The sequence below is a fragment of the Cebus imitator genome, unplaced genomic scaffold (assembly GCF_001604975.1).
Source record: "Cebus imitator isolate Cc_AM_T3 unplaced genomic scaffold, Cebus_imitator-1.0 Scaffold446, whole genome shotgun sequence".
Taxonomy (NCBI): Eukaryota; Metazoa; Chordata; class Mammalia; order Primates; family Cebidae; genus Cebus; species Cebus imitator.
The window spans coordinates 1,050,163-1,151,850 of NW_016107761.1; the positions used below are offsets into that span (position 1 = coordinate 1,050,163).

Genomic DNA, 101,688 nt, shown 5'->3' on the forward strand with positions numbered 1-101,688 from the left:
ACACACTGGGGGCAGTTGGGGGGGTAGGGGAGAGACAGCGGGGGGTGAGGAGGGAGGGGAGGGTCGGGAGGGATAACATGGGGAGAAATGCCAGATATAGTATGCACCTAAAGTAAAATAAATAAATTTTTAAAAAGTAAAATAAATAAATTAAAAAAAGAGAGAAATCACTTGGATGGAAATCAAGGAGAGGAAAGGGCTGATGTAGATGGCTGGGAAGAGGTTCATGGTTACCTTGGCAACCGAGCTTCCTTCCTCATCCCCATCCCTTCTTGTTCTTAAAAAGATTTCCTTTCTGGATGGGCTCGGTGGCTCACGCCTGTAATCTCAGCACTTTGGGAGGCCAAGGCGTGTGGATCACCTGAGGTCGGGCGTTCGAGACTAGCCTGGTCAACACAGAGAAACCCAATCTCTAGTAAAAAATACAAAAATTAGCCAGGTGTGGTGGCGGATGCCTGTAATCCCAGCTACTAAGGAGGCTGAGACAGGAGAATCGCTTGAACCCAGGAGGCAGAGGTTGCAGTGAGCCGAGATCGCGCCATTGCACTCCAGCCTGGGCAACAAGAGTGAAACTCCATCTCAAACCAAAAAAAAAAAGAAAAAAAAAAAAAAAGATTTTCTTTGTAATGTCCCTTCGCCTCCACGAGGGGGCACAAGATGTCTTAAAATACTCTTCGGGGCATCACTTAACCTAGATCAATCCAGACGTGCATATTTCCAGTATCATTTACTCTGAAGTGGAAAATCTGAGACGTAGACACAAAGTGATCAAGAACATATGGAATCATGTCCAAGGGTCTCTATTGCACTTTAAGGATCAACTATGTATTTAGCAGCTATTGTGTGTTGGACACAGTGAGCCATTTGGGGGATTTAAAAGAAAAATAAAATATACTCAAGATGGTGTTGGACATAGTCATAGCATGATTTAGTCATAGCACTTGATTTTTTGAGTCTAAATTTGCTAGTTGTTATGAACTTGACCTAGTTATTTAGTCTTACTAGCTTTCAAGTTTTTCCTCACCTATAAAATGTGCCTCACTGAATTGTTAAGTGTGTTAAATGAGATGCTGTTTATAAAGCTCTACTACAAACTCTAATTTTCAATAGGCATTATTTTCCTCCCCTTAAGCTTACAAGATTATTTTCACTACAACTTACCCAAGAGAAAAACTTATTTAAAAAATTTTAAATCATAAACTACAGAAATATAATAAATATTAATATTTAAAATGCTAAACATGTTTGGATGGCAAAACCATGAAACTAGAACCCTCTGCTCTGCCTATTCAGATGCTGATCACTGGTCTTTTCTCTAGGGCTTTTTGCAGCTTCAGAATCCTTCTTAATAGAGGAATGTCTCAGGCCATCACCACTAGTCAAGTGGAGTCGGTAGAGATTTGAGGCGGATTTTTTCCTTCTTGTAACATACTGCAAACATTCTGGAAAACTTCACAAAGGACATACAATTTTAGCTAGGTTTAGCGCTTTAGAAGGCTAATAGTTACGTAAGCCAAAGGACGTTGCAAGCAAGAGAGTCAGTTTGTATAGAAATGTGCAGGTTTATGTGAATGTTGTAGGTTCTAGAGAATCTGAAAACAAACAGACAAAAAAAGTCCTGATCATTGCAGAGAGCATCCTGGAGACAGCTGGGCATTGAAGGAGAGGCTTGAAAACCACCTAAATTCACCAAAACAAGTTAACAGCCTCTGTGTTATCTGCCCCTATTCATGCATGATTGTTCACTCCTATAACTGTTACTAACTAGGACTCAGAAGCCCACAGTCATTATAGTTCCAGGGGACAAAGGAAAGCACTTTAGGATGGCCGGTCCTGCTCAGACATGCTGTCTCTTGCCAGGAATTCATCAAACTTACTTGCCTCTTTAATCAGACGAGGCTGTCTCTTTTCTAGGAGAGCTTCCAGGATTTTGATCTGATTTTGAGGATGTGCCAGGATGACTATTTCCATGCATCTCATTCCCTGGTCACTTGCACATGGAAGATTCAGGGCCACATGCTGGTGACCAGAGACACTGTCCCCAAGATGCTTCACATAGACCTCAGCCACCCATGGAGCTTATAAGGAGATACCCTTATAAGCTTCTTGGGTGCTTATACCCTTATAAGCTCCCTCTGAATAGACCTCAGCCACCCATGGGACTTATAGGGAGTCACCCTGGGGCCTCTGGACAGCTTGAGGAAGATGAGGAATGCCCAGGGTTGGGAAGCTGGTAACACTAAAATTAGGCTACTTCTTATTTTTGCCCAGAATTCTGTGGTTTGGGATAAGAATGCTACAACCCCTTGAGCTCCTGCAGAGCAGCCTTGACCTATTACATTCCTGGTCATTTCCTACTCCCCTGGGGGTTTCTGTCTCTCTGGTTTTTCATTCTGTCTTGCATTATGTTCTTCTAAGATGTGTTAGAAAATATTCGTCACAAAGACCTTACAGGCTTTAGCAACCAGAGGATAGAACTGTGGGGAGCCAGTCAACGCCACGCACAGACACTGGCTCAGCCGTCCAGGGACTGTCCGTTTTGCAGTCTGTTGGTTATCTAGGGCTCCCTCTCCTGTGACACATCAGCACCTCTCATTACATGAGTGGAAGGAAGTGGGAGGACACATGTGGAGGGAGGTGGAAGGGAGCCTGGGGGGCAGGTGGGAAGAGAGAGTTGCCTGAGTGATGTGGGGCCAGCGGGATCCCAACTGGGTCACAACAGTTATGGCAGCTGTTTTTCATCCTCCACTATCTTCATGCTGCCACTGTGGCCTCTGATCTTGTGCACAACCTCCAGCAGGTGTAAAGATGTGTTGGGGGAGGGGATGCCTGCACATGGAGCTGGGATACCTAGATTCCCTTCTAGAGACCCCGTCCCCTCCCCTCTGTAGTTCTATTTCTACTGCCAGGATGCTAACCAGGAGCCCAGCTAGAAACAGCAGCATAGGTGGAGTTTGGGTGCCGGATGCGGTGAGTGTGGTTCTCGTGATGCTCTGAAGGTGGGTGGGTGGAGGGAGTGACTTTCACAGGCACCCCAGATGTAGGACCCAGTAAATGTCAAACCACATCCTGTTGTGACTCTGAGAGATGGAGCTAGGGCAGGTGGCTGTTGTGACTTGGTGCTGATGTTACTCAGAGATAAAACAGCCTGGCAACCAGCACTGGGCTCAGAACCCCAATCCCTACCCCAGTTGTCAGCTATAACCTAAAAGACCCCAACCTGAGTCTGATTACTTCCCACCTTTTGATTTCAGGGCCACTGTCCTTTTTAACACAATTTTCTTCTCATTCATGGCCCTAGACCTCTTTGCTGGAGGAGGACCAGGGAACAGGTGTCGGGCCTCCAAGTGACTCTTACTAACTGTGCCAGTGCCGTGCCGTCCCCTTCCCCTGTCAGACAGTCTGAGACCATGTCACAGAGGCGTATGATTTGAGGCCAGGAAGAACTTAGCTTCTCTGAGTTACCATCCTCTTGGTACTTCAGAGACTGCAGGCTTTCAATCACAGAATCTGAAGAGCAGAGTTTGAAGATTCTTAGAGATCACTTTACCCAATGTGCTCATATCACAGAGGAGGATGTATAAGCCCAGAGAATAAAAATGAGTTGTTCAGAGGAGGAGAACCAGAGGAGAACCAGAAGCGAACTCTCTGTGTTTTAGCAGCTCCTGGACCTCAGACAAGGTTTGGGGAATGTGGGCTCTATGTGAAGCTGTGATCTTGCTATGAATTTTATGAATCACTCGTATAAGAATAAATCAGGCAAGATGATCGTACCTGAGATGGCATGAGGATAGAGGCATAAATATAATGAAACACAGAATTAGAATCCTGCAGAATCTTGAGAGGTTGGAGAGATGAGCTGAATAAGCATGCATCGTAGAATTAAACACATTCTCTCTCTCCCTCCCCCCACCAAACAGAAAACCACCTGTATGAACACAGGAAGGGGAATAGGTGGCTAACAAGAAGTATATGTGAAAAACAACAGCATGTGAGTCAAAGTGAGCTCTGTGGGTCAGTGGGATGATGAGAGTACAGAAAGTTGAAAAATTGTCCTAATGGAACCAACTAATGTATATGATATTGAGAAAGAGGAGGCAAATTTCCCCCTTTACTCTATGTAGGTCAGAACCCACCTGGTGCTGGATCAGGTCCTGTGCAACACACTTTTAAAAGGATAGAAGGATGAAAACAAACTTTAATGTTTTCAGAAGGGAGCGGTTGGGCTATGGAAAGTAGAACGCGTTCAAAGCTGTGCCTTGTAATGAAAAAACTGAGAAAACTGGAAATGTTTAGTCTGAAAAAAATCTGCAGGCTGGTCGTAGTTATAATAGCACCTAATACTTGCTGGTATTGTTCTAAAAGCTTTGCATGTTGTGTGGGTTCAATAAGATAAAACCACCTTATGAAGTTGGGGTTGTGATCGAGCTCATTTTACAGAAAGGAAAACTGAGTCTCAGAGGTGGTCACTTGCCCGGGGTCACATGGTTGATAAATGTCAGAACTAAGGCTTAAACCCAGGTCTCTGCATTAAAACATCTTCTTGGCTATGATACTGTTTCCATCCATCTACTACATGCTTTTCCCCATTCTGAAAACTCAAGTTTTAAAGTTTCTAATGATTCTGTCTCTCACAGATTTATGGGTTCTTGCCTGAATATGAGAGCTGTGTTGCATGTAGACACCTGAGAGGGCTTTTGGGGGAATATGGGGTCCCAGAGATAAGTGAATAGCAACTGTAGGTCAGCAAAAAGGAGCTGAGAATTAGCTTTACATGTTGAGTGAATTAAATGCTCATACTCACAGAGGGCAGTTGAGATCAGCTGCAGAGCAAGCTGATGAAAATCCTTTGGAAATAGTCACAGGTATAGGCTCATTTTCAGATCTTTTTGCTGACCTATAGAAGCAATTCATTCATTTCTGGGACCCCATATTCCCCCCAAAGCCCTCTCAGGTGTCTACATGCAACACAGCTCTCATATTCAGGCAAGAACCCATAAATCTGTGAGAGACAGAATCATTAGAAACTTTAAAATTTGAGTTTTCAGAATGGGGAAAAGCATGTAGTAGGTGGATGGAAACAGTATCATAGCCAAGAAGATGTTTTAATGCAGAGACCTGGGTTTAAGCCTTAGTTCTGACATTTATCAACTATGTGCAGCAGAGGTAAAGACTGTGGATAGAGGTGGGAAGAAAGACATGTTGTTGAGTCTGTAGGAGAAGAGGATGGTGAATGGAAAATATCTTGTCTATTGGAGGGAGATGATTCAGGGAAAAACCAAGTTCTGCCACAGTACATCTTAAGGACAGGCAGAGACGTAGGGATGTTAAAGAACAAAGAAACTTCAGATTTACAAGCACAGAGAGCAAGAAAAGAAAAGCTTCTGGATGGAAGGAAAGAATATTCAACAATAGAATAAGGCAGGGAATGTACTGTGTCTAGATGGGTTGGGTAAAGTCTTAGATTATGGGGTCCCAAGGCTCAGAAATCACCTTTTTGGAAGCCACGGGAGTTTGCCACAAGCAATTGAAGTGAACCGTGATTAAACCTGTTGGCTATGCTTCATGCCATTCTACACTATGAGTATTCTTATATGGCATAGGGGAATTTCCAGGGACATGGTAAAAGTGAACCTGGTGATGAGTCTAAGATGTTAGCAGAGAAGCAGAACATGGATTCACTCCTGGGTTCATGGCAAAGCTGAGTTCACCTGTGGGTTTTGGCCATTCCCATGATCTCTCCCAGCATCTCCCAACACCCCTAAATGAAAATATGTGTAGGCATGAACACATTTTTCTTTTCACACTGCAGCTTCAGCAGAGGTCTCAAAGCACCAACATTTCATTCCCACATCCATTTAGAACCAGAAAAACCTCACAAAGATTCTCCTCTATAGGACGTTTGGGGCTGTGTGTCACACACTGTTGGGGCTGATGTCAGTCCATCTCCGCCCCTCCTTTCTGGGTCACTACAGAAGAAAAATGAAGAAATGGCTTGGGGCAGGAAATAGAGACGTTAATATCTATTAGAATCCATTGCCCATATCTCAAACTCTTATTATGAACTCACTCCCTGGAGAGAAAAGCCTTTTTCTCTTGGATGGTCCCAGCAGCTCCCAGCGATCCCCACTCCCCAACCTTATGTAGCCCAGCAATGAGCTAGTAGTACGAAATCTATGGATACTGGTGCTGTTGGGAAGATTCTTCCTCTAGGGAAGTGATGGTGACTGGAGCTTTGGGATGCCCATGGAATCCCAGTTACCCCACAAAGAAGTTTTTTTTTTTTATTACATAACAGTTGGATGACCCCTTTTTCCTTCCCAATTACCAAATAAATCTGTAAAGGTCACAGGTAAAGTTCTCTTTAAGAGCTACCCCATGGTAAGTCTGGCGAGAACGTGGGGTACCTCAGGCATTCTTCCAGAGATACTTTTCTTGTAAACCTCTTCAATAAGTAAGCATGCTTTGCTCTGCACTGGGTGTTAACTGTGTAGGATGCTGTTGCCCCTACCTTGCCCTATATTCTGCCCACATAGTTTCTTAATAGGATGATGCTTAGGTCAGCCCTAAGGTTTGAACCAGTCAGTGAGTCCAGGTTGATATGGAGTCCCTTTAGTGCCTCCCTTTGCAGAAATAATGCTGCACCCAGAAACTCCCTCAGAGCCTGTCCACTGCAGGGGAGGTGGGGGGGCTTTTGACCACTCCTGTTTTACTCTTCTTGCTCCAGCATCCCATCTGGCTAGTGGCCCCTTTCGTTCTCAATGATGTCTCAATTCTCACACTAAGTTATGTGATTGCCCTATATCGAGCTCACCATTGCTCAGTGTTACCTGAGAATGGAGAAGATGCCCAGAATCGGCCCAGAAGAATCCATTTCAATTCTAGAGAAAAAGGCAGGTAGAGGCAGAAGAGATTCATGTCACAGTGCACGTGTGCTGAATGATGGCCTGGTATTGTTTGAGAGAGACAAGAAAATGGCTGTAAAGACTTGGGAAGAGGAACCTGCCCTGGGTCAACTAGGGTGTTGGGAGGACCAGATGGAGCTTGAAGCTCTCTCCAACTCTGTCAATTACCCTGGACTGAGAGGGTAAAATGAATGTGGCCTTTTATCCTCCAGAGGAGACTTTTCTATTCCTCACCTTGGTCTGGTTGCAAACTCTAGGGTACCAACAAGAAACTCCTCCCACATCCTCCCACCTGCTAATGCCTCCACTTTTTACATCCCCAGGATGATGGCCACCAAACCAACAGACACCATCTTTCTTATACGAGGTGTTTCCCCTCCCCACCTCCACTCTGATCTTGCACTGCAGCTGCTCAGCCTCTCACATCTCTGCCCACACAAACCACTGTCCTCCAACACCCCAGTCCCAGCCTGCGTCCTCTGGCCCCCACAACTCTGCTCTCCCTATTGTTCCCTCAGCTGCTTATCCTCCTGTCCTACCTTTGTGAGGAGCCACAAGGATATGCTTGCTGCCTCCATGCAGGCCTGAGGAGTGGGAAGCATGTTTTGTGAAGGCTGGTCTAGAACCTAAAGCCTGTCTCCCTTGTTTTAAGCTTTTTAATCCAATATAAAAACAAATTAGCACATATGCAACAACAAGACCCAGCAAAATACTGTACTGCAGTTTGAGAAATCTAGAGTCAGTTATGACTGATGGAAGTGAGTGGCATGTGATGGATTTCCTGGGCTCCATCCCTGCCATGGGCACATCCTTTCTTGGTCTTTGAAAGCTGCCACCAGAGAACCCTCTTCTCTAGTTCCAGGATCCCCAGTGTAGTGGGATGAAGAGTGTTCCCCCAGAATTCATGCCCACTCAACAAGTCAGAATGGGACCTTATTTGGAAATAGGGACTTTGCAGGTATAATTGGTTAAGATTTCTCAATAAAATTGTTCTGGATTTAGGGCGGGTCCTAAATCCAATGACCACGCCTTGAAAAGAGAAAGGAAAGGGGAGCTTAAATGCAGAGACACAGGGAAAAATGCCATGTGAAGACAGAGGCAGAGATTGCAGCGATGCTGGCACAAGCCAAGGAGTGCCAGAAGCCATCAGAAGTGGGAAGAAGCAAGAAGGGATTCTCCCCTAGAACTGTCATAGAGGATGGCCTGCCAACATCTTGATATTGAATCTTTGGCCTCCAGAACTGGGAGAGAATAAATTTTTATTGTTTTAAACCCACCAGTGGTACTTTGTTACAGCAGGCCTGGGAAACGAATACACCAAAGCATCAAGGTGTGTTCAGCATGTTACCTTGGTTCCTGCCTGGAGTTTGGGAGAAGCTGCTCTAGGATCATCCTGGCCACTACTTGGGAAAAGCTTCCAGAATTGCCATCTTCAGCAGAACATGCCACAGTTTCACCAGTCATAAGTTATTTGATTGTAATCTTCAGTTTCCACATCTATAATGTGGAGAAAATAACACCTGCTTCTGGGATGATTGTGCAGGTGCAGACAGCACAGGTAGTGGTGTCTAGCCCAAGGCCTGAAGCAAGCAGGCTCTCAACATAGGGCTCCCTCCTCTTTCCCACCCTTCCTCTGCTTTCAGACTTCACTTCTCGCCCCTGACGGTCTTCCTCAACTAACTTCAACGTGACGTCTCTCAGCCCCTCTCACCATTCTAGGCCTCTTTTTCTTTAATCCCATTCCTTCTCTTCCTCCATGTAGTGTTTTACCAAAATGAATTCAGTCTGTATGCAGAATTTACCTTGGCGGGATAACCGTCTTTGCCCAAGTAGGAGCACTTAACACCCTGTGTTTGGAGTGGTTTGGTTTCCATCCGTCAAGCAAAGAAGCCCATTGGAAGGGCTACTCTGCACATAGCCCTTTAGCTCCCACTGGGTCCTGCATCCCATTGCTCCTAATTTGGTGTGCCTTGCTCCCAGGAAATCATTCATCCCCAGGCTTTACATATTAGTTGTCTCAACTCTGCCTTCTCTAGTATTTAAACCTAGACATGCAGAGTAGCACTCGATTTTAAGCCCAAATCCCGAAACAAGGTAAGTTGGAGGTGTTAAGACTGTGCATGGGCTTAAGTGATCCTCCCACCTCAGCCTCTTGAGTAGTTGGAATTACGGGCATGAGCCACTGTGCTCAGCTTCCAGCCCTTCTCTTAAATAGTGGGCAGGTATAGTCTCCGCAACACGAACCATGGCAGGAATACACACTTTCCCATAGCAAATAGCATTCCTGGCTCTCTGTGCTAATATTGCACATTTGTTAAACAATGAATGAATGGATGGATGGATGGATGGATGGATGGATGGATGAATGAAACATATACTACTGATTATTTTATTCCAGCCTTCTCAAAATATTTGTTGCTCATATTTTGAAGGCTGATTGTAATGACTTTGAAATGTACTTTGATTAGATAAACAACTGGAAATTATGCTGCTGAAAAATTTCTAATAAATGTGTATTTTATCAAAAAAAAAGACTGTGCATGAATGAAACTAAAGATGTAACATGTGACACTTGAATCTGGAATTGGGAAATGACTGGACATTGTAACTTATAGGTCTGCACCCATCCTCTGTCCTACACTGGGCAAGGGGTTATGGTTTGCTGTGTTCCTTCCTCTCTGTCCTCAACTTACTGGTTTTCCAGAGCCCAGCCATTGCCCTTCAGACTAACCCTCCAGTGGGGACCCAGAATGCCTGGATACAGACATGGTGTTTGAGAACCTCCATCAGGATGAACAAAAGAAAGCAACACTGGGTGGAGAGAAAGAGGGCTAGTCACTTTGGATGCCCAAGGGGGTGCTGCTTTCCCTAAATCAGAAGTAGGTCAGCGATGGGCAGAACTCCACAGACACTCCTGAAACGCAACCAGGCCCAGAACACCATTTTTATTTGTTTAGTCTATTTCAAACCTGGGGGTTGGGAGCTCAATCATCAGGGAAGCAGAAGAAAGAGGGAAGTATTCATGTAAGAAGGAGATGAAAAGCAGAGAGAGAATCACTTTTAGGAACACAGATTGGGTGCTGGCACAGGAGAATCCTGGGTGAGGATGAAGAATGACCCTGCATGGTTTTTTGGAGCTGGCCTCAGGAATCCTTTCTCTTGACCTGCAAAAGAGAGGACATCTTCAGAGTCTCAGGGCCTATGAAGTAGCAGAAGTAGGGCAGAGGAGGCAGGCTCTGAGGCTTCATTTGAGTAGGGTTCTCTGGTTCTCTCCATCCTCCAGTGATGCATTCTCTCAGATTCCCTGCATTTTCTCCCCAGCCTAGTAGTCCATTATGGTTTCATTGACATGATAGGATATATTACGCTGAGATTCCCTTATGGCCATGTGTGATGTTCCATATCCTGCCCCCATCATCTGCCTGATCCCACCCTCCTCCTTACCATAGCCATCAGCACAAGGGCACTGACAAGCACGGCATACAAGGTGGCCTTCCCTAGCAAGATCTCATACAGGACGGTGGCAGACAGGACCCCTTGCTGGTAAGACACTGTTGACAAGAACAGAGAGCATGTAGGTAGCTGTGGACAGGTAACTCTGGCTTCCCTCATGCCCCCGTGTCCGTGGATTCCCCATGCCCTGGTTCCAGAGCAGAGATGATGGAGAGAAAAAGGAGAGACTCACTTACCAGAGGTGAAGCCACAGTCTGAAAGAAAACAGGGGAAGAAAAATGGATGAGAGAATGCTGCTTTGTGAGGACACTGAGACTTCCATTACAGACTTTAAGGTCATGGACTCACAGGCCATGAACACATGCATGTCAGATAGTACAAAGTCAGCCACCTTTGATAGCCCTGGTTCCGTCTCTCTCATGCTGGTCCATTGCCAGAGACATGGTCACTATGATCTTAAGAAACCAGGACCCCGGAAGGGGATGGGACACACACCACTCAGATGCTGACCTGTATGGCTGGTCCTCAGGGGGACCTGTCAGCTGAGCTCTAAGGTGTGAGGATCTGGGGGAAGAATGATCTTGAGGTGCCCCGTTCAGCCTCTATCCTTCTTGGGGAGAAAGTGCACACTGTGGTTTGCTGACCCTGTGAACATTGATCCTGCCACCTTCTCCACTCTGGCTTTCTTCTGGATCTGGTCTTGTCCTCTACCTGGATCTTTCCATTTCCCCTGGTAGCTGGTCTCACCCAATCTCCTCCAGGCATCCCCCAGCTCCCACTCACTTGCTCTGCCCCAGGCCTCAGCGCTGACTTTCTGGGTGATGGGTTTGGCCCTTGGCTGGGTCCACTCGTCATCCTCCGAGAGCCCGTAGAACTCGACTTGGCAGCGGAAGTGGTTGCGGGGGTTGTGCCAGAAGGTGGCCGAGACCCTCAGGCGGCTGCTCAGGCAGTATTTGGAGTCATTGAGGGCGGGCTGCTCCTTGAGGGGCTGCGGGTCCGTGCTGACCCCACTGTGCACCTCCTTCCCGTTCACCCACCAGCTCAGCTCCACGTGGTCGGGGTAGAAGCCTGTGGCCAGGCACACCAGCGTGGCCTTTTGGGTGCGGGAGATCTCTGTTTCTGATGGCTCAAACACAGCGACCGTGGGTGGGAACACCTTGCTCAGGTCATCTGGAAAGGGAAGAGGGGTTGGGGCCAGGGCTGCCCTGAGAACTGTCTGGTCCTGGTAGGGGCTCTGTGTGCATGAGACAGAGAGGGCTGGGAAGGGCCATAATGGAGCACAATTATGTTGTACTAGGTCCTCGTTGCTTTGGGGTCACCAGCCTATTCCTCTCTGATTTTTCTGCCTCTTCCTTGCCTGTCTTTTGCATCCACCCTATGGGTCAGCACTGTCCATTTTCTGTCCATCACCCAATTAGGTACTCCCTAACATTCTAGGCAATGTCTCTTCATTGATGTTATTTGATTTCCTCTCCATCAATAAAAACTCTCCTGCCTACTTCTCACCATTTTATGTGGTGGTTTTTTGACTGGAGCAAAGGATTAGAATCTGAAAAAATAAGATCCAAGTCCTAGAACTTTGTCCACCAATGAGACTTTTAAGACAGCAATTCCTATCACCTTTTTTCTGCTTGTGAAGTAAGAATCACCACACTGACTTTGCAGAACGTGTGTGAAGGTTAAATTACATACACATTCAAAAAGTCCCCTCCCAAGCAGGTTATTTGTATCAAATCTAAGGTGCTCAGGAATGAAGGGGAATCTGGGATGAGGGAGACATTTTGGAAATGGGGGCTTTCTTTAGATTTACAGATGGCATGCTTTTGCATTCACATGAGGACACCCTTTGGTTTTACAGTGTATTCATGAGAATGTGAGGTTTTTTCTTTTTGTTGTGCATGAAGTCATGTTACTCATCCCTCTGCCTCCAAGTACCCCTAAGTTTTCTCAGCTCAGACAGATAGTAATCTCCCTTTATTTCAAAATTAGGGACTCTTCAACCTTCTGTGTCCCTTTGCATCCAAATATTATTCGTATTTTTTTCTACTAGCAAGTTTCCCAAATAAACGTCTTATATTATCAGAGTAACTTCTTGCTACTAGTTGTGTTGATACAGTTCCTGTCCTGAGCATCTTCTTTATAGATTCTTAGGGATGACATGTGAATGTATCCCCTTTAATCCCTGAAGACCTTTCTCATTTGGCTGAATCAGTTCTTAGGAGCCTGCCCTCCTGCTCATCTTGTTTTTTTTCTTTTTCTTCCCATTGATTATTATTATTTTTTTGAAAAGCTAATATGCTCATTTTATTAAAAATATCAACATTTACATAATGCTGTTAATTCCCTTTATCAACAAAGTGACCAAATCTATAAATGTACTAACCACGTGTTCAAATTGTATAATTTTCTTTTTATTTTATTTTATTTTATTTTATTTATTTATTTATTTATTTTTTTCCCATTTATTTATTTTATTGCATTTTAGGTTTTGGGATTATTTTTCATTTCTGAGCAGCTCTGTTAAAATAAAGAAATATCATTCTTAGGAGAACCTATTCCGAATCTCCTAGACCATGGAAAAAATTTCTTCTAACATTTCTTCACATGGCTATGGATGTGACTTTCTTCCTGGGTCCCCATGGGGCCTCCTGCTAGAAGGGCCCCCTGCTTGGTTTAGTGCTCTTCTGTCACTGTTTCAAAATCCTAAGTCGTTTTTTAACAAGAGCCCCCGCATTTTCATTTTGAGCTGGTCCTGCTTCCCATCATGTCAGTTTCCCTCCCACCCCACAACTCCTACCTTGCTAGTTAGTTACTATTATGCTTGTGAGTCTTTACTTGCTGAGCTGGGGCTGAAATGGTAATATCCTAACTTCCATCTGCAGAACTTTTGTTCTTTCTGCTCTCAGCCTGCTTATTTTCACTTTCATCTCAAAAACCCTAGCTCTGGGAGTCTACCAGTCCTCCAGAATGCACTCCTTTGATCCCTTCATTTAGCAAACACCCAGTTCCCATTGTAAAAATTAAAAATGTCCCTTGACCATGTGTGCTGTTCTGTAGAATAGTTATTGATGCAATGGGCATGGCGAACACTAGCTACCCCTCACTATAACCAACACACTATCTGTACATGAGGGCAGAGTCAATTCTCCTTCAGTGTTTGTAAGTCCCTGTGGTGTGGGGCATGTCTCTGTGGGTGTAAGTGTGTGAATTAGTGAGCTTCTGGTGTAAGTGTATACTAGTGAACTTCTGGTGTATGTACTAGCAAGCTGTGGGTGTAAGTGCATGTACTAATGAGCTTCTGGTGTAAGTGTGTACTAGTGAGCTGCTGGTGTAAGTGTGGGTATTAGTGAGCTGCTGGTGTTAAGTGTGTGCACTAGTGAGCTGCTGTTTGCCTGTGCTCTACCTGTGGGTTGCACTCACCTTAGGCAAAGTTGTAATGTTTGTCTCACCTCTTCCCAACCCACCTCTGACATAGACACAGCCTTACTCCATTTCCACACTCCAGATCCTGCCTGTTCTTTGGCACTGGGCTGACCCTGCCCCTGCCTCCCCAGTGACCTCCTAGGGGAGGATGGGGAAAAGGAGCACTGAATTACATCAATAATCTGTGCACTCTACATGTTGATCCTCTTTTCTTCTTCACAGCAATAGTAAGTGGTAGGTATTGTTCATTATATTTTATAGTTTAGGAAACTGAGGTTCACACATTAATTTGCCCGAGGTCACCACATCACAAAAGAGCCAGAGGTTCAACTTAACCTTCATCTGGTTCTAAAGTCAGGGTCTTTTCTGCACCCCAGCTGACTGCAGGAACCCCACATTTTCTCTGGATACACATCACTGTAGCTGAGCCCCAGTCCACCCAGCTTAATGACAGCCTAACTACAAATAGTGCAGGTGAATGTCCCACTATCGTGAGTTCCCCCATTCTGGCCTCACGGCAGTCATCAGCAGGTGATGTGTAGGGTCCCTTTGCAGCTCTCAGGGCCCAAAATCTTCCAGAGAATTTTCCTCATCTTGCAGGCAAAAATATCTGCATTTTAATGTGTTTTTGTGGAAAATGAACTCCCTGAACATCTGGGCTGTTCAACCTAGAAGACTTCGTGTGATAAAGGGAGATTTCAGGACAGGGGAGGGAGCAACACGGGTGGGGGGCGGTAAGTGTACCCCAGTGGCTGAGGTTATGTGCCCCACTCTCAGGCTAGCACCTCTTTGCTGACCAGCCCATGGGCAAGCACAGGAACGCTGTGCCCTCACTCTGCACTCAGGGGTCTCTGGCTTAGGAGGAATAGGAACCAGGAACAGGAGTTTTAAGTCGAGTTATAGATCTACACTGCTAAGCCCTAAACTTTGAATTTTTTCTTTGCTGACTTATGTTCATCTCTCTCTTTGACCTCTCTGTTACACTCCTTTGGCAGGCTTTTTCTTCTCTGTTCTACTGAACCCTCGGCTGCAGGATTTCTGTCCCCTGACACCCACCCGCCCGCCCGCAGTGCTGACCCTTGCCCACCCGCGCGGTTCCCAGCCCGCCCAGCTCTTTCTGCCTCTGAGTAGCAGTTACACCCCCTCCTACCCATTCCCCAAACCAGCCTTTCCCTTGGTCCTCTCCAGCCTCGCCTCTCCCAGACACCTAATAAATCCTCTCCTTCTCCATCGCTCACCTTCTCTCTAAACACCCCAGAAAAAAAGATTAAAAGTGGTCATCCTCTGCCCACTTTCCCGGACTCTGAGCAGCAACCCCCCCGTACCCCCGCCCCTTCCCCAGTCTTTCCCCAGGAGCGGGAAGGTGACGCTGCAGAGCAGACTCCAGGTTCTCAGCTCCTCCAACTCCCGTCCGCCCTCCGAGCCCGGGGACCGAGGGGCTGGAAGGTGGGGAGACGCCCGAATCTCACCTGTGACCGTGAGTCTGGTGCCCGGCCCGAAGTGCTGCTCGTAGGAACACAGAGGCGCAGCCCCGCACGCAAACCCCCGAGGCTCCCCGAGCTCCTGCCCACCCGGGGGACCCAGTCCAGGTCTCCCAGCTCAGAGCAGGGGGACCGGGTGCCGTGAAGCCGCTGCCGCCGTCGCCGCCTTCCCCCCGGACCCCGCCGCCCGGGTGGCCCCGCGGAAACTCACCCAGCACGGTCAGCCGGCTGCCGGCCCCGAAAGTCAGGACGTTGGCCCCAGAGCACAGCCCGGGGGCACCCCGCAAAAACCAGACCCAAGCCGCCCGCCCCCGCGCCCCTGCAGCCCGCGCTCACCGAGCACCAGGAGCCGCGTGCCTGGCCCAAAGTACTGGGTCTCTTGGTCACGGCCCCCGAGCCCCGCACAAAAACCCGAGCGCCGTCCCGCCCCCGGTCCCCCGGCGGCCCTGGCTTACCCAACACCGAGAGCCGGGTCCCCGCGCCGAAGTACTGAGTGTTTTGGCTCACAGCCCCGGGGCCCAACACAAAAACTGGCCCTGCGATGCCCCCGGCGTCCCGGAGCGCCCCCTCCCCGGGTCCCTGGCTTACGCGGGCGCCGCCGCTTACCCAGCACGGTCAGCCGCGTGCCTGGACCGAAGTACAGCGGATCTGTGCTCACAGCCTGGAGGCCCAGGACAAAAACTGGCGCCGTCCGCTCTGCTGTCCCAGACTCAGTTGGGTCCTTCCCACTGCTGAGCGCCCCATCGCCCTCCCAGCACCCAGAACCAGGGGTCCCCGGCCCAGGCGCCCAGCAGCGCCTCTCAGCACAGCCCCTCTCAGAGTAGGGCAGCTGCTCACCTCTGCCCATCCCGCCCCCTTGGAGCGCTCCGGGACCCCAGTGGCCTCCTTACCCAGCACCGTCAGCCTAGAGCCCTCTCCAAAGAACACCTGCCCGGTGTTCGCACAGCTCTGGGGACCCTGGCGCAAACCCCGCTTTCCTCGAGGAGGGCCCTGGATGGCCCAGTGTCCACTCCCCTAAGGACAGGGTTCTGGGGTCGTCCAGGCTGGGCAGCCCACCCTCTGTCCCACCTGGAGCCCCCTTCTTACCTAGCACGGTGAGCCGTGTCCCTGGCCCGAAGAACTGCTCATTGTAGGAGCACAGTGGGAACGGGCTGCCCAGAATTCCTTCTCCTTCCCCACCTCCCTTAGCACAGACTGGGGCACACCATCCCTCTCTTTCCTGAACCCATCTCTTCCTGTCTGAGTTAGCTGGACACGGCAACCTGGATCTTGCATGAGGTCACCACCCATTTGCAGAGGAAAATCCACTTGGCTTGGGGACAATACAGTGGATTTGAAATCTGAAGGGGCATTAGTGACACTGGAGTGGCTGGAGTTGGGCAGTGTTGCAGGCTAGACCTTGCTTCTTCTTAGTTATATGACCTATAACCTTTCCGACCTCAGTTTCTTCATCTGAAAAATGTGACAATATCTTTCCCTCAGGGTTTTCGTCTGTTCTTAATAATTCATGTGCAAGTACTTTGTCAAGAGCAAGCTTTATTAGAAGTGCTGAATGATGATCCCACTTTGCTGTCTTGGCCTTCTCATTCCTGGGAAGCTGAGTCTAGACAGGGAGATGCACAGGTGCTGGTTGGGTTGGGGGCCTCTGCCAGACCACAGCTGGGACCAGCCCCAGAGACCTCTCCCGGCCTGGTTGCTGCATTCCCTGGACAGGGTGGGGATGTTTACTGCGGCAGGGCTTTTTGTAAAAGCACCTCCTCTGCCTGAACCATCGTGCTCCCCCCCCAGCCCCCACAATGTTACACCATGATACAAAAATGTTTCCTCCCTGCTAGTCCCCCTCCCCCAACCACTGGGCAGAGGCAGGAAGCGCAGGTGGCAGAGGTTAGTCTGATTGCGTGGGGCTTGGAAAAGACAAAGGCAGTAAAATTAAAATGGGAAGGGCTTGAGGAACGTCACAGTGATGGCAATGCTGGGGGGTATAGAGGGCCCTCCTTGGAACATGCATCACCTGAGCAGAACATCTATGTCATTGTGTGTCCCTGGTGGGGGCTCACTGAGCCCACCTGCTCAGACTGGCATTTATAGTGAAGTGGGTGGGAGGAGCGAGGGTGGCAGGGCAGCTCATAGGAAAATCACAGAGCAGTTGATGGTACCTTATCACAGGAGGGCAAACAGTCCAGAAACTTCTATAATTTCCCATTGCTTCCTGAACAAAGTCCAAACTCCATATTCTTCATCTACTCCACAAGTGTTTAGTGAACAGCCACCATGTGCAGGTTTCATGCTGGTTGCATGGAGGTAAGTTTATTCCCAGAGTGGCAGGCACCAACCTGCCTTCTCAGCTCTGATTTTGGTTACTCCCACTTCTGACCCTTGCAACCAGCAAAATGGTACCCAGAGGTACCCAACCATGTCATCAGGGCTTTTGTTCTTGCCTCTGACCAGCATGGCCATTCTCTAGAGTGAACAACTGAGGCCAGTTCTTCCTTTGAAGAGATTGTCACCTTCTCAGACACTTCCCTGATTATCCCTGTCAGAAATTAAGGGCCACTCTCTGACTGTGTTTTAGTAAGCAGTTCATGTTGCTCTTTCAAAGCATTGACTTGCATTCGGCTCCTTCTGTTCATAAATGAGTCTCTCTGTGAACAGATAAACTTCTTGGGGACTGTAATTTGGGTATCTTAATTTTCTTGGAAGTTGATGACAACACATTGCAGTGATATGTGTTTAATGAATGATGTGTGCACATGTGTATAAATATAAACATATATGTACACATGTGTGCATACATGCACACACATCTTTGAATGCATGTATGTATTGCAATAAAGAGGGAAGACTGTGTGGTGTAGTCCTGTAAGTTGAAGGATAACAGCTACTTTGGGCAGGACTTATGGTGATGATTACTCCTGGATTGGGTCATTTTGGGTTCACTCATTTATTCATTTATTTATTCAAACATAACCTATATGGTGTCTACACTGAACTAAGGTACCATACCATAGCCCCGGGGTACTATCATAAAATGTCTCCTTGTTAACAAGGAGCTCATAGCCCCTGGGGGTGTCAGACAAATAAAGAGGTAATTTCCAGCAAGTGGGATGTGTCACAAAGAAGATTATATACAAGGCACTGTGATAGCAAAATAAAGGGTGTATTTAATCTAGTCTCAGGGGAGGAAGAGGTAAGGAAGGGGCAAGAAAGGGCCAGAGAAAGCTTTTTTGGAGGGGAAGACATTGAAGCTAAATCTTTAAGTCTAAACAGGAGTTATTGTGGGAAGAAGAGTACTTTGTTACCCCGGGGAAGAAGAGCATGTGCAAAATGGCCTGAAAGAAGCAGCTCAGGGGTTTCCAGGATGAGAGAAGTGAGGAGAGTGTGGAAGGAGGCAGGGATAATCATCGGGTCTCCTGTGCCACCTTTAGGATTTGGGACTCCAACACCATGGTGACAGTGAGGCAAGGAGAGCTTTTGAAGGAATTTTAGAAGTAGGAATAGGGCTGATTCTCTGTTTTAGATGACTTCATTTTCTATCCTTCCACGAGTCATCAGGGGACATTTTCACACCTGTTTAATTCTAGAGAGAAATTTATAAACGGATTGGTAACTTAAACTGGAAGACACATCTCCCATTAAAAATAAGTTTCCAAGTCAGAGCATCTCTTCTTCAGAGCTGGGAAATCAACTTGATGAACCAATGAGGATGAGTGGAGTGCTCAGGAAGAGCTGCAAGGAAGGTGGGTCATGCATACAGAATCCAGCTTTGTTAGTCATGGGGACATGGCCAGCTGGAGGGCGAATACACCTGTGTAGATTGGCTCTTCCTCTGAGAACTTTTTTCCTGGCAGAACAGTATAGTTCGATATAGAAAATTCCTATACTCAACATCTGTGTCTTCCTAGATTGTTCTAGGATAACCTCTTCACCTTCCATCACTGCCTTTTACATTGAATTAATCTCTGCTATTGATCTCAAGGTGGGCGCCTCACCCCTATTATGTAAATAGTCTCCATTTTCCTCGAATACCTCTGGTTTCTATCCTGATTGAATGGGGAGAGTCACAGGGAGTTAAGAGACAGCCAAGGAACTATGCAGACACTCACAAGTCAAAGTCAGGCCAGACCAGAACATTTTATTGGCTCAGTCATGTAGGGATGCTAGAGTTCCCCTGGGTTAGGGAGATTTCAGCCCTGAGTGTGCAGGTGTACATGCATATAGGGGGCAGATATTGAGATGCACAGAGGGGCGAGAGCAGCTCTTCAGAAGCACTGGCGAAAGAAGAATGTGTATTAAAACCACGACGGGTTGGAAGCTCCTAACTCCACTTCCAGAGCTGCCTTCAGAAATCCTTTCTCTTGACCTGCAGAAGAGAAAGTTTTGGGGATTATTAAGTGCTAGGAGTTGGGATTGAGAGGAATTAATAGGGCCCATTGACCATACAAATAGTAAGGTCACAACATCCATTGAGTTTTCAGGTGACTCCAGCTTCTCCTTCCCAGCATGAACCTTCCACTGTGATCCTCCAGAGGTGCAAGTTGTCTTCTGAGGCATCTGAATGAAACCTCTTCCCTCCCTACTGCCCAGCTCCAATCCTGGCAGGGACTCTATGCTTCTGGGTCTGAGTTGCTTGGGGTGTCAATGTGTCACTTCCAGCCTGCTGCCCCCATCCTGCCCTCCTGCTTACCATGGCCATCAGCACGAGGGCACTGACCAGCACAGCATACAGGGTGGCCTTCCCCAGCAGGATCTCATAAAGGACAGTGGCAGACAGGACCCCTTGCTGGTAGGACACTGTTGGCAGGGAGGAAGGACAGGGATGAGAGAAGTGAGGAGAGTGTGGAAGGAGGCAGGGAAAATCATCGGGTCTCCTGTGCCACCTTTAGAATTTGGGACTCTATCACCATGGTGACAGTGAGACAATGGAGAGCTTTTGAAGGAATTCTAGAAGTAGGAATAGGGCTGATTCTCTGTTTTAGATGACTTTATTTTCTATCCTTCCACGAGTGATCAGGGGACATTTTTGTACCCATTTAATTCACTAGAGAGAAATTTATAAACAGATTGGTAACTTAAACCGGAAGACACATCTCCCATTAAAAATAAGTTTCCAAGTCAGAGCATCTCTGTGCACAGGTAGCTCTTGTCTCCCTCACCCTCCAGTGTCTGTGAGTTCTCCATGCCCTGTTTCTAGATCAAGCACCACGGGACAGGGAGAGGAAAAGGGAGGGCTTACTTACCTGAGGTGAAGCCACAGTCTGAAAGAAAGCAAGGCGAGGAAAATAAGAAACTTTATTTTCATAGGCAACTAAAAGTAAAGTCAGATTTGCAGTTGGCACAGACTCCCAGACCCAGACCAGCCTCCTCTGACTGCCTACCACCTCCTTTCCTCTGCCATGCCAATGTCAGCCACATTGTCCTTGCGATCCATGACATGTGGCAGCACTGAGGGGACTAGGGGGCACCATTCAGATGAGAGTTACACAGGCCACTAGAAAGGAGACCCAGCCGCATGGCTTTGTTGGGCTGAGAATCTCGGGGAAGAATGAGCCACAGGTGCCCAAGTCTCCCTCATGGTGTGCACTGGTTCCTTTCTTTTTGGATCTGGTCTTGTCCTCTACCTGGATCTTTCCATTTCCCCTGGTAGCTGGTCTCACCCAATCTCCTCCGGGCATCCCCCAGCTCCCACTCACTTGCTCTGCCCCAGGCCTCAGCGCTGACTTTCTGGGTGATGGGTTTGGCCCTTGGCTGGGTCCACTCGTCATCCTCCGAGAGCCCGTAGAACTCGACTTGGCAGCGGAAGTGGTTGCGGGGGTTGTGCCAGAAGGTGGCCGAGACCCTCAGGCGGCTGCTCAGGCAGTATTTGGAGTCATTGAGGGCGGGCTGCTCCTTGAGGGGCTGCGGGTCCGTGCTGACCCCACTGTGCACCTCCTTCCCGTTCACCCACCAGCTCAGCTCCACGTGGTCGGGGTAGAAGCCTGTGGCCAGGCACACCAGCGTGGCCTTTTGGGTGCGAGAGATCTCTGTTTCTGATGGCTCAAACACAGCGACCGTGGGTGGGAACACCTTGCTCAGGTCATCTGGAAAGGGAAGAAGGGTTGGGGCCAGGCCTGCCCTGAGAACTGTCTGGTCCTGGTAGGGGCTCTGTGTGCATGAGACAGAGAGGGCTGGGAAGGGCCATAATGAAGCACAATGATGTCGTTCTGGGTCCTTATTGTTTGGGGGTCACCACCCTAGTGTCTGTTGCTCTCTCTCCACTTTGCCCCTTCTTTCAGTGCTGTCCCATGGATGTGCACTGCCTCCTGTATCCCCACATTATACCTGGTTTGTCTTGGCTGTTTTTACTCTGAGGCTTGTCTGATCATCTATCCAGATAATTTATCTGTGTATCTTGATTCTTCAAAGCCTTGCTTGGTGCATGGCTATCTAATCCCAAAATCTGAGGTAGGAGACTGTCATCAGTGGCATAATTATAATAATGAAATTGATGTTTTCTAATTATAATTTTCCTTTTTTAAATCAAGGTATATATATATATATATATTTGTCTCTTGGGCTAGTACTGCATATTAGAATTAGCTTTTCTTTTCTAGAAAAGACACTTTTCCATTGCATCTGACTCCCCTACCTGCCCAGCACTTTTTTAAACAATTTTGTTTTCTTGCATGTAACCTTCTTTAAAGAGCCAAACCTGGTCAATATCTGAGGTGATGGTCCACATTTACTTCTCTCCTGGGGCACAGGAGGGTGTGGGAGCTTGTCCAGGATGACTGAAATTCCATGGAACCTGATGGTGGTGGGATTAACCCTTTATTATCTCAGAGTGTCCAGAGACCCTGCCTGGCCAGGATTGGAATCCATTCACAGTTAAGCTTTGCATTCTCAAAAGCAGTGCAAGCTCTACCACTGAGTATGAACAAACCACAAAGTCTGAGGGCTATTTCAGCAGAAGGCTCACACTGTAGAGCCCTGGGCCCTTTCACATGCTTGACAGAGGAGAGAAAGGATTTCTTGGATTACTGGAAGGAATGTCCTCATCTGAAGACACATGAGAAGTGGAGGAAACCACAATTTACCGTGCTCTTTGCTTGGCTCTGTTCCAACCCTGGGAGTGAGCTTTTGGTGCAGAAATGTGGCGAGCCTAGATATGTGTTCTTATCCAAATTTGGGAAATGTTTTCAATAGGAAAATTGAGATGCAGGTTTGGAAAAAGGCAAACCCTGTGACCCAGTGCTGATAAGCAGCAGGAATGAAAAGGATTGTCACCACAAGTTGAGTCCTTTACCAAAGATTTTTATATTAGTTAGTCCGTTAGTTTATATGTCTTAGAGAGACAGCTTAAGTTGCTTTTTAAGTTGCACACCTCCCCCACCACAGCCCCTTGAACTCAGGCCTTTGAATGTGGTGATTTGTACTTTCCACTCAGCTCCTTGGTGTGTGTCCCCACCTGCGTGAATGTCTGCCCAACCCCTACACATCGGTAGATCCTGTGTATCCCATTCCTCCACCTTGCCTGTGTCTCCATCCTAGACCTCATTCCCTCCCAACCCCAATCCACCACCTCTCTGCTTCCTCCCCAGCATGGGAAAGGTTATACTAGGGTTTCCTGGGGGGCCCCTTACCCTATTATTCCAGTATAGATTCTGAGGCTTAAGTAAGTGGAGTCTCCTACCCATTTTTTCTTCTTTATACCTTATCTGTTGCTAAGATAATGTCAGTTTCCAGTTGTAACACTCTCTTCGGACCTATCTCCCAAACACCTGCCAAGACCAGTGCACCCCAGAGACTCCCTGCAGCTCACGCAATGCTGTGACACAGACTCCAGCCCTCAGGAGGCCTCAAGAGCAGCCCTGAAACCACCTGTCTCCCCAGCCTGGTCCCCCCGACTCATGAACCTTTAAACTACCTCAGGAAGACATAGATGGATCTTCTGCGACTGGTAGAGAAAGAAAGAAGGAGGAAGATAAAGGCACGAGCAGAGTTCTGTGCTGGAGGCTGCTGGTACTGGGGAGAATCTTAACATAGAGGATAGTAGTCCCCAAATGGAGTCAATAATACAGAACTGGAGTGAGAATGGGAAGGAAAAAATGGAGAAGACGCAATTTAAAAAGGGAAAGTGAAGCAACACATCCGCTAAGAAATGAGAGACGAGAAGAGTCCCAGAAAACAATGAAAAGAAGAGTGAAAACACACAGCCCTGAAGACTAAGCAAGGAGCTCTCCAGCTGGGGAGCTGCAGCCAACACAGCAGAGCAACAGACTGAACGAGCTCCGGGGAAGGAAGGAGAGGGCACGGCGCTCCAGGTAGGAAGGGGTGACCCTGACCTCCGTCCTTACACCCAATTCCCTTCCCAGCAACTGATCATTGCAGTCACACACAGGCACCCCCGAGTCAAGAGTGGAGCCCCCATACCTGTCACAGTGAGCCTGGTCCCGTTTCCAAAGTTGAGGGGCAAATTATAGGAGCACAGCTGCAGAGGCTTAGATAAAACCCACCTGCAGATCTCCAGCCAGAGGGCAGGTCTTAGCTTCCTGCCAGCAGGATGGCTGCCTTTCTCTGCCTGGATTCATGGCTCTGGACTAAAGGAATTCTGTTAGGAAGAAGGCCTAAGCATACGGTGGAGCATGAGGGGCAAGAAGAAGACACTTAGAGGCAGAGCCATGCACATAAGAGGGAGGATGAGCTGAGAAGGGAGTGAGGAGGCAGATTATGGACTGAAGACTTAGAGAAGAGAAATAGAGGACTCAACCAAGACACACCGAAAGGGAAGGCAGGCACAGCTCTGTGGAACCCCACGGGGTAAGAGACTTTACTCAATCTCCCTCCACCAGCGCCGGGAGGAGAAGCAGAAAACTCTGCCTCCAAAGGACAATGGCCCTACCGCCCTGGTGCTGCAACTTACCTAGGACGGAGAGTCGAGTCCCATCTCCAAAATGCTGTGCCTGATTGTTACACAGTGATAATGAGTGTGGCAAACCCCAGAGGAACTGCTGCAGGCCCTTCCTTCCAGAAGCTGCTTTCTCACAGAACTGGGGACCTCGCCACATGCTCCACTGACCCATATTTTCTGAGCTTTTCTTGGCTGTGTTCTCAGTTTCTGCCCTCCCCAAGGAGCCCTCCAGGAACTCCGACCTCATGATACACTATTCCTAAAGAAGTCTTTTACATACCTAAGACAGAGAGCTGGGTTCCACTGCCAAAAAACAGCTTGTCATTAGTTGCACAACATTAAAGACTGGGAGGAAAACTGCCACCTGCTGCCTTCCACTCCTGCCTCCCCAAGTCCACCTGCCAGGTCCTCTCCTGTTCCTTAGCAGAATTTTAACCCCGGGAGGTAGAGGGTGGTACAACCCAAAATGCGGTGATTAGGCCCCGTGTGATCCCCCAAGTTCCCTCCTCTGTGTCCTTTCTGTGTGAGGGAGAAAAATAGCAGGATCACGGTGGTAAGGTCAGACGGGCACCCTTCAAGGAGACAGGAGATGCTCAAGGTGACCCCTTCCAAGCTGACCTCCCATCTCTCAGTAAAGGAAACTAACTAGGCACAGGCAGTCTATGAAACAGTGGAGAGGGACGCTGTTCCCTCCTTGTCTGCCTCATAGGTCTTCCTGATAAAAATACGCTTTAGCCTAAGCCCCAGAGACAAAGGCTCCATCTGGATTCCAGCCCCTTTTGGCAAGTTCCCAGCTGTCCAGCCTTGACTTACTCACCTACAACAGTAAGCCGACTTCCCTCTCCAAAATATACGGTGTTTCCAGAACACAGTCTCCCAGGGCCACTTCAAAACCTCCCAGTCTCTGCTGAGCACAGCTGGGATTCAGGCAGAGGGTGGGAGTTCATGGAACTCTTCCCTCACAGAGACACAGCTCTGCTTCCAGCCCTCTGCGTTCCCTTCCAGAGCTTGCCCAAGACCCGGGCAGGTGACAGAAAGAGACACAGAGTGGCCTCCTATAAAATCCAGCACAGGAATGTACAAAGAATCCTCAGAAAACCTCTTTCAGTGAAGCAGATAGAGAGGTGTTGTGGCTTGTTAATTACCTATTAATGCACCTATTATTAATTAGGCTTTCTCTGGGCTCCCCTATCTCAGGGAACTATGAAGAGCGGCATCCTTCCCTTCCTTTTTCTGTCCCATCATCCTGGGCTCAGCGCTGACTCCGTTCAGAGCCTCTGGGAAGCCGGGGTGGATTTGCCCTCACAAGGAGCCTCCTCTGAACTCAATCCCGGGACTTGAGATGACATCTCCCTCAATCTGGCCCCAGTTCTCTTTGACATTTCCCAGGACAGAGTCCTCCCTCATCGCACCCCTCCTAGAGACCCCCAGCCTTACCTACAACCGTTAACTTGGTTCCTGAACCGAAGGTGTAGTCATAGCACATAAGAATACAGCCACTCTAAAAAGGACACTTTGAACCCACTTTTCCCTATGATAGATCTGCAAAAGTACCTGAAAAATGTCTTACCTACAACTGTGAGTTTGGTGCCTTCTCCAAAGAAAGCTTCAGTGTTCACACAGTGACAAGGGTCAAGGTGCAAATTACATTCGAGGCATAGAGGGAGGAGAGGGCCCTGGCTAGCGTCGTGGTCACTGAGATTAGAAATCTCCTCCTGTGCTTTATGGGTATGGCACAGAACACGTTCGACGTTTGCTTTTCAGGACCATGGAGAATGACAGAGTCCATCCACAGGGACTTAGGTCCCTTTCTCAAAGGATGCCCCATTCAAATGCTCCCTCTCTGAGGGTCCATCGAAAGGGAAAGGGTGTGGCCTGCAGAGGAGGTCAGGGGCCCAGAGCCTGTGGCTTCATCCATAGCTACCCATGGCTTCTTCCCGAGTCCTCTGGAGAGCTGGTCACCTCCAGTGCACCATCCCTCTGACCTTGTCCCCATTCTGTGGGGATTGGGACCCTCCCTGAGTCCTCCACTTGTGAGGTCCCTGAGGCATTCTTCTTATGTCTGAGTTTTCTCTGCCTGGGAAGCTTTAGTTCTGATCTGAACCATCCTTGTCCACGGTCTTGGTCTGACATGTGGTCAGGAGGGAGGCAGAGGCATTCTGAACCAAATTGCATTAAGACCTGTGACCCAGGAAGAAGGAAGAGGAACTCTGGGAGCTGGAACCACCAGTGAGGTTTTTGTAAAGGTTTCCCATAGAATTGAATCATTGTGGCCCCCCTGTCCCCACAATGTTACAGCTTTGTACAAAAACGGCCCCTCCCATGAGTCCGCCCCCCAGAGCCTGGGAGAAACCACCAGAGCAGCTGCTCCTTTGAGAGGAGTGGGGGGTGGGTGACATCACCCCCATTGTGCAAGTTGATGGTGGGGTATGGCCCAGGCCAGGGGCTTCCTCCTCACTTCCAGGCACTGTCCTCAGGATGTTCTGAGCTCCTTAGAGCTGGGTGTCTTTGTAAGGCTGTTTGCTGAAGGGGCTGGTCTTCCCCAGTACCCACCCCTCTCCAAGCTGTCGTCATGTTGGGGCACCTCCCTGTTGAGAAGCCACGGCCCCCATTGTCACTACCTGGCCCTACCCAGAGGGTGTTCACCACTCAAAGGATTTTAAGCTATGACTTAAAATCCAGAAAAAGAAAAAAAGACAAGCTTCATTGCATAATGATGACATACTTGCATGATAAAATATAAACAGAATCAAAATATACATGACAATCTGGGAAAAATATTCGCAGTTCTCGCCATCAGGGCTAATCTCCTCAACATATGGTGAACTCCTAGAAATCAATAAGAAAATAATCAAGCAGCCCAACAAAAATGGGCAACGAGCAAATTGTTCAGAGAAAAATAAATCCAAACAGTACCTATCAGGAAAACAAATCACAATAATAAATGTAAAATTAAAAAAATTCATCAAAATACCCGTTTCACTAATTTGACTGAAAGTTGAATTATATGCCTATCAGTAAAGTCCTGGATAAATAAACTGTGATATGTTCACATAATGGAGTAATATTCAATGCTAAAAAAGAATGAAAATATTTTGTATTGCTATGGAAAGTTCTCCATGATACATTATGAATCAGAAAAGAGAAAGTCACACAATAGCATAACTAAATGTCAGCTTTGTCTAACAGAGTGGGGAAAAGAAATATCCTTTTGTATTTACTTGACTTTAGATGCAGAAACACTGTAAATATACAACAGAAACTGACAAGACTGATGACCTATTACGAATGAGTGTAGTAAGCTGAGTGCAGTGGCTCACGCCTGTAATCCCAGCACTTTGGAAGGCCAAGCAGGACGGATCGCCTGAGGTCAGGAGTTCGAGACCAGCCTGGCCAATATGGCGAAACCCCAACTCCAATAAAAGTCCAAAAAAAAAAAAAAAAATTAGCTGGGCATGATGGCAGATGCTTGTAATCCCAGTCAGCTACTTGGGAGGCTGAGGCAGTAGAATCACTTGAACCCAAGAGGTGGAGGTTGCAGTGACCCAAGATCATGCCACCGCACTCCAGCCTGGGCGACAGAGTGAGACTCCATCTCAAAACAACAAAACCAAACAAAACAAAAAAAGTCGATTGCTTTCATCCATTGGAATGTGTCAAAGCCTCTTCCCAGTACCTTTCCTAATTGAAGTACATAGTTTATTTTGATCTATTTCTGCATGTTTTCCTGGTTCACTCACCCCGTTTACCTATCAACAATTCATCCTCTAAGTCAGCGTCTTTCAATCACCTAGTGGGGGCCCTCATCCTGACTGCCTTATGAGTAATAATGCCACTCTGTCTTGGCATCATGGTTTTTTAAAATTCCGATGGAGTTTGTCCAGTGTTGCCTCTCTGGACGGTATACCCAAGCGCACATGCGGCATTTTTTTCCATAGAAGCCCGGAAGACCAGTTAGGCAGGTATCAAGTTGGGCTCACTCATCCACGTGGGCAGCAGGGGGCAGCCTTTCCTTATTTTTTAGACCTAAGTAACTGCAATCTGGGCTCCGCCACTTGAGGGGGCGAGAAGAATGCGCAGCGCGTGGTGGGGCGCGGACTGGAAGGAAGCAGGGTTACTCCTGCGCCTCAGTGTCGGGGGCGGATACGCAAAGAACATTTTACACGTGCAATTCTTGAAAGCTTTCCAGCGTGTTCATTTCAACCTAAATTCCTTCTGGTGGTGGTCTCAGTTGAGGAACTGAAATCCGAAGAGGCTAAAATCAGTTGCCCAATGATGAATCAGCAGAGCTGACACCGCGCCCTCAAGACAAACTCAGGGGATGCCGCCACTGTGAAGTCCGCCTCCTGCGGCCAGACTGCCCGGCTCCCAGCAGCCTTGTAGCGTGGCTAAACCTCTTAAACTCTGTCTCTTTTGTCTGTGAGATGGGAACACTAATGAGAGCTACCTCACAGGGTTGTGAAAATTGCACCGGATAGTGCATGTCGCGGTTAATCATGGTGCCAGAAGAGTCAGTCAAAATGTTAGTGGCTGAGGCTGGGCGCGGTGGCTCACGCACGTAATCCCAGAACTTTGGGAGGCCGAGGTGGGCGGATCACCTGAGGTCAGGAGTTCGAGGCAAGCCCGACTAACATGGTGAAACCCCGTTTCTACTGAAAATACAAAAAATTAGTCAGGGGTGGTGGCACGCACCTCTAATCCCAGCTAGTCGGGAGGCTGAGGCAGGAGAATTGCTTGAACCAGGGAGGCGGAGCTTGCAATGAGGCAAGATTGCACCACTGCACTCCTGCTTGGGCAATAGGAGCGAAAGTTCGTAAAAAAAGAAAGAAAAGAAAGAAAGGAAGAAAGGAAGGAAGAAAGAAAATAGAAAAGAGAGAAAGAAAGAAAAGAAAGATGTTAGTGACTTTTCAGAGAGATGCTATAACTGCTCAATAGGTTCACTTTGCCTGCCGTGTAGACAGAGTCCATTTATGAAGACAGGGGAATTGCCATAAAGAAAGAGTGATTCACGCAGAGTTTTAAAGGATAATTTGGTGGGTGCAGGGGAAAGCATTGAGTTGGGAGTGCTCATCAGTTGTGTTGGAGATGAAACCCCTCCTGTTTTCTTGTCAGTTTCTGAGTGTGGGCCGCAAGACCAGATGAGCTAGTTTATCCACCTGGGTGGAGCCAGTTGATCCGTGGACCTTAGAGTCTGCAATATATCTCAAGCACTGATCTGAGGTTTTACAATAGTGATATTAACCCCAGGAACAATTTGGGGAGGTTTGGAATCTTGCAGGCTCCAGCTGCATGACTCCTAAACCACAATTACTAATCTTTTGGCAAATTTGTTAGTTTTATAAAGGCAGTCTAGTCTTCAGGCAAAAAAGGGATTTGTTTTGTGGAAAGACTGTTATCATCTTTGTTTCAAACTATAAACTAAGTTCTTCCCAAAGTTAGTTCAGCCTACACTCAGGAAGGAATAAGGACAGCTTAGAGGTTAAAAGCAAGATGGAGTTGGTTGGGTCAGATCTCTTTCACTGTCTCAGTTATAATTTTGCAATGGCGGTTTTAATACTGGTGTAGGGATGGCTTTATCATACCCATTCTCAAGTTTTCAGCAGGCATCAGAAGACCTGGAAGATGTGTTTGAATGCAGGTTGCCAGCTGGGTGTGGTGGCTTGTGCCTGTAATCCCAGCACTTTGGGAGGCCAAGGGGTGAGCAGATCACTTTAGCCTAGGAGTTTCAGACCAGCCTGAGCAACACAGCGAGATCGCCATCTCTACAAATAATAATAACATTAGCTGGGTTTGTGGTGTGTGCCTGTGGTCCCAGCTACTTTGGAGGCTGGGCTGGGAGGATCCCTTGAGCTTGAAAGATCAAGGCTGCAGTGAGCAGTGATCATGTCATTGCACTTCAGCTCGGGCAACAGAGAAAGATCCTATCTCAAAAAAAAAAAAAAAAATTGCTGTTTGTTGGGCCCTGTCCCAGGATAGCTGACTCAGTGGGTCTGAGGTAGGGCCTAGCTTTTCCATGTCTTGTAAATTCCCAGGTGATTTTGGTGTTCTGGCTTAGGGACCACTCTTTGAGAGCCATTCCTCTGGAAGGGTCTTTCTTATCTCAGCACATTTCCCTCCAGTCCTACTCCATGTTTACTCCTCCACTCACTGCGTGCTTATTACAGCCCATGCTTTGCTTAATCACTGGAGATGCCAGGATACATAAGACAAGACGTCCCTCTTCGAGGAGCACACAGTCGATTGCCCAAATGGACACATCCATTGCACCTGAGCACCTGAGCAGGACTAGGACAGAGGTAAGCAGAGAGAGGAGGAGGACTCCTGCCTCAGACCCGAGGGCGGGGCAGCAGCGCCAGACCCAAGGGAAGTGGGGACAAGGAAAAATCAGGAAGACTTTCTGAAAATGGTCAAGGGGAGGTTGGGAAGGGCTTCCAGTCTGAGGGTGCCATAGTGTCCAGAGACAGAGGCTGGAGGCACATGGCTTGTTGGGTGAGCCATCAGGGTTTCTGAGCAGGGGAGGGGATGAGGAGGAGGGTGGTGAAGAGGCATAAGGCTGGGAGTGGAGGCAGGGGTGGAGCACCCTCCATTTCCATAAGGAGCTTGGATTCTAGTTTGATCACTGTGGGAGGTTAGAGCGATGCCATGACCAGGAGCTCTCTGAGAGCAGTCGTCTTGCAGGGAGGTGCAGGGAGGCAGGGAATGGGTGATGCTGATGGGGCTGGAGAGACGTCAAAGGTCAGAGCTGATGGGCTTTTCATCGCTTCGGACATAGTCGTAGCAGGATGTGAGGTGGGGCACAGAGAGCGTGGGCTTTGAAGCCAGGCAAATGAGGAGTCAACCCCCGACCTACCATCTGCTGGGTGTAGGATGTGGGTAAACTAATAAGCCTCTCTAAACCTGTTTTCTTATCTGTACTGCTAGATTATTAACTACTCTGGAGGGGAGAGGAAACTAAATGGGGAAATGTCTATGCATAGGAATAGTGTATACATGTTGGTATTATTACATGGGAGGAAGAAAACGCCAGCTTCTCAGGAGCACGAGGGATGGAGATTTATCTTCTCCCCTCCAGACACACGAGCCCGTTGTCGGGCAACAGGGCCAGCAGGATCACCTCCAAGCAGGACATCAGCTTGCGGGGAGCACAGGCTGGGTGAGCAGGAGCCATGTGGAGAGGGGCCTCCAGGGAAGCTGAGGCCGTCAGTGCTGGCCTTCCCCTGCATGTGTTTGCTCTGGGCACAGAGAGGACCCTGTGTAGTCAAAAGTGGCAGTGACGTGTTGCCAAGCATGCCAGTGTGTCACACATCAGCACATGTGGAGCCCACACAATTGCCAAGGCCAAGAAACCTCTTTAAGATCACTGTTCTAGTGGGTAGAGGAGGAGAGGAAGGAGGAGGAGGTGGCCATGCTGTGATGGAGGTGCAGGAGCAGGAGGGGCTTGCAGAGGAGAGACTTGGGGCGGTCTGTGTGTGGAGGGGCGTCGTGTGTGGTGTTCCTGGTCCTCCAGGTGCTGCCCAGCCCCTGTCAGTCAGGGGTAAAACCCCGTGAGATAAGCCTGTGTGGTACCAACGACCACACCACGCTATACCTGTGACACAGGGCACTGCTGTGGCTCTGGTGGCTCTGGCTGGCGTGGGCCACCATCATTCAGCATTCTCCTGAGCTGCTGCTTTGTCTGCTGCCAGCGCTGAGCCGAGCACTGCCTTCAGACCAGGCAGGAGCAACAAGAAATCAATCCAGTCACCTGTAGAAGCACATGATTACTCAGCACTGCCATTTTATTTTCAGGGTTTTTGCCAAACTATTTACTACCTTGTTATGAGGGAGTGGTTTCCCGACTTCTAACTCTTCCCCGACCATATAGTGACTTCCAGCTATGGCATGTGGCTCTGCAGGTGGCAGTGCCCCTGGGGTTCCCAGGGAGCCCAGAGCAGCCCCTTGTCTGGGCCCAGCAGAAGCAGCACAAGACCCCCAAGCATCTGACCCTGGGGCCTCTGACACCAGCTGACCCAGCGGCCACCTAAGACCCGGGAATGGAGCCCTGTGGCTCTGTGGCCAGCCTGGGGGAATTGGACCCAGGGGCCTTCCAGGGAAAAATTTAGGATATAAGGTGGAGCTTCTGAAAGAGTACAGCTCTGAGTGTGACAGAGTATCCCCACCCTTCCCTGCTCCCCTTCCCCCCAAGCAAAGAGAAGATGCCTGGAGACATCACAGCTTCACAGGTGACTCAGGCACCAAAATGTGTGTGTGCGTGCAACTAGGGCCAACATGACAGTGGCCCCAAAGCATTTAACATGCTCATCGGGGATGCCCTGGATGGCTCCCTGGACTTCTGTGACTTCCCTGGGCAGTCTCCTGATGATGAGGAGGAAGGCCCCTGCAAGGAGCAAGCTTGAGAGTCTGGCACTGCACCTGCCATGGCCCCCCAGTGCCTGCTGCTGAGCACCATGGATGAGCAGGACTCTCCCATCTCCAGAGCAGCAGCTCCCCAGCCAGAGGCTGCCCTTCCTGCACCCAAGACCTTGGCAAAGCAGCCGGGCCAGGAAACAAACATGAGAGTGGCTTTCCATGACTTTCAGAGAAAGTGGTGCAGCCGCTTTGTCCTTTTTTTGGTCTCTCCTATCCTGCATTTTTCTCCGTCTCCAGGTACAGTTTGGGAGGTGGATGCCTCTCCCCACACAAAAGCATTTGGGGTTCATTCCTGATACCACTTCATCCCCATTTCCCCCATTTAAAGTCAGGCCTCACCTACCTGTTTGGGTCAGAGAGATGTGTGTTTTAAAAGCCTTGAGGAAGGAGCCAGGGACTGTGCCCTGAGATGATTATTGGTGAAGTGGATTTATGCTTAATTTCAGTTTGAGAGAAAGTTGCTGTGTCTCAGCCTAGGACAGGCAGCCCGTTAGGGCCCTGGGTGATAAGGGAAGCCCACAGAGGCCCAGGGTTTGTCACCTGTGGCTACCAGTGTCTGCAGAGCCAGAATTGAGCTAATTCTGAAAAAGGAGAGAGCTGATGGGCAGTTGTATGGTAGGTTGCTATGGTGCTTGTTGATCTCTCAAATTCCAGGTTACAAGATCCATGCATCCTTGAGGGGCCCCTTCCCAGCAGGCTCTGGTGGCTACAGACTGGTTCAGGTGTGGAAGATCATACCATTTTACCTTTGGTTTTTCTTTGAAAAACAAACAATGAAAGACAGATGGAAACCAGAACTCTACCAGTGGGCAGGCCAGATTTCGCTTCTGGAAAAGGGATATTTGTAGCTCTTCTCCACAGTGGCCTTCAAAGAGCTTGGCTACAGAATGGCCATTACTAAAAATTTAAATAATAGAAGCTACTGGTGAGGCTGCACAGAAAAGGGAACACTTACACATGGTTGGCAAGGATGTAAATTAGTTCATGGAAAAATTAATGCAGAAAGCAGTTTGAAGATTTCTCAAATAATTTAAAACAGAACTACCATTCCACCCAGCAATCCCTTTACTGGGTATACACCCAAAGGGAAATATTTGTTCCACCAAAGAGACATGCACAATTGCGTATTCGTCACAGCACTATTTGCAGTAGCAAAGACATGGAATCAACTAGGTGGCCATCAATGGTGGACTGGATAAAGGAAATGTGGTTCCTATACACCATGGAACACTATGTAGCCATGAAAAGAATGAAATCATGCCCCTTGCAGCAACATGCATGGAGCTGGAGACCACAATCATAAGCAAATTAACATAGGAACAGAGAACCAAATACCACATGTTCTCATGTGTAAGTGGGAGCTAAGCCTTGGGTCCACATGGATATAAAGACGGGAATAATATACACTGTGGCTACTTGGGGGAAGAGAGAAGGAGGGTGGAAAGGGCTGAAAAACTGCCTATTGTAACTATGCTCACTGCCCGAGTGATGAGATCATTTGTACTCCAAGCCTCACGCGTATATACTCATGTATCACACAATATACCCATGTAACAGACCTGCATATGTACCCCCTGAATCTATAAAGTTGAAATTATTATTTTTTTTAATGGAGCTTGGGGCAGAAGCGGTGGCTCACACCTGTAATCCCAGATTTTGGATCACTTGAGGTAAGGAGTTCAAAACCATCTTGACCAACATGGTGAAACCCTGTCTGTATTAAAAATACACACACACACACACACAAATTAGCTGGGCATGGTGGTGGGTGCCTATAGTCCCAGCTGCTTGGGAGTCTGAGGCAGAGAATTGCTTCACCCCAAGAGGCGGAGGTTGCAGTGAGCAGAGATCGTGCTGCTGCATTCCAGCCTGGATGTAGTTGAGCCAGGAGGAGTTGTTTTGTGTGAAGGCTGAGGTGGGGCTCTTCGGAGCCTCTGTGAGCAGGAGGCCCTAAGCCATGGCGGTGGACAGAGCTGCAGTTTTCTGCCTCTTTGCCCTTTGGTCTGGACCTACAGGTGACCAGTACCAGCCTCCGTCCCGAGCACACTTTCTACAGGGCTTCCCATCTCAAAGTTCCATGTGAGCAAAAGGACTGGGAAAGCTGTGTGGCCTGAGAAATGGCAACCCCATGGCCTGGCTCTCACACGGCATTTTGTCTTGGATTTTGAATAAGCATTTTTTTGCTTGTTTTGTGTTTTTGGTGGTGGTGGTGGTTTATTTTAAATGGATCTCTTGGAAGAAATCCCTCGGTTACCTGTGATTTTCATACCGTTTCTGCCGGCAACCCTTCTGAGTGGGGCAACTCACCTTTCTGTGTAAAGAGTCCAAGTGGCCCAGGTAGGAGGTGGAAGCAGCTGTCCGGAAGGCCTGTGGGATCCCTGTGTCTGCCTCTTGGCTTCAGGTAACCAGCTGGGCTTTGATAGGAATGATCTGAATGGAGACAGAAAACAGTAGAAACTAACACTCCCCGTCCAGCTCTGTTTATGTGACGCATTTGGTTCTTCCCTTGACTCTTAACTGATGATGATATTCAGACGAGGCACTGACATTATGGTAAGAAAGGGAAAAAATGTATCTGTTTGTCTGTCTATCTGTTTGGATATATATCTCCAAAAGCAGACAAATTCAAGGCTGTAAGGTAGGCTACGGTCTGCATTTGGCTTCCATAAAAACAAAATCCACGTTGAACAAAGTGATGTTTGTACACAGTGACTTTCTGGGTGGCCTGTGTGCATCTGTACATTGTGTGCCAGCCCCGAGCCCTGCTTTCCTCCGAAGATAATGAGTGGTAGCCATGTCCCACACAAACCACACATCTGGAGCCCCGAGGGCCCTCTCAAGGTAACTGATCTTACACACTGTTTACCAGACAAGTGCCTGATGCTTGGGTGTATTCTACAGCCTGGGGCCTGTAGTTCCCTGTGTTTGCCGGGAATACTGTGCTCCCCGCAGAGGTTTTACTCTACCCATCACTGCAATTCGCATGCTGCTCTGTGGCCACTTGGAGGCCTGTGCTCTGTTCCCTGTAACTGGAAATGTGCTCTGAACCCATCTGTCTTTCTTGGCTGCACCTGGCCCTTGGTACCGGCTCCCAGGGGTGTTCATAACCACTTGGGACACAAGGTGAAAGTGAGATTCCAGAGAGAAGCTTGCTTGGATCTTTGGTGACAAGCTTGGATGAGCCATGGCACCAACATGGGCCCTGCTCAGAATTGGCAGAGGAGGCTTCGGCAGCGCCACAGATGCCATGGGTCCTGCCTCCCTCTGCTGCGTCCAGCGAGTGCAAGCAAGCTGATGTGTGGTCACAGTGGCTGGATAGTGTCACGGCCCTCAGGTGTCTTTCCTTCCACCTCTTTTTTGAGATGGAGTGTTGCTCTGTTGCCAGGCTGGAGTGCAGTGGCACGATCTCTGATCACTACAACCTCTGCCTCCAGGGCTCAAGCAATTCTCCTGCCTCAGCCTCCTGAGTATCTGGGATTATAGGCATGTGCCACCAAACCCAGCTAATTTTTGTATTTTTAGTAGAGATGAGGTTTCACTATGTTGGCCAGGATGGTCTTGATCCCTTGACCTCGTGATCTGCCTGCCTTGGCCTCCCAAAGTGCTTGGAATACAGGTGTGAGCCACTGTACTTGGCCTCCTTCTACCTTTTTTAAAAGAGTCCCAAATAACTCACTTGAAGGGTCTCTAAGGCAAGCAAGATTTACAAAAATGAATCCTTCCTCAGTTAACTGATCAAATGGATAAATCCAGGCCCTCTCTACTTTCTTTCCCTGGCTAGAGTGGGGAGCTGGTGTTAGCTGTGGGATTCACTGCGGCGTCCTAACCCCAAAGGCAAAGAAGACAAAAATGCACCATGCAGAGCTGGGCTTAATTCCCAAGTCGCAGTCTGGCTCCCACTGCAGTAGGGGGAACATCTCTCTAGCCTGCTCACAGAGATGGAACTAGGGAATTGAGGGAAGACTTGGGGGCCAGGGGGATTTACTTGAGTCTGATTTTGCAGGTGAATAGGAAGGGAGGGCTTGGTTGAGAGTTTGGTGTCGACACATTCCTGGGAGAGGCTCATCATCACCATCAACATTTGTCGTTATTGTATTTTAAGCAATAAGATTCAGCTGGTCAGATTTTTGGGGCTGCCTTGAGGATGCTGACACATTTTCTGTGCTGTGATTGTTCTGAAGGCAGAGTAGCTCTCACTGCTGTGAGAAGCCCAAATTAAAATCAATCCCCCACAAAAGACCACCTTTCTGAAACACACTTTCCTCTAGAAATCAGCCCCCCTTTCTCCCAAGTTTCTTACTACTTTTGGATTCCATCTCTTTGTATGTGCTAGTGTATCATGGAACGTATTTTGGGAGCTGAGGGCTCTGTTTATCTTTAAGGGGGACAGTCCCATCTGACCTCAGATTGGAGGATACTTTCTAGTGTGAAGGAGCATGAGGGAACAGGCACAGACACAGTCAGTGACAGCAGGGTCACTTTATTGCTATAGGGACTACAGAGGGACCAGGGGCTTTAGCTGTTGGCAGCGATGGTTTCCTCAATCCAGTCCACATAGTTGCAGACTTTGGTGTAGACTCCAGGCTTGTTCTTCTGGGCACAGCCATAGCCCCAGGAGACAACTCCTTGGAGTTCTCCGTTGCAGACCACAGGGCCACCAGAGTCACCCTGGGGAGAAGAGACAAGTTGTATGAAGAAAGAGATGGAGGAGGATATAGCCACATTCACTCTGAACCTTCAAAGACCCCTTTCCAGCCAGCTTGTGCTTCTCACGATGGCCCATTCTCTGTTCTTCCTAAGTACATAGCATGCACCCCCAAGGGATCCTTCCTCACTTCTTCATAGGGGCACTGCAGGGAGCCTCCTCAGCCCCACCACCTTGGGAGTTCAAATCTCCTTCCTGGGTGGGGCCTGGGTATTGGTGGGAACCTCGGCATGGGAAGGGGTCAAATCACCTGGCAGGAATCCTTGCCTCCCTCGAGGAAGCCCACGCAGATCATGTTTTCGGTAATCTGTCCGGGGTAGGAGGCTTCACACTGAGCCTGGCTCAGCACAGGAGCGTCCAGGCACTGCAGTACGTCTGGGTAGTCGGCTGTGAAGACCAGGAAGAGATTGAGGAAAGCAGAAATGTGGGTCAGGCCAGAGAAGGAGACAGGAATCTAGGATGGAACCCTGAGGGCTGTCCCTGGGGAGGACTCCGAAAACGTAAGTCCCGGCAAGAGACTCTGGCTTTTATTTCCCAGATTCATTGTTGAACCCCTCCCAAGAGGTGATCATAGCAAGTTCTCTATTTGTCCTGTCTTTTGATTTTAGGAGCCAAGTCTTTGAGACCTTGCATCTCTCTGGTACCCAGTGCAAAGCCTGTGTGTAATGAGCACTAGCGATGTGTCTGAATCCCAGAGGCAAAAGGATTCGAGTTAAGAGGCACGCTTGGTTCTAGAAAGTGTGAGGATGGAGGGAAGTAGAAGGACAAAGAGTCCCACTCACCTCCAGAGCTCGCAGTGTTGCCCCAGCCCGAGATGAGGCACTGGGTGCCAGTGGCTGCACAGGCGTTGGGCAGAGAGATGGTGGACACTCGGGAATTGATGACAGCAGGCGAGGAGAGCTTGATCAGCATGATATCATTGTCCAGTTTCCAGCTGTTGTATTTGGGGTGGCGGATGACCTTGGCCGAGTTGATGAACTGCTCATTCCCCTCCTGGACTTCAATGTTGTGCTCTCCCAGTCTCACTTGGATGCGGCTGATGGGCAGGGCAGGCATGGTGAAGACCCTCTCCCACTGCCAGGGCACTCACCCCACCTTCCCCAGGGTCCTCAAGCTCCCTGCTTATGGAAAGCTCTGGAGGCAGGGGGTGGGGTGTGTGGCCATATCACATGCGTAGTAGAGGGATGTGGGTCAGTGCAGGTGTGAGACCCAAGATCTTTCTGCTTCAGAGGTTGGTGGTGATGGAGTAGGGAGGAGGCAAAGGGATCTCACCAGATGCTGCTTCTCAACCCGCCTTCCTAGCCTCTTCCCCACAACCCCCACAGGCACTAGCACTGTGGGCACCAGGAGCTCCTTGAAGTTTTCCCAGCATTCTTCACCCCATGCCTTTGCTAAGTGTGCACAGCACCTGTTCCTCCCTCCCTCCCTTCTCGGTCTGGTGAGCACCACTCTTTTGTGTAATCTAATCCAGTGGTAGCTGCAGCATCAGCATCTTTTGGGAAGTTGTTTAGAAATGTCAATTCTTGGTCCTTACCCACACCTGCTGATCAGAACCTTGGAGATGGGACCCAGTGATTTGTGCTTTAACAAGCCTGCAGGTGGTTTTGATGCCTACTCAGGTTTGAGAGTCCTTGGGGCAGGCAGTGGGCCTCAGCTCTCTCTCTACACTTTACAGTTACCAGAGGTAAAATGTTAAACACTCACTGATATTCGCATCCTCTTCCTGAAAATTGAGTTAATTGCCCTGAGATAGGACACAGGCATCAGTATTTTAAAAAATACTTAGGTGGCTTTAATGTGTGGCTAACCAGCAAAAGGTACTTGCCTGCTTTTCTTATAGCTCTTACCACCCCAAGATCATCCCTGCCTGTTTTTATGCCCGTAGCCCTCGCTGTTTCATGAATTTGCCTGGGTGTGAGAGGTTCCTGTCTTGTGTTCACTCTCTGCTCAGGAGAGTCAGCTGCTGTCAAGTTTCCTTCTCCACCACCTCCCATCCATCTTACCCAACCTCAGTGCTCCCCTGGGCTGAACCCAAGCTCTCCCAGGGGGCCTGGCTGGGAGTTTTGCAGTCAGGGGCCCCACACTTACGACTTGTAGCAGTGAGCTGCTGACACCACCCACTGATCGCCGATGAGGGAGCCACCGCAGAAGTGGTAGCCAGAGTTCAGGGACACCTGGTAGGGGACAGAATTCTCCTCGCAGGTGTAGCCCCCAACGATCTTGTCATCGTCGTCAAAGGGGAAAGCAACTGGAGTGAAGACGGGAAGGGAGAAACCGAGTCAGTAGCATGTTAGGGTGGCACTCCCAGCCTGTGGTTGCTTCCAGCTAATTAGAAATCCTTAACGAGCACAGTGAGGCTAGGCAGGGGAGGAAGAACTGCTACCCCCTCATGAGCATCATGGGATGTGGCTCCCAAGTCTCTGTGTCTTCAGGGTACATAGCTAGGTACCCTGCGGGGGCTCAGATCTCTCCTGGGGTCACCAGGCTGAGGACACAAGGAATGTCCTCACAGTGCTTCCGGTGGGATAGGAGTTAGGATGTGGCTATCTCACCTACTGAGTGCTTCTCTCTCTTATTCATCACCTGTGTACTCCCCCTGGCTATCTGAGCCCCAGATTGTCAGGATATTTTGGCCAAGCTAGGAAACCCCCTGGTTGCGTAGACCTGGCCATGACCAGCTTCCCCCACAGCTCAGATCTCTGCAGTGGAGTCAGAGTTGAGGGCAGCCCCCAGGCTCACTTCAGCAGAACAAAGGTAGACCTTGTTATGGGCCAATAGAACAGCAATTCTTAACCTTGGCTGCATGCCTGGAAATGTTAAAAATCACCTGGGAAGCTTAAAAGCCCAGGACACAGGCTGCACCCCAGATAAATGAAGTTAGAATTTCTAGAGTTGAGTCTCTGGCATGAGTAATTTTCAACCTCCCCAGGTGCATTCAAGGTTAAGAGTAGCTATAGAGGTGCTATTCTGGTGCTGTGGAAGCCAAGCCTGAAGCCTGCTGCTTCATTTTGTTGGCCATCCCCACCTGGTCTCCCTTCCCAGCTTCTCCAATCACATCTCGGATATGGATGAACGGCAGCGTGGGAGTAAAATCAGGGAGAAGATGAAACAGGTGAGGCTTAAAGAGAGTCCAGGGTGGATGAGAAGGAGAGATGCCAGATGGAGGAAATAGGATATCAGAGCATAGGCAAAATAGGAGAGGTGGCAAGAATGGTAGGACACGTGTCTGCCAGGAAAGGGGGTGGGTGGGGCCTGAGGCAGGGCATGAAACTCACCAGCAGCTCCCACAAAGGCAAGGATCAGGAGTGGATTCATGGTGGTAGAATGTGACTGACTGGTGGTGGAGGGCTGTCTTTATACCTGCCGAGGATCGGGAGAGGAGGTGTCTGTGAGGTGAGGGTCACCGCTCCTCCCAGCACAAACACACCTGCAGCTTTCCTCTTCTCAGGGTCTTGCATCAGCTTGGCTATGTTTGGCCACTCTGTGGGTTTGTGATTCACAGGTGATAAGGAAACTTGCCTTCGGAGGGCTGAGAGGGAGACCAGCTGTTTCCTGGAAGGATGCTGGGACAGGGAAGGCAGGGGAAGCCAAGCCCCAGATCACACAGCTGGGCTTTGTTAGGGTGAGGCGATGAGAGTTAGGAGGGAGAATGGCCTGGCTGTTTAGGAATATTTTTAACTATTGGGGATTTATTTAATGTACTTTAAGGAAGGGCAAGCGCTGGTGGCAAGCTTGGCTTTTCAGTGTCCTGGAGCCCCCATGAGAGGAGCGAAGTCTTATCTAAGGCGCATTCCTGTGAATATAAAGATGCTTCTCTCCAGTCACTGTGCAGGAAGGGCAAATCCAAGGCTTTGGGGAATGAGAATTCCAACACAGAGGGATAAGAAGGGAGACACAGCATTCCATAGGATTCTGGACTTCCAGATGGCTCTCCTTCCTACAAAGGCTTAAGGATGGGAAGTGTTTCAAAGAAGGAGGGGCACAGTTTAGGTAGGAGCTTACTCAGTGCATCTGGAGGGTGGAAAACCAATGGTGCATGCCTCCCCTTCTTCAATGTGAAGACGTTTGTCTCTCTCATGTGCATCCTGTCATGGGTTCTCTTTATGCAGCCTCACGGTTGCCCTGGCAACCTGCACACGGGGTGATGCAAACTGACCCACCTGCTCAGGGCTGACAGCCTGAACCCGAATGACATGCCCCAAATCAAATGTCAGAGTTTGGAACATGGTAAATCTGGGTTACGATCTGATTTGAGAATCAGCAGGATGTAGAGATTTTAGCACATGGTAAACGAGTCACATATTGAGTTCAATAACAAAGACGTGGAAGGGTGGGTCTAGAATTTTCCATTTTAGATGCAGTGAGATTATGCTGGGCTCAGTATAAAGCACATCTTCCCAGAGAATATACTGATTTTGGCCCTACCAGTCAAATAATTGTGTGATTGACTGAGGCACATCCTGGCAGAGCAGTGTGGAGATGTGTATTCTGTCTGCACTCGAGTCTAATGATGTAAGAAAAGGAGGAGCTTCCTTATGAGGGTGCTTTCCCTCCTCAGCAACTCTGAGCTTAGGTTGGTGATGGACAGGAGTGAGCAAAGTTCATGATTGAATTTTTTGAAAGGTAAAAGAAGCAGGGGTATTCTGGAGATGGTGAACAAAGTGAGAAAAGCTCAGAAACTTGGTGGTGAAATTAGACATGGCCAGGGGGCTAAAGGGAGGAAGTAAATGGAAACCAGAGGGAATTGAGAAAATGCCAAAGTGGGGCCCATGGAGTTGGGAGGACACACACTTCAGGTTCAGCTCCTGGCATGACCGCCGAGCCAGGAGACCTACTGCTCAGAGACCCCCTCTACACCCAGTACCCCTCTAATCACTAATGGGCTCATACCCAACTCTGCTATACTTAGATGGTGCATGATGCCTGACAGCTTTATAAGAGTTTTCACATAAGCAACAGTGGTACATTGCTTTTTATTTATGCTGAGTTTCACAGTTTAACTTCCCACAAACATGCTAATTATGATTTGTGCAGAGCAAAATTATTTCTATTTATAGAGGAAGAGACTGAGATTCAGAAGGGTTCTGTCTCGCCCAAGAACACAGATCTTGGCAGAGCTGACCATAGGCCAACAGAAGCTATGGAGAGTGTTGTGAAGTGTGAGAACTGCTGTAAGTGAAATCGAAAAGGAGGTTTATTGAGGATCAAGGCAGAGGTCTCCAGAGGACAAACTGTACATTTTTTCTTTCTTTTTCTTTCTTTTTTTTTTTTTTGGAGACAGAGTCTTGCTTTGATGCCAGGCACCAGGCTAGAATGCAGTGGCACGATCTTGGCTCACTGCAACCTCCACCTCCCAGATTCAAGCAATTCTCCTGCCTCAGCCTCCCTGGTAGCTGGGACTACAGGCGCACACCACCACGCCCAGCTAATTTTTTTGTATTTTTAGTAGAGATGGCATTTCACCATGTTGGCCAGGATGGTCTCGATCTCTTAACCTCGTGATCTGCCCACCTCGGCCTCCCAAAGTGCTGGGATTACAGGCTTGAGCCCCCGTGCCTGGCCCAAACTGTACATTTGATTCCTTCCTGGTGCTTTTCTTCCTGGCAGGAATGGATGATTGAATTAACCTTTCTCCTGGCACCTTGTCTCAGAGCCTCACCTTGCCACAGTTCCAGACCCCATCAGGCCGTGACTGCCATGTAGATGCCACACCTCTGCTTGTGGATAACTGGCCAAGCCTGAGGTAGCTAGGTCTTGGAGCATTGTTAATAGAGGTTTTTTTCTGCGTTGTCCCAATACATGTTGTTTTGTTTTGTCCCCTTGTCATAGGGTCTTTACAGAGCTCCTGCCTTAGGGGATAAGGAGAGACTCTTGCTCTGGTAACTCTAGATACCAGTGTGCACTGGACAGGGAGGTGATCCTTGGTAGAAGATGGAAAACTGCTTTGGAAAAGGGTTTTTTCTTTTTTAAATGAAGTCTCACTCTGTTGCCCAGGCTGGAGTGCAGTAGCCTGATCTTGGCTCACTGCAACCTCCACCTCCCAGATTCAAGCAATTCTTCTGCCTCAGCCTCCCTGTAGCTGGGACTACAGGCGCACATCACCATGCCCAGCTAATTTTTTTGTATTTTTAGTAGAGATGGGGTTTCACCATATTGGTCAGGCTGGTCTTGAACTCCTGACCTCGTGATCCTCCTGCCTTGGCCTCCCAAAGTGCTGGGATTATAGGCGTGAGCCACTGCGCCCAGCTGGAAAAGAGGATTTTTGGATCAGTGCTTGTGGCTTTGACCCTCTGTCTGAAGGGAAACACTCAAGAATATGAGAATTTTCTGTATATAGAGCTTGAAGACTAGCCTTCTCCAGTATTTTACACTCTTCCTTTAACTATCGCAGTAGTCTGAGGTCAACTTTCTTCAAAAAGGAATGACCTTACAGACAAAGAAAATAGCTACAGGTAGAGACTGTTACCGTATATTTTAGACTCAGAGTATAGGATAAGTTCAGATCCAGCTGCCCAATCTCAATTTGGAGGACATGCCATTCTGGGTGCTGTTCATTCTGAACTATAGATTTGTTGGTCTCCTTCCCCAAGACATCTTTCTGGCTTATATTTAGTGCAGAGCATACAAACCACTGTTCTTCAATTATGATAACAGTGAATCATTTCTGTGTGCTTACTATATATAACTTACTATACACCATATAACTTACTATATAGCTTGTAACTCATGTAAGTTAAGAGTTTTTTTTCATTTTACCATCGCAATCACCTATGAGATTGTCCATTTTACAGATGATCAAATGAGCTTTCTGGAGCTGAAGTGACTTGCTCAAGGCCACACAGCCAGGAGGTTGTAAAGATGGGATGTAAGTATGGTAGTCAGAGTCTAGGGCATACTTGCTCGGCCATAGGGCATTCTGCTTCGCCTCCTTTGAGTTGATCACTGGTGCAGCCTCACTGAGGAGGTAGGCAGCAGACATTGTTCTCTCCTTTTTACAGATGAGCAATCTAAAGTTCAGAGGTCAAGGGACTTCTCCAGGGTCACTTGGCTAAGGAAAGCAGAGATCATACTAGAACCTTCCCTATTCAAAGTTCATTCCCCTTCATTTTGCTACATAGTTGAGTCTTTCAGACCTCCTAGTAGTCTGAAAAGTGTTAGATTCCAAATTACTTTTTTAAAAAAATGCTTCCTTCTCCAAATCCCACCAGATCTTTTTCCTAAACTGTTATTCATCTCCTCCTTGGGTTCTGGTATTCTTTATCATTCTCTAACTGGATTGTCAGATTCTAGGCTGTCTTCCCTGCGAACTTCCAGCTCCTGTCCTCATCCATTATATATATTTTTAAGCTACTTAGAAATTTCCCCCATGGCACAATTTCTCTTTATCCAATAAAGAATTGTTTTCATTACTATCTCATCCCAGGAATCACTGAATCTGGAGTGTGAAAGGAGTGCTCTGTGTGATTCAGAAAAGCCTGACTTGTAAGATGGAGGCACAGAGAATGAGTGGGTCAAGGCTGATCAGCTAAAGGGAGAAGCGCAGTCCTCCGCGCCTGCCTCCCGCCCCTTCTCTTTCCTGCCCCCCACCCCTCCTCCTGTCTGCCCAGCTGCTCCTCAACTTGAATCCATGGAATACATGCAAGTTTTATGCCCAGAGGAAAGTTTCTAGTTCTGTTTATTCTTCAGGCTTCCGTATATCAGTAAATGGGGAAGCCTCTAGCACTTGAGACTAAACCTAAATTATTTTAAGGATAGATTGATTGCTGTAACATAATGGTGAGTCTTTCTGTTCACATTTCAGCTACTCCTTGACCATTCTCCCTTGTTTGGCCTATTAGAGCTGCTTAAGTGAGTCCAGGGTCTCTTAGGAAGCAGAAGAAAGCCAGGACAGAGTGCAGGAGAAACACACACGTAGGCTCTTATTATTGTAACATCTAGGATCTGTTTCATGATACTCAGAGTTTAATATATGATGTGTGTATTTATTTTTCTAAATTGGACTAGCTCTAGTTTGAGGCCCACAAGCTAGGTTTGGTGATAAATCCAGTCCATTGGGTTCCTTCTACTCATTTAGCTTATAAAAAGTCTAAACTGTGTCATCCATTTGGAACGCAGCCAGCGGGTCAGTCATTTCCTCAAGATCATCTTGCCCAGGAGGACCTTCAAAAGGCTCCCAAGGCTCAGAACTGAGTGCTCCATCCACACAGGCACCAACACAATTCCAGTGGAGAACCTTCCACCCCAGAGCCGCTGTGTTTGAGCAGGTTCTGCACTTTTCCTCTCTCTAGAACCTGTACCATCTGTTCCATTTCCCAGTCTTGAGTAAGGCAGCAGAGGGGGTTGGCACATGTAGTATGTGCCTTTCTATTCAAATATAAAGCTTGTTATCTACAGCCCTCCTTCAGTGCTGTAAAACGCTGGAACTTATTCCTCCTATCTAGCTGTAATTTTGTGTCCCTTAATCTTTTCTTATCCTTCCTCCCAACTAAAGCATACATTTAAAACAAGAATAAGAAATACAAAGTTTGAAGTGCTCATTCCTTTCCTGTTAGAATAATCTAGTTAATTTTTTATGGGCTTAGATTATCTAAACTCAAATGCCTTTGTAGAGTTTTCCTCCAGGGAAATCCACTGCAGCTGTATAAATTTTCCTCTTTTTTTTTCATATTTATTGATGCACAAATATTGACTGAGTTCTTGCAGTGATATTCCAGGAGTTGTTCCAGGCTATTTGGAAGCAGCAATGAAGAAGATGGAAAAGGTTCTTGTTTTCAGGGCATTTGCGTGTGCATGTGGGTGCATTTGTGCACGTGTGAGGAGGTATAGAAATGGGATGCACATACACTGTTTTCAGTAAATGATGAGTACATACTACTAAAATAGGATAAAGTGATAATATAATATAGGATGACTGCTGAAGTGCTGTTATGTAGGGTGATCAGGAAGGGTCTCTTTGGGGAGTTGGCCTTGTTAACACCTGAGTAAAAAGGAACCAGCCATTTGCAGGTAGAGTTAGGAGGGCTTTCATAACTTCCTTCTGAGTCTATAACAGAAATAATTCAACACACACAGCCAATTGCCATTTAAAATTACATAACCCTGTCATCTAGCCTATGGATATATACCTTGTCATGGGTTTTGATTGTATGAAGGATGGTCATCAGTATATTGACCTATTTTTATTAAAGTTAATGTAAAATATTTTTGACATGAAATGGCATTCGTGAAATATTGTTGGGTTAAGGGAATAAATTCTAAAACTATGTATTGTATGATCTAATTTTATTAATTGAGTGATTTTGACTTTTTTATTTTGATAATATGCATATTTTATGATAATATGCATATTTTATAATAATATGAATTTTTATGTAATTAAAATAGCTAAAAGAAAAGCAATTGTAATAATAAAATTTTCTGAGAAAGGGCCATACTTATTCTTGAGGAAGGAATTGATAATGGTAAAATATGTTTTTACAGTGAGAAATACATTTAGGTAGGAACTACATTATTTGCTTATTTTATATCTGTGCTTTTTATACAGATAATTGTATCGCTTTCTTATTTTTAAAAAAACCCCTTCATTAAAAAGCTTGCTATTATTCTTATTTTCTAGAGAAATTAAGGCGTAGAGAAATTGTGTAACTTGTTAAGGTTACACCTGGAGTTAAAGCAGAAGAACCAAGTTTTAAACTTAGGTTTCTCTCTTGACAAAGTTCAAGTTCCTAGCCACAGTGCTTTACTGCTGTTAAAGAGACTATTTTGTAATATGGGAAGGTGCTTCATAATCCAAGGCTTCACTGCAGGTAAATTTCTCAACTTCATATGGTAATGGGAGCATGAGGCAGGAAGGTAAGCTAGCACCGCACCCATGACATAAAACGGGTGTACGTATACATTCCTGTGACCTGGAGAATTAGTGCACATGGAAACTGGAGAAGGCCCATGGGACCTTACATGAACAAGGAACTAGATAGGAATCACTCCTTTATAAAGCTAGGGACACAAAGAGCTACACCGTTAGTGAGAGGACGAGCTAGAAAACTAATCATAGAAGCAGTTAACAAAGTCTGATCTTGGCTTTGGGTGAAGGATTTAAAAAAATTTTCTCTGAATATTCATGGTCACTGAACAGTCAGCCAATTGGGGTTTGAGACAGACATTCTATGACCAAGAAGATGTGTATTGAGAATTACAAAATAAAATAATATTAGGTCTGTAGCACCCCAATTTCTTGACAGAGGTGAGCATGAATATTTCCTAGAAAACCCACTTTCACTCCAGTATTTAAAGAATTCTGAAAGATAAATTTATATCAAATTACATAATGCACAAGGAAATAAACCACCCTGAATGAGAGCCAGCAGACTACTGAAAACCAGATGTAAAAAGGCATCAAATGCTGGCATTGTCAGATAAAAATTCCCAATAGATGCTTAATATACTTATAAAAAGAAAATAATTTTAAAATACACAAGGAACAAGATGAATGGCCACTCATATTTGTAAATGACCCAAATGGATTTTCTAGAGATAAAAATTCTATACTTTAGATGAACAAAGTCAGTTGAAAAGTCAAATTAGAGGCTTATTGGAATTGAGGTGTGAATTAGTAAACTAAACAGCAGTTTTAAAGAAATTGCCCAGATTGCATCACAGAGAAGTAAAAAGAAGAAAAATATGACTGAATAGGGAAAGAGACTAGATGATAGTATGAAAGTGAACACGAGCTATAGCTATACCTCTGGCCATCTCTTCAACAAAATGTGGACAACAATCAGGTATACTAATTTAAGGTTTGGCCCTGAGAGGATTTCCCTTCAGTATTATCTTTCGGAACCATATTTGTGTTAGACTATAATGATCCTTCCAGGGTAACATGAAGACCCATCTAAAAAATGAGCCCATGTTTCTCAATTGAAAATATGGAATTTCCATAAAACCTTGGGTGTGGTTTGAAGATGAGGAGAAAAGTATGAATGAGTACCAAGAGATTCTGAGATGTGCTCTTGAAGTTGAATTGTGCCTTCTTCCAGCTGTGCTTAATTATGGTCTTAATGATATACTTTCCATTTATTAGCAGAGAGAATTCTCTGGGCACAGCCAACTTTACAATTTTGCAGATCAGATAATACCTTGTTCTGAATGCCATTATGAGGCATTCATTACAGAGCCAGTAGCAACTTTTCAAAAGAATGGTCGTTGGCAGGTAAGAGTGTGGCTTTACACCAAAGCTCTGCACCTGTCTGCTGGGCAGTTTGCCTGGTGGCCTTGGACCAACTCAGTTCTCCCCCATTTATTGCTTGTAGTTCTCAAGAATAACTGTAGAATGTGCTGGGAATGTAACATCCTGAGATAAGGAGGTACAGAGCCTGGGCTCTGTTCCAGTCCCTCCTAGAAATAGGATGTCCTTCAATGCTTTGGCAAACATGTCAAGTTGCTCTAGGATATAAAACCCAGGGTGGCTGCTCTCTGGGTCCCTCAGTGGCAGTGCAGGTAGGGAAGGCACAGTTAAGATTTCATCCACCCTGGCAGCTTTCCTGAGCCCAGTGGGACTGGCTTTCCCTAAATCTTTGGCATCTGTTTTCCCTTGTTGCCTATATGTAGGTAATAAGCACTCTATGTAGTTTGTGTGTGAGAGCATTCTTTCTCTCTGGAATCTGGAAAGCAACAAAAGTACAGCCCAAGATGCAATGGTCTGAAGTTGCAAATCAAGGCATAGTGAACTTATTCCACACTGCCTTGTGGTTCTCTTACTGAGGAATGCCAGGAGCTCCATAGAGCATCCCTATCTATCATAGGCTCTTTAAAAACAACTGGGTCTGCTTAGTCTATGGCCCAAGTAGCAGGAAGCTTTCATCATGGGCTTGTTCTGCCACAAAACCCTCTCTTGCACTGGCCCCGGCTTTGCAAATTACATGCTAAAAGGAATAGAGTAGCACAATCAAATGCAGCATATCCAAAGTTCAATTCAAAGTCCAAAGAGGACTAAGCATTGCACCTCTTCCTTTGTGGTAGATGACCTAAGGCACGGCAGCTTACTTCTCACATTAGAGGAGATATTTCAACATGCCCCAAACCTGCGGACCACTCCCAAACTCACCATTATAGAAGGTTCCTGAACTTTGAAGATTTTATATTGACTTGGGATGCATGTGTCATATCAAGGCATCTAGAGGACTTTATAATTCCTATTCACTGAGAACAACCAGATGTCATCAATGTAATGTACCAGCTTTGTTTCAAGATGACTAAAGTTCTTCCAAAATATATTGTGATCAAACACCAACTAAATAGAGCATGGAGATAAAACAGTTAAAGGCTGCCATTTGAAGAAAACTGTATCTGATTGTTTTTGTTGGGTATTTCTGAGCATTCATCTGGAAGAAATTTTACCCTCAACTTTCCAGGAGCCACTCTTCCTGCCTGTGGACAGAACTCCCCAGCTAGTCCTAGAGATGCTCTTCTTATCCCCAGTCTACCCATTCATACCCATGCTCACCTGCAAGCACAGAAACAGCTGTGTCTGCCCAGGAGCTGTGGTTTCTTCCCTCCGTTTCATCTTGGCAGGGCCCTCAGGCTCATGTGAGGGGAGCTGGGTAGGAGGGAGCTAAGGTTCTTGCTCAGATCTTTGATCTGTGCCCAGCACTGTGTCTCCAGCACTGCAGAAGTATATGCCGCTGTCTTCGGGACTCATGTTGCTCACATTCAGAGTTGAGAATGTTAGACTTGGGCGGCTAATGGGAAACTTGTCTTCAGCAAATCCTTTCTCATATGTGGCCCCAGAGCCCTGATTTGCAGTTGCAATCAGTGTCATGCTCTGTCTGGGGAGCTGACGGTACCAGAACATCAAGTTGACTTGGCTATCGACATGACACTGGATTGTCATGGAGGTTCCATGTTGACAGATGCCCCTGCTTGGCTTTTGAGAGACGACAGCACCAAACACAGAACCTAGTTCCAGAGAGGTATTCATGGGAGCCGACAAGCTTGGGGTTAGACGTCTCCCTAGGCAGGAAGGTCTCCTTTATCTCTTCAGTACCACCTCAGCTCCCAAAGGACCCCAGGGCACTGCCTCCTTTTTGTTGTGCCAACAATTACTCTGTTTTGGTCCTTTAATCAAGCATATCCCTTTCACCCTCTGTCTGGTGGCTTCAGACTCTCTAGAGAGAAAGTCTTTCCTCCCCTCCACCCAGTGTTACCATTAATCCCAGACTCCTCACAAGACAAGGCTCATACCTTGTCCCAGGAGAAGGAGTAGGAGAGTCAGCATCTTAAAGTGATGGCCTCTTCCCTGAGAAAAGGCACTAAGAAGACAAACTCAAGTTGATCTTTCTTTCCCGCAACGTATCTCCTTCCTGCTCTGTTCTCCTCCTCTAACAGGTGGTTGAGTTTCTGCAGGGTATGAAAAAATCAGTTCCCCCTAGTGGAACTGTGTGGTTCTTCACTTAGGATGAGTCTTCATGCACAAGCATCGCAGCAGGCACTGGCCACTCTCCACGGTTCTCCCACCCCTTGTCCATCCGTCATTACTGAACACCGGTCTGTGCTACTGTCTGGGTATAGAGCAAAGAGTGGGGTGCAGAATTGACTTCAAAGAACTAAAGGTAACATTTTAGAATATAAGGGAACCTCATAACAGTATCTTAACTGTTTGCGGGGTCTTCATGGTTGTCCCAAACTGAACTCATTCATTTTCCAACACATACACACACCAATAAACAGGCTCTTATTCCTCAGTTCCCCTCTGCCAACAAGTGGCATCCCCACTCTTCTTCCACTTTAGGCTCAAAAATTCCATAAACCTCTTTTTCACTCACCTACCTTGTCGATTCACACATTAAATGCATTGTCTCTTATATCTCTTTCCTTGTTTCAGTTATCACAGTCATAACTATTTTATTGGTGTTGTTTAACTCCTGGACACTTGCAATATGGTTTTTAAAAATTTCAACTTTTATTTTAGATACAAGGGTATATATGCAGGTTTGTTACATGGGCATATTGCACACAGGTAGTGAGCCAATGAAAGCAACAAGCCCAAGAGGAAAGAGTTAAATCTTTAATTATCTCCTTCAATAGTGTAAGCAAGAGTCTAAAGGTAGAGAAATGACTGACTCCCCCTTGTTCCATTTTTCCCTATGGAAATAGCACTGGTCAAGGGTTAGTTGGATTAGTACAGTCATGGGGTTGTCTCACTGTTGGGGGGCCTTGCAAGGTGAAAGTAAAAACTCAGTGGATACTGAGAGTGGAGAAAACTGTCTTTAAGCTTCTCTCTTCCTCTCCTATTAGGAGGCCTTGACAGAGGTACCTAAAGAAGACCTCTGCATAGGCCTTGAATAAAGAGACCTAAGAATGAAGGATCCTGAGCTGGGAATATAAAGATTCATGAGGGTGTGACCAACTGGGGGTCCTTGACTGCAACTCCTTTCAAAGACTGCAGTGTATTAGCTGTGCACCAAGTCTGGAGTGGGCAGGACAGCCTCCCATACCCTGTAAGCCTACCAGCTAAAGCCTTTGTAATTAATTACCTGTGGCCTGAAACATCATACATAGGCTTCTAACCAAGAGTGGGACCTCTCATAAATTCTTTGTGTGTTCATATACCTTCTAGATTAGCTTTTCAGTTTCTTTGAAAAAAACAATAACAGTTGGGATAACAATTGAGATTTTAATGACTGTAGATAAAATTTAGAGAGTACTCATTTTAATATTTTAGTCTTTTTTAAAATTCTTACTTTTATTTTAGATGCAGGGGGTACATATGAAGGTTTGTTACATGGGTATATTGCATCCAGGTAGCAAACATAGTACCCAAAATGTAGTTTCAACCCATGTCAACCTCCCTTTCTCTGCCCTTATGTAGCACTCAGTGTCAATTGTTCCCATGTTTATGTTCATGTGTGCTCAATGTTCAGTTCTCACAAGTGAGAACATGTAATATTTGGTTTTCTTTTTCTGCATTAATTTACTTAGGACTATGGCCTTCAGCTTCATGTTGCTGCAAACAACTTGATTTCATTCTTTTTTAGGGCTGTGTAGTATTCCATAGTGTATATGTTTCTTCATCCAATCTGTCATTGATGGGCACCTTGGTTGATTCCATGTCTTTGCTATTGTGAATAGGATGGTGATGCACATATGAGTGCATGTGTCTTTTGGTATAATGATCTAGTTACCTTTGGTTATATAACCAATAATGGGACTGCTAGGTGGGATGGTAGCTCTGTTTTAAATTATTTGAGAAATCTCCCAACTGCTTTCCTCAGTGCCTGAACTGATTTACATGTCCACCAACAGTGTATAAGCCTTCCCTTTTCTCTGCAGCCTCATCAGCATCTGTTGTTTTTTGACTTTTTAATAATCCCAGTCTGACTGGTATGAGAATGGTATTATTAAAATGAGATATATGATATCTCATTGTGGTTTTGATTTGAATTTCTCTGATGATTGGTGATAAGCATTTTTTCATGTTTGTTAGCTTCTGTGTTCTTTTGAGAAGTGTCAGTTCATGTCTGTATTCAGCCATTGTTGCATTGCTATAAAGAAATACACAAGACTGGGTAATTAATAAAGAAAAGAGGTTTAACTGGCTCATGGTTCTGTAGGCTCCATAGGAAGCATAATGCTGGCATCTGCTCCTGGAGAAGCCTTAGGAAACTTACAATCATGGCAGAAGGCAATGCAGCAGCAGGCATGTCACATGGCCAGAGCAGGAGCAAGAGCAAAAGGTAGGGGGAGGGGTGCCACATACTTTAACACAATCATATCTCCTGAGAATTCACTCAGTATCTCAAGGACAGAACTTCCCCCCATGATCCAGTCACCTTCCACCAGGCCCTACCTCTAATACTGGGGATTACAATTCAACTTGAGATTTGGGGAGGGACAAAAGCCAAACTACATTGATGTCCTTTGCCCATTTTTGATGTTTTTTTTTGGTTGTTGTTGTTTCTTCTTGTTGAGTTGTTGAAGCTCCTTATACCAGAATGTATTAGACCTTTGTCAGATGCATAGTTTGCAAATATTTTCTCCCATCCTGTAGGTTGTCTGTTTACTTGATAGTTTCTTTTGCTATATAGAACCTTTTTAGTTAATTAGATCCCACCTGTCTATTTTTTGTTTTTGTGGCTATTGCTTTTGGGGACCTGGCCAAAAATTAATTGCCAAGGCTGATGTGGACAGGGATATTTCCTAGGTTTTCTTCTAGGATTTTATAGTTTGAAGTCTTACATTTAAATATTTAATCCATCTTGAGTTAATTTTTGTATAAGAAAAAAAGTACGAGTCTAGTTTGATTCTTCTGTATATGGCTATCCAGCTATACTAGCACTATTTATTGAACAGAGTCCTTTACCCATTGGTTTTGTCAGCCTTGTAAAAAATTAGATGGTTGTAGGTAGTTGTGGCTTTATTTCTGAGTTTTCTATTCAGTTCATTCTGTTTCATTAGTCTATGTGTTTGCTTTTGTACCAGTACCATGCTGTTTTGGTTACTGTAGCCTTATAGTATAGTTTGAAGTTGTGTAGTGTGATGCCTGTAGCTTTGTTCTTTTTGCCTAGGATTGCTTTGGCTATTTTGGTTCTCTTTTGGTTCCATATGAATTTTAGAATAGTTTTTTTTTTCTTAATCCTGTGAAAAAATGACACTGGTAGTTTGATAGGAATAATGTTGAATCTATAAATTGCTTGGGGCCGTATGGTCATTTTAATGATACTGATCCTTCCAATCAATGAGGATGGAATATTTTTCTGTTTATTTGTGTGGTCTCTGATTTCTTTCAGCAGTGTTTTGTAGTTCTCCATGTAGAGATTTTTCACCTCTTTGGTTAGTTGTCTTCCTAGGTATTTCATTTTGTGTGTGTGCCCATTGTAAATTATTGATTTGACTTTCAGTCTGGGCATTATTAGTGAATAGAAATACTACCAATTTTGTACATTGATTTTTGTATCCTGGAACCTTGCTAAAATTGTTTCTTTGTTCCCATAGCCTTTTGGCAGAGTCTTTAGTATGGATTTTTGCATCTCAATTTCATTAAGTTCTTCTCTAATTTTAGTTGTTTCTTTTCTTCTGCTAGTTTTGGGGTTGGTTTGTTCTTTTTTTTTCCTTCTAATTCCTTTAGGTACAAGATTATATTGTTAATTTTTAATCTTTCTAACTTCTTGATGAAGGTATTTAGGGGTATAAACTTTTCTCCTAACATTGCATTAGCTGCATCCCAGAGATTTTGGTCAGTTGTGTCTCTGTTTTCATTAATTCCAAAGAATTTCTACATTTCTACCTTAATTTCAAAGTTCACCCAGGAGTTATCTATGAGTAACTTATTTAGTTTCTATGTATTTGTGTAGCTTTGCAAGATCTTTTTATATTGGTTTCTATTTTTCTTGCAGTATGGTCTGAGGGGGTGCTTGAGATTATTTCAAATTTTTTTTTATTTTATTAAAACTTGCTTTATGACTGAATGTATGGTTAATCTTAGAATATGTTCTGTGTGCAAGTAAGGACAATATATATTCTGTGGTTGTTGGGTGGAGTGTTCTGTATTTGTCTATTAATTTCAATTGGTCAAGTGTTGAGTTTAAGTCCAGCATTTCCTTGTTAGTTTCCTGCCTCAGTAATCTGTCTAACACTGTCAGTGGGGTGTTGAAGTTTCCCACTACTATTGTTTGGTTGTCTAAATCTTTTCATAGGCCAAGAAGAGCTTATTTTATGGATATGGGTGCTCCCATGTTGGGTGCATATATATTTAGGATTGTTAGATCTTCTTACTGGATTGTACTATTTATTATTATAGTAATGCTCTTCATTGTTTAAAGTCTGTTTTATCTGATGTAAGAATAGCAAATTCTGTGCTTTTTTTCATTTGCATGGTAGATATTTCTCCCTCCCTTTATTTTGAGCACGTGGGTGTTGTTACATGTGAGATGGGTCTCATGAAGGCAATGATGGTTGGGCCTTGTGTTTTTATCCAGTTTGCCACCCTGTGTCTTTTAAGCAGGTATTTAGCCCATTTATATTCAAGATTATAAATAGATTGATATGTGTTATTTTGATCTCATACCTGTGTTCTTAGCTGGTGTTATGTAGACTTGATAGCATAGTTGTTTTATAGTGCCTGCGGGCTATGGCTTAAGTGTTTTATGGCAGCAGGTTCTTTAGATTCCGTATTTAGACTCCCTTAAGGACTTCTTGTAAGGATGATCTACTTAAAAAAAAATCCCTCAGCATTTGCTTGTCTAAGAAGTATTTTAATTCTCCTTTATTTATGAAACTTAGTTTGGCAGGATATAACATTTTTAGTTGAATTTGTTTTCAGGATGCTGAAAATAGGCCCCAATTTCTTCTGGCTCATAAGTTTTCTGCTGAGAGGTCTGCTGCTAGCCTGATGGGGTTTCCTCTGTATGTGACTTGACCCTTTACTCTAGCTGCCTTTATAATTTTTTTTCTTTTACACTCACTTTGATGAATCTGATGATTATATGTCTTGGGGATAGTTGTCTTGTATGGTAGTTAACCAGGGTTCTCTTTATTTCTTGGAATTGAATTTTAACCTCTCTAGCAAGATTAGGCAATTTTTTTGGTGTTTTTCAAATATATTTTTGAAATTGCTTACTCTTTCTCCTTCTATTTCGGGAACGGCAATGAGTCATAGATTTGGTATCTTTACATAATCCTATATTTCTTAGAGATCTAGTGCATTTTTTTTTTCTTTATTTTTGTCTAAGTTGATTCAAAGAACTGGTCTTCAAGCTCTGAGATTCTTTCTTCAGCTTGGTCTATTCTGCTGTTAATACTTCTTATTGCATTATTAAATTCTTGTAGTAAATTTTTGAGCTCTAGAAATTTATTTTGATTCTTTCTTAAAATGGCTATTTCATGTTTCAGTTCTTGGATCATTTTACTGGGTTGTTTGGATTCCTTGGATCGAGTTTCAACACTCTTCTGAATATCAATGAGCTTCCTTTCCATCTAGATTCTGAATTTTGTGTGTGTCATTTCAGCCATTTCAGACAGGTTAAGAACCATTTCTAGTAAGCTAGTGACCCATTTGGATGTAAGGGGATGCAGTGGCTTTTTGAACTGCCAGAGTTCTTGTGCTGATTCTTCTTCATCTGGTTGGGTTGATGTTCCTTTAACTGAGGTGTAAGTTGAGTATGGTTGGTTTGCTTTATTTCTGGATGCTTTCTGAGGGCCAGGGCTTTGTACAGAATCCATATGTGTGGGTGAATTCTTGCACCTGGTTTCACATCCTGCATATATAAGCAGGATAATTTTTAGTTTTGTAGTTTGTGCTGCCGTGATCCAGTAGATGGCGAATAAGAGTAATGGCCGGTAGTTAGGCTAATACCCAGCTTGTGTGGCTCTTGCACTTTCTTGTTCATAGACATGTTCTGAGGTGGGTGGGGGAGAGAGATGGTCCCCTCACCAGGTTTGCTTCTAGCACTTGTGGGGAGCCACCTCCAATCCCTGGCACTGCACCTGCATTTCTTTTGTTAGGTGTTCGAGGTTGCAGGAGACTCCCGAGGCAGAGGCTGCAACAATCCCTGGACATGATTTATATTTCCATATTTTAAAACTGTCTTTCATTTTCTTTAGCAATTACTTTTAGTTTTCTGTATACAGGTCTTGCATGTCTTTTGCTAAATTTAAATGTTCTATTTTTTAAATTTAAATTCAAGTTTTAAAGTTGAATTATCTAATTGTTTACCATTAGTATACAAAATATAATTGATGGTTGTATATTGCAATAATAAATTAATGTATGAATTTATTAATTTGATAGTTAATATATAGTTTTTAAAAAATATTTGAATGTAAGTAGTCCTTTCATCTCTAGAAAAGTTTTTTCTTATCTTTTTGATCTTTAGCTTTTTTTTTTTTTTTTTTGAGACGGAGTTTTGCTCTTGTTACCCAGGCTGGAGTGCAATGGCGCGATCTCGGCTCACCGCAACCTCCGCCTCCTGGGTTCAGGCAATTCTCCTGCCTCAGCCTCTTTAGTAGCTGGGATTACAGGCACGTGCCACCATGCCCAGCTAATTTTTTGTATTTTTAGTAGAGACGGGGTTTCACCATGTTGACCAGGATGGTCTCGATCTCTTGACCTCGTGACCCACCCGCCTTGGCCTCCCAAAGTGCTGGGATTACAGGCTTGAGCCACCGCGCCCGGCCGATCTTTAGCTTTTTAGTATTTTTCTTGTCTTTATGCATCAGCACAATATGGAATAGGAGTGGTAAGAGTGAACATTATTGACTTGTTCATGATCTTGAAAAAGTTTCATATTTAAGAAATAAAAATGAGAAGACATTTAATATTTCTGTCATTAAGTGTGACATAAGTTGTTGGTTTCTTTTAGGTGCCTTTATTAGATTGAAGAAGTCTCCTTTTTCTAATTTTCTGAGTGTTTTTGTCATAAACGGGTTTGGAATTTTACCAAATTTTTTTTTCTATCTGTAGGTATAATCAAATAGATTTTTAAAAAGGTGTTAATAAGGTGAATTACATTGATTAATTTTTTAATATTAGATCAAAGTTGCTTCTAGAATAGACTATTTAAATATTTGAATAATGTTTTTGGATTCTGTTCTGATTTTTATTTGTTGGCTTTTTGCTATACCTCTTTAATATTTTTAGGGCTATTCTAGAAAATAAAGTATGATATATTTAAAACCATTTGTCTTCTTACTGTATTGTAGAAGTTTACTTAAAATATAAGAAATTGGCAACTAATAGATCTTTTTCTCCTACTTTCATCCTTTAAGTTTTAGTATCATTCTGTATTGTATATATATTTTGTATGTCCTGTAATACAATGATGAAGTTTTTGCTTTAACTAGTCTTACATATTATGTAGAATTTTTAAGACTCTTTAATATCTGACTACATTTCAGTACTTCTTGTGTTCTTCATTTCTTCCTCATATTCCAAACTTACATCTGGTATTATTCTTTTTTCCAAAGAGAGTTTCATTGCCACTTACTGTTGTGTAGTTCTATTGTCAATGAATATTTTAATTTTTATTTATCTTCAGATAACTTTACTGTGGTATTTTCATTTTTGCTGAATAATTTTATGTCAAATTCTGGGTTGACTTTTTCTGTTTCCTGTAACACTTTAAAGCTACAGTTCCCCACCCGCCTATGAGTGAGAACAGATGTAGGTGATGGGAGGAAGGCAGCAAATCACACTGCCACGTGTGTACCTATGCAACAGTCTTGCATGTTCTTCACATGTACCCCCAAACCTAAAATGCAATAAAATAAATAAATGGGAAAAAAATAAAATAAAATAAAAGTGCTCAAGTTAAAAAAAAATAAGCTACAGTTCCCTTCTCTTCTGGCATCCACTTTTTTAAAAGAAAAAAATTATTATTCATGTCATTGTTCCTGGTATGTATGATTTTTTGTCTGGCTGTTTGAAGATTTTGTCTTCCTTTCTAGTTTTTCACAATTTGTGATGTGCCTAGGTAGGTTTTTCTACAGATTGTTTTTTTTTTTTTTTTGAAGCTTTTATGTCTTTCAATATTTTTAAAATTAGGCTGTTTTATAAAATATTGTTTTTTATTCATGCTTTTTATATCTCCTCTTCTTTCACTCTTACTCCAATTATACACATTTTATACCTTCTGATATTTTTCTAAAGATCACTGAGGCTATTAATATTTTCATAATTTTTTATCCTGTTCTCTAGATTTTGTAATTTCTATGGATATAACGTCAAGTTCCTGAATTTTTCTTCTGTTGTCTCTAATCTGCTAGAAATTTTATTTAGTGTGATTTTAATTTTCAAATATTGCATTTAAATTTTAAATTTTTTTTTATAGTTTTCATTATTGTTATAAACATTCCTATTTTATTCATTATAAGAACATTTTCATTTATGTCTTTAAACATGATTATAATAGCTACTTTACATTTCAGTCTACTAATTCCAGCATCCAGGAAAACTCAAAATTTGTATCCACTAATGGCCTCTTCATTCAAATTAGGTAATGTTTTTCTTCTTTTCACATGACTAGTAATTTTTGCATTGTATCTTTGACATTGATATCTTACAATGTAATATATAGATTTTGTTTTATCCTTCTAAGGATGGCTGGATTTTTGTTTTAACAGACATTTAACTTGATTTGATTTATACTTCGAATTCTGTTTCCTACAGCGGGCAACAGCTGAAATCTCTATTCAGTTACTTTAGGTTTAGCATGGCTGATTACAATATTCCTCTTACATGCATAGTTTAGGCATCAACCAGAGATTCAAACAGAGTTTGTATGGAGAACATTGGGTTGTTCTTTTTTGGGCTTTCCTTTTCTTCAATGTCTTTTCTAATTCTACAGCTGGTTTTTAAATAGGTTTCTATTTGACTGGGACCTACTTTCCAGCAAAAAGCTACAAAAGCAGAAAATGTAACAGGAAGTGTTGACTTCCCTGTACTTTCTACCTGCTATTTGATTGCTTTGCTGTGTCTTAAGGTAGGCTTTAGAAATGTTTATCCTGAGTTTATATTTGTTATTTGTGGGAGGATGGGTCTTATAAGAATTATGATGCCATTACCAGAACTGCATCAATCTTTTAAATGGCTTGGAAAAGTCAGCATATTTTTGTCTTTTGGTTTCTACCTGTATTTGATATTGCTGAATAATCTAGATTCTTTTTAATGGGATCACCTTCTTCAGGATGGATGTGGATTTTTGACAGGCCATGCAAATTCATGCTAGAAAATTTTGGATGAGTTACTCAGATGTGTCATTTAATAGATCCATAGTCTTCATTTTGGCACTATTTGAAAATGCAATCCTGGAATCCTTCCGCTTTAGTCTGGGCCAATTAGTTCCGCTGCCCAGCTTTTATCCCGGCTCTTTTCTTTGTTGTTATTCTTGATTAGATTTTCTACTTCCTGGATACCTTTTTTTTTTTTTTTTTTTCTCTAAGAAAGCCTGAGATGGAGGTAAAAGTTTTGGATCCTAACATAATTAAAAATGTCTTTTTATTTGCATTTTATTGATATCTTGTTAGTAGAGAAATCTAAGATTAAAATGATTTTCTATCAGAATTTTATTGATATGTCTTGTACCTTTTTAAAGAATTCAGTGTTGCTGTTTAGAACTGTGATGTCATTCTACTTTTGCACTTATTTATGGCTTCTCTCTAAGTATAATTTTGATTTTTAACATTTTCTTTGCCTTTTGTAGTTTAAAATCATTTAATCCCCAGTGTTCTAATATCATGAAGATATGCCTTAGTTTCAGTTGTTTTACATTAATCATCCAACAACAGGCATTTTAAAATATGGGGGCTTACGTTTTTTCATTTCTCAGAACTAATTTTTATGGCATTATTTCTCTGATAATTAAAAAAATTTGTTTTAATGTAATTTCTCTTGGACAGCCATTGACTCCCCTGTGTTCATCCTTCAAGTCACTTGTATTTTCTTTCATATTTTCTGTTATTTAACTTATTGAACTTTTTGTTCTATTTTCTGGGATGTTATATCTAGTTTTCTTTTGACTCTTATTTTAAAAATTTATTTTGGCTTTCTTAAAGTATATTCACCTATATATTATTTATCTTATTCTGTTTTAAGGATGACATATTTCTTATATCTGTCTGGGATAGAAAGAAGCATTTACATGATTGTTACTTAGAACTCCACTTTTTTTCTTTATTTTATATGCTTGCCTCAGTTTTCTTTGTTCCCACTCTTTAATTTCTTTTCCTTTTTCTGTTTCTTGCTTTTTATTTTGCTTTCTCTTCTTTCTTTTAATGTCTCTCTCCTTTCTTTTTCTTTGAATCTTACAAATGTTAGAAACTTTGTATACTAATGATCTTTGATTGTATATTGGTTTTTAAGAAGAAAGCACTAAAAACCTGACTGGAAGCCTGGTAATATGGATGGTACTTGTAGGCTAGGAGATTTTACTTGAAGAGATTTGGTGGGGAACTAGTCATTTTGTAAGGAACACTGAAATATCAGTATTTGTAAGTCTCTTTTTTATGGGTGCTCAATGTCTTCAAATAAAAATACATTATTATGTTACTGTGGGTATAGTTACCTAGTTGTTTTGTGCCAAAGGCAGTGGAGAAGTGTTGAGAGTTAATTCTTTATGGGTCCCTGACAGTCCTGCACATCTTATATCAACTATTCATTTGGGCCACGTTGTCAAGAATGTTTGTATGGCAATCAGCCTGAAAGATAGAGATAACATCTCCTTCTGTATCTGTTTGCTATACAGCATAATAAACATAATGTACCCCTGTGGGACAAAGATTGATCAGGTTTTGGAAAAGCCACAGCATCCAGAAGCTGCTGTGTGTCACTGTTGGGAAACTGAGCAGAGGGGCAGGCACAGGTCACTTATAGACATATGAAACTCATGCTGCCTGCTGTATTGAGAGTGTTAAATTAACTTGTCTGTGATTCAGTAGTCTCTTGTCTTCTGCTAGCATTCATGGAATGGAATGTTGTCGAGCTAACCTCTTAGCTTACAGGTCTCATATAGTCAATTATCCAGTTTCTCTTGTTGAGAACTGTTAATGGTATGAGATTTTATATCTATAAATAGAATATAGACATAAAATCTCATACCATTAACAGTATTATATTCATCTATAAATAAAATATAGCTATAAAATATCATACTATATATATATATATATATATATATATATATAAATTATTCTCTTTGTCTTTAGCCCTGCATCTCATATCACTCTTGATATGCCCTGTAATTCCAGGGCTCAAGATCTTATTTCGTTTCGTAGAATAAACTTTTAGTTTCCCATCAGAAAGGGGAATATTGGCTACTAGCATTTGATGTACTGCTTAGATGGCCTGTGAAGGGTGAGGGTAAGGGATTTCTGTTTAATTTATAAGCTAGTCATCTATAATTCAATTTTCTGCTTTGAGTATCAACTATACACACTCTCTCATCATAATTTTTAATAAATGGAAGAGAGAGTATAATCAAAATTCAAAGAAGGGCAAATACAGCTTTAATATTCAGATATGAGCAAGCAATAGTTATATACCTAGAAACTATAAGTTAGTAAATTTAACATCAGCTCTCTTCTTACCCTACAACCCTACACATGCATAAAATATAACTGATTATTAAATATATAGATTTTTGAGCATTTGTAAGGCAGAATGGCAATAATTAATAAGTAATATGAGTTCATTGAGGGCAATGTCTTCTGAACACTTATCTATTATTTTTAGACAAGAATGTAATATATGAGTACATCACGTCAGAACATCCCAAGGCATGAGTTCTAACATTACCATGTAACCATTTGTCTGTCTAACGTTACCGTTAATAGACTGTAATTATTGGCTTCTTTTGTTAGGCAGGTAGCTGTATGGTGTCTGGTGATGTGTATCTCATCCAAGTTACTTGACTACACATTTTCAATATATACTATGTCATATGGTCTGGCTGTGTCCACATCCAAATCTCAACTTGAATTGTATCTCCCAGAATTCCCATGTGCTGTGGGAGGAACCCAGGGGGAGGTAATTGAATCATGGGAGCCCGTCTTTCCCGTCCGTGCTATTCCCATGATAGTTAAGTCTCCTGAGATATGACGGGTTTATCAGAGGTTTCCACTTTTGCTTCTTTCTCATTTTTCTCTTGCCACCACCATATAAAAAGTGCCTTTCACCTCCTGCCATGATTCTGAGGCCTCCCTAGCCATGTAGAACCATAAGTCCAGTTAAACTTCTTTTTCTTCCCAGTCACAGATATATCTTTATCAGCAGCATGAAAATGGTCTAATACAGTAAATTGGTACCAGTAGAGTGGGATGTTGCTGAAAAGATACCCAAAAATGTGGAAGCAACTTTAAGATTGGGTAACAGGCAGAAGTTGGAACAGTTTGGAGGACTCAGAAGAAGACACAAAAATGTGGGAAAGTTTAGAACAACGTAGAGAATTGTTGAATGGCTTTGACGAAAGTGCTGATAGTGATGTGAACAGTAAGGTCCAGGCTGAGGTGGTTTCAGGTGAAGATGAGGAAGTTGTTGGGAACTGGAGCAAACGTGACCTTTGTTATGTTTTAGCAAAGAGACTGGTGGCATTCTGTCCCCACCCTAGAGATTTATGGAACTTTGAACTTGAGGGACATGATTTAGAGTATCTGGCAGAAGAAATTTCTAAGCAGCAAAGCACTCAAAAAGTGACTTGGGTGCTATTAAAAGCATTCCATTTAAAAAGGGAAACAGAACGTTAAAGTCCAGAAAATTTGCAGCCCAATGATGCAGTAGAAAAGAAAAACCCATTTTCTGAGGAGAAATTCAAGCCAGCTACAGAAAGTTGCATAAGTTGTAAGGAGCCTTATGGTAATCCCCTAGACTATGGGGAAAATGTCTCCAGGCCATATCGGAGACCTTCATGGCAGCTCCTCCCATTACAGGCCCAGAGGCCCAGGAGGAAAAAGTGCTTTTGTGGGCCAGGCCCAAGGTTTCCATGCTGTGTGCAGCCTAGGGACTTGGTGCCTTGTGTTCCAGCCACTCCAGCCATGGAGGAAAGGGGCCAACATAGAACTCAGGCTGTGGCTTTAGAGGGTGGAAGCCTTGGCACCTTTCATGTGGTGTTGAGCCTGTGGGTGCATAAAAGTAAGAACTGGGGTTTGGGAACCTCCGCCTAGATTTCGGAGGATGTATGGAAATGCCCAGGTAAAAGTTTGCTGCAGGGGCGGGGCTCTCATGGAGAACCTCTGCTAGGGCAGTGCAGAATGGAAATGTGAGGTTGGAGCCCCCACACAGAGTTCCTGCTGGGGTACTGCCTAGTAGTGCTGTGAGAAGAGGGCCACTGTCCTCCAGAGCCCAGAATGGTAGATCCACCAACAGCTTGCACCTTGTACCTGGAAAAGCCACAGACCCTCAATGCCAGCCTGTGAAAGCAGCTAGGAGGGAGGTTGAACCCTGCAAAGCCACAGGAGTGGAGCTGCCTAGGACCATGGGAACCCACCTCTTGCATCAGCATGTCCTGAATGTCAGACCTGGAGTCAAAGGAGATCATTTTGGAGCTTTAAAATTTGGCTGCCCTGCTGGATTTTGGATTTTCATGGGGGCTGTAATTTAGCCAAATTCTTCCATTTGGAATGGCTGTATTTACCTAATCCCCGTACCTCCATTGTATCTAGGAAGTAACTAGCTTGCTTCTGATTTTACAGGCTCATAGGCAGAAGGGACTCGCCTTGTCTCAGATGAGACTTTGGACTGTGGACTTTTGGGTTAGTGCTGAAATAAGACCTTGGGGGACTCTTGAGAAGGCATGATTGGTTTTGAAACATGAGGACGTGAGATTTGGAGAGGACAGGGGCAGAATGATGTGGCTTGGCTGCGTGCCCACCCAAAACTTTACTTGCATTGTATCTCCCAGAATTCCCACATGTTGTGGGAGGGACTCAGGGGGGGTAATTGAATCATGCTTTCTCATGGTAGTGAATACGTCTCATGAGATATGATGGATATGATGGGTTTCTCAGAGGTTTCCCCTTCTGCTTCTTTCTCATTTTTCTCTTGCTTCCACCATGTAAGAAGCGCCTTTCATCTCCTGCCATGATTCTGAAACCTCCCCAGCCATGTGGAACTGTTAAGTCCAATTAAACCTCTTTTTCTTCCCAGTCTCTTGTGTGTCTTTGTCATCAGTGTGAAAACAGAGTGATACACTATGCAATGATTACACATCCTTCATTACATTTTCTCTCTCTTTAAAGATATCTTATGGCTTGCTTTTTGATGTTTTCATTAGTGAATAGTACCCCTTCAGTGTCCCAAGTTAAATAAGACAGCATCCATTGGATAGAACAGGTACCAGTTGATTCTACCAAAAGCTTGAGCATACAGGAACTCTCCCTCAACTTTCTGCCACCAATGTCTGAGTGAACTGAGCCAGTTCTGATGTCCTTAACAGAGGGCAGAAGAGATCTATGTTATATCTAGGTACCTGTCACTGCCTTTTATAGGGAATAATGGGATGAAGAAACCCCTTTGACTGTTAGTTTCTTGCTATTTCTGTTTTAATGAATTGACATTAATTGAAGAAGATCTAGCACAGACAAGAAGACATTTCCCAATTTTTCAAGCCATACAAAATTGGCTAGGTCAATTAGGAGGATACTGGAAATTGAGGTAATTTAATTTTACAAAGCCTTCAATATTAATCTTATGATGGGATGGGGACATGGAAGATAAATGATGAAACAGTACATCTGCAGCTGGATTAACAGGGATTATCAAAGAATGTTGTAAAACAATTAATATGACTGTGTCCACTTGTCCATTACTAACAAGACCCAGTTTCTACTCTTAAGCCTTCATCCATCTACTTCAAAATGGAGGTGGTTAGAAGTTTGTGCTAAGACATGAAAAATGTCTTTGGTGCTGTGGCTATCCTGCTGGTCCAAAGGAAGGAGGTCCAATTCTCTGGCTGTGTGGACTACATCTTTGCCCTAATGGTTGGATTTGGGACCCATTCAGATGAGGACGGAGATTTATCTATCTTGGATTCAATTATCTTATTATTTAAAAAACAATATAGAAACATGCCTTTTCCACTAACTTTTCAGCTATGTGGCTATAGGCAAGTCATTTAAATTTAGGTTTAATTACACTTAGCTTATTTAAATGTATTTTTAATTAGGAGAAAATAATGCCTGTATGTCAGGACTGTTGTATGTTATATGTATAAACTACCTGTGATTACCCAGTGCTCTCTAGAGAAAAGAAATGCTTCTTTCTCTAAATTTTCCTTGTTCCCTGCAGGAGGAGACTATACCTCTTCCCAGCCGTGTCTCAGCAAAGAGCTCTGATAATACTCCTGTTCAACAAAAAAATAATTTATTTTGTTTTTATTTTCCCAAATCACATAATTTAAAACATTGCTTAAAAGACATGGAATGAACCAAAATGCCCATCAATAATAGACTGGAATAGAAAATGTGACACATATACAACATGGAATACTATGCAGCCACAAAAAGGAATGAGACCATGTCCTTTCTAGGGACATGAATAAAGCTGGAAGCCACCATCCTCAGCAAGCTAATACAGGAACAGAAAACCAAACCCCGTCTATGTTCTCAGTCATAAGTGGGAGTTTAATAGTCAGAACACATGGACACAGGGTGGGGAACAACACACACTAGGGCCTGTCAGGGGTTGGGGGCAAGGGGAGGGAGAGCATCAAAACATACAGCTAATGCTTATGGGGCTTAAAACCTAGATGACGGGTTGATAGATAACAGCAAACCACCATGGCACATGTATACCTATGTAACAAACCTGCATGTTCCACGTATGTATCCCAGAACTGAAAGTAAAACTAAGTAAAAATTTTTTAAAAATTGCTTACTTGCAGATTTAGAGTAGCGATTCTTATGTTCTGTGAATTTGTTGGCCTCCTAATGTGATGTATGTTTAGTGAAATAATGGTTTACATTTTCTGAATTATTCTCTGTACCCTCATGGTAAACATCTGTGATCAATTACATACCTTTAAACGTCTATTCTGTGAGCTTTGAACTCCCCCTAGTAAACATTTTTTCATTTGTTTATCTAAATTCAAATCTTCTATCCCAATCTATAATCCTTTTGCCCACTTTAGATGTCTTCTGTTACTCACTCTATTGTTTGATACTCCATTTCTGCCTATTTTCCATTCCTCTCTCCCTGGGCTACATTTACTTAGCAAAGTGAGGCTGTGTTGAAGGGAGCAGGTGGTAACCATGCCAGAAGAGTCTGGCATAGCACTCTTTCTACCAGGGACTCAACTGAGGTGATGACCAACATGATGGAAATGGCCCCACATAGCCCTGGGAATGGACACACAGTGCTGGTACCTGTTCCCGTCTCTTGCAGTTGATCGGAGTCTGGGCAATACTTGCTATAAGAAATCTATGGGAAAATGTAGGACTCTCAGAAACCCTGAAGGTTCACTGAATATAAAGTTTGTAGACATGGTGTTCTGTTATTTAACCCTTTTCCTGTTTAGTAAAAAAAGTGCAGCTCGCTGCCAGCATTCATTTAGTTTGACATAAACATGCTCTTTGAGGCTGAAGCAAATTTGACTGATTATCAAGATGAAAATAAAATATAAAAACTGTTTTTGGAGTTATTTCTAAACAGAGCTGTCTCCAATCCTAATGTAACAGAAATATATATAATAATCAATATTCGATAATTTTTTATGGGGGAAAATTGCAAAGCACAGAACAACAGAAATCGGAACATCACATTCCACATGAAAACATTGCCTTTCTCTACAGATCTTCTTGCCATCCTTGTCACGGGCAAGCAGCAAAAGTTGCAATGACCCGTTGCGTTTTGTTTCTTTGATGTTGGTGGTAATGCTCTTGGGGAAGTCTCTTCCAGACAGGCAAAGAGGTGTGACATCATCAGAGCATGGACGACCTCAGAGACGTTGCTGTCCTGGGTCGTGATGTTTTTTCAGCACCCTTTTAATCAATGTCAGTCTGAAGCTTGTATGGCTAATCAAGTGCGCAGAATTCTCCTTCTTGAACAGGATGTAGTAGTTAAGGACTGTAATTTTTAGAAGGTGGTGAAAGAATTTCTTCTATCAAATCTTGTATGTTATCTCATGGTAAACGCTGCAGCCTGAAGCACCGCTAGCTTGTATCCTTGGGGCAAAAGAGAAAGGATTTAATGATATTTTAGGAAGATGTGCTTTCTCCGTTCTGAATGTTGACCTCAGCCAGGAGAATTGTGATTCCTGCCTTTTCTCAGGGAAAGAATCTTCCTCTTCATTCCCGTAGAATCTCTCACGGAAACATTGCAGGGTATTTCTTCCTTTCAGTAGTTTCTCTTCCCTCATTTACTTGTATTCAAAATCAGCTCAAGTCCTATCTCATACAAACATAATCTTGAATATTGTGATACATATTGATTTAACTTTTTTCTCTGACTTCTTCCACTTAAAAATTTAGCACTGAATCAAAATACGTTTTCACATGCCTATTTTGTCTTGCCAATAATAATTGTGTAAGTGCTCTGCAGTTTGGGATTTCTAATACCCTTTACATTTACTTGTATTTCCAAAGCACCGTTAATTTTTACTGGCAGAAGAGTATGTGTTTTATTCTTAAAAACAGACAAATACACACTTTTTCCAGAAGATAGTGAGTATAGTTATAGCCTAATTCCTCCAGCTTCTGCAGCGTAGTTTGAACCTTCTGTGATCAGAATTTTTCCCAGCAAAATAAGATTGATCAGAGAACCTGGAGGAAGATTTGTTTTAATCAGTTTTTCTCTTTCTAAATTGAATAACGGAATTCAAATTCCATAAACTTTCTCTTGAATCAGCACATGGACAGTAAGAATCATCTAAAGAATCTGGAATATGTTAATGTCCTCTAGTGAAATATCAACCAAGAGGAAAACACTAAGCAAAGTAGAAAATGCACAGCAAGAGAGACAAGGATAGAAAAGGGAAGGTAACATTAATTAAAGAAATGGTAGAACCAGGCTAAGTGTGAATATGCAAGAGGACTTCTCCTTGTTGGGACTCGGAAATTTACAACACATTGGATTGGGAGGACTAAATCTAGAACAGTCCCTGACTTGTAAAGGGGTGAGAAATAATACCTCATTTTCTCCTTGCAAAGAAATGTGCTTATGGAGCTAGTTTCTCTTTAGAGGTCCCTTTTTTCTATTGATCACGAATGTGCTGTTGGAGCCAGCACCAGTCCTGAGTTAGGGGCTCTTCTTTCCGATGTCTGCTTTTTTTGTGCAGAGAGGATGTGGCCGTGCTGCGCTGTGGATGGGCTGCTGGCACAGAGATACACAGATGTCTGGTTGGTGCGGGCAGACCCCAGAATCAGGATGAACTGCTCCTTCTTCTCTCTAGAGACACTGTACCCATCAGGAACATCTCCTTTTTCATCGTTTTTAATATCATATGAGAAATAGATCAGCCGTAGCCCCAGACCTGGGTCTTGTCGGTACCAGAACATTCTTTCATGGTCCATATCCTGGGCACATTCCAGAGAAACTTTCTCTCCCATCTTTTTGACTAGATATCTCGGGTTCTGGGTTATTTTCACTTCCACGAGGCCTGTGAGAGACAGATAGCAAGGGTGAAAAAAAAAAAGCCACCAGGAAGCCTGAGGAGAAAAATAGCTTTGTATACAAGGTCTCAAAATAGCAGGACAGGGGTTGCCACCAACTCCCCAGACCCAGCTACTCCCAGGACTCACCTACTCCCAGGAAGCAAAAGGCCACACTACAGAGAAGCCTGATTCCCATGGCTGTTCTGAAGAAAGAATAGGTCTTCTCCCAGGGCCAGGCTGTGGGTTGATGGTCTGTGATGTCATTGTCCCAGCCCACACTCATAATCCCTCAGGCATTGTCTAGGCTAGAAAAGGTATAGAGGTGCTAGAGAGTGAAGGGCATCCCTTGTTCTCATGGAATTGTCACTGTGTGTGTGTGTGTGTGTGTGTGTGCACGCGCGCACATATAGAAAAGAGTTAACACAGTGGGCCTGAGACCGCTGTCCTTAGAAGGGCCAGCTTGCATGGTTGGCTCTTGATTTGCATCTGTGAACTTGAATTTGGGGAGTGTTCCCACCATCGGTAACTGGTAAGCGTGGCTTACTGTGCCTAGACTGCTTGCACAAACCACGTGGGTTAGGCCGAACACCTGCTTCACTTCAAGTCTGGAATTCTGCTGCATGATAGGCAGAGGGTGCTGATGTGATCAGCTGAATTATTTTGTGAGGGCTGCCATAAGTCACCCCAGACCGAGTCGTTTAAACAACAGAAATTTATTTTCTCACACTTCTGGAGAGTAGATGTCCAAGATCGGGGTGTCAGGAGGGTTGGTTTCTCGTGAAGCCTCTCTCCTTGGCTTGTAGATGGCTTCCCCTTGTGCCTGCACATTGCTGTCCCTCTGTGCATGTTTGTGTCCTAATTTCCTCTTAAAAGGATACCAGTCATGTTAGTAAAGACCTCATTTAACCTTGACCACTTCTGTAAAATCCTTATCTCCAAACATAGCCATATTCTCAAGTACTGGAGGTTAGAATTTCAACATGTGAATATTTAATGACACAATTCAGTTCCTAACACCAGCCACCAAAAGTTCTGGAGGTGCTGAGTCTCTAATGAGCTTCCCTGGGCAGAAATGTTGTTCTTACGTTGCTGCATTGTCAGTGTTGGGATGAGACTGTGCTCTCTTGGGGGAGCAGAGCACATGAGGACGTCTCGTGAATTTCTTCAAACCCCACCATGTCTTTGTTCCTTTTGATCATAGTATTCTTACTACATCCTTGTAACACATCTTTGCTATGGGTACAAGGACACGCCGGGTCCCATGAATCCTTCTGGTGAGTCTCAGTCTTTGAAAGTGAAGGTAATTTTTTTTTCCTGACCAACTGTGATTAGCAAAACCTTACCATTTTCTGTCCTCTCTCTCCCTCTCTCTCTCTCTCTGTCTCTCTCTCTGTCTCTCTTCTCATTTCCAAAATATATTTTCTTGACAGCAGTCTTAGTTTCTCATACAATATACTTAATAATTACTACAAGTTGCATATGGGTTAGATGGGCAGGTTTTGGAACTATGCTGCCTGGGTTTGAACCTGGTTCAAATCCACATGTGTACGTTCATGTGGGTGCTCACATGTGTAGGTTTACCTGATGGGGTTGGGGAGATGGTGGTGGACCAGTAATGGGGTGGTAGAGGTAGATGTTTAGCCCCAGGTGCAAGCCATAAAGGGCGTAAAGCATTTGAAAATAATCATAAAATCCAAGTGAAACGATTTTGCTTTTATTATCACCATGTGCCAGAAATTCGAAACAGTTTTGGTGATAAAAGACTCCTTCAATGCAACATCTGTCCTTCTGTGACAGGCTTATTAAACTCAGCATCCTGTCAGACACATAGAAGCAGAGAGTAGAAGGATGATTGCAGGAAAATGGGAGAGGGTAGTGTTGAGTTGCCATTCAACTGGTGTAAAATTTCAATTATACGAGATAATTACATTCTAGAAATCTGCTATACAACATCACCCCTAGAGTTAACTATATCATACTGCACACTAGTTTTGTTTAAAGGTTAGGTTTCATGCTAAGTGTTATTCCCACAATACAAGGAAATCTCACCAAGTAATTCTGGTACACATTGAGAACCACCGATCAAAACAAAAGCGTCAGATACAATTGTCAGTGCAATGCTTATACTACATTTTCCAGTAACATGTTACTTGTGGTTATTTTGCTAACATTTTTCCTTAAAACGTTCTAATGGTCTAAACACTCTTTGAAACTGTATCTATGCACAATACACATCAATCATAGTCGCACAATACACATCAATCGTAGTCATACAATAGTTTTTAAGTTGTTTGCAATAATATAAAATAGTTATAATTATTCAGACTATATTCCTCAGTTTTGACATTACTGTGAACATCTAATATCTAATCCAACAGACTTGGCCTTACCATAAATCAAGCATGCTAACACAGCTACCCAACACAAACACCCTTTGAACTTCAGTTTTACTAGACTATTTGCTTACACAGAGTTTTACATCCATAAACATTCTTATCTTTATTACAGTTTTTTTTTTTTTAATTTTACAAGACACGAAGTCTCAAAGCTTCTGCTGGCGAAATATGTAAGTGCATAGTGTAGTCTGACCTACTTAAATGAAAAGTGTTAGACTAAGATTCAAATTGTCTCCGGCACACAGGTGAACATAAAGGGGCCCTGGAGAGGACCCCGGAAGACTGTACGTAGAATGCAGCCTTCTCTAGTAGGTAGTGTGAGGGGGTACTGGATTGATGCAGGTAAATTCTAATAAAGAGCCCAGGCTGAGGAAGCCCTGTTGAGACAGCAAATGAGAACGAAGGGAAAGAGGACATTGACAGCTCAGTCTACAGGTGCGTTGTTACCTGGCGTTGGACTTTTTTTTTTTTTTTTTTTTTTTTTTTGAGATGGAGTCTCACCCTGTCACCCAGGCTGAAGTGCAATGGCTTGATCTTGGCTCACTGCAACCTCTGCCTCCTAGGTTCAAGCGAGTCTCCTGCCTCAGCCTCTCAAGTAGCTGGGATTACAGGTGAGCGCCACCATGACTGGCCAGTTTTTTGTATCTTCAGTAGATACGAGGTTTCACCATGTTGGCCAGGCTGCTCTCAAACTCCTGACCTCGTGATCCACCTGCCTCAGTCTCCCAAAGTGCTGGGATTACAGGCATGAGCCACCGCACCTGGCCGGGGACAAACTTTTACAGACCAGGGCTCCCAGAGCTCTGAAAGTCTCAGTGCAAGGATGGGAAAGGCTCCTGAGAGCTTCTGTGGTGGCAGTGGCTTCCTCTGGTAAGGGCAGGCTCAGGAAGGTAAGACCATCTCTCCCTGTGGCAGCCTTTTCTGTGCAGAGAGGAAGTGGCTGTGTAGTGCTGCAGGTTAACAGCCGGGAGGGCTGCGAAGGGCTGGATGTCTGGAGGTTGTAAGAAATGCTCAGTCTTATCTCAAGAGACACAGGTCTATTAGAGACTTTCTATTTGTTTGTTCTCTAAGCACCAACTGAGAAATAGATTACTTGCAGCTTCATTCCTGGCTCTTGTCTGGCTCAGCACATATAGGTCATAAAACATATTCTGGTTGTATTAGAAAACTTTCTTTTCTGACTCTGAAGCTTGATAAACTGAAATTTCAGTGACACCAGCATTCATGGACATTGTGGACAAAAAGAGAGAATGTGGGAAATATCCTGATGTGTAACCACCAGGAAAAGGCTTAATGTAGGCTCCAGCAAACCAGGTTCAAGGACATCATACCTCTACCCGTGACCTACCTATTCCAAGGAGATAAAAAGCTATAGAACAGAGAAGTCAACGGCTGGTGAGTTCATGGTGGTGTCTCAGTGCTGGTGTTAGCTCTGTTCAGGCTGTTACAAGACCCCACAGCAGAGAAACGACGCAGTCAGTGATTCAAGGAAATAGTCTTGGAGGAAGTGACTTCTAAATTGGTCTATGAAGGAGAATTTCCCCCTGATCCTGGAGTCACCCAGTCCCAACCAGACCTCTCTGTATGTCTGCACCACGAGTTTCTTCACAGGGCTGCACAGCCAACTGCTCTCTGCACATAAAGGGCAGCTGCAAAACAGATGAATACCAGACACAGAGATGATATTCTAGGTAGAGTGACCGTTGTAAATGAAGATCCAGAAGTGAGTCAGCAGTGGACATATTTGGGGACCTGTGAGAAGTGGAAAATTTCTGGAGTAGATGCAGGCACTTGTGGTACTTGAAGGATGGGGAAGTCAGCGTTAGACTGGTGGGCGGGTGTGCAAAGGTCACATCATGGAGAGGGCTGAGGGATTTGCAAACTAAGATGAACTTGCGACTTTAGCTAGTTAATAGAAATAAGTCAAAGGGTTTTAAGCTTGAGGGAGTGTTTGTAGGTGGGGGCAGGTCGCAAGCTTGCAGAGAGGGCGGCTACTTGAAAGGTGGCTAAAGGAATCCAGGTGAGATCAGTGAAGTTAGAAAAGTTACTAAAATTGTTGAGGAATTTAGTACTTAGAAAAATGCAGGATGGGGGGGTGGTGGATTTGGTATGGAAGGAGAAAGTCAGAGAGACGGTGAAGATCAGTCCTGCGTCTCTGGCTTGGGCATTTGGACGGATGGTAGGACCGTCTGCTGAGAGGAAGAAAATAGGAGGTGTTGGATTTCGTCAATAACCCCAAACATGGTGTTCCTCCAAGTGACAAAACCTCCTGAATAGGACCTGGAATACAGGACCGAATATCGTTGAGAGCCATTAGATTGGAAATGGAGTCTTCAGTTTGGGCAATAGCTTAGTCGAATTTAAAGATTTAAGCTCCACAAGAAGAAAGGATTGGAGAGTGTACCCTGGCACTAGGCCTAACGCAGTTAGCTTGTCCTGCTGAACCTTGAAAGCTCATTGGTACAGCAGGTAGAGGATGGACCCCTGGTTCTGCAGAGCAGCTGCACTGCAGAGTCCCTGAGGCTGGGGAGTGGGGAAGAGCTTCTGTGCGATGATGGAGGAAGTTTTTCCTGTTGGTCAGAGAGGGTCTCCTGAAGGAGGAATCTTCTTGTTCTTGCAGCTGCCCTCCGTTTTTGTGCAGAGAGCAGCTGGCTGTGCAGCGCTGTGGATAAACTGCTGGCACAGAGGTACAGAGAGGTCTGGTCGGGGCGGGGCCGCTCCAGGATCAGGGGGAAATTCCTCTTCTCTTTTCGAGAGACGTTGTACCCTTCAGGAACATCTCCCTCATCAACCAGCTCAACATTATTTGAATAGTAGATCTGCCTTAGGCCCAGCCCTGGGTCTTGTCGATACCAGGACATGTAATTATGGTTCATATCCTGAGAACAAGTCACCGTCAGCTTCTTTCCAGTCACTGTGATGAGGTATCTTGGGTTCTGGGTCACTTGGGCTTCCAAGGGGCCTGTAAAGGAAGGAGACAGAGTTAGAGGCAGAGCTGAAGGGGATCTCCAGTGCTGAAGCCTTTAGGAGATGCCTTGGGCTGAGATCTACAAAATAAGGCCAAGAGTTGCCCATGTGTTCTGGGACTCACCTGTTCCTAGGAGCCAAAGGACCACATAGCCAAGAAGCTGGGAGCCCATGGCATCATCAGGCAGGTGTCTGCCAGTTCTGGGGGCTCCAGTTGGTTTCTGTAATGTCTCCACCTCTTCAGCTATTTGGACCTCAGAGACGTTTTCAGGAGAGAAACCACTCCCACTGCAGCTCAGAGGGCTGAAGTGTACAAAGGCAACATAGCCAACTCAGGCTGGGGACATTTGTAATCAGTGTCATTTTCCTTAATCTGTGTGAGGCTGCTTCCCTTTATATATGTGCCACATTTTCTTATTAATACAGTCTTGTACAAATTGTCAAATATTTGTGTATTTTGGATCTCAGGGTATAAAGTGGTATAACACATTTGATTATCACTTAGAAGTGTGAGAACATAAAGCTTATGCTATAGAAAGCTACATCATCTTTTTTTTTTTTTTTTTTTTTTTTTTGAGACAGAGTCTTACTCTGTCACCCAGGCTACAGCGCGGCGGTGTGATCTTGACTCGCTACAACCTCCGCCTCCTGAGTTCAAGCAATTCTCCTGGCTCAGCTTCCCAAGTAGCTGGGATTACATGAAAGCTGCATTATCATATTTTTGGAAGTCATTTCTACTCTGGCGGAAAAAATTACAAGTATATCCCTGACTTCATTTATCCACTGGTATAGATTTTTAGTCACTACCTTTTAAAAGAGCCTAAGGTATAAAGTCTCAGATTCACATGGATTAGTTTGCTAGTCTACATGCTGTTTAAAATCCAAGACACACAGCTTCTTTGCTCTTTAGCAAAATTGACTTAGTCATCGTCGCTAGAGCTAGCCGCTGCTTCCACCAACGATGGCATCTGGAGCACCTTTTTTCTTTTCTCCTTCCCTCTTCTTCCCCAGAAGAAGCTGGTGAAAGACAGAGGCAACATCTGCTTCCTGCAATAACCTCAGAGTCTCACCAGCCAGCTCGGCTTCCTGCCTGCTTTTGGTGTGTGCTTTGCTTTCTTGCCACGCCACAGCTTGCTGCACATGGAAGGTTTCTGTCCCCGGATATTGTGTCGTAGCCAAGCAATGTTTGGGCCCAGGAGTGTCAAGCTCCTCTTAGCTCTTCCAGAAGCTGCTGGTACTGCTCTCTTTTTAGCCTAAGTATGTTCTTCCTGCATGGAGGTGTCTTTCCTAGAGTTCCCCAGAACGTCTTGCTCCTGAAACACCTTTGAGCTTTTCTTAATTTTTAAAATTAAGTATACACTTACAGTGCTCAGTGTGATTTTTGACACATGTATACTTTTGACTCCTTGTACTTTGTAGGAACCAATGTATTTTTGGATGGTGGAATGGAAGGAGGCTAGCTCATTCTTCCCATTGGCTTCCTAATACAGGTAGAGCCTCACAGAACCCGTCATTGTTTTGCCAAATCATTATCATCTCCAGACAAGAAGGGGTCCCCCTCCCAGTTTTCAGGGCTACCCTCAAACCTCAGAGATGAGTTCCTTGCCCCCAGACCCCTTCCTGGTGAGAGGTGCAGCTCTAACAGTTTCCATTGCATGCATTGAGGATGGAGGCATTCCTATCAGGACCTTAACTCTGATCTAAGGAGGAGTATTCTCTCTTTTTCTATTTCTGCACCACTCCTTTCTGGAAAGAAATATAGGGAGAGAGTTTGGTTCTACTTCAGCTATAGGTGTTTGCATTGTCCTGGCAAATCCTCCGTATCCTAGCTGTGAGTTCGGGTGTTCTCGAGACAGGGAAAACAGCTTTCATTCTAAAAGCCCAGTGCAAATAAATAGTTACATGTTACTTAGTAAACTTTGCCATCCCAAATAGCAAAATCTTTCACAATTTACTTGCACCCACATACCTAAGCTCACTCTTAGTGGATATTGGATTTCCCCACATGCTGTGGGGGTTTCAAAGTCGGAGAGGTGCATAATTACACTTCAGAGTATTATAATTTTCCCAATCTCTTTTCATATTATTAAGATTTAGGAGGTAGCTAATTCTATATTCTATCCCTCTACTAATTCACTCCCATCAGCTATGTGGCTTCTCCCTCCCTGTTCCTTTGACTCTGAGGCCATTCTGTTCTCTCTTCCTTTTCTACATTAACTAAAGGCACTAAAATGATGCGGTTAACCCGAGGCCCCAATAGCCTGAGAGCAGCAGCCATTGTTTGACTTTGTCACCCCTCCTCCCTGCGACATTCCCTCTCATCTTTTCTACCCAACTCCCTCACATTTAAGAATTTTGGAAACTTACTCTATTCCACTTCCCTAATGCAGGGCAGACTCTTGTGTTCCTAACAGCAGGAACGGAAAGCAAACAGAGCCCTCTAGACAGCTGGGCACCCGGCAACATCTCCTTTCATCTTTGCATTTTAATGGAAAGCATTTCATTTTCCGCCATGCCGTCCCTTCCTCTCCTTCATACTTTTTCGGTGTTTGCTCTCTTTCTTCTCCTTTTAGAGACTGCTCATTCACCCATCCGGGGCAACAGTATCCTGACAAAAGCAATTAAGCTTACACCTACTAAACTGAGGAACTGTTTCTTAAAAACCCTTGTAAGAGAACCTATGCTTTGTCCCTTTAAATATATAGCAACTTTTTTTTTACGCATGATTTTGAGCCCAGGTATTCTATAGAATTCTCACCACACTTCAGATTCTATTTCACTGATGCTCAGGCCATTTCAGTTCTGAGAAAGTCATTCCAGTCTATGTATTTTCTTGTACTATATGATAACTTTTGAAAGACCCCAATGAGAGATATTTATATATTATGGCTTTTTAAAATTGATAATACAGTATTCAATTTTATCAGACTTTCCCTCCCACCATTATCTGCATTTTAATGTTTCTATTACAGGAATATGTTAGTGCCCTCTAGTGGAATATCACAGTGGTAGGCAGAATGGGCCCTTAAAGATGCCCAAGTGCTGATAATCGCTGCAACCCGTAAGTATGTTCGGTTAGATCTCAAATGGAAATTAAGGCTGCAGGTGCAATTAGGGCTGCTAATGAGCTGACCTTGTGATAGGGAGCGTGTCCTGGATTATCCAGGTGGGTCCAATGTAATCATGCACGTCCTTAAATGTGGAGAACCTTTCCCGGCAGTGTTTAGAGGGAGCTGTAAGCATGGAAGTAGGGTCAGAGCAACAGAACACGCTGCCTTTGAAGATAGAGAAAGCAAGCCACAAGGTAAGAAAATTGGTTCTCCCCTAGAGCCTTCAGAAAGGAAAGTAGATCTGCCGGCACCTTGGTATCGGCTGGGTGAGACCTATGTTGGTTTCTGAAGTACAGAACTGTAAGATGATACATTTGTATTGTTTTAAGCCGCCAAATGGGTGGTAATTTGTATAGTAGCAACAGAAAGCTAATACAACCACCACACCAAAAATCTGTGGCCAAATGCGTAAGAGAGTAATTAGAATGAGAATAGTAAAGGAACAAGTAATATCAGGGTCCGGGGTCTCTGGGGCATCCTGAGCATGTGGGGGGCTCGTAGGGCAGGTCGCTGCACCCCAGGGGTTTGACATATCCACTCGGTGAGGATGTGGCTGCCCTGAGAGGCTGCGCTGCAGAGGGATACAGATGTCTGGCTAGTGCTGGATGATTTAAGATTGGGAAAGAGATTTTTTCCTTTTTTTGGTTGGAATGACTATGCTGACTCAGGGCATCTTTTTCAAAGCTGCCAACTTCAGAGGAGTAATTAATAGACTAAATTTATCCTCAGCCCTGGATCTTATGGATTCCAGAACGTTTGATCTGGTTGATAATCTGAAAACATTCCGATAAAAGTTTCCCACTTCTCTGACCAGGTTTATCCACAGCACTGCACAGCCAGCTGCCCTCTGCACAAAGGGCAGCTGCAAGAACAGATGAATACCAGAGAGAGAAATGGTATTCTAGGTAGAGTGACCGTTGTAGATGAAGACCCAAGAGTGAGTCAGCAGTGGAGACATATTTGGGGACCTTTGAGAAGTGGTGTTACTTTGTTACTCAGGGTCTGTGTTACTTTGACATTCATGAGCCCTTAGAAAAAGGATGCAGAAAGTGACTACATAGCCCACCAAGAACCCTATGTGAAAGCCATGTGGAAGAGCCTGTTCCCAGAGCCCGGACACACCAGGACCGTGATGTTCCTATGTGCTTTCTGAGAATACCTGTCCCTGTGAGCCACAGGCCACACACAGATGAGTGCTCCAACAACTTCTCTGCAGATTAGGTCTTTTCCTCACAGAGTCTTAGGAAGATATGCACTTTTGGACCAACTCAGTTCTAGAAGAAATTTTTTTTTTTGTTCTACATATTTTCTAACACAATTTTGTTCTCCAAAAGACATCTTTTAAAATTTGTCAAGTTGGTTTCTTCTGAGGCTTCTCTCCTTGGCTTGCAGATAATGATTTTTTTTTTTCTGTATCTTTTTTCTGGTTTTCCCTGTGTGTGTGTCTGTGTCATAACCTCCTGATGAGGACACCAGACATATTGGATCAGGGCCCACCTTGATGACCTCATTTTAACTTAATTGTCCATGTAAAGACCGTATCTTCAAATATAGTCAGTCACATCATAGGGCACTGGGGTTTAGGACATCAACATATGAATCGAAGAGAGTAGCACAACTCAGTCAAAAACAATGGAAATAATAAAAGTACTTACCTTAATGGCTCATGCCTGTAATCTCAGAACTTCGGGAGGCTGAGATGGGTGGGTCACCTGAGGTCAGGAGTTCAAGACCAGCCTGACCAACTTTTAGAAACCCTGTCTCTACAAAAATACAAAATCAGCCTTGTGTGGTGGCACATGCCCATAATCCCAGCTACTTGGGAGGCTGAGGTAGGAGAATCGCTTGAACCCTGGAGGCGAAGGTTGCAGAGAGCCAAGTTCACGCCATTGCACTCCAGCCTGGGCAACAAGAGCAAAACTCCGTCTTAAAAAAAAAAGTACTTATCTTACATATTTGTTGTAGCAATTAAATGAGTTGCTGTGAATAAAGAGGTGAAAAGATTGCACACAGCTGTTCAAAATATTTTCTCTGCTGCTGCTTCTATCACTACTTTCTTGACTATCATGTCTGTGCCCGTCTCTGTGTTGAACTACTCACGTACTGTTTTATTCAACCCTCACCCCACTTCTGAGAGGCTTATATTATTTACTTCATTTTATAGATGTGAAAACTGAAGGCTTAGAGGGCTTAAGTCACTTTCTAAAGCTACTAAGTGCCAGAAACTGTCTGATTACAAATTCTGCACTTTCAACCATGATGTGTAAATATTTCAATTTCTGTACATGCTTGATGTTAAATATGATGGTGAATTTACTGTTCGACAATTTGACTTTTCAATTTCTTTTAGGAATTGTTTTCCAATCACTCCAATTTCTACACCTAAAACAGAATTAACATACTTTCGATTATCTGTGTTGTCTCTTGCTGTCTGTCATACCCCAGTTACTGGTGGAAGGTATCTGAGTTATCAGCAATGAATCCCTGCTGGTCTGCAGCAACCTCAATTCTTGCCTCCTCAGAAGAAAATTCCGCTGAGGGGCACACTGCAGCAAAAGAGACCAAGGCAAGTTTTACAGCAGGAGTAGAAGTTTATTAAAAAGTTTTAGAACAGGAAAGAAAATAAAAAGTACTTGGAAGAGATCCAAGCAGGTGACTTGAAGAACAAGTACGGTGTTCAGCCTTTATTCTAGGACTTCATAGGCTGCCATCCTGTGCCCTTTTCTCATGATTCTTCCCTTAGGACAGGCTGCCCGAATGCGGTACCCTCCTTGCGCTTGGGAAGTGAGCATGCGCAGTGTGTTTAGGAAGTTGTTACGTGTGCACATCTGAGTCTTTCTTCCTTTTTCTGAAGAAGTGCCTCTGGAAGGTCATAACGCCACCATTGTCTCTCAATGTGCATGCCTGGGTTCACTTGCCAGATACCTGAGATTTTATTGGCAGCCCTATATGCATCTCCCTGGTGCCTGCCTTCAATTGCCACGTTAACGTTAACAGCTGTGGATCAGCAGAAGATTGTCTCTCCCTGGCTCAGGCTGCTGAACTATCATTTTTAGAGAGGCAATGTGATTATCTCTGAATCAACACCGGATCGTCTGACATTCCTGGTCCGTGAGGGAAAGGGAGCCTTCTCCTGCCCCACTCATGCCTATCTAACTGCCTGTAACATCCAGGCGTCCCATACTGTCTCCCCACATTTTTTGCAGGCTCAGGGTGAACCTCCCAAGCAGGATTGGCTTTGTTTACATGCTAAAAGTGTGATTTCCATATCAACAGCAGGAATTTGTTACCTTTAGTATTCCTTTTAGATTATTACATTATTAGCAATTTTAGTCAAAATGCATGTGAACTTGTACACAGGTTGGCATCTTAAATGGAAACAAATATTGTTCTAAATGTGTTCATTTTCTAAACATTCATGTTTCCTGTATAGACTTTTGTGAACGGTACATGGTTTTAACTGCTTATCTAGATGCTCCTACAGAAACAAACATCATAGGATATAATTCTTCTGAGGGGCAATGTGCTAATTTCTTATACAAAATGGCTTTGCATTTGTGTGCTTCCATTGTGTGGGAGGGAAGCTGGACAGTGAGTGAGCTTCCTCTCTCAAATTTCTGATGACGAGAATGGTTTCTACTATCTTGCTGTTCAGAGGGTCACTTTCTACATTTTTTTGTTACAACGTCCTTACTTTCCTCAGTGGCAGCACCTTTATGACTGAGTGCTACTTAGCTGGGTCCATGCACATTATGCTGCAGGAAAGGGAGTTATTCCCAAGATGATGAATACTCTCTCTGAGGATAGAAACAGCTCTAGGGCTCTCTACTGGAACATTCTAATCCTAAACCTGTACAGATGAGGAATTTGTAGAAATGAAACCTGCAAGAGCAGAAACTGGTAGAATCTGTCACAAGTAAAAGGTCCCAATCAGACTCCAAGACAGGGTTCTTGGACGTTGTACAAGAAAGAATTCATGAGGAGTCTGAGTAAAGTGAAAGCAAGTTTATTAAGAAAGAGGAATAAGAGAATGGCTACTCCAAAGACATAGCAGTCCTGAGGGCTGCTGGTTGCATATTTCTATGGTTATTTTTTGATTATATTCTAAACAAGGGGTAGATTATTCACACCTTCCCTTTTTAGACCATATAGGATTACATCTTGATGTTGCCATGGCATTTGTAAACTATCATGGTGCTGGTGGGAGTGTAGCAGTGAGGATGACCAGCGGTCACTCTCATGGCCATATTGGCTTTGGTGGGTTTTGGCTGGCTTCTTTACTGCAACCTGTTTTACCAGCAAGGTTCTAAAAACTTGTATCTTGTGCTGACCTCCTATCTCATCCTGTGGCTTAGAATGCCTTAACTGTCTGGGAATGCAGCACCGTAGGTTTCAGCCTTATTTTACTCAACGCCTATTCAGGATGAAGTTGCTCTAGTTCACATGCCTTAGACATTTTCTCCTTCCCTTTTATAAGAGAACCCTTAATCCTACGGTTGTAGAGGGACGAAGATCCATCTACCATAACTTCTTCAGGCTGAATAGGGGCAATGATATTCCTTCCTAACTATTAGGGTCTCTTGTGTTCAGAGTAGAGAGGAATGCAGTCAGAAAGCTTCAGTATGGTGAGGGCCATTCAGAACTCTTGAGTCCTGACAAAAGGTGGTATCTGAAAGATTAATAAGAATTCAGTTTAAGAAAACGTTTAGTAAGCCTGGTCTGCATTCCTACATAAAAAGTAAAACAGCAATATAACCAAATAAGCAAAATTATTCCAAGTAAACTAAATTAGAAGGCTCTTCATGAACTGGGCAACTACTGGAACCAAGCTGACATGAGGTGACTATCCAATTCTAATACATGCCCAGAATTAGAATACTGATCCAGATTTTTGCATTAACAAAATGTCTTCTTTTTTCAGAGTAGCAGGCAGAGATCACTGTTTGGTTCACAGAAATAAGCAGGGTTAGCCTAAACTGTAGAAACAAACTTAACAACTGATGAGACTAGAATTTAATAACAAGTGTAACATAGTTCTTGAAACATATTCTCTTTTCTGTTTCCCATTTTTACAAAAACAAGTCATAGTAAGACCAATTTGCTCTATTATATTTGGCCTGATTATTTGTATAAAGTGCAGCAAGAATAATTATTTTTCATATTGACTTTTAACATTGGGTTTGATGGAACTTTGCTTCTTAGAAGTAATCTTAGATACGACTGAGCCCTACCATGGGTTTGTACCCTCAAATATCTATGAGTTGAGTAAATTCCTCTCCTCTTGGGATCCCAAGATAACTTGGGGCTCCTGGACCTGTTAGAAAGTGACATTGTTTACTTACCACAGGTCAGAAATCATGTACAGGGACTGTTGTAGCAAAGCTCTGAGGCCAGTTCCCCAAGGGCCTTTTATTGACTTGGCAAGTCAAGTTTGATTCCTTAAAGGAGAGCATACCATTCTATCGAAGTCTTGTTAAAACAACCAGTTGCTCCAATTGTGTCCTATTACAAAAGAAAGCAGATTCTTATTGCACTCATGCAAATAACTATATTGCCATAAATGAAGAATACTCACAACTAATTCCCAAAATCTGGAGAAATCAGGTAAAGAGAAAAAATATGCTCTCAATTTTGTTCACACAGGTATACTTGATTGCTAAAAGCTATAGTAGCTCAAAAGAAAAGTTTCTTTGACTTTGAAACAAAAAAGATCATCCAACATTTTACTCAAAAAGTTAAAAATATTACTTTAGACTTTTGCTAATTTAGTCCATGAAGTTAACTTCTGTTCTGCTTGATATTCATGAACATTTCAGCTCTCCCTGAGTGCTGAAAGGTTTTCCTCTGTTCTGATGTTACAATGTCTGAAGTTATCAGAAAACCTGCATTTCAGAGCACTATAGAGTCCTACAGTTAATTCTAAACCACCTTTTAAGGGGACCAAAATGAGACAATTGTCTGTGGATGACCAAAGTCTTAGGACAGCCACAATTAAAGCCAAAATTGACTAGAAAAATTTGGTTGCCTCTGTGGCACACAATGATTTTAATTAACAATTATTAATAACATACACTAAGACATATCAGAATTATAGAAGTTTTTTATAATTGTGGGACATGTACCAATAACACATTTATGCAAATACAGCCCCAAAAAAACCAAACACCATTTTGTATTTGATAATGCTTTTTGTATGATTGTAATTTTAAATAAGCCAAATGTCACTGTTGCATTCATGCATTATTGATGTCAAACCCAATTCTTAGTAAAACTTTATAGACAAATGTATTCAATCTTAATTATGTTGACCATAAGGTAAGATTTTTATAAACCTTTTATAAGCCTTTACAAGTTTTTGTTAAAGAGCAGATTAGTGCTTTTATTCCACTGTTCAGTTTCCAGAGTAACTGAATAATACCCTTTTAATTTTAGCCAATATCCACACAATCTCTTTTACAATTATTTTTTCACAAGATTTCCACAGCTTGCTTGAACACTCAGCTTTATCCTAACTTGAAATGATTCTTTAATACTTTAATCTAGACAAAAATCTGAATTCCCATGACTCTCTCTCTATATATATATGCACACACACACACATATACATATATATACATATGTATAAAGTCTAAATTTATATATATGTTTTACCAAAAATACATTTCACTTTCTTTACACAAGTTGCATATAAAACTGTTGCTTCAGTAGTATCAATTATATTTTATAATGTTAACTCTTAGCAACTTTTACTTTTGGTGAAAAACCTTGGTAAGTTCAGGATTTTAATTATGTACTAAGTGTGGAGCCTAGCCTGGGACACACCAGGCAAAAGTGCAGATAAAGGCTGACTCCAGTATAGTTAGGGGGTGTGGCTAATTCCACAAGTCCCCAGGTCTTATCTAGAATCTAATGGCTTCAAGGTAAGTAAATGGAACAATTTTCAAAAGTTAAAGAAGCCATTTATGACCTTCAAGCATTTAGCAGTTTAATATTTGACCTGCCTAATTTAAGCCAAATGTTTACCTTTTTGAAGATATTTTTATTTTACTGATAATCTTCATTTTTAAATTATTTTTTGTTTGTTTGTTTGGTATTTTTTGTAGATATGGGGTTTTGTCATGTTGCCCAGGCTGGTCTCAAACCCCTGGCACAAGCAATCCTCCCACCTTGTCCTCCCAAAGTGCTGGGATTACAGGCATGACCCACTGTGCCTGGCCAAGGCTACATCTCTACCTTTTTTTTTTTTTTTTTTAATCACCTTGGTTAAATGTATTCCTAGGTGTTTTGAGGGTTTTTTTCGTTGCTATTGTAAATGGTATTGAGTTTGAGATTTGGTTTTTGGCTTGATCTTTATTAGTGTATAGAAATGCTACTTGTTTTTATATGTTTTTTTTTTCTTTTAAGAAGAAAGAAAGGAAGAGAAAGAATAAAAAAAAAAGAAAAAGAAAAGAATGAAGGAGAGGAAGAAAAGGGAAGAGGAAGGGGGAGAGAGAACAGGGGTGTTGCTTTATTGCCCAGGCTAGAATGCAGTCTAAAAATGGGTATGCCTGTAATTGTGTTTAATAATAGAGACATGAAAAAAAAATTAGGGAAGGAAATAATTAACAAGCAGCCAGCCAATATTTCATTTAAACCTGTAAATAGGTGTGATGTGGTACTGATAAGAGTGTATATTTTGTATATTTAAAGTGGAGAGTTCAATAAATGTTAATTAAGTCTACTTGTTCCGGATCTGAGTTCAAGTCCTGGATATCGATGTTAACTTTCTGTCTCATTGATCTGTCTAACATTGATGTTGAAGTCTCCCACTATTATTGTGTGGGAGTCTAAGTCTCTTTATAAGTCTTATATATCTGGGTATTCCTGTATTGGGTGTAAATGTATTTAGGATCTTTAGCTCTTCTTGTTACATTGATCCTTTTATCATTATGTAATATCCTTCTTTGCTTCTTTTGATCTTTGTTGCTTTAAAGTTTATTTTATCAGCAAAAATTGCAACTCCTGCTTTCTATTTATTTATTATTTTTGCTCTCCATTTGGTTGGTAAATTTTTCTCCATCCCTTTGTTTTGAGTCTTTGTGTATCCTTGCATGTGAGATGGGTCTGGATATAGCATACCAATGGGTCTTGGCTTTTTTTTGCCTGTCTGTGACTTTGGATTGGGGGATTTAGTCGATTTAAATTTAGAATTAATAATAATATATGTGAGTTTGATATTGCCATTTAATGTTAGCTGGCTGTTTTGCCCATTAGTTGATAAAAGTTCTTAATTATGTTGATGTTCTTTATTTTTTGGTTTTTTTTTTTTTTTTTATTTGATACTCTTTAAAACTGTCTTTATTTCAGAAAACTACTAAGTCACAAGAATGAAAAGGCATTACACTTTTTACTTTTTTGACAAAATATTAGATTTAAGCTCTCGTTAAATCCATTAATCAATGCTCTTTTAGAAATAAACATCACACACGTAATACACATAAATACACACAGAAGAAGATACAAAAACTCATCCCCTGAGACAGGACTAGAACCCTGAACACAGACTTCCATCGTGAAAAGAGAAAACGTGGCCACATGGTTACAGCTTCAAGCTCCCAAGGACGTATAAGACAAGAAGGAAACCTCATTCAGTTTTTTTTTTTTTTTTTTTTTTCAGGAAGCTGCAGCGAAGTTTGTAACTGGCCAATTTGCTGAGTTGTCTTGAAAAGCGAGTTTACAGGTGTCCTAAGCCAGTGTTCTTTCATAAAGTACCCCTCTTTATGACAGAACAATACAGAAAAACACACAAAGCACGCCAGATTCACTACAACTTATGTCTACCTCACAAATCCTTTTTTCCATTAATCAAAACTTTACAGGAGATAAGCAGTGATTTTTACCATTCATTCAGCCAGTTTGCACAGAGAGAGACAGATGGGGAGAGAAGAAGAAAGAGGAAAGCATTGCCTGAGGCAGGATTGGGAAGGCAAGGCACTCAGAGAGGCCAGAGAAAGACCCACCCATTGCAGTGACACTGAACAGTTCAAGTGGCCGCTTGATTGTTGTGAAGGGACGTTTTCCATCGGCTCTCAAGTTTTCCCTTTTAGGGAGGAAATAGTTCCCCATGTCCCATCCTATACATGCCTAATCCTGTCACCCACAGCTGTCAGCAAGGAGTTCAAGGCAGGTTAATCCAAAGATAATAGCAGTTAACATCCCGTAGTGCAAAACCTATTCTTAACTGAGAGGGATTTTACAAAAAGGGATTTTTCTGAGAGGGGCCACTAACCCCCTAAATCTTAGAAAGGGTCTCTAACCCTCTTAATTTGGGCCTCTAACCCAAAGTCCTTCAAGTCTTGCCTTTTATTAAGAAGGGACTTTAACCCATTCTGCCTTAGGAGAGACTCTAACTTCCCTATTGGGCCTCCATCACAATCCCATTCTTTACCTGGGTAGGTTCTCCACCGCTTACCCAAAGTCATCCAATCAGTGCTACAGTCTATTTCCTTGGGTTGTGGGGAGGTCTCCTTAGTAGCTTTCCTTCAGGGTTTGCCAGGAAGATGTTATGGGACCCCAACACTTACCTAAAGTTATTTTGATTCCGGGGTTTCCTCACTGTAGTCCCTTCATCGTCACCAGAAAGCAGTTACAGGAAAGGCTCCTTATCCAGACCCCAAGAGAGGGTTCTTGGATCTCATGAAAGAAAGAATTCAGGGGGAGTCCATAGGGTAAAGTGAAAGCAGGTTTATTAGGAAAATAAAGGAATAAAAGAATGGCTTCTCTATAGATAGAGCAGCCCTGAGGGGTGGTTGTTGCTGGTTTTTATGGTTTTATCCTGTTCATATGCTAAACAAGGGATGGATTATTCATGCTTCCCCTTTTTAGACCAAGAGGGTAACTTCCTGATGTTGCCATGACATTTGTAAACTGTCATGGTGTTAGTGGGAGTGTAGCAGTGAGGACGACCAGAGGTCCCCCTGTGCCTATCTTGGTTTTGGTAGGTCTTGGCTGGCTTCTTAACTGCAACCTGTTTCATCAGCAAGGTCTTTATGACCCTTATCTTGTGCTGACTGCCTGTCTCATCCTGTGACTTAGAATGCCTTAATCATCTGGGAATGCAGCCCCGTAGATTTCAACCTTATTTTACCCAGCTCCTGTTTAAGATGGAGTTGCTCTGGTTCACATGTCTCTGAAAAATCCACCCTTGAAAGTGGAATCATCTGATTCAAACTCCTATTTTTGTACTTTTGCCTTTCAGGCTACTTCCCAGCATGACTTCCTTCATCAGCTGCCTTTTTTCAGCTGCTTGGAAATAGAGCCTTATAATAGTTTTCTCTTACTGCTATACCCTATTACTGCAAGCTTAGTGGCTTAAAACAACACAAACTTATTATCTTATAATTATTTTGGTTAGCAGTCCAGGATGGGTCTCATTGGCACTTTGCTTTTTGGAGACTCTAGGAGAGAATACATTTGTTTGTTTTTTCTCTTCTAGCTTCTAGAGGCCTCCCACATTCCTTGACTTGTGGCCCCTTTCATTATTTTCAGCCAGCAACAGCAGGTAGAATTGTCACATCGCTCTCACCATAGTCACTTTTAAGTACCTTTGTGTTTACATTTAGCCCACCTGCAAGTCAAGATAATCTTCCTGCCTCAAGGTTAGCTAATTAGCACACTTAACTACCTACAAACTTAATTATCTTCTATTATCTATGGTAACATAGTTACAGGCTCTGAGGTTTAGGACATAGACATCTTTCAGAGTTATCCTACCTACCAGTAGCCCTTAGACAGAAAACGAAGGCAAGGGTGGTTAAATTTAAGGAATACACTTTGGAAGAAGAAGGATAGAAGAGGCAAACCTAGGATCAAATCACTGTAGACATTGCTGATTTTTTTTTTCTTAACAGACACATAACGAACACCTGTTAAATATTAGGTGCTGTTTCACACCTGAGAATAGAGGCATAAACACTAAGTCAGCATCCTCACCCCTATATTAATTGTGTCTAATCATTCATTAAACATGGGTGCCGTGCCTAGGAGAAGATTCTAGGGAAGGAATAATGGAAATATATGTTCTTTGACCACAGGGATTTTGTAGGCCCATGGTAAGATCACTATACCAATAAACATGATGATCTGGTATTTGCAGAAAGGGAAAATTGTGTAAGGCATGAAGAATACAGAGGAAAGCGTCTACAATCTTCTTGGGAAAATGGCACATTTCATGTAGTGTTGTTGTTTTAAGTTATATTTGAAAGTGCAGAATAAATTTGCAGATGTGCCATGTAAGGGAAATACTATGCACAGCATGTTTGGAGATAGAGTTCAGTGTTGCTTACAGTGAGTGGGATTGTGTGTGGTGGGTGTGGCTGGATTTCATACTAGGTTTGTAATCATAGAAACCTTTGTATATGTAAAACAATTTTTTTCACCCACCTATCTCCTTCCTAGATGGATTTAACCCCTTCCCACTTTCCATCACACCCAGGGCTCTCCTTGTTTGCCACAATGTAGGAAAGTAGAAAATGATTTAACAGATTGAAGAAGATAGAGAGCTTGTCAGCATACTATACACAGGTGTACTTGAAGAGCTGGTGAAGACATAGAGACAAAGGGGCGATTATATTGTGTGTGTTTCAATCAAGCTTGATATGGCCTGGTCATTTGGCTTTCTTCTCCTCTGGATGTGTCTGAGATTGTGAAGCACTGACCCATTCTTCCTACTCAGAAGAAGCAAATTATTTAGAATATGAGTGTTGTTATTATTCAGGAGACAGCTGCCACTGAAAATACAGTTTGTTTGCTACAATTCCCAAGAAGAAGGGGCATGACACACTATGCAGGGCCATACAGGCCTAGTTTTTTTTTTTTTTTTTTTTTTTTTTTTTTTTTTTTTTTTTTTTTTTTTTTTGAGGCAGAGTCTTGCTCTGTCACTCAGGCTGGAGTGCAGTGGCATGATCTCAGCTCACTGCAACCTCTTCCTCCTGATTTCAAGCAATTCTCCTGTCTCACCCTCCCCAACAACTGGGATTACAGGTGCATATCACCATGCTTGGCTTATTTTTGTATTTTTAGTAGAGATGGTGTTTTGCCATGTTGGCCATGCTGGTCTCGAACTCCTGACCTCAAAGTGATCCCCCCGCCTCAGCCTCCTAAAGTGCTGGTATTACAGATGTGAGCCACTGCCCCCAGCCCCAGTTCTTTTTTTTTTTTTTTTTTTTTTTAGGTCTGAAACAAATTATTTGAAACCCAGTCATACCTTGTCACCTTTGGCCCAGTTGAAACTTCCCCTCCCTGTATGGTTGGTGGCTATATGGTCTATTTCTCATTCCCCTGACCTAACACACTCCAGAGCTGCTGACCATGATAAAATCTAATGGCAGGGCTGGGCACAATGGCTTGTGCCTGTAATCCCAGCACTTTGGGAGGCCGAAGTGGGCAGGTCACGAGGTCAGGAGATCAAGACCACCCTGGCCAACATGGTGAAACCCTGTCTCTACCAACATACAAAAAATTAGCCAGTCATAGTGGTGTGCGCTGGCAGTCCCAGTTGCTTGGGAGGCTGAGGCAGGGGAATCACTTGAACTTGCGAGGTGGAGGTTGCAGTGAACCGAGATCATGCCACTTCACTTTAGCCTGGTGACAGAGCAAGACTCTGACAAAACAAAACAAGACAAAACAAAACAAAACAAAATAAACAAACAAACAAATGATGGCTAATGCTACTGCAAGTAAGTTTCCTTTTTCTGGAATGTTTTCTTTAAAGTAGCTGACTCATGAACCCCATAGGAAAGCCTAAGGAATAATACCCATGGACCTTAATAAAGGCATATTTCCACAGGCCCTCACTCACCCCCTCCCGCCTTACCTGCCCCAACTGGATGAGCTCCCTGCCATCTTCACACTTCCCGTAGGCCTCTCTAACCTCTTTGGGTTCTGTGAGTAATAAATTTCTTCTCTTTCATGCAGTTTTGTTTTCACTTTCTCACTGTGCCTCACCTGACACTCACACCTAAATCTAATTCCCCCTCCGCTGAGACAGAGGTCTCTAGAGAGTGGCTATGTTGGTTTAGGGCTAGTCTAAAAAGAGAGAGCTCAAGACCAAGCTGGAAAAAAAAGATAGCAATAGGAATCCCAACAGTTGGACAGAAGAAAGAAGGAGTGACAGGCAACATTGGCAAGAACCTTTATTGTGGCTTTCACTGAACGAATGAGTGAGGAAGGGTACCAGGCTAAGTAGGTTTAGCATTGGATGGTTTGAAAAATTTGAGCAGGCTTCAAGGTGCAGGGGTTATCTCAAGTTGTTTAGTACGTGGCCCTGTGGTAATTAGGGTAGGAGAACAGGTGCTCAGAGTATGAGAGCCCAATAAAGGAGGTGGTTTGGATTGGTTGATATAATATGAAAGGCATGCTCTAGGGAAAGTAGTTTGCTATCCTTAGGAATTAGCTAACCCTGAGAGGGTCAGTCCCTCCAAGATCAGCAAGCTCCCAGAGGTAAAAACACCAGAAAATATGGATGTCAAAACATAGAAAATACAGAAAACAAGAAGGCATGATTAATACAGTATGCCCTCCTCAGTACCCAACTGATATGATTTGGCTCTGTGTCCCTACCTAAATCTTACCTTGAATTGTAATCTCCATAATCCACAGGTGTCAAGGGTGGGACCAGGTGAAGGTAATTGAATCATGGGAGCAGTTTACCCCATACTGTTCTCATCATAATGAGTGAGTCTCAGGAGGTCTAATGATTTTATAAACATCTGGCATTTCCCCTGCTGCCACTCACACTGTCCTGCCACCCTGTGAAGAAGGTGCCTGCCTCTCCTTTGCCTTCCACCAAGACTGTAAGTTTTCTGAGGCCTTCCTAGCACTGTGGAACTGTGAATCAATTAACCCCCTTTGCTTTATAAAGTACCCAGCCTCGGGTATTTCCTTGTAGCAGTGTGAGAACAGACTAATACACCAACTCTAATGGTCTTACTGTGGGAGGATATCAAAGTGACTCAAGAAGAAAAGTATAAAGCTCTTTGTCACGATCCTAGACTCTAGTGTGAACTTGACATTATTATATATTGCTATTTTTTCTGGTAAGGGACTAATTTTCCTTTTTTCGAAATATTAAAGTGATAGTCAAAATTTTTTTTTCATTTTAATAAACTTAGATTGTATATATTGTAGACCATGGGGGAGCCTCTGAAGGATGCTGCAGAAGGAGTGACAGAAAGAGATCTTTGTACTTTGGAAGATTCTACTTGGGTATAATACTAATACTAAATTAGATGGAATGAAGATTATTAAGGAGCTAGAGAGATTAATGAGACCTTTCGTATTTATTTGGTAAGCTAGTAAAAAGGGCATAAACATGGCAGTGGTTGCAGTGATTGAGATAATAAATAAAGAACTAAAATATTTAGGAGTTAGAAATGAAAGAGCTTACATACAAATTGGGTGTCCAAGGCAAATAAGGCCTAACTCTCTGTGTTCATATATTGTACAGATAAATAATCCATCAAGTCAGGAACTCAGAGGAAATACAGCTTGGGAGGGAAATATGATATGAGTTTTAACTTTAAGTGTTCAGTTGGTGTCCTGAATAAATTTAAGTTCAAATATGGAATCAAAATGGAAGGTACAGATCTTGAATTCATTAATCCATGAGTGGTGATTCTTGTGTTCCCAGTCCCCATCATAGAGCTATGAATAGCAACTATCTCATGGAAAGAGAAAGGAGAAAGGACTGCTACCTTCTCAACAATTCTTCTCTCTGAAAGTACCTTTTCCTTCCTCATTTTCTTATCTTTCTCCATCAATGGAATTGGGTGGCAATTCATTTCTGTGAAGCTCATCAGTATTTAAGGTACCCTGAGTTATCTCTGTTTAATTGTGAAAGGGTGAATTAATTCACGAGAAGAGAAACTATTTGTTGTTCTGAGACTTTAATCGGTTTCTGGATCATCCCATATTTCTTCTTCAGGAAGTTTTCACCAGCTTGCTGATAATAAAATCACAGTAGATGTTCTCCTGTTAACTGGATTCGAACAGACATTGCTTTTTCGAGGCTTCATCTTGAGGTTGAGCCTAATTTTCTACTCACTGGAATTTCGAAGGATTGTGCTACCTCCCCCCAAATTAATCAACTGATAAGAAAAAGTATTTCCATAAGTTACCTCAAAATTTGTAAGGACAAAGCTAACTATTTATCTCTTTTCATCTGACAACTAAGTTTATTCTCTTCAGAAACGTGCTCTCCACCCTCCATTCTGCCTTTCCACTTCACTGCTCTTTCATTGACAAAGGTTCTGGTCTCATCTTTCTTCTCTTTTGTTAATTTGGGGACTAAGACAATTCCGTTTCTTAACTTGAATCTCCAGTGTCCTTCAAGTAAAAGCCAGATCTATTCCACCTTCTTGCCTTTCCTTTTTAAATATGGTCTTTGTTCTGTTTTGATAAAGACCAGTTCATTCTACTTTTGTACTGTGTCCTTGGTTAAGCAGTAGTAAGAAAATTTGATCCACTGCATGGCCAAAACTCTGAACCATCTTGAGTAGTTTTGAATTCTAATTTAGTATATTTGATTGTATGCTTTCCAAATTTCTATTCCTGACTTTCTTGGCATTTGATCTCCATTGGTGTGATAGGCAGAATTCCAAGAATGACCTCTAATGACTCATGCCCATGTATAATCTCCTTCACTTGAGCATGAATGGAGCCTAAAAATATAATAAGATGTCATTCAAGCACTTATGTTACATTCTTTGATAAAATAAATATTATTCAGGTTAGCCTAACTTAATCACCAAAGCCCTTTAAAAGCAGAGTTTTTCTCTGTCTTGAAGCAGAAGTGGAGATCAGAAGGATTTCAAACATGAGACAGATTTGATGTGTATTTGAATTCAGATCAAGGGAATCAGAAAGAGACTGTAAGGAACTAAGGGCAAATCTCATTGTCTCTCTGTGACAGCCAATAATATTAAAATGGAGACCTTAAGAGTGGTAAAACAGACACATTGTAGCAATAAAATATCAATATGACTGATAGCAGGCTCTGAAAAAAAAACAAAATATTTTACCCCAAAGTATATTTTTTTGACATATTTTTAAATGGCCCTGCAAAGCTGTCTATTATGGGGAAAATATACATTCTATAGATAATTCTCTTTCCTTTCCAGGTCTTTTCCCTGATCCAGAAGAGAATTAACTTATGAGTCTAGTACCTTTTAAAGCCTGATAAGAAACACAGTCTATTCTCACTGAAGCCTGGTCCCTGGAGGCTTCATCTGCATAATAAGAACGTTGGTCCCCACAACTCAGACACTCCTTTATATTGATTCCACGTCTTTAGATAATAACTCTTTCAACCAACTGCCAATCTGAAAAGTCCTTGACTCCACCTATGACTGGAAGCCCCCTCTTTGAGTTGTCCCACCTTTCCAAACTGAACCAATGTACAGCTTACATGTATTGATTGATGTCTGATGTCTCTAAAAAGGTGTAAAACGAAGCTGTAGCCTGACCACTTTGGGCACATGTTCTTAGGCCCTCTTGAGCTTCTGCCTCTGGCCATGCTCACTCATGTTTGGCTCAGAATAAATCTCTTCAAATATTTTACAGAGTTTGGCGTTTTTTGTCCAATACTTGTGAAGAAACTTCTCTTATTTGGGGTGAGGAATTTTGTGGGCAGGCTTTTCCTCTTTGGCCTGCACCTTTTTTGTGCAGAGAGGATGTGGCTATGCAGTACTGTGGCTGAACTGCTGGTGCAGAGATATACAGATGTCTGGTTGGTGCTGGCAGACTTCAGGGTCAGGGGAAAGTATGTTATATTATTTCGAGAAACATGATACCCCTCAGAGACATCTCCTTTTTCAATGCTGCCAGGGCCAGGTGAATAATAGACCAGCTTCAGTCCAAATCCTGGGTCTTGTCGATACCAGAACATCGCAACATGATTCATATTCTGGGAACACTGTAGAATGAATTCCTTTCCTGTCCCAATAATTCTGTGTCTTGGGAATTGTGTAACTATAGCGTCCTTGAAGTCTGTTTGGGGGAAAAATGGGTGATCAAATAAAGACAGAGCCTGGAAAAGAAGACTAATGTGACTTTCATGAAGAAACATTTTATAGTTAGATCCTTGAATTCGGTGACAGGGACTCCTCACCTGTGCCCAGGACTCACCTGCTCTTAGGAGACAAATGATCACACAGCAGAGAAGCCTGCTGCTCATGGCTGCACCAGAAGCAGGATGCTACAATGAATTTAGTCTCTGATACCAGCACATTTCATTTATTTCCTGGCCAGAGAAACAACACTCTTCTCCCACACTGCCAACAGCTACATAACTGCAAATCGTATAGACCAGACATGCGCAATAGTAAAATCTTTGACTTTTAACAATACCTAGAACCAAAGACTCCTCCCCTTAGAAACAAGACCAAGACATGACTGAAACCTGAAAGCCAGACCTCTTTCAATAGTGAAGGGTCCACTGGCCCAGATGATCCCAGGTTAAAATGTATCTCAACACACCTTACCATAGATAGTTATATTTGGAGCCCTCTAATCAGACCCTACCAAGTCAACATTTCTAAATCCTTTCCCTTGTTCTCTGATCCCTTAAAACCTCCCCTACACCCCGAATCAAGGAGACAGATTTGAGCCAACTCCTTTCTTTTTGCTGACTGGTTTTTCAATAAAGCCCTTTCTTTTCTCAAAAGCTGATGCCATAGTTATTGGCTTCTGTGTGCAAACCCATTTGCTTGATAGCAAATCTTGGTGCCCAATGCGAGGCCAACGCCAGCCAAGGCACTATACCCCCTCAGTGGGGACAAAAGCTTCTTCGCTGACCCTGAGTGGTACTACCTAGACTAGTTTATCCAGAGGCTCAGCTGTGGGGTCCTTATTCTCTGTCATGACATTTCAAGCTCCTTGAGTGCTACTTTCTCTTTTGAGAAAAGAAATTACTTCTGGATAAGATGTCTTTTGGACTCATATGTTGTTAATATGTGCTTACACCTTAAATTGTCTTTGGTCTAGGACTATAGAGTCCTATTTTTGTGTAGTATCATGGGTTTGAATCCTACCCTAGGGAGATCCTGGTTAGATTATTACAGTCCTGGCTTTGGGGTAGGATCCCAAAGAATAAGTGCAATACTAAGATTCAGTAACTGTTAGAGTTCTCAGGTTGGCTTGGTTTTGGTTTTCCTTTGTCTGTGTGTGTGAATTTTTGATTTGCATAATTATTTGTCCTAACAGAGGTTAAAATTTTTGGTGGTTGTGACAAGAACCTCATTAGAAGTTTGTTTAAATGAAAGTCCTTGGATTCCAAAGATGAAATACATTGCTTCCTCCTGCCCTTTTAGAGTGTTCCTAAGAGACTGGCAGAGGTGTTGAGGTTATTGGCCTGTGACATAAAGTAATTTTATAGGCAGTCCCACCAGAAAAAACATTCCCCATTCCTGGGTTAGAGAAAACTTCAACAGCTCATCCAGGAGGAGCACATAAGGGGCCTTGGGAACGCTAACATCTCAAGCAATCCAATACCATCTGGTGTTAAGGACCCTCTGAGACATGAAAGAGGGCATATCTAGCCCATTGGTGATTCTCTGAAGATGAATACCTATAGTCACCATACCATAGACTCAGAAAACCTTCTTAGTACAAGAACTTGTTCCAGTCATTTCAGATAAACTTCTACAAAATGGAAAACTTTAGTAACATACTTGTCTATGGACTTTTAAGGTAAAATTCCCCACAAGTCAACCCACCACATGCCACAGCTTACTAATAGCAACCAGTAATGATGAGACCCAGAGACTTTTATACACTCAATTAGCTCTGTCAACATTTCCCACAAAGAAGTGCAGATGACAATTGCTGTGGAAAAAGAGATGCATAGATTTTCTAGCTGAACCTGGAGCTACATACTCTATCCCAAACACAAGACAAAGCTTCTTGTTCCCAAAGGCCACTGCTCTTACTGGTGTATCTGGGGAATCACCTTTGAAAGCCTTTCCTTCAGCCACTCAAATGCCATAGAGGGAAAACCTATTTAAACGTAGCTTCCTATATATACCTGAATGTCCAATACCTTTTCTGGGATAAGACTTGCTAACAAAATTAAATGCACAAGTAATTTTTCACCAGAACGAGTAAATATTAGGGTGTCTCTTAGACAAGCTTACACCCTCCAAGTTGCCTTATTACAAGTAGAAGAAGGCCCACTCCCTGAAATCCATGAAGAGGCTCTATCAGAGCAGGCCTGACTTGACAAATTAATTTTTGAAATACCCAGACCTGGGAATGTTCACCAATGTGAACAGATTCATGGATCAGGATCTCTGAAAAGCCAGATATACAGTAGTGACTTACCAGAAAATCTTAAAAGCTGACGCTTTCCTACCTGGTATCTCTGCTGAAAAAGCAGAACTCATGCCCTCACATGAGCTTCACATTTCAGGACAAAGAAAAAGGTAACCACTTATACAGACTCCAAACGTGTCTTTTTGGTAGTGCATGCAAATGAAGCCATATAAAAAGACAGAGACTCACTAATCTCATAAAAAAATTAAACATACAAGAGAGATATTAGACTTCTTAGACTCCATTTTGCTGCCAAAAAAAGTGGCCATAGTGTACTGACCAGGACACCAGAAAACTGATAGCTAGATAACTAAATGCAATAATCTAGCTGATCAGGCAGAAAAACATACAGCCAGGACAAAAGAGCCTAAAACAAAGGCTCTGGTACTTATTCCAAGTATGAATCTGGCCTTATTTAACCGAGTACTCAAAGGTAAATCTAGAAAGAGCAAATCGGTAGAGATTTCATACTCGTACTCAAGACTTGGATAGATGCCTGTTGGTACTTGTAGACACCTTCACTAGATGGGTCAGGGTCCTTCCATATCAAACAAAATGCATCTGAGGTAACTCAAGCTTTATTAAAAGATGTAATTCCTTACTTTGGATAGCCAACTTCAATGCAAAGTGACAACAGAGATAACAGACTTACATAAGAAGTTTATGGAACACTTAGGATGCAGAGGAAATTATGCATCTCTGAGAATCTCCAGTCTACAAGAAAGACTCAAAAGATAAATAATATCTTAAAAAATACACTTGCCAAAATGTGTCAAAAAACCAATTTAACACAGGATAAGGTCTTGACATTTGCCCTACTTAGAGTAAGATTGGCCCCTAAAAGCAAGCACCGGGTTAGCCCCTACAAAATTCTATGTGATACATCCTTTCTTAAGACTAAATATTATTTTAATCTTGAAAATGATCATAATGTAAATGCATTAGATGCTATAAAACGTACAGTCTCTGGGTACAACTTCATCTGCTACACATAATTACACTTCTAGCTATCTTAATGTTTCCTATAGATGTTCCTTTACATTGTCTAAGTTCAGGAAACTGAGTGCAACTTAAGACCTAGAAAAATCACCATCCTGAAGACCAACTACAGTCCAAATAGAATAGGCCCTATGAAGTTCCTTTAGTGATCTGTTCAGCAATAAAGATAAAAGGTTTGAGGCCCTAAATTCGTCATTCATGGGTAAAAGTTATTCCCATTTTCAGAAGATTCCTCTTGGCCCCTGTAAAATTCTAAAACAGGTCATACCCTTCACAGATAAGTAAAACCAAAGGACCAGACTGAGCAGACACCAGATGGCTGTGGAGGCCCACAACCAGCTTTTCCACCCTGAAACACTCTTGGAAACTTGTAACTGATTTTCAAAAAACCCAATAAGACCAAAAAGCCTCCTGGATCTCCAGATAAATGAAAATCTGTTCCTGTCTCTAACACCAACCTCCACCTGATGGAACTGGGAGGACAGAAACAGGAGACAGCTAAAGGAGAAAGCTTGCCCAAGATATCGGACCAAGCCTGTATTAATGCAAGTAAATTTCTACCTTGGTGTCATATACATGATTCTACGCTATTGAATTAATCATCTCTACCTCCTTGATTTCACCTCAAAAATGTTATTTAGGACCTTAGAGCCCTTCCTTGGGTAGAGTTTATTTTATTCTGATTCTTTTCTTTCTGTCAGCCAAATAGCTGCTCCCAGGGAAACAAAACCATTTCCTCTGTTAACAATGCCCAGTTTTTCTCTATTATATCCTTTTATATCCTTTTGCTTGCCCCAACCTCAACATAAAAATATAATTTCTTTTCTTTCTTTCTTTCTTTCTTTTTTTTTTTGAGATAGAGTCTCACTCTGTCATGCAGGTTGGAGTTCAGTAGCATGAGCTCAGCTTGCTACAACCTCCGCCTCCTGAGTTCAAGCAAGCACGTCTGGCTAATTTTTGTATTTTTAGTAGAGACAAGATTCCACCATGATGGCCAGGCTGGTCTCAAACTCCTGACCTCAAGTGATCCACCTACCTTGGCCTCCCAAAGTGCTGGGATTACAGGCATGAGCCACCACGCCCCACCAAAAAGATAATTTCTTGATAAAAATGTCCCAATCCCTACCTACCTCACAAAATCTATCTAAATGTTAAAGATGTCATCCAAAACCTTCCTCTGCACTTGATTGTGCTGATCCACTGCTTATCTCTGTAACCATCTTCTCTAAAGTGCCTAATTTTCTGGTGACCTATGATCAAAAACCCACAGGTATAACCTATGGGGTCAGATTTGCTGGTAGAGGATTGTTAGTTCCTGTTTTCCATTAGCATCTCCTGCAAGGACACCTATGTCAACAGCTAAAAAACTGTGAGGATAAAGGGTTCTATGCTCACAGAAGCTAGACATTGGCTAATGCAGAAACAGAAATCATCGTTTACTTGACACACCTACATTCCACCATTCCACTTCCTGTTTTCTATCCTCTGGTCCAGGAGAGATATAGTGGCATATCCTCAAACTGTAGATCTACATGATTACATCAAGATTTAAATAAAAAGAACCTATTAGAACTTCAAGGATTGCCCTCTTCCCTACCAATTTGTAAATCAGATAACTCTTTTAGACTCCACTATACTCTGGCTTCTAGTTTGATCAAGTCCAAAGTAAAATTCCCCAAACTGAGAACTTAAATGTTAACATGGTTGGTATTTTATGCGCCTCCTCAGGATACGTCTTTGTCTATGAAACAAATGGCCAGCCCTGGGACTATGAATGCCTTGACAGCTGATGCCCAAGAGACATCTGTTTACTAGGGTACTTAGTCACTCCTTTCGTTGACTATAACGTTAATGATGCTAGGCATTAGACTAACACCATAAAACCGTTCACAATGGCCAAAAGATCTATGCTAAACATGCTCCCAGATAAATATTTACCAGGTGGCCCACCAGATGGTGTAGGATATTTCTTTAGACAAACTCTGTTGCCATGGCAGGGAGTTGCTTCTCATAAACATATGATTAAAAACCTTTCTCTCTCCTTGAAAAAGCTTGCCAAGGAGACCACATCGGCTACGGCGGCTCAACAGAGAGAGTTAGGTGCTTTGGCTAAAGTAATACTAGATAATAAAATTACTCTAGGTTATATACTGGCTAAACAAAGAGGTGTTTGTGCTTTGACTAATATATCATGCTGTGTTTACATTAAAACTTCTAAAAAAAGTTGAGACCCACCCAAATAATATTACACCAAAAACCACTTGAACACTTCTAGTGTTCTCTAACAAACCTGGATATAATATATAAACAACCTGTTTTCATCAGGAATGAGATTTATTTTTGAGGGTCCACTTAAACTAAAAATTACATTTCTATATATGTTGAGATGTCTCTTCTTTCTCTCAAGGTCTGTACCTGCTGTCTATCTTGTATTTTTAAATCAATTCCACCATTCATGAAATAATTATTAAATATCAAAAGTTTGCTGATCCGCCTGTTTGACCACAGCCCAGGACCTGTGAATATTTACAGTTAAATATGAAACAACTTCATTCCTCAAACCCAGACCTATGTCCCTTCTCAACAACAAGTAGCTAGACTGGTAGACACTCAATTCCCTCAAGATTGAAAACTAAACCAGACAAAAAGGGGAAGATTTTTAACTGCAGGATCAGCCCAAAATGGCTCCATTATGCTGATAATAAAATGTTGAGTTAGCTTGTAGGTACAACAGAGCCAAAAGCTTTGACCTCTACCAACACCTGGAACCAATGATTCCTTCCTTCAGAACCAAGAAGACAGGAAGATCCCTGGAACCTGGATGGCAAAACTCTTTCAGAAGCGATGGGTTCATTGGCCAGGAAGATCTGAGCTCAAATCCACCTCAATCTACTTTACCTTAAATGGCCAAATCTGAAGCCTTCAACCAGACCCTACCAACCCAGTATTACTAAATCCTTTCTCTCGGTCCCTTAAAACTTGTCTAAGACCCCCAAATCAGGAAGACAGATTTGAGCCCGCTCATGTCTCCTTGCTGACCAGTTTTGCAGTAAAACCTTTCTTTTCTCAAAAGCTGGTGCATGGTTATTGACTTCTGAGCATATCAGACAGCAAGCCCATTTACTTGATAACAGTACCACAAGGTTAGTGGCTAACATAGAAGGCTCTAGAGAGAGACTGCCTGGGTTTAAATATTAGTTCTTCTACTTAAGCTTATTTTAGGCAAGTAAGTTAACTGTGTATGCTTCAGTTTTACTTTCTGTAAGTTGTACTAATAAAAGTATGGACCTTATGGAGTTGCTGTGAAGATTAAATTAATTAATGTGTTAAGAAGTTACAACTGTACCATGTATGCTAATCACTTACTCAGGCTCAGCTTTCAGAATGGTCAGCTAGTAGTAGCACTCTTACTGCTACCACCATTAGTTATCACAGAGTATTATTCTTGTGCTAGGGATCATGTCACCACCATAAGTTATTATGGAGTATTATTCTTGTGCTAGGGATCGTGTCACCACCATAAGTTATTATGGAGT

At 43.5% G+C, this 101,688-nt stretch overlaps 1 protein-coding gene, 1 long non-coding RNA gene and 5 gene segments (V, D, J or C); all 7 read right to left on the minus strand.

The window, feature by feature from the left end:
* Window positions 1–9,826: 9,826 nt before the first annotated feature.
* LOC108291131 lies at window positions 9,827–16,144 on the minus strand. The segment is given in 5 exon segments: window positions 9,827–10,069; window positions 10,350–10,456; window positions 10,595–10,612; window positions 11,142–11,528; window positions 15,869–16,144. Coding segments are annotated over 5 exon segments (774 nt in total).
* A 3,224-nt stretch (window positions 16,145–19,368) lies between these two features.
* LOC108291132 lies at window positions 19,369–69,822 on the minus strand. The segment is given in 7 exon segments: window positions 19,369–19,622; window positions 19,947–20,053; window positions 20,500–20,517; window positions 20,953–21,339; window positions 25,587–25,620; window positions 69,025–69,338; window positions 69,481–69,822. Coding segments are annotated over 7 exon segments (1,017 nt in total).
* Window positions 26,662–35,640, minus strand: LOC119468542. Its single transcript, XR_005197236.1, has 3 exons — window positions 35,206–35,640; window positions 27,316–27,325; window positions 26,662–26,672 (listed from the first exon to the last, which is right to left on the minus strand). It is a non-coding gene; the product is annotated as an uncharacterized LOC119468542 (long non-coding RNA).
* On the minus strand, window positions 37,022–40,656 carry PRSS2 (serine protease 2). Its single transcript, XM_017511340.1, has 5 exons — window positions 40,539–40,656; window positions 39,352–39,511; window positions 38,046–38,299; window positions 37,514–37,650; window positions 37,022–37,226 (listed from the first exon to the last, which is right to left on the minus strand). Exons 1-5 carry the CDS (start codon window positions 40,576–40,578, stop codon window positions 37,074–37,076), a joined length of 744 nt encoding a protein of 247 aa, XP_017366829.1. The 5' UTR covers window positions 40,579–40,656; the 3' UTR covers window positions 37,022–37,073.
* Window positions 49,264–50,572, minus strand: LOC119468540. The segment is given in 2 exon segments: window positions 49,264–50,217; window positions 50,503–50,572. Coding segments are annotated over 2 exon segments (378 nt in total).
* A 2,617-nt stretch (window positions 69,823–72,439) lies between the features above and the next one.
* Window positions 72,440–74,954, minus strand: LOC108291140. The segment is given in 2 exon segments: window positions 72,440–74,691; window positions 74,821–74,954. Coding segments are annotated over 2 exon segments (585 nt in total).
* A 17,155-nt stretch (window positions 74,955–92,109) lies between these two features.
* Window positions 92,110–95,431, minus strand: LOC119468537. The segment is given in 2 exon segments: window positions 92,110–94,831; window positions 94,970–95,431. Coding segments are annotated over 2 exon segments (516 nt in total).
* Window positions 95,432–101,688: the final 6,257 nt, after the last annotated feature.

Coding starts and splice junctions, on each gene's coding strand:
- PRSS2 (XM_017511340.1), bottom strand. CDS start 40,578: ATGAATCCACTCCTGATCCTTGCCTTTGTGGGAGCTGCTG. Junction 39,512..40,538: donor TGCCTTTGTGGGAGCTGCTG/GTGAGTTTCATG, acceptor TCTTCACTCCAG/TTGCTTTCCCCTTTGACGAC. Junction 37,651..38,045: donor CAACACTGCGAGCTCTGGAG/GTGAGTGGGACT, acceptor TGGTCTTCACAG/CCGACTACCCAGACGTACTG.